We start from the raw sequence: 102,917 nt of genomic DNA on the forward strand, positions 1-102,917 counted from the left end.
GATGGCCATGCCAGAAGCTGCGGCTGCAGGTGCTATAACCGGAGGCCATCAGTTAACTGTCCTCCTGCAGTTGAATAGTACGTTCTTTGGAGGAATATCCTAAGGGTGGTGTGCCTTTGTGACAGCCACACGGTCCCAGCTAAAAAGGGGATCTTGTTAAGATCCCCCTTGTATTCCTTAGGTCTCTCTGATGAAGCCTCGGGAACAGGTTTTTTTTGTTTGTTTGTTTTTTCTGATGGCTGAGGTGCTAATTTTGTATAGACTTTAGTTCCTGTGTCCTTGGGCCTGGTTCAATTCAGTATATTCCACGAAGGGGTTTTGCAGCTTCATTTGAATAAGCTCAGTATCTATAGATGAGTTAGCTGTAGCTCTTCCATGGAATTTTTCCCCTTCTATGAAAATTTTCAAATAAAGGCCATTGTCTATACGGGTTCAAAGGATACAAATGAATTTTAATCTCAGCCAAGCATAATAACCCAGTTTCTGCAAAAGCTCCTCTAACATAATTCAGAGTCAAATAAAAATGATCTTGTTATTTGCGCTTTTGGATTATTACTACCTTTCAGAGCTTCCTTTTGTTAACATCCAATTCAGAGTTGACTCCGTGTCTTTAGAAGTATTAAAATGGATCGCACGTGGGCTACTTTATAATGCACTTCCACATGGAATACCTTGTTTGATCCTCACAATTCTGGAAGGAAAGCCTTATGAACAACTTACAAAGAAATGGAGGCCCAGAGTTATCGGATTGGAGAGTAAGGGCGCGTGTGTGTGTGGTCGTCCCGCTCCAGAGGCGTATCTTCCTTTAAACCCCGCCGCTTGCATGACCTGCTTGCCTGTCTCTCCAGTTTCTAGTAAGTACTTCAACAAGCACATGCTGCCGTTGAGCCACAACACAATTCCTGGACTGAGTCGTCTGCCTCAATGGTTCTGGGCTCTTGTGCATGCTGCTCCCCCTACCTGGGAGGTGCCTCCCCCCTTCCCCTGTCCATTTAGCTGGTTACTTCCTACCTTCCCTTTAGGATACAGATCGAGGAGCACCTGTACTAGAAAAGTCTTATGTGAAGTGACATGGTCTGCTCAGGCGTCCCTTCTATCGTGCGACCAGGGCATTGGTCACAGAGTGGTTATCACACACAAGCTTCTAAGCTCTTTGAAGATAGTTCCTTTAAAGGGGATGTGGACAGACGTGCACACTGTATCCACACAGAAGACTGTAGTTTTTCAATAGAAAAACAGGAAGCAATCTGGGAACTGTAGGGCATTCAAAGAGTATTAAGTATCAAATGTTAATATTTGATTAGACCAGGGCGTCTGGGTGTCTCCATCGGTTAAGCATCTGATTCTTGATTTCGGCTCAGGTCAATGATCTCATGGTTTGTGAGTTCGAACCCCATATCAGGCTCTGCATTAACAGTGCAGAGCCTGCTTGGGATTCTTTTTCTCTCTTTGCCCCTCCCCTGCTTGCTCTCTCTCTCAAAAATAAATGAATAAAATTAAAAAAAAAATGCTTGATTAGACCTCATTTCAAAGAAAAGCAATGTCTTCTGTTCAATATTACTGAAACCCAGGCTAGAAATTTTGCTCTCTTAGGGAAAAAAACAAAAAAAACAAAAACCTCTTAATGGATGTATTAATGTTAAGTAGGTACATTGTGTATTTTTTTCTAATTTTGATAGTTAACCGCCAGAAAAGATGAAGAAGCAATTTACCACAATTCAAGAGAAACAGGGAGCCTAATTTGAAGTCCTAAGCAATGTACTACTTAAAGTTGAGTAATAAAAATCTTGGCCTTAAAAATAAACAAATTTAATTTGTAATTTTCTTGTGTATTATAGAACACGGGTGTTTAGTAGACACAGGCCATCACATATACTGTGTTTGGTAGCAAAAACAGAGTTCTTGTCATGTGGAGGCTATTTTAAGGCCACGAAGAAGTCACATTATTGCTCATTATTATGAATTGTAATACAATTTCTATGAATGATGTCTTTCCTCAAAGTCCAATGAACCATGATGTGGTAATTTTTAAGAAGTTATACTCCTTTTTCAATACTATTCAGGGTTTTCCAACTTTCCCTTAATGCACGTAAATTACTTTCATAGGAAACATTTTAAAAAGAATCAACTTTCTATAAAAAATTCTACCAAGTTTGTGGTGTTCAATAAAGGCACTGTCACATCATCTACTATTTGAAGAAAGAAATCGCACGAGTGGAAGCTCAAGAAAATCTACAGTCTGAAGTTTTGTTTGGCTGGCTAGACTATGGTCAGCAGAACAACTCGTGATGCTTGCTTAGGCACCCTGGGGCGACTGAAAGACAATCTGAGGTTTAAGAACCACTGATATGCTAGCACAGCCCCCCCCCCCTTTTTTTTAACTTAAAAAAAAGTGAAGTGGCCTATATATTTATACACACACCCATCTTTGATAACTCAAGTTTTTTTTTATTTTTAACATATTTAAAATTGAGTCCTGCTGATACATGAATGGATCATTTTCACTTCTGTACAATATTCCATTGTATGGGATTCTTCATTATCTGGTCTACTGGTGGCCCTTTGGGTTGGTTTCAGCCTTTATTCTCCTGAGGTACAAATAATGCCTCCATAAATATTCTTGTAATTGTTTTCCCTGGCGTATTGGTACAAACATTTCTTTAGGGTGATTGTTGGTTGCAGGGACTACACCCTCTCAAATTTACTAGGTAATAAAACATTATTTTCCAAGATAGCTGTACCAACTTATCCTCCCTACTACAATTTTGTGAGCAACAATTTTGTCGCTCCTTGTTTTCACCAATTATTATTAGACTTGCACATTTTGTCGTGTGTGTGTGTGTGTTTTAACATTTATTCATTTTTGAGAGGCAGAGAGTGCAAGCAGGGGTGGGGCAGAGAGAGAGGGAGACCCAGAATCTGAAGCAGGCTCCAGGCTCTGATCTGTCAGCACAGAGCCCAACGCAAGGCTCGAACTCAAGAGCTGTGAGGATCATGACCTGAGCCGAAGTCGGAGGCTTAATTGACTGAGTCACCCAGGCACCCCTGTCATGCAGTTTTAATTTGTATTTTCCTATATTCTTCTAAAAGTTTTAATGTTCTGCCTTTTACATTTAAGTTCTTGATCCATATAAATTTTATTTTTATGCATGAAGTTATATACTTACCTGTTCTTTTCAAATTTTCCTTTTGTTTCTCATGGTTAAGAAGAATTTTCAAAAGGATTTTTCTTCTCCCTTCTCTCTTACCCCACATCTTTTGAGGAGACTCAAAGGATTTATCAAAGAATATGAATGGAGCTCCAGAGAATATACTTTTTAACGATTAAAAATATAGGGAGTTCTTACTGGACATAAAACTCCACTAGTTCACACGAGGCCAAAAACTGTTGGAAATTTACTAATTTCTGTATCCTACAAAAAGCAACCCAGTTAAAAAAAAAAAAAAAAAGCAACCCAGTTTAGATTAATAATAATGGTTTAAGAAATTTCAGTCATAGGGGCACCTGGGTGGCTCAGTCAGTTGAGCGTCCGACTTATGCTCAGGTCATGATCTGACAGTTCGTGAGTTCAAGTGCGCGTCAGGGTCTGTGCTGACAGCCCAGAGCCTGGAGCCTGCTTCAGATTCTGTGTCGCCCTCTTTCTCTATGCCCCTCCCCCATTCACGCTCTGAATAATAAAACATTCTTTACTATAAATAAATATTTAAAAATAAACATTAAATTTTTTTAAATGTAAAAGAAATTTCAGACATAAACATAACTTTAAAAGTTTATAGTATCGAACCATGAAATGATGATCACTGCATCTTTAAACAGCTGAGGCACTGAGATTTTAAAACTTGATATTTAATGTTAAATATGACATACTGAATATGGTACAAATGATAAACTATTTTAGACAGTTGACGCATGGTCTCCAGCCTACACAGTAGTAAGAATATACTAACTCATATGGCATCTTCATCAACATTACTAAACAGTGAAAAACTAAAAACTCACTAAAAACCAGTACCGTACAATCTCAGTGCTGAGCTGGACACATATAAATGTGGATGAATATAAAGAGGTGATACACAAAGGGAAATGCAACCATTTAACAAACATGAATAGGTACCCAACCTCAGAAACCAGGGAATTAGTGTGAATTAAAATAATAATGAATAACATTTCAGGTGTCACAAATTAGCACACTGACTTCTGGTGGTGTATATAATCCTTTTGCAAAGGTAATTTGAGGCAAACTGCATTGTAGACTTTAAGAGTATCCACATTTCTTGGCTGAAACTTAACTTTATGGAATCTATCCTACGGAAATAATTTGAAAATTAAAAAATCTTAAGGTACTAGGATATTCACTGTAGTGCTGTTCTACATATATACATACATGAAGTAGCAAGAGTGGAAATAGCTTGACAATGCTTAAGAGACATATTTATATACATGGTCTCTACACACACACATACACACACACACACACGGGGTATTATATAGTACTATGAAAATAGTCTCTGTAAAATACTTCCTATGTATTGCATAAAGAAGAAAACATAAAAGTGTTTAAATTATGTTAAAAGAAGAAAACAAGCAAAATATGCATCCCTGATAGTAAAGTTGGAAGAAAACAATGACACAGTTGAGTTTGTTGAGTATTTCCCCCCTTCTTTCAAGTATCTTTATTCAAAATTAAAATTCTGAGTTTGCATTGCTTGTATAATAGACACCTATCAAGTGAAATACAATTTTTATTATTTTTTTTTTAAATTTCCTTTTTATTATTTTTTATTTATTTATTTATTTATTTATTTATTTATTTATTTTATTTATTTTTGGGACAGAGAGAGACAGAGCATGAACGGGGGAGGGACAGAGAGAGAGGGAGACACAGAACCGGAAACAGGCTCCAGGCTCCGAGCCATCAGCCCAGAGCCCGACGCGGGGCTCGGACTCACGGACCGCGAGATCGTGACCTGGCTGAAGTCGGACGCTTAACCGACTGCGCCACCCAGGCGCCCCACAATTTTTATTATTAAAATTAACATGAAAAGTACTCCATGCTTTTTCATGCGGCATCTGTTAGCGGCAAAAGAGTAGAAGACACAGCAGTCACTGACGCTGTAATCAGAAGATGGAGACATGGAAGACGGGGAGGATTGCTGTAGCTTGTGTGCAACTCACTTCTAGCCGTAGTTTCAAATGCATGTGCATAAATATGATCATCAGAAACTAAGGGAAACACTTCATTGCATTGGGGAAAATGTACCCATGACTCAACCCACAGTGTTCATGCACAGTCTTCACATTTCAAAGATATAAACGATTCAGTGTATGCAGGTGAGAGGCCAATAGCATTATTTGTACAAAAGTAAGGCGTAGCCCAGTATTCCTCTTTATTGACAGAAAATAAAGGTAGAACTCTTTGAAATGTTGAGATGAAATAACCAACCATGTAACTTGATATTGCTAAGCTGGTTATTTGGTGAACGGGGAGAAGGAGCAATGGAACATTTTTGAGTGCACATCTGTAAGTGCCAAACACTTTACTACATTATCTTACATTATCTCATAATGATGCTACTGAGTGGGTAGTTTGGGCTCTCATTTACAGAACTGATTTACAGAGTCCGACTTACAGGTGAAGAAACTGAAGTTCATAGTCATGTGACATGGCCAAGCTTAATTAGCACAGTGCCTGGCATATAGTAAGGGCTCAATAAATACCTTTTGAATGGACGGTAGGTGATATACCCAGTAAAAACAAATGCCAGGATTTAAAATTAGACCTATCTGGTTACAAAGCCCACACTATTTCCTTCACAATACCCCGACTTCTGTGTGAGATGATGCAGAATTGTTTTTAAATGGCTAAGAAAGATCATTGCCAATGTAAACATGGTTAATAAATTTAGGAACCTATGATTTGTACCTTCATACCAGATTTATTTCAAGGTCAAAATGTATGCTTAGTAAAGGATGAGAAAAGATAGAAAACACACAGAGGATCTTCAAGGGCTTTTTTAATTCTTAAAAATATATAGTACATGAAAGTAACACAAATCCATATCAATACATTATATTTGCATGAAACATTTAATTAGTTAATATTGTTCTTCCCTGTTTTGGTTGTTGAATTCTACCAGCTTCTTTAAAAATATTTTTATGCCAATATCATCAAAAATGTGTTACTTTAATTTTATGAATGTCAGGTGCTATGTCTCTTTTCCTTCTTTGCCCTACACACCGAAAACTTATTTGAAAATGCTAAAATAGTAAAATGTTTTACTTTCTTAGCTGCTCTGCATCCTGTGTTAAAATATCTGACAACTATACAAGTTGAAAATAATAAATACATGTAAGTACACTTGTATAAAATATGTTATTAGGTAATACAGCTCTTCTTTTAAAAAAGTTCTCCCAAAGTTTGAAAAATATTTCCTATGAAAACATCATCCAAAACGTATTTTAATTTTTATGAATGTTAGGTGTTAAGTCTCCCTTTTCTTTTTTGTCTCATACCTAGGCCCCAGTTACTTGAAAATACTGATAAAATGTGGTATGCTTTCTTAGCAGTATTGTAACCTGTATTAAATGAAGTATTTTACAATTATAAAAGTTAAAAAGTAATTTTATTCGTTTTCTTGAATATAATCTACCTACCTACCATATATGAACTAATCTATGGAATTAAGTCATTTGTTATCTCAAATGTAGAGGGCCAAGGACATAAGGGAATTACAAAGACTCTGAGATGATTAACTTAAAGCAGATAGATACTAAAATGCTACAGATGTGGCATATTTACTATCAAGCACAGTCTTTGCGTTTGGCAACATCTTCAAGATAACTATATCCCACTGCCAAAGCACTGTTGTTGCATAGGTTTTATACTGGAGGAGAAGATTTATAAAAACATCAATGTCCTCATCCAAACCCAAACATAAATGAGGATTTAGAAATTTGTTATTACAAAAGATGGCGATTGGAAAGATAGTAATCGGAAAGAAAGACTATGTCCAATGAGCTGCAGGGCTGTCAAGATGAAAATGCCTTTGCTTCATTCGGGATCTAGAATCTTAAAATCTCATATGACAAATTTAACTAGATTTTCTTTTCTGATTATGTTTAACCCCAAAAGTTGGTCATGAACCATAGCAATTTTTATTTTATCTGGATGTTAAAAGAAAAACCACTGGATTATAAAGATAGATTAATAACCTGTTGAACTAAGGTTGGGAACTAGTCAATAGAAAATACCTATCTGGTTGGGTAAATAAATTTCAAGAGATACAAAACATTATAAAATAGGTTGTTATTAAAAATATTTAAATTGAAATAAAAAAAATATCAAAAGCTAATAAAGATCTTTCCTGAGGGTTAGTAAAAGCAAAAACAACCTTAACAGACACGTGGTTACACACAAATTTCCTCATGGAGGTAAAGAAGTTGTGATCAGAATCAGGATTTTATGGAAGTGTCTTTCAGAAACTGCATTAGTCTATTCTAAGTGGTTTAAAGAGTTTGAGCTGGTACATGCTGGTACCAGAGAAAATCTGAAATAATTCACGTAGTTGGATGCAAAAGGACTTACATCTCACCTTGATTTATTAAATCTCATTGTTCTTTTACATGTATTTTTCTTTAAAACTTTAAGACAGACATTCGTTTCTGCAGAATGAGATGATTTCGTCCTTTAAATAACAAGCTTAATAAGGCTGACATTCAATGGAAAACAATGAAACAATTTACCTTTTAGTAATCAGAATAACTAAAATATTTTTATCATCTTCTTTTTAAGGATCCCTTATTAAAGCTTGTGATTTTCTTTTAATGTAAATAAGCCAAAGTGATGGTTTTCTACACACCTCCTTGCATCACAGTGTGATAGGTAGTCTCGTTGTCAGTTAACCTTTAATACTCTGTACATACTATTTTGAAATACTGTGGTGAAGTAGGGCCTCGGGTCCATGAGCAAGACGCTACATAAGGGAGGATTAACTGTATTGGAAGGGTCTTCCACATCCCAAATTTCCAGCATACTGCACCCAGGCCTAAAAAAGAAAAAAAAAAAAAGGCACATATATACCTATATTAAAAATGCATTCAGATACAGGGGAAATAGGTAAATTATAAAGTAGCTCCAAGTTTGTTAGAGACTAATTTATTTAATAAAGGTTTTAAAGCATCATTTAAACTTTTTTTTTTTCTCAACATTTCTTTATTTTTGGGACAGAGAGAGACAGCATGAACGGGGGAGGGGCAGAGAGAGAGGGAGACACAGCATCGGAGACAGGCTCCAGGCTCTGAGCCATCAGCCCAGAGCCTGACACGGGGCTCGAACTCCCGGACCGGGAGATCGTGACCTGGCTGAAGTCGGACGCTTAACCGACTGCGCCACCCAGGCGCCCCTAAAGCATCATTTAAAAAAAAAATATCAGTTCAACATTTAGAGATAAAAATGAAATTATGCTGCATTTTCCTGTTCCACTTAAGCAAATAATCAGTACATTATTAAGCCTACCAATAAAGGTCCAATATACATTCAGAAATACATATTTAAAAATTTATTTTCAAAATGAAATATAAATAGATATATTTTCAAAGTGGTGTCACCATCCAAGCATAAGGGCCATGAGTAGTAGGAGACAAATGAAAGGAGAGCTAATCTGATTTCTGATGAATTTCATATTTTTGAGCTTAACCTAACTTAGATTATCATGAAAACATATAGTCCAAGGTGAGGAAAGAAAGCTCTTTTGCCAGATTTGTTTTCTTCAACCCTTTCCTATTTGGGGTGGCTCTATGATTCAACTGCCTGGGATAATATTTCCCACTAGAGAATAACCCCACATGAGAGTCAGTAAAGGGAAGAAGTCAGACGAAATTGACTTTAAAAAAAAAAATTGTTAAGTTTATTTATTTTGAAAGAGAGAAAAACAGAGCACATGAGTGGGGGGGGGGAGTGAGAGAGAGAGAGAGAGAGAGAGAGAGAGAGAGAGAGAGAATCCCAAGCAGGTCCTGTGCTGTCAGCACAGAGCCTGATGTGGGGCTTGAACTCATGAACCGTGATACTATAATCTGAGCCAAAGTCAAGAGCTGGATGCTTAACAGACTGAGCCACCCGGGCACCCCAAATTGACTTTTATTTTTCAATAGCTATATTGTATACAATTTATATACAATAAAATGTACCCATTTTATGAGTAAAGTTTGATAAATATGGGCAAATATGTATAGGTGTGTAAGCACCACCATAATCGTAATACAGAAAATCCCCAGCACTGGAACAAGTTCCCTTGAGCCCTTCTTCAGTCAGTGCTCTCGCCCAAACTTAGCCCAGGCAAACACTGATCTTCTTTCTGCAATATAGTTTTGCCTTTTCTAGAACATTCTAGATATTTATATTCACTACAGCTTTCATGTGTTACTCACGTGATAACAATTCCATCCCTTTTCTTTCAATCTATACATGTATTTGTACTTAAAATGCATGTCTTAACGGGCAGCACACAGTTGGATTTTGCTTTTGTATTCAGTCTACTACTAATCTCTGCCTTTTGATTTGAGTGTTCAGTCACATTCTTATTTGTGATTACTAAACGTTGTTTGATTTAGGTTTGAAGGTCACAAATTCAGAGAAGTTCTTCAAGAGCAAATTTTTCTCAAGTTTCTCCCTGCTTTTGTGTCACTTTCTAGAGACTTCAAATAGTTGTTTTTAATACCATTAAACCTAACTTTGCATGCATCCTGTTAACTGAAGCATCTGCATATTGGAACTATGTCCTTGCTTTGAGTAGTGCCATGGTAACTCTTAGAGGACACAGTTCCAATACACATCAGTTAACATGACGCTGAGCTCCATGGAACCATGCAAAGCAAGAACGCAGCTTTGACATGCTCAAGTTTCACCTAATATAGTACCATGCAAAGTGAAGAGTACCTGTGTTTTCACCCGATTCTTATAACTGTAATATCTGCGAGCATTAACTCAACCTTTTCCTGCCAATATTAACTGAACTCCTTCCAAAACTGGTTTCTTATGGGTCTTATGCTCAGTTTCTTACGGCCTTAGACAAACTAATAACTCCTAAATCCAGTTTGCCCAAACTAGAAAATCCAATTCGCACTTTTCATTATTTTCCTTAAATGTCACACAGCCTTAGGGCTTTCAGGTAAGGAGTATGTGATACTTAATAGAACAGAGTTGTGAAGAAAAGCAAAAGCAGCCAATGTTGTAAAAAGATTGCCTTGAGAGAAAATGTGCTATTCCTTCTTTACAACTTATTCCTTCTGTTCTCAGAAGGCTATTAGTGATAGCTGTAAAAATGTTTTTCTAAGTACCAGAATTTTAGAAGAGTTCTTCTTTGCATAAATATTTTCTTGTATATTTAGAGTAAGTTGTTTACATAATTACATAAGTAAAAACACACAGATCTCAGTGTACAGCTCCATGAGCTTTGACAAATGCATCCACCCATATAAAAAAACATGTCAATCAAGATAATGAACACTGTCATTCTTCTAGGAAAAAGAAAAAAAGTTCTTGAATCCCTTTACAGAGTATTCCCACCACCACCTCCACCCCCTGCTCCACCATAACCAACTGCTATTCTGGTGTTTATTCCCATGAGTTTTGCATATTTTCAACTTGATAAAATGGAATCTCATAGTAGGTGCTCTTCTGTGTTTGGCGTCTTTCACTCAGTATGTTTTTGAGATTCATCCTTTTTACATTTCAGTAGTTTGTTCCTTTTCATTGCTGAGTAGCATTCCAGTGTATGAACATACTACAGCTTGTTTATTCATTTTTCTCTTGATATTTGGGTTGTTTCCAGTTTGAGATATTATGAATAAAGCTCCTATAACATCCTCTATGGATATTTTCATGTCCCTTGTTTAAATTCCAAGGAGAATTGCTGAATAATAGGCCAGAGATATGCTTAAATTTTTATAAGAAGCCTCCAAATACTTCTTCAAAGTGGTTGTATCATTTTTACTCCCATTGGCAATGTGGGAGATATCTAGCATCCTTGCCAATATTTGGTACTTTCGTTAAGATTTTATCTGTTCTTGGGGAGCCTGGGTGGCGCAGTCGGTTAAGCGTCCGACTTCAGCCAGGTCACGATCTCGCGGTCCGTGAGTTCGAGCCCCGCGTCAGGTTCTGGGCTGATGGCTCGGAGCCTGGAGCCTGTTTCCGATTCTGTGTCTCCCTCTCTCTCTGCCCCTCCCCCGTTCATGCTCTGTCTCTCGCTGTCCCCAAAATAAATAAACGTTGAAAAAAAAAAATTAAAAAAAAAAAAAGATTTTATCTGTTCTACAGTATATGTTACGGTATCCCACTGTGGTTTTAATTTGCATGTCCCTGAACACTGACAATATTGAGCATCTTTTCATGTACTTACTATTCACATATTTTCTTTCGTGAATTATGTCTGTCCAAGTCTTTTGCCCATTTTCAATTGTGCTATAAAGGTGTTATTTTATAAAATTTCTTCATACACAAAATATGTGTCTCCTTCATCAGATACATGCTCTGCAAATATTGTCTCCCAGTCTATGGCTTGGCTTTTCATTTTCCTAACAATATCTTTTGAGGAAAAGATTTCAATTTTGATGTGAACGATTTATTCATTTTTTAATAATGGTTAGTGATCTGTGTTCCAAGAAATCTTTTAATTTTAACTTTTACATTTAGTTCTGCAATCCATGTCAAGTTAATTTTTGTGTATGGGGTAGTATGGGTCATGGTTCACTTTTTCTTTGATACAGATATCCAGTTAGATCAGCAACATTGTTGAACACACCTGTTTTTGCATTCAAGAAACAAAATACTGTTTTAAAATTTTCTCTGCATTTTTTCTTTGATCCGTAAGTTATCCATAAGTTTACTGCCTTATTTCCAAATATGTATGGATTGACTAGATATCTATATTTAGATTTCTAATTATTAATTTCTAACTTAATTCTGTAGGACTTCAAATCTTTTAAACATATTGAAGCCATTTTTATGGCCCAGCATGTGTTTTCTCTTGATGAAAATTCCATGTGCCCTTTAAAAGAATGTGTATTCTGCAGAATATATCTTCCTGTACTGTTCTATAAGAGTCAATTAGGTCAGGCTATTTGATACTTTTTGTTGTTTCTATCTTTCAATCCTTACACTCTTTTTATCTAATTTTCTTAGTAGAGAAAGTTAACATTTCCAGCTATGATTAAAAATTTGCTTATTTTTTCTTTTAATTATGCATATTTCTATTTTGTGCACTTTGAAGCTCTGTTTAGATGCATACATTTTAATTTTTTTTTAACATTTATTTATTTTTGAGACAGAGAGAGAGAGAGAGAGAGCATGAACAGGGGAGGGTCAGAGAAAGAGGGAGACACAGAATCTGAAACAGGCTCCAGGCTCTGAGCTGTCAGCACAGAGCCTGATGCGGGGCTCGAACCCACGGACCGCGAGATCATGACCTGAGCCGAAGTCGGACACTCAACCGACTGAGCCACCCAGGCGCCCCTAGATGCATACATTTTAGAACTGTTACATATTTTTGATGATGAACTAATTCTTTTGACATTATAAAATGTCCATCTTTATCTGTGGTAATATGCCTTGTCCTGAAGTCTACTTTGTCTTATTAAATTTTATTTTATTTTATTTATTTTTTTAAAAAAAAATTTTTTTTTTCAACGTTTTTTTTTATTTATTTTTTGGGACAGAGAGAGACAGAGCATGAACGGGCGAGGGGCAGAGAGAGAGGGAGACACAGAATCAGAAACAGGCTCCAGGCTCTGAGCCATCAGCCCAGAGCCCGACGCGGGGCTCGAACTCACGGACCGCGAGATCGTGACCTGGCTGAAGTCGGACGCTTAACCGACTGCGCCACCCAGGCGCCCCTGTCTTATTAAATTTTAAATTAATGGATGTACACATACATTATGTTTCTGCTTCTTTTACAAGATGCCATTTCTTCCTAGATATATTTATTAGATATTAAAACTAGATATAAAAATTAGCTACTAAACTTGTGAACCTAGCTCTTCAAAAATGTCCTATAGTTGAATTCCTAATTACCTACAGGAGAAATGAAAATTCTTAATGTTAGGCCTAATACGACAAAGAACCTCTTAAGTCAAGGAATCTAAAAAAAGGCCTCAAGATAACCTATTAGAATTTTGTGATTTCTAGAAACTATACTTAAGAATGTTTTTTTTACTCTTTTCTCTTGAGTTATCTGAAACTTTTTTCATAAGTCTTATAAATTTAATGTTATCCACTTGTAATAACAGAATGCTAATGTCTCTATTGCTGTAAATTCAAATCTTTATTTCACACATCTAATAAAAATTATCAAGAATTTCAAACACTATGAAAGAAAGCTACATTATGATGCTAAATTTAAATGAAAAATTCTGGAAGCTAAAACACACTATAGTTTTTAAATGATATTTACTTTTCTACATGAAATGATTTTAAATGCAATAGTGTTTTTTTTTTTAAGTTTATTTATTTTGAGAGAAAGAGAGAGAGAGAGAGAGAGAGAGAGAGAGAGAGAGAGCAGGAGAGGGGCAGAGAGAGCGGGAAAGAGAGAATCGGAAGCAGGCTCCACACTGTCATGGGGCTTGATCCCAAGAACCATGAGATCATGACCTGAGTAGAAGTCGTTACACGCTTAACTGACTAAGCCCCCCAGGCACCCCTCCCACAATAGTATTTCAGTGGAATTTGTTTAGAATAAAAATTCTTAAAGAATCACAACTACTATAATAAAGTAAAACAGTTGTGGCTTAAAAATATTCCATATTGTATAGCACAGGGCTCATACTCACTTAGTTCTCACAACACACCATGCCTCTTCCAAGACGTAATAATTCACATGTAACGCCAACAATTTATCTCTCACTTCTTTTGCAGATTTTCGACTATATGTGGAATAAACTATTTTTGTCCGGGCCCTTTACATTCAAAACACAAATTAAATGTCTTAAAATAAATTAGAATAGACTAGAGAAATTTTGCTAGCAAATCAAAATCTTAATACTCACTGTATAGAGCATTCATATATATGACCTCAAGCAGCATGAATGTTTTGGGGATAGCATAGATTATTTTTGGATAGCAGTTTCCACATTCCTACTTAATTGTGCATGTGCTAAACCTTACAGTGGTTGGAATTTTGTATATACTGCTTGTTAGTGCTTACTGGAACGGGCAGATATAAACTGGTTTAGAATCTAGAGCTGGGTAGCAGGATAATAGTTCAGGATAAAAAATTTGCTTTGTATGATGCATAAAATAATTAATCTGCTCATGGAACACATTCAGATAGAGGCTGAACGAGTGGAAACATTTCAACAGATAATTTCATCTGTAGAAGCTCTGAAAAGCATCTGAATTGAAGTTGAAATGTAGCCAATCCAACATTGAGATAGAGGACATCTAGTGTAACAGCCAGGTAGAGAAAATATCTTAATGGAAGTGTGAGAAACTGGATTATTTACCAAAATTTGGTACGAAAGAGGATTTGGCCTTAAACAGGTGTTTTTATGAAATCCTGAACAATTATCATTTATGCATTGGGAATTTCTTAAAATTTCAAGCATATGGGATGTCCAATGTCCACAACCAGACATAAAACTTTAAATAATTTAAAATGTTACCTCTAACAATAGGCCAAAGATGCATTAACAGGAAAAGATTACCCTGACAATTACTAAAATGATTAAAATAATTTTTAAAGTCAGTTATTGAAGGAAAACAAAACTTTCACACCTCAGTAAAAACCTGAGTTCTCATAACTGGCTAACAAAAAAACACCCTAAATGTTCATAAGTGCATATAGTATATAGCAAATTTCATATATTTTTTTTTGTTTTTTAAAAAAACTAGGTATAGACCACCAATAAGAGGGAGAATCGTTTCTTAAATCAGGCAGAGGGGCTTGTGGAGTCCAGAGCAAGGGCTAGCCAACTATGCCCATGGGCCGGATCCATCCCATCTGCCATGACTAGTACTTAGCAGTTCTACTTCAACAGAGACACACATGCAGGCTAGTCATGTGACATCTTCACTCTGAGAAAAATTAACCTTTTTCCTTTTTTCAGAGGTTTATTAAACATCCTTTAGAGTCAACAGGCACATAATTATACTTTCTGGATGGTTATTACACATTTTTAAACTACCATCATGAGTATGAAGATGAGAACATATGCATGTGTATAAAACCTTCCCTATTTCTAAGAGCCGATATAAGTTGTAAGCGTGTCTAGTTGAAACATTTCAATCAGTTGCCAACCTCAAGTCTGCATCCTCATAATGTGGATGATTCACAATGGGGTGAAGGGTAGACAGCTTGACACTGGCCATTGTAGGCATGGCACCGGCAAAAACAGCATCTGGAAAGCAAGAATATATTCCTTAATGCCATATTTTAAAGAGAACAAAGGTTCTTTTTCATCTATAATATTTGAACTCAAATTAAGAATACAAAATACATTTAAATAATCATCACTGGCACCGTTCTTATTCTTTGCTCAATATTGTCGACTATAATAGGAACCAACTTTGTTATCTCTGCGCGAGGAACTGTGTGAAATATTTTTACTAGGATTATAAAATCTAGCTCGCACAACTCCGTAAAGTGGGCTATAGGTTATTCTTGTTTTGTAAATGAGGCAACAGACATCACAGGGGAGAGTGACCGGCCCAAGACCACACACCTCGGCAGTGTCCAAGCCCACCCTCTTAGCTGCTTCACTACAGCCTCCTGCCATGGTCAAGCTCAAGGTAAAGATGATACTACAAAAATTTCACATCTCGTCCTGATAATCTGAAATGTTAAGAACTGAGAGACTGTTACAAAGGGCAAGTCTCATGCTACATCTTTTAAAATGACCTTCATGGGCTGTGAACTGTAGTTTCTTGGAAGACAAAATGACCAAATGCTGACCTCCTGGCACTGTTGTATAATACATTATTATATAATTTTGAAGGTTATTATCATTTTTAATCAGCATAATAAAATCACTAATAAGAACAAGACAGGTCATTCAGGTCTACTGTAAATAACTGTTCGCTTGCAAATATAGTAAGTATTCTAAATGTAACGTCAAATGAAAATCTCTACATAGGAATTAAATTTGCAAATATTTAAGTCAACCAATATAGAAATGTGTATTTATTATCACAAGATTCAATAATTAATGATGGAAAGCTCTTAGGCCAGAGCAGTGGTTCTCAACCAGAGATGATTTTGTTTCCGAGAGACACATGTGGTCAACTTCCGGAGACATTTTTGGTTGGCTCGCTGCGCGGGACAGAGGTGCTACTGGCAACTAGTGGGTAGGAGGAAGGGATGCTGCTAAAACTCTGTGATGCACAGGACACTCCCTAACATCAATAGTGTCAAGGTGGAGAAAACCTGGGCTAGAGGGACCCAAAGCCCAGGGCCACAGTTATCAGGAGGACACGAGGCAGGCCTGTTCAGCAAGAGCTGTAATCACTGAAGAGAAACGATCTGTGGCAGAGATGGGGAGAAATGCTCTATATACTCTTCACTCTAGGTGGTGAGATAAATATGAACACGGTGGGGGAAAGAATATGATATTTTCCTATATGTATACTGAAGTCTCCACATATACTCGACTGACCATATTAGAAAAAAGATCCCTTCTGACTTGACAGAGTCTCACTAATACATGATTTGGTGATTAGACCATGGGCTGGATTTCAGTTCTCACTTGTCCTCTCAACTGAGCACTTTTATGCAGTGCACAAACTATACAACCCTACATGGGGGACCTGAACGTAAGCACTAGTCTCACCCATACTATAGAGCATCATGCTGATTTTAATACACATGTGGTAACCATAAAAGAACTCATAATATGAGGATGAAAAAGAGACTTATAAGAAGATCAAAGAAGAGACAGCTAAAACTTAGGTGGGAGTCTGTGAGAGTTATCTTAGAAGAAGTTGCCAAAGGTAGGCCCTCTCTGCCAGGAACCCAAGACGAACACTGGAACAAAGAAAGACACACTAAAAGATTGAGAAAGTAGGTGCCCGGTAAAGCTTGGGAAAAATATTTAACTGGGAAGGGATAAGGGAGAGTAAAGGGAGTGCCTACACTTGGTACTCCTATAGGGAAAATTCACAAGAGGATTAATTTAAAAATTCTGATTAAATCGTCCTGGCAGCTATCGGCAATTTAGGTACTGTCACCTCTGAAAACCAACTATCTGAGCTGAAGCTTGTAAAACCTACTTAAATGATGCCTAATTAGTAAAATGGCAACTGTCAAATAAATGATAAGAGGAAACTGACCCAAGGAGTCACAGGATGAATTTAAAGAAGCCACAGTGAACAACTAGTGCCAGAAAAAATTACTAAATATCAAAAACAGTTTGGGACAAGATTATAGATTAGTTATAGAAAATACTGTAGAAAACACTTATTCTCTGGAAAGGTTTTTCAACATGAAATAAATAACTTTGCTTGAGGTGGTTCCGGATAAAGATAGGAAGGAAAAAAGGTAAGCTAAAAATGATTAAATTTTAGAGTATTTAAAAGTAGGATTTATACTCATCTCTTTGAAATGATTTAGTGAAGAAAAAAGAATATCTGAGATTTTAACTCTTCTTGTGTGCAACTGGTTTTACAGAGTTGGATCAGACAGTCAGCACTGACTGAAGTGGAGAAGGAGTGCTGTTGACATTCCCATGGTCAGAAGTACCTTTTCCAATGGCCTGTAACTAGGTGTGGAATTTTGTTATTAAAGATTTCTTTTATTTGTCATTGGTAGAGTTAAAATACAATAATGATCTCAGAGTTATAATATATAACTGTGAACAATCATTAATTCCTCATGTTAATTAAAATTCCTGAGTTATCTAGGAGGCATTTAAAGAGGGCACAAAATTGTTTTTTGAAAGGGTTTGATTTGGTGGATGCTGCAATTAGCATGCTCAAAATCTGTGAGTGTATAAATGTCACCATGTGTGTATATTTTTAAATGTGTGTATGTTACTAACTATACATATAACCAGACAGCGACATACCTGGCCTAGTATTGTATTTGATCCATTGTATCAGTTCTTCCTGAGGCAAATTATTAAATTCTCCTATTATGCTCCATTGATTATGGAGGTTTGCACAACCCTGTATTGACATCACTACTAGAATGCCAAAGATAACATTCTCAAAGCGAACTCTGCAAAAAACCCAGCCGAAGAGCTGAAATGAAAGAAACCAGTTATTTTTAATTCTTATATGAAGAGTGCTATAGGGCAATAAGAAACTCTCACGTTGCTACTTTAACCAAGGTGGATTACCATTTGATACGATCAATGCACTAATAATATACGGAACTGCCATCACCTACTGTTTAAACATAGTAAATATTTTGGAATTACAGGGCCACTAAAAATGGAACTTTCTTTCCTCTCGAAAGAATTAAGGCAGAAATACACCTTACCCTTCTAGTACTGATTTACCACCAAGGATTAAGATCAGTAAATCACAAAATAATGGAACATCCTCGAACTAAGTCCTGTAACATCTGCCTTTCACGGGGCGGGGGGGGGGGGGGGGGGGGGGGGGCGGGGGTCATTTATGGAAACCCCACTAGCAGAAACACATATTCCTCCTGGAAAAATAAGCATTATGATATTGTAAGACAAGACTCTTATCATCAAAGCTAAGTAAGATGTTTCTAGAAGTGCATTGGTCCCCAAATTCTAGCTGCTTTGTATATAATGGTAACAGAACTCCCAAACTGACAACTTTCCCTCGGGGTTCTTGGAGCCAAACAGGACAATACTAGAGAAATTCACCTGTATCTACTCTAGTATTAGAACATTTGAGGACAGTTTTGATGTGTCAAGAGACTCTTGCACAGACCTGAACTCTAAAAAACTATGTCTGTGGACAGAATACTAACAGAGGGGAAAGTGTGCCTCCTCAGTTGTCATAAAAGTATTGGTTAAAATCTAAGAATAATTTTCAAAGCTACTCAAAGTTGCTTTTGTTATTCATAGTTAGTCATGAAATAACATTTTAAATAGTTTAAACCAAGTTTTCTTATGTTTTGGATTACTCAGCAAAGCCATGGCAACTACCCTGCTGTTACTATAGTTACTACAGTACAGTTACACAAGGATGAATGCCTTACCCGTCGAGAGCACACCAAGGAAGCTACAACACACATGTGAGGTGTTAGAAACAACTTCAGCCTCATAATTAAAATGGCAAGGACAGTGAACGCTAACAGTTGCAATGTGTGAAAAATCAGCTGTAAAAACAAAAAAAAATGACAATTTCACTTTATATATTTTTAAATAAATATAAAAAATATTAAAACTATTATTTGCTAGGATAAGGATCTTTTAATTGAGTTATAAGTCTGTTAATATTTATTAATTCATTCAACAAGATTTATCAAATGCCAATTATATGCCAGGTACTGTTCTGGGGGCTCTGGATACAGCAGTGAACCAAACAACAGTGAGGCACTGCTGCCCTTGGGAGGCTTACATTTTAGAACATTTATTAAGGAGAAACAAACATGGTCATAGCAAGTAAATGGATCCATTACAGAGTCTATTAGAAAGTGGTAAGTTCAGTGGAGAAGAGACTGGACCAAGGAAAGGAGACTGGGAGGACACGGTGTGGAGCGAGGCCCCAGGTGGGAGCAGTTGAGACTGCAAGTGGGATCATCAGGGTGGGCCTCATGGGAGAGGTGGTATTTGAACAAGACCCACAAAAGGTGAAGGAGTGAGCCACAGACACATACAAACACGCAGTGCTTCACAAACTTGTGTGTCATTCAGTCACATAGCAAAACAATTTTGTTAAAGTAGTGGAAGTACATATATCAATATTTGTACTGATTAGGACTCCCCATTTTTATTAAGATGGGGTTCTATTGAGCAGAGGTTTTAGACAAAACTTTTCTAACAGACATATTCATAAAATATCAACCGATTCTTCACTAGAAAAACAATGCAACCGAAAGTGGAAACTGAATATTCATGTTCTAATTTTCAAATTAAATATTAAATATAGCCTCATCTATAAAATTGAAAAATATTAAATCAATGCTGAGTGTTAGAGAAGATGCCACGAAACATACACTGAAATAATTAATTGGTACATTTCTGTAATTTGGCAATATTTATCAAGACACTACTAAGGAGCCAACCCCCCTGAGTTAAATTTCCATTCTAACCTAAGGGAATAATCAAGACAAAAAATGCTTCTACAAAGACGATCATTGAAGTGAATTTTTAGCAGCAAAAATAGAAACAATCTATGTGACCAATATAGAGAAGTAAATCACCACATTTACCACATGTATAGAGCCATTAAAGATTACATGTTAGAAAATTATATAATGGCATGGAGAAGTTTCAGTGTGTATAAAATTATGTACTTACAAAATATTAATTTTGTGAAAAACATTCATGTGTATGTATGTGTATATATATGTATACACACATATATGTATATATCACACACACATATATATATGTGTGGGTATATATATATACACCCACACATACACATACACACACACACACACACACATACACACACGCATGGGGGGGTAGGGAGGAAGGCTATAAAAATATATACCTAAAAAGTGAACAGAGGTTATTCCTGAATGGGGATTTTCCTGAACTTTCTAAAATTTTTAAAATGTTATTTTTATATTTAGAAATATATAATTTATATACAAAACAGAATGCAAAACTGTGCCCAAAGCTGTATTTTTTTCCTTTTTAAGTAAAGATGTTTAAAAATGGAATTTGCTAATTTTTTCATAATTCTTCAGCCCAAAGCTGGAACGCGGAAGACTTATTTCAAAATCAACCCTTCAGGAGCACCTCGGTGGCTCAGTAGGCTGAGGGTCCGACTTTGGCTCCAGTAGTGATTTCAAGCCCCACATAGGGCTCACTGTTGTCAGGGTGGAGCCTGCTTCAAGTTTCTATCCCACTCTCTTTCTGCCCCTCCCCTACTCGCACTGTCTCTCAAAACTTAACATTAAAAAAAAAAAATCAATCCTTCATTTTTGTTTTGTTAAATTATTTATTTTTAAAGTTTTTAAAAATTATTTTTGACAGGAAGTGCCAGTGAGGAGGGGCAGAGAGGGGTGGAGGGAAAGAGGATCTGAAGCGACTCAGTACTGACAGTACAGCACCCAATACAGGGCTTGAACTCACAAACCATGAGGTCATGATCCACGCTCAAGTCCGCTGCTCAACCAACTGAGCCACCCAGGTGCCCCCTTCAGTTTTCTTTAGTCAAACTCCTCTTTGGACAAAATCAGGGACATGATGTGGAGAGAACAAAAGACATCAACGTATTTCATACCCGAATAGGTCCTTTTGTTTAGGACCATTAAATCACAGATTGGTAGATTACAGGGGCCATCTTCTTTAATCATCTATCCAAAATAGAGATCTCTTCTATAAATCTAAGAACTGGGTATTCACTAATTCCTGAAAAGGAATATGCCAAAGGGAGTGCCTGTTATAATTATGGACAGCTGAAAATGTTAGAAAATCTTTTCTAAAACTGAACCAGTGTCTCCAGTAATTTCCACATCTCTGCAACTACACAAAATTAGTCTAAACCCATTCACACATGACAGTTCTCTATTATCCAAATACTGTAATCATGACTTTGCACTAACCCCACCTTTACCCTTAGAAAGCTTTCTATTTTTAAGCTAAATATTCAGAAACTTGGATCACTGTTCCGTATTGTCACAATTCTGGTTACCTTGCTCTGGACATGGTACAGACTACCCATGTTTTTGTTAAAATGTGGCATCTAGAAATAGACTACCATAGATATGGTCTAATTAATGCAAGTACACATGACTTCTCCCAATATGCCTTCCTTTGGTTATTCTGAGCCACAGATGAGACTATCATGGTCTCTGCTAAATCCCATCACTTCTACTTTATTTTTCCATCATTTCTTCTTAGGACCAACTTCTCATGTGACCAAAATTAAACCAAAGTAATAATTCTTCTTGACTTTCCTCTATCATCTAAAGGCTGAAAGGACTTTGTTTTCATGGGGAGACCTGAAAGATCCCTACCATTTCCTTATCTTCCCTGCATACTGCTTTTTGTGGGTGCATCACATAGAACAGCCATCCCAAATGGCGCCACTTATGTTTGTTTTTTATTGTCATCCACACGCTCCAACCACTCTTCTACTCACAGGCTACTGACTTTCTATGGAGCTCCCTTGCCAGTTATTTGACCTTCTAAACTATCAAATAGCTTTCTTTTTAACTACCAAATGGAAGACAGAAAGTTACAGTCAAAAAGTACAATTCAGAAGGCACCTAGGTGTCTCAGTTGGTTAAGTATCTGACTTTGGCTCAGGTCATGATCTTATGGTTTGTGGGTTTGAGCCCTGCATCAGGTTTTGTGCTAACAGCTCAGGGCCTGGAGCCTGCTTCAGATTCTCTGTCTCTCTCTCTCTCTGTGCCCCTCCCTGATTCATGCTCTGTCTCTCAAAAATGATAAATGTTAAAAAAAAAAAAATTAAAAAGTACAGTTCAGGTGTGCCTGGGTGGCTTAGTCAGTTAAGCATCCGATTCTTGATCTTGGCTCAGATCACGATCTCACAGTTTGTGAGTTCAAGCTCTTCATCCGGCTTTGTGCTGGGGGTATGGGGCCATCCCTCTCTCCGCCCCTCCCCCGGCTCTTTCTCTCTCTCAAAATAAATAAACTTAAAAAAAAAAGTACAGTCCAAAAATCTGTACTATATGTACAGTGTTGTCAATTCGTTAGTACTTCTGTCCACATAAAAAACTAGGAAAATCCTCACAACATCTTTTAGAGGCTGGAAACAGGGAAAGAAGTGAAGCCCAGCAAACTGTTCACTACCCATCTTTGGAGTAAGTGAGCCAACTGGGTAAAGTGTGAAGTAGCAGCTACCAAGCACAAAGAAAACAAAGACTAAGTACGGAAGGCCAGTCCAAATGGCAGATTGTCCTGGTCAAAACTACCTCCCACAACAATGTAAAAACGTCTTGAGAACATGGTAGGGATGCCCTTCACCGGCACAGGTAACAGAGGGCAGACAAAAGGTCCAAAAGGCACACAAATTTAAAAGTGGGAATTTACACAGCGTTTAACTTATACTAGGCATTATTCTAAGTATCTTACATGGAACTCATTTAATCCCATAGCCACCACATGAGCTAAGTGCTGTTATTACTGCTGTTGTTTTGGTTGTTCCCAAAAAGATGTAAAGTAACTTGGCTAAGATCACAAAGCCAGTAAATGGAAGAACAAGGATGTGAGGCCAGCCAGATCCTAGGTCTGTGTCTTTAACCACTATACTTCCTCTCCAAACAATACACTATCAACCACATGGTTCTGTTAGTCCATGGACACAGACTTGTACAGACCCCAATACACATCACTCAATCCATTTCTTCAAAAGAAGTAATTCTTCCCCCCAATTCTGTATTACTTCACTCCTTCAATAGGATACCTCTATATTGGTTCAGACAGCTTCAGCTGTATGTCACAAAAAACTCTCTGGCTGGCTGTAGAAAAACTTTACTTATGATAAAAAACACAAACTCAACTGACTTAAAATATAAAGAATCAAATATAAACTAATGAAATTGGTTAGGGATTGGGAAAAGAGTGAAGGCTGATACAGGACTGGCCATCATGGACAAAAGGAGGTATGAGTGGGTCAAAAGAATATTCAGGATTGAACACCCTCAGTGTTATCCCTCCCTCGCCTATCTTCACAGTAGCTCCTCATTGATACTATAACATTCTGGCAATAAATATTGTTTCTAACTCTTTCCCCTCTTTTTCTTTCCTGCGAATTACTAGGTACTCCACCAATTTCTAAGCCCATAAAATAGAAAAATTGGTTAAAAGAAACCAACTTATGAAATAAATAAAATACAGATAAATACATTAAATTGGGAGGAAAAAAATCACCACAGAATCCTTTCATCTAACAAAGTTTGCCAATTATCATGACACTACAGAGGTAACCCAGGGATTTATTTAATGAGGTGAAGGTTGTGGACTGCCCCGGATTCAGAGGGTTGGCACAAAGCAAGGAATATACTCTCTTCAGTTTAAAAAAAATTAACAGATTTGCTATCACTGTCTTTTAGCCTGCTTGACTTCTGATTGCCTTTTAAAAAGCTATCCTCTCTTATGTGAGTTCGAGCCCCGCGTCGGGCTCTGTGCTGACTGCTCAGAGCCTGGAGCCTGTTTCAGATTCTGTGTCTCCCTCTCTCTCTGACCCTCCCCTGTTCATGCTCTGTCTCTCTCTGTCTCAAAAATAAATAAACGTTAAAAAAATAAAAAAAAAAAAATAAAAAAAAATAAAAAGCTATCCTCTCTACTGCCAACAGGGGGAAAAGATCTACAACTCAGATCTGACTATACCACCTCTCCTAAACAATAAAGTCCAGGAGACAGTCCAGTGTCTTTGCATACAAAATCACCAGAGTCTGAGCCTGGGTCGTTTTCTGCTACTTCTTGCCTTCTCCATGCATCAGCAATACTGATTTACCTGCAGCTCTGAACATAACTTACTACTTTATGGCTTCCTTATACACGCACATGCTTTGACCTTGGAAAACTCCTCCTCTAAGGTCATTAGTAAAATCTTTCCCCAACTACCCCTATCTCCTCCACACAGATTTAATCACTTCTTCTGCACTACTGGTCTATCTACTTCCTCCGTCATGGCACATATAATGAGGTGTTCACCTTGCTTGTCTTCCTCCACTATACATTAAATTCCATGAAAGCACGGACCTGGTGTACAGGTGCACATAATAAAGATTGAGCGGATTAGTATACAGAGTTAACAGAAAAAATTAAAATGGGTAAAAAAAAAGATAAATGGAGAAATGGAAGACAAGAAGAAAGCAAAAGAATGTGAAAAATGAGGGCAGAAAATTAAGGAATACTGTGTTTCTAAAAAGAGGTGGATTTTATTTTTTTTATTATTTTGCTATTTAAGTTTATTTATCTATTTTGAGAGAGCGAGTAGGGGAGGGGTAGAGAGAGAGAGAGGGAGCAAGAAACCCAAGCGGCAACAGCGTGGAGCCCAATGTGGGGCTCAAACCCACGAGCTGTGAGAGCATGCATGACCTGAGCCGAAACCAAGAGTCAGATGCTTAATGGACTGAGTCATCCAGGTGCCCCAAGGTGGGTTTTAAATACAGTATAATAAAATATGAAGTATGAATGTGCGCCACTAAGTAAAGTGGACAATGTCACATGGCTGACTTGCATAAGAGCAGTTCACGTTAGGTGGTAGCATGTGGTGAACGATTAACAGCACGGACTCTGCTGCTACATGGCCTGGGTCCATGGCCCTTGGTTCCACAAAGCTAAGGTCATTTCAGCTTTGCGACCCTAAGTTACTCAACTTCTCCATGCCTCAGTTCTCTTTCACCTGTAAGATATACAAAATAATAGTACTTACCTCAATGGGTTGTTGTGAGAATTAAGCTATAAAGAGACATAAATCACTTCCCCAAAATGCCATGCACACAGGAAGCAGTAAGGGCTGACTACTACTTTGAGGGCATTGGAGACGGACTGCTAGTGTTCAAATGCAAGCTTTAGTAACAAATAGCTGTAGACCTGACAAAAGCTATTTAATTTCTTTAGGTCTTCACTCCATGGCCCAGACCTCTTTGCTTCTCTTCTCAGACAGGCAGCTAGACTTCATTTCCCAAGCTCCCCGGCAGTCAGGCGTGGCCGCATGCCTGAGCTCCAGCTGCAGGCAGGAAGTTCACATTTCCATTTCCAGGCCTAGCCCTTACAAAACCTCCAGTGCACCCACTTCCCTCTTCTTTCTCCTTTGCTGATTCAATGCAGACAAGCGCATCGATCCTCCAGTGCAGGCTCTTCCCTGTTCCTTCTCCTGTGCTGACATGAGGCACACAAGTACATGGGCCCCAGAAGCCACACGCTGAAGATGGCAGAGCTATAAATGGAAGGAATCTGGGTTCCTCAATCACTGCCTGTTGGAGGGCCACCTGCTAACCAGGAACTCCTAGTTTTAACTTTATGTCAGCAAACAATTAAACTTCTACTGAGTTAAGTTACTGAAATGTTAGTGTTTGCCTCCGTAAAAGCTACTATCATCTAATTAACATAATTTTCTTATTTGCAAAGCGGGAATAATATTATGAGAATTAAACAGCACAGTACATGGCACATAGTAACTACTATAAAATATTCATTATCATTATAGGCTGTTTTCATTTGGTTCAAATTCAATTGTGAGAATTACAAATTCTCTTGTAAATTTGACCTTACCCTTGAGACTCAAAGTGCTAATACTTAGGAAATCTTATTTCTAGCCCCTGATGAGCTTTCTCTTCATATGCTACAAAATAATTTAGCACCATACAAAATGTTGTCTTGTTTGCATCAGGTCTGTTGAAAAATTATACACATTTGAGGGCAGAAACATTGCTATTCCACCTTCTGTGTCCAGGAACACTGCTAAGATTGTAGCTGACTGACCATCAAGTCCATGTGTGGCAGCAGGCCACCAGTCACAGGGCCACAGGTATCCACCCGGATAGGCTCTAGCTGACTAGAGCTATAGGCTCAGTGGGCTAGGAATTTAATGCTTTTATTATTGAACGGATAAAAGAATGAATGAATTAATGAAGGTAATTTAATTATGCTCCGTGGTCGTAAATGAGCCTTCTGGTTTTCAAATTCTTCCTACTGTTCAAAAGAGCAGATGGAAGCATGGGAAGGGTCGCCAAAATGTATTACCAGTGCTGAACCACAGAAGCACAGCTGACAGTGCAAGGCAGTACCTTTGTGAATTACCCTTGAACTAGAATTTAACACACAAATATAGCAGAGATTAAAATGAAAGCCTTACCTCACCATGTTCAAGGAGCTGTTTTCTGGAATAAAAAACATTCTGTATTTATTGAATGTCCACTATGATTACATAAAAATAAACTGCATTTATTTGTTCTTAGATTTAAAAAATTTGATTCTCTCTAAACTATTCAGTAACATGAATAAAAAAAATAAAAATGTTAGACAATATCACTAAAAATTACAGCAATATGAAGGCAGGATTGACAGTTATCCTATTTAAGGTATATATAAAAAAGCCATGCTTTGGTTAAGATAAAATAGGTTTTACTGATTGCAGGAGATTGTACCTCTGTGTGAATTTTTAAAAAAGAATTTATATTAAATATTCAACCATGACAAGCATATATATTGTTTTAGATAAGTACTGCTGGACTTTTGAGTTACTTTCATTTTTGACAACTGTAAGTACCATGAACACCCTTGTACATAAAACCCTGAGCATCTCTGAATACTTCCTTAGGATAAATTTCTAGAATAAACATTATTGGGTAAAGCATATAAATATTTTTATTTCCAGAAAAGCTTATGTCTAAAAGTTTGCAAGATTTGTATGGTGTACCTACTGAGCTCTAGGCACTGTGCAGGGAACACAGCATAAACAGTGTAAACATTGCCCTTCTCCTCTTAGGCTGCATGTTAGACTCACACAACAGGTACAGAACTATTTCATTGTTCCACTGAGAAGACTGGAGACTTCAGTTTTACATGCAGAGAGGCCTTCTTCTAATATGGATTTTGGGGTTGGAGAGAAAAGTTACACAGTTCAAGTAAGAAAGTACGAAGTAAGGGAAGTTCAAGGGCACACACAGATCCAGAGATTTTTTTTACTTTTTATTTTTTATTTTTAAAGGCTGGTCAGGGGAAGGCCTGGTAGGAAAGCATTGCAGTCACCAAATTACTCTGCTTCCATTGAGGCCCCTTCCTGACTTGCTCAGTGGAGGGAGGGGCCAGGGGGTGTGGCTTCCCACTGGTCCTGAAATCTGGGCACAACAGAATGCTGCAGTGAATTGCCTTGTGCAGAGGAGAGGCCTTGAGAATAGCCGCTGATGTGAATAAATCTAGTAGCTAATTTAAAATGTGAATATATAACCAAATCTGCAAACAGAAAAAATAGATAAAAATTAAAGAAATTAAATTGATAAAAAGCAACAACAGATTTTCAAAAAAGAGAGGCTAAGCAAAAGATGAAGAGACCCTACAATTCTCTGAGGTAAAGAAAGATGTGAATGTTCAGATTTAAATGTCCTACAAGTTAACAAACATATAAAGTACACACACAACCACACGTACATATGCACATGCATATCTTAAAACTCTATAAATTTCCAGAGAGCAAAACTTTATATAAAATTTCTCATGTGTAGGGGCTCAGTTGGTTGAGCGTCCAACTCTTGATTTTGGCTCAGGTCATGATCTCACCGTTCATGGGTTTGAGCCCTGGCTCAGGCTGTGTGCTGACAGCATGGAGTCTGCTTGGGATTCTCTCTCTTCCTTTCTGCCCCTCCCCAGCCTATGCACTCTCTCGCACGCTCTCTCTCTTAAAATAAACAAACTTAAAAAAATTCTCATCTGTAATGCTCAATGCTAGAAAACAATAAAGCAACATCTACAAAATGCTGAAAAAAATCCCAGGAATACCTATTAAACAAACCATCAACTTAATGTGAGGGCTAAGTAAAGGTATTTTTCAAACAAGAAAGCACTCAGAAACCCTTGGGAGGAAAACACTGCGGCACCACTCCCAGCAGGAGCTGCCGTTGCACCGCTCCGGAGGCAGGGCTGCCGTCCCGCACAAGCCCTCACACAAGCCCTGTGCACATCAGGTAGAGAGACATGGCCACTCTGCATACGCCAGCATTTCAGACCTCTGTGGCTGCTCTGCAAACACCAATGCCTCAGGTGTGAAACCAATGCTGCTGTAGGCTAGCCAGAACCCCAGACCCACTGTTGCTTTATGAGTGCCTGCACTCCAGACCCCAGCCTTGCGGTCATTTGATACACATCCGTGTCCTGCAAAATGTCACCAACGTGAGCCAGCCAGTGCCCCGCACCCTGAAGCCATTGTTTCTCCATGAATGCCCAGGCTGCAGTCCCCGAATTGTGCCTGCTCCATGTACACTCACATCTTAGGAACCAGATTCACCACTACAGGTGGCTAGCCAGAACTGCTGGAGCCCAGAGCCGCCATTGCTCTGCAAGCACACGAGTTCCAATCCCCAGCAACACAGCTGTCCCATGGTCACCCATGTATCAAACACCACTGCCACCACGACCACAAGGGCACCCACAAGACAAACCCAGTGCCAAAGGAGATACCGGTGGTCAAGATACCTTGACCACAACGTGCACCATGGGAGAAAAGATCAAGTGGTCCCCAGAAGTTTCACCACTGCAGATCTCAGCAGATCACCACCCTTACAGACACCCACAGCCTTGGTCATTGAAGACGCCTGCAATCTTCACTGACGCTAACCTCAGCTGATAGAGCTGCACAAATACTACAGTGTTGAGCCTTCCCCAAGAATGGAAACAGCACACCTTACCTGGCTCCTTGCACCCACCTGCAGGTAAAGGTCTTTCCTCACCAAACCAGACCCTAAAATCTGAAAGAGGTGATTGCTCCATCAAATTGAAGAGATCAAGGCAAGGCTACAAGAAATGAAAAATCACGGAAGTATAACATAGTCAAAGGAACACAATAATTTTCCAGTAACTGACCCCACAGAAATGGAGATCTGTGAACTGCCAAAGAATTCAAAATAATTGTTTTAAGAAAGATCAGTGAACTACAGAGAGTGCAGACAGCTAAATAAAATTAGGAAAACAATACACGAATAAAACAAGAAGTTCAACAGCTAGAAATTATAAAAAGAACCAAATTCTAGAGCCAAAAAATACAACAAATTAAATGAAAAATGCAATATACAGCATCAATACCATACCTGATCAAGCAGAAGCAAAAATATGGGAACTTGAAAAGTGATTAATTTGAAATTATCCAGTGAGAAGAGAAAAAAAAAAGAATGAAAATGAGTGAAGAACGTTTATGTGAATTATGGAACACCATCAATACAATATTTATATTATGGCAGTCCAAGAAGGAGAAGAGAAAGGACAGGAATCTTATTTAAAGATCAGCTGAAAACTTGCCAAATCTGGAGAGAGATCTAGATATCCAAGCACACGAGGCTCCAGGTACCAATACAAATTAACCACCCCCCCCAAATTCACTAGACCCATCATAATGAAATTGTCAAAACTAAAGACAAAGAATAAACTGTCAAAGCAGTAATTATCTCATAAAAGGGGACCCCCCCCCCCAAGGCCATTAGCAGATTTCTCAGCAGAAACCTTGCAGGTCAGGAGAGGATAAGATGTAATATTCAAAATGCTCACACTAAAAAATCTGCCAACAAAGCAGGGCATCTGGGTGGCTCAGGTGGTTAAGCGCCTGACTCTTGATTTCAGCTCAGGTCACGATCTCATGGTGAGACCGAGCCCCATGCTGGGTTCTCTGCTGCTGGCGCAGAGTCTGCTTAGAATTCTCTTTCTCCCCCTCCCTCTCTCTCAAAAATAAGAAATCTAAAAAAAATCTGCCAACTAAGAATACTTTACCCAGCAATGCTATCCCTCAGATAAAATGAAATAACTTTCTCAGACAAACAAAAGCTGAGTGAGTTCATCACCACTAGACTTGCCTTAAAAAAATGCTAAAGAAGTTATTTATGCCACAATGAAAGAATGCTAATTAGTAACCTAAACATATATGAAAATATGAAACTCACTGTAAAGTTAAGTACACAAATTGGGAATACTCTAATGTTGTAATAGTGGTATATAATCACTTAACTCTAGCATAAAGTAAAAAGACAAAAGTATTTAAAAATAAGTAGAGCTGTAATAATTTGTTAATGCATACCACACAGAAAGATCTAAATTGTGACATCAAAAGGATAAAAAGGGGAAGTGAAAGAAAAAAGCTGAGATTTTGTATGTGATTGAAGTTAAGTTTTTATTGGCTTAAAAGAGACACTTACAAGATGTATTATGTAATAAGGCTCATGAGAACCATAAAGCAAACAACTACAATAGATACACAAAAGATTAAGAGAAAGGAAACAAAGCATACCAGTATGGAAAAGGAAGACAGCACGAGAAGAAAGGAACTATGAAACAGAAAGCATCTAGGTGGCAAAACAAGTCCTTATCTATCAACAATTATTTTAAATGTAAATGAATTTAATTCTCCAACCCAAAGACAGAGAGTGGCTAAACAAATTATACATAATTTAATTTATTTAGGTGTTTTGATGTTGGATGCATATAGGTTTATAGATGTAGATGTATATATGTAAAATGGTTGTAAGAGCATGTGATTCTTGATATTGGGGTTGTGAGTTCAAGTCCCACATGAGGTGTACAGATAATTTAAATAAAAAATTTTTTAAAAAAGAAACTCATTTTAGCTTTATGGACACACATAAAGTGAAAGTGAAGGGATGAGAAAAGATATTCCACTCAGATGGAAACAAAAAGAAAGCAGGGGTAACTCTATATATCATATAAATATAATATATATATATAATATATATATGTATACATATCATACATACATATGCATACTATATAAGCATTATATATATATATGCATACATATATATGTGTGTATATATTATGCCTGTATATATATATGTGATATACATACATATCTATACATATGTATATATACATATATACATCTATATCTATACATATGTATATATACATATATACATCTATATCTATACATATGTATATATACATATATACATCTATATCTATAAATCTATATGCATCCAACATCAAAACACCTAAATAAATTAAGCAAATATAAATAGATCAGAGAGGAGAATGAGAAAGCAATGCAAAACAGTAGAGGATTTCAATACCAATTTCAACAATGGATGGATCATCCAGACAGAAAATCAATGAGTAAATATTGGACTTGAACTACACTTTAGACCAAATGGACCTAACAAATATATACAGAGCATTTCATCAACGGCAGTAGAATACACATTCTCCTCAGATGCACACAGAACATTCTCTAGGATAGATCCTATGTTAGGTCACAAAACAGGTCAATAAATTTAAGAAGACTAAAATCATAACAAGTATCTTTTCTGACCACAATAGTATGACATTAGAAAATCAATAATAGTAGGAAAGAAAGAAAATTCATAAATACATGGAAATTAAACAACCTAATCCTGAACAATCGATGGATCAAAGAAGAAATCAAAAGAAAATAAAAAATATCTTGAAACAAATGAAATAAAAACACAACATACCAAAACATGGAATGAAGCAAAAGCAGTTCTAAGAGGGGAGCTTATCCTAGTAAATGCCTATATTAAGAAAAAAATATTTCAGGGGCGCCTGGGTGGCTCAGTCGGTTGAGCGTCCGACTTCGGCCCAGGTCATGATCTCACGTCCGTGAGTTTGAGCCCCGTGTCGGGCTCTGTGCTGACAGCTCAGAGCCTGGAGCCTGTTTCGGATTCTGTGTCTCCCTCTCTCTCTGACCCTCCCGCATTCATGCTCTGTCTCTCTCTGTCTCAAAAATAAATAAACGTTAAAAAAAAAAAAGAAAAAAAAGAAAGATATTTCAAATAAACATTTATATACCTCAAGGAAGTAGAAGAACAAATGAAGCCCAACATTACCGAAAGGAAAGAAATAACAAAGATCATAATAGAAATAAATGAAATAAGAGACAAGAAACAATAGAAAACATCAATAAAACTAACAGTTTTTTTGAAAAGATAAACAAAATTAATAAGCCTTTAGTAAGACTAAGAAAAAAACAGAAGATTTAAATAAATAAAATCACAAATGAAAGTGGGGACATTAAAATTGATACCACAAAAATACAAAGGATCATAAGAGACTACTATGAACAATTATACACCAACAAATTGGACATCTCAAAGAAACATATTCCTAGAAACATACAACCTACAAAGACTGAATTACAAAGCAATAGAAAATCTGAATAGACTTAAAACTAGTAAGAAGACTGAATAAGTAATCAAAAATCTCTCCACAAAAAGAAGTGGAGGGCCAGATGGCTACACTGGAGAATTCTACCAAACATTTAAATAAGGATTAATGCTAATCCTTCTCAAATTCTTCCAACAAATTTAAGAGGAAGGAACACTCCCAATCTCATTTTATAAGGCTGGCATTACCCTCATACTGAAGCAAGACAAGGATGATAAAAGAAAAGAATATTGTAGGCCAATATCCCTGATGAACATAGATGCAAAAAACTTCAACAAATACCAGAAACCTAATTCAACATCATATTAAAAGGACCACACACCATGAGTAGGTGGGATTTATCTTTGCAATGCTAGGATAGTACAATACATACAAATCAATAAATTTGATGTGCCACTTTAAGAGAATGAAGAATAAAAACCATCTGATTATCTCAACAGACACAGAAAAAGCATTTGACAAAATTCGAAACCCCTCCATGATAAAAATTCTCAACAAATTAGGTACAAAAGGAATGTAACTCAACATAATAAAGGCACACAGCTAACTTCATACTCAATGTTGAAAACCTCAAAAACTTTTCCACGAAGATCAGGAACAAGACACGGGTGCCCGCTCTATTTCCCTCTAGCACTGTATTGGAAGTCCTAACCAGGGCAATTAGGCAAGAAAAATAAATAAAAGAAATAAGAAAGGGAGAAGTAAAACTGTTTGCAGATGATGTGACCTTACGTACAGAAAGCCCTAAAGACCCCACCAAAAAACTGTTAAAACTAATAAATGAATTCAGTAAATTTGTGGAATACAAAGTTAACATATAAAAATCAGTTGCATTTCCACACAATCACAGTGAAGTATCTGAACGGGTAATTTAGAAAGCAATCTCATTTATAATAGCATCAAAAACAATAAAGCACTTAGGAAGGAGTACACTTCACCAAGGAGAGACCTCTACACTGACGACTGTAAGACACTGATGAAAGAAAGTGAAGACTACACAAATAGAAAGATATCCTATGTTCTTGGTTTGGAAGAATTAATGTTAAAATATCCATACTACCCAAAGCAATCTACAGATTCAAAGCAATCCCAATCAAAATTCCAATGACATTTTTCACAGATACAGAAAGAATGATCCCAAATTTCATATGGAACAACACAAGACCCTGAATTTCCAAGATAATCTTGGGAAAGCAGAATGAAGCTGCAGGTATTATAGTTATTCACTTCAAACTATATCACAAAAGTATAGTAATCAAAACAGTATGGTACAGGCATAAAAGTGGATACATGGACCAATGAAACAGAATATAGAGTCCCCAAATAAACTTATGTGTATATGGTCAATTTATCTTTGATAAGGGCACTAACACACAATGGGAAAAGGATAGTGTCTTCAATAAATGATGCTTAGAAAACTGGATATTCACATGTAAAAGAATGAAATTAAACTCCTATTTTGTACCACTCACAAAAATTAAGTTGAAATGGATGAAAAGCTTAAATGTAATACTTCAAACCATAAAACTCCGATGAGAAAAAACAGGGAAAAACCTCCTTGACATCGATCTTCACAATGATTTTTTGAGTCTGACACCAAAAGCACCATCAACAAAAACAAAAATAAACCAGTGGGACCACATCAACTAAAATGTTTCTGTACAGCAAAGGAAACCATCAACAAAATGAAAAGGCAACCTATGAAAGGGGTGAAAATATTTGCAAACTGTGTATCTGATAAGGAGTTAATAGCTGAAGTAAATAAGGAACTCATACAACCCAATGGCGATAAATAAATAATCTGATTTAAACATGGGCAAAAGACCTGAAGAGACATTTTTTTCTGAAGGAGAACAGGAAAAATGCAAATGTGCTCAATTTCATTAATCATCCAGGAAATACAATTCGGAACCACAACGAGATATCACCTCACTACTATGGGAATGGCTATAATCAAAGACAAAAGATACGTGTTGATGAGGACACAGAGAAAAGGGAAACCCTGTGTACAGTTGGTGGGAATGTAAATTGGTACAGTCATTATGGAAAGCGGTATTGGAGGCTCCTCAAAAAACGAAAAAGAGAACTGACATACGATCCAACCATCCTACCCCTGGGAACATATCCAAAGGAATCAAAATCCATATTTTGAAGAGATATCTGCACTTCCATGTTCATGGCAGCATTATTCATAATAGCCAAGATATAGAAGCAGCTGAAGTGTCTGTCACTGAACACATGGATAAAGAATATGTGGTATATATAAGCAAGGGAATATTATTCAGTCTTAAAAAAAAGGGGGGGGAATTCTGCCATTTATGACAACATGGATGAACCAGGAGGGCATTAAGCTAGGTGACATAGGTCAAAGAAAGACAAATCCTTCATGGTATCGCATATACGTGGAGTCTAAAAAAGAAAAAAAAAAGTAAATTCAGAAACAGAGTAGAATGGTGGTTGCCAGAGGCTGTGGGGTGGGGGCTGACGCGGGTGATGTTCATCAAAAAATACAAACTTTTAGTTGTAAGATGAAAAAGTTCTGAGAAAAGAATGTACAGAATAGTGACTATAGTTAATAATACTGTATTGTATACTTAAAGTTTGCTGAGAGTAAGGATCTTAAGCATTCTCATATACAAAAAGGTAACTGAGAGGTGATATAGGTGTTAGATGTATTAATCAACTTGATTGTGGTGATCACTTCACAATATATATGTACATCAAGTCATTGTGTTGTACACTTTAAATATATACTTACTACTTGGCAAAAAATAAACATTATGAAAGAAAATATGAGGAAGTAATTTAATGATTTTGATGTGGGTGTTTCTAAGGAACAAATTAACACAGAAAATGTATAGTTGTGACTGTACAGAAATTCTAAACTTCTATAAAGCAAAGACCATTAATGAACTATAAATTGACATCCTAGAAGAAATGTTATACATGTAATAGGCAAAAGGTTACTGTCTATAATATAAATTAAAATACCCTACAAATCAATTTTCAAATGGTCAAGAGATACAAATACACCAGACATTTGAAAGATGTAAAACTTCCCTGGTAAAGACGGATAAAATAAAATGAGACCCCCTGCTTCCCCCCACCTTTTTTTTTTTCTTTTTTTACCTGTGAGAAAAAGTTCAGTTTGATAACACTGGTGTTCATGGAGATACAGAGAAATGGACACTCCCATCATAGGTTCTCAGGATTTATCAAATTATAAACATTTATAAATTACGGTTCAAAAGTCCCATTTCAAATATTCTAATACTAAATATTCTAAATATTAAAATAAGTATGCAAAGAAATATGTACAGAAATGTTCATTACTCTTAGCACTTGTTGTTATGACAAAAAGATAAATATAATCTTAACGCCCATTGATGAGGGACTAGCTAAGTACTTGGTAATCACTCATATGAGGAACAATAAAATGTGGAGACCACTACAAAGTATGAGGAAGATCTAGGCAGATACCCAAGATAAGCTGTTAAATAAAAATAAAAAGTTACATAACAATAATATTGATTCTATTTTTTATAAAACTATTGTGTTTTTGGAAGTGTTTTCTAGAATGATACATATGAAGCCATTTGCAATCAGCACCAATGAGTAGTAGCTCTAAGGGAGGGAAACATTTTCTCTTTTCTTGAAATATTATTTCATCTGAATGTATTACTGTACACATGTATTATTTTTGTAATTTAAAAAACTCCTCTGCCCGTACACACACACAAGGCTGTCACTTTCAGGACTGTAATCACCTCCTTCCTTTGAGCTAAATATCTTCTACCCTTTGGTCCCCTCAAGTCTGTCCTCTTCCACACTGTACCCTCTCAAATATTTGAAGACAGTCACAAAGTACTTCTCAATCCTCTATTATCCAATTAAATATCCCGGGTGCCATCATATATTCTTTATGTGAATAGTTCCCATGGCTCTAAAAACATTCTTTTTACTGCATCAAGGCATATTTGCCTGGTCTCTATCTGACCAGAACAAAGTCTATTAAGATTTAAGACCCAGAACATGGGTCTATTAAGCGCCTCGATTTGGATTTCAACAAATAAGATTTAACCATTTCAAACATAGGGTTCTGTTTAGCTCTTCTAGCAACCATATGAAATGCTTTACTGAAAATATAAGCATGGGGTATGGAGCTCATGGAAACTCTCTGTACTAACTTCACAAATATTCCGTAAATCTAAAACTGTCCTAAAAATAAATTTCATTAAATACATCAAATTTAATGATACAGCTATAAGTATAAAATTTAATTTAAGATATTCCTCAGAAGGAAATTTTCTTCACAATCTACTTCTCATGTCTGGTAGCAATGTGTGATTTGAGTTATTTTACTCACATATGTTTAGCAATGTGTGATCTATTTTACTCACATATGTTTATGCCATAATTCTAGTGACTTCACTAAAACCACCAAAAAAAAAAAAAAGAGTGATACAGCAAATGGCTTTACAATAAATGGAGAATAAACTATTTCATGATTATGCAGAAAAACAAATAATTATGTTTTCTCTGAAAGTCAAAAAAAACCTGCCCAAATAAAACTTTAGCTTACTTCTGTTTATGGACTTTAAATTCTAGCCATATATTAAAGTTTAACTTGATTTAAACTTTAAATTAATTCAAATATAAGTATCTCCAAAACAAGTCCAAACACATAAAAGAAATCTCTAAGAATAATATATTCAGTCTTTTAAGAGAACATCTAAGATTGGTTCATGTCTTTCTTAATCAAAATGCTGATTCAATATACATTCATTTAATATTACAGTAGTTATTTAGTAACTGAAGACAGTATGATTTAAAAACAATTATAATTACCTTTGATAGGTGTTTGCAGATAAGACACATAAAATATCACGAGTAGCCTGTGAATAAATTAAACTTTTCTAAGGAATTATGTGACATTTGAAATGCTCCAATTCATTAATGTAAACACCCCCACAAGGAAAAAGTATCTTAATTGTTAAAGTGAGTTCTCAGAAACACTTTAATCCCATCTTTGCCCCAGGCAAATATTTTCTTGCCATTCTAAGTTCCTTTGCTATTAAAAAAAAGAAAGGAGTGTTGGAGTAAATCTTTTTTTTTTTTTTAATTTTCTTTTTTTTTAACGTTTTATTTATTTTTGAGACAGGGAGAGACAGAGCATGAACAGGGGAGGGTCAGAGAGAGGGAGACACAGAATCTGAAACAGGCTCCAGGCTCTGAGCTGTCAGCACAGAGCCCAACGTGGGGCTCGAACTCACGGACCGCGAGATCATGACCTGAGCTGAAGTCGGCCGCTTAACCAACTGAGCCACCCAGGCGCCCCGGAGTAAATCTTTTTTAAAAAAATGTTTATTCATTTTTGAGAGAGAGAGGGAGAGTGCACAAGGGGGTGGGTGGGGGAGTAGGGACAGGGAGGGCAGAGAGAGAGGGGGACAGAGGATCCAAAGTGGGCTCCTTACAGCAGAAGAGCCCAATGCAGGGTTCAAACTCATGAACCATGAGACCATGACCTGAGCCAAAGTCTGCCGCTTAACCGACTGAGCTCCCCAGGCACCCCCACTGTTGAGATAAATCTTTAAGGTCCATTTCAACATTAAAATTCTAAGCCCTTACATGTGGACAACTCTTTGCTAGAGTTTAAGTTTGTATTTTACTGGGAGGGAGGTGGGCTGAAAGTGGGGAATTAGTTTCTATAAAGGAGGCTGCTTCTCCCATGTACTTTCAGAGACGATCTTAACCTTCCACGCAGAGTGGGAAACTCTCCCCCACCCCTACCCACCTCCCTCCATACTCCATACACTGCAGTCCATACTCCTGCTTCACTGAAACTCCAGATTATTATAAAATTATTATGGCATATCTGCTTCCCTGATCTCAGCCATGAGTGAGCACTGGGAAGGCCAGTGAGCACCTCTGACAATGTACCACAAGATGCTGAGGGAGGGAGGAGAGCAGGAGGAGTGAAGGGGAAGGTGGGGGCTAAATTGGGCCAAGGAGGCTTTAGCTACAATCCTATGCAACTTAAACAGTAAGATAAAAACCTTATGGGGAACTTAAAATTTTAAACTGTGAAGGATATGCGCTTTACAACTTAGAAATAAACAATGAAAAAAAATAGAGTGAAATTTGAACTCTAATTTAAAATTAAATCTAAGTTTAGAATCTTTAACTTCTCTCATTTGTTCAAGAGCATTTTTTATGGATGAATGTTTCAAGTGACATAAATGAGATTCTAGTCACTTAGGCAAGCACGAAGCCTATTTGGTGGTATAGTTGATAGAATATATGCACTTAGGGGCGTTTAGGATTCTGTAGTGTCACAGAAAAATCATACTATATATGCCTTCTTTCTTTCTTCCCAGAAGTGACTTCACACAAGTGAAAAAGTAAATTTAGATCAGAAATATCCTTGAGGTGAAAAAGAAACCACAATGGGACAAATAAAGATGAGGGGTTTACCTGGAGGCAGAAAGGAGTTAAGCTGCAGGGATGGGTTTGTGTGTGTGTGTTGTGTGTGTGTGTGTGTGTGTGTGTGTGTGTGTGTGTGTGAGAGAGAGAGAGAGAGAGAGAGAGAGAGAGAGAAAGAGAGAGAGAGAAAAAGAGAGAGAGAGAGAGAGAAAGAGAGAGAGAGAGAGAGAGAGAACATGCTAATGCACATGCATTTGAGCTGTGGTATGTCTGGGGGCGAGTACTATGTTTATGAGTCTTGGATCTTAATTTTAAAAAATAGTAATAGTAGATCTAGCTCTCATCTTCTCCGATGCCAGCTATCTCCTCACTGAAGAGTTAATTCCTGCATTACCCCTTTAAGTGTAGCCTTGGAAGAATACCACCGTTTGCCATGATGGAATGGAAACAGGCTAGTGGAGAGCTAGGCAGAGCCCAGGGGACACTGCTCTAGTTTACCCATTCCTTCTCATTACCTCTAGCCTCTTTCCAAGTGGTCCCTAGGGAACTGGGTCAAGGGAGAAACAACAGAGATCAAGGTAGAGACAGAGGCTTCTCATAAATTGTTCACATTTTACATGAAAACACGGGAATGAGAAAATGTGGGAACTGCAACCACACACACAAGGTATGCACCGTGACTTTACACATAGAAAACTAGTTGGATCAGGGCCACCCCTGGTATGGTGGCAGAGAGATGCTCCTGCTATCTACTTAAAAGTCTATGATAAATACATACTTGAAAGGGCGGGCCTACGCCGGCCGACTCCATCTTGTTCTGTGTCCTTCACCTTGACCACACCTCCTCCCCTTGAGTAACCCCCCCACCCTCACCTGCCTAACAGGACTCGGACCCTTCCCCAGCCAATCGGCTGAGGCCATAGCCATTACCTCACTAACTGCCCCTAGGCCCCAATAAAACCTTTGTCCCTTTGAAACTCTCTCTCTCTCCCCAGTATCTCACCACTGCCTCGGTGCAGGTAGGGGATTGAGCTGGAGCTAGCGCGAATAAAGGCTCTTTTGCTTTTACATCGGACTTGGCTCCCTGGTGGTCTTTTGGGATCACGAATTCTGGGCATAACAATACTGACTTAAGATGACTTGTAAACAGTATCATAAAGATGGTTCAAAATTGCAAAAAAACTAAGACCCAGGTTCTTTAGGCTTTCAGATATACCACTTCAAGACCAAGAAAATCTGTCACAGGTATTTTAGAATATTATTTCTTCTATCATTAATAATGTTTTCTTTTGTTGGGAAAACAGTGAACACACAATGACTTTTTAAAGAATGTGTGTAGAATTTCTCCTGTGAAGGTCTTAAAGCGGATTAAGACTTCCTTGAATGTGCTTATATTTAAAAGCTACCAAACTGTCATCTTCCTTTCACAGCACCTATAACAATTGTAATTCTTTAGTTATTGTGTGATTATTTGCTTAATGCCGCACCCCGCACCCACACCCACCAGAATGTAAGTTCCAAGACAGAAGCAGGCCTGTTTTATTTGTTCCAGTGGACTGACAATGTGAATATAGTTCATGGTACATAGTAGGTAACTGACAAATTTCTTTTGAAAGAATAAATAAGAATATCTTTTCTAATGAGGCTTTCTAAAACCCATATAATACTAGATAAAGATCTGAGTAAGAAATCTGTTTTATGGGGGAAGGGTTCATCCTAAAAATAAGATGGAATTCTGATAAGATGGAATTCTGAACTACAATTCTATTATAGCCCTTATCTTGAACCCAAAAGCAAATGATAACAAATTTTTAAATATACCTTTTTAAAGATAAAATAAGTAATCAACATAACAACTGGAAGCAATAATGTCTTTGTGTATCTCAATGGAGTCTGAAATAAAGCAAATTGTTCAAAAGTCATTTATTAAATTTTATATTGAGTAAAAACTTATGTCACAATGAAATTTCATAAAGGTAAAAATGTTTTTGCCATTATTATGTATATTTATCAACCTTCATCTTCTAATATAAGAATGAAAATTATAAAAAGTTATACAAATGCACCAAAGGTTTTAACGGTAAAAACTATTAAAACAAAAATTAGCTATATATTATTTTTCTCCTTCTTTTGGTTTTATCTTTCCTTTATTTATATAATATTAATTTTTAAATTTTGTGTTTACTGATCCCCAGGCCCTATATTATCATTTCCTGGGTTGCAAAGTTCCATTATTTTCACTGGTGAAACTAGAGCGAACAAGGAAGAAAGTCAGCCTACATACTTACTGTAAATATGAATAAGTACTGAAATGACATTAGCAGCTAAATAATTCTCATGACCCATTAATGTGGTCAGAGTGATTTACCATGTCACTAAATTAAATACTTTCTTGAAGGCAGAAGCCAAGCCATTTTCCTCTTTGCAGCCAACAGCCTCACAGATAATTAGTGCTCATAATAGTTTTTGAGTAAACGTATGACTGGTTGGATAGATAAGAGAATAACGTATGATTAATAGTATATCTTTCTCGGCACCATTTTGTTAAAGATTTTTATAATATTTGATGTATTAAATGAAACATAACTAAAGTTTTTAAAAAACCAAAACAAGAACTTAGATTTATTTTTCGTGAGTAGTCCCATACTTCTAAGTGACATCCACTATTAAAAGTAATTGAACTGTACTAATAGTATTCACTGTGGATCAAATAGTATGGTAGGCACTCTTCCTGGATTATCTCATTCAACCATCATCAAGAACTCTTTAAGATAGGGGTCACTGTTTACTCATTTTACACATAAACAGAAACAGGTAAGGAATGCTTATGATTAGTAAAAATTATAGTAAAAAATGATAAAGTTGGTTGTCTCTGAATAAAAAATTTGAGTTTCAGACTAAAAGGAAAACTTAAGAGCAAAAGACCATCATACCTGTAGAGAAGGAAAAAAACAAACAAAAAAAAACCGTTCATACCGCTTTTTCCATGAAGTCAAATTCAGGAGCACAGGTGTAAATTAAGGTATCAAAATCTGTATACCTTAAGATTCTGGCTGCTATAAGGTCACTCAGGCGAATCTGGGAAGAAAATAAAGTAAAAGAAATTAAAATTACACTAATAATTATGGTCAATAATAACTGATTTGTTGTAATATTAACTAAGTCTACAGAGCAGATAAATCCAAGGTACATGGACGGCCCTCAAAGAAAACAAACAAAAAATTCAGTGAACAATACATTATTATAAACTGAATTATGAAGAAAACTGAAAACAAAGAGAAATATCAAAAGAATGAAAAGCAGAAAGAGGTCAGAAAAAATAAGCAGACATGATAATATAAAGAGTGAGTTAAGATCAACAATCGCTGGGCAGAAAGCACCATGTAGTTAATCATGAGATTTTATAATCATTTCTCAAGACGAAAACAATCTCACATTAACCCTTTTTACCACACAGTGAAAAACATGAATAAATTTCCTATGTGTTGTCATTTTCACAAAGTTTCATACACTGATTACAATTTTTGGTGTTTCTTGAATTTTTCAGGCATACAGTCAAGCCATTAAACATAACAGCTATTCATCATAAGAATTATAACAACTACACACACGACTTTGATTTAGTTACTTGATCTCCAAGGCCTTTGAAATAAACATCACTAACCAAACTCAATGTAGAACTCTTATTTTCAGTTATTTATTACCCACTGTCAGTGAGACAATTGTTTTTCCACTGCATTCTCAGAAGGCCAGAAAAAATATTTGGTATGTAAACCTTAATTCAAATTATTTTACAGAAATGAAATTATTTTATATCAAGTGTAATAATTATCTGTGGTTTTCATTTATTTATGGTTCCCCTTATCTACCAGTAGCAAGGATAATTTAAAATTGACTTCATTTTTCTAATTTTGACTGGGCCTGATGACTAATAATAATTTAACTAAACCACTTTCATTGCAAGTCTTTCTCACAAGTGTCACACACACGAAGCAATTTAAGAGTACCGGGGGGGGAGGGGGGGATAGGTGTGTGTGTGTAAGATTTGTAATGAGTTGGGTGACAACGTGGAGCAAGGCAGAAAAGAAACCCATAGACCAACTTAACAAATAGATGACTTAGGAGGCCTCAATAAAGTTCACCATAAAATGTTTAGCCCTACAGAATAAAAAGGAAAAGAAAAAAGGAGTATGTCAGACATACCAGAGAAAAGCAGCAACAAATAAACCTAATAAATCACCATACAGAGCTACCAATAAATGGCAGATAAATCCATATACTTTGAAATTTTATTTAACTTGGACATGTATGCTAGCTCAATTCTACTGGAGAGTGATAGCACTTGACCTTTTAGAGAGTAAGGACCATAATCTGTTGTTAAAGATGAAGAAATTTCAGCATTAGACAGGGTTCTAATTGGATAGTATGAGATGAAGTACATTTCAGAGTAGGTTACTGTGTGATTTGCTCATGTATGCTCATATCCAAACAGAAAGTAAGAATCAAAAGTAAGTTTCTGCATTGTTTTCTGTCCCTTAAACTGATTAGCTAACTAGGGACTTAAGCTTTGACAAGGGCTATTATGTAAGACACTGGCTTTAAAACAAACACACACCACACATGAGGGATAGGTCCATATATTTTCTAGAAGATGAAAAGATAGAGGATTTTTAACATTTACCACTTTCCTTTTACATAACAAGAAAAGCTTTAAAAATATCAAGTCATATCTTAATTTTAGTCTATTAACTATACATAAATAAAACTACATTAAGATTTTGACTATTATATTTCAAAGCTGAGTACAGACTGCTCATATGTTAACATTTTCAATAAATGAGTAACTTATTATTTAAATAAATGAGGTTATTTGTTTAGGAGTTTATTTTTCAAGTAATCTCCATACGCAACATGGGGCTTGAACCCACAACCCCAACATCAAGAGTCACACGCTCTACTGACTGAGCTAGCTAGGTGCCCCAATTCGTATTTTAACTGAAATATAAACACATAACTACTTAAGATATTATTCTTTTTTTTTTTTTCTGGATGGCTAGGTTAGCATTCATTGATACAGTTTTTTCTTAGTGGGTTGAAAAGATCACTTAACTGTAGGGTTTTATTACGGAGTCTGCCAATAACTAACTCCAGGACCTTGAAAAGGCACTTAATCTCTATAAACTAAAGAGGTAAAAATAGACGGTTTTAAAGTTTTCATCCAGCTACATATTTATAGGAATTTTTATGCTTTAACTAGAAAGTACTTACATGATCTGAAACACCTAACATTTTAGATGTCAGAAATTTCAAAATAATTGTTCCACACAACCAGGCAAAGCCTTGAAGCAGCTAGAAAGTGAAAGAAAGAAAGAGACAGAAGTCAGACCCTAAAAATCGTAAGTTACCCAGCTACAAAATTCAATCATATCAACAAGTGGTATGGGAAATTTTAATCATGGTATGGAAAACTATATTAGTGATGTGGTCTGAAAAAAGGTTGCTCCTTTAGAAAGTCTTGTTTAAAGGCAAAGAATTGAAACAGATGACATTGGTATAAACTACATAACAACACTAGAGTTCTACAGATTCTCAAAGAATTTTTTTCAAGTTATTTATTTTCAATTTCTGTGAAGAAAGGAGTTACATGTTTGGTTCCAAATATTATTTCCTAGCAGAAAAGCCCTTTTTTCAAAAATAGGATTAAATTATAAAATATTCTTCTACCACTCTTTTGGAAATAGAATTATATGAGTCCTTCCTCAAGAAAGGAAAATTTCAAAACTTAAGCTTTCATTTTAAAGAGAGAAATAGAAACTAAAACTCACGTGGGGGTTTCTGTTGTTTTGTTTATTTTTTGGCTAACCTTGATTAGAAAAAGCACAGATGTGGACTTCTAGGTAGCCTGAGGAAAGTTATAGCAGACTAAATCCAAATCTCTCCACACTCATCCAACAAGTAGGACAACGCAATCACAAATATAAAAAACAGGTAACAGTACAAACTTCAAATTACCTGTAAATAGAAAGGAACAACATATACAGCAAACTTAAACCTCAAGTTCCTGATCTAAGCCTTTGCAGAGAATGAGGGGAGTCTCAAAATCATGCACAAGAGGAGAGAGGGAGGTGAGGAGTCCTAAAATGAACTGAAATAACCGAGGGAGAGAAGGTCCACCTTACATGTGAGAAGAGCCAGGAGACTGGAGAATGAGCTACAGAGCGGGGACTTAAAGGGCTCAGTATAAGAAGAACTGACCTCAGAAAGGCATTACTTCTGGAAAGAGAGGAAGGGAAAAGAAAGAGAGAAACCCTCTGAAGAATGTGTGGATAAGGAAATAAGGAAGAAAGGAAAATCAAGTATCCAGAAAAATAAATGAGGACCAAACAAAAGACAATCACTACTGTCACTGAAAGATGAAGGAAGGAAGTTACTAATTGATAAAACCAGATTTTGTTACATTGACAAAAGGCTGCACCTGGATTAGAAAATACCTGCTCTGAACACAAACTAATTAGATGAAAGATGTCTATATGATCTATAATAGAGCTTCTATAAGAAGGTAACAAAACTGAGAGTCAAACATTTCAGCTGCTGATATCCATTCAAATGAATGATAAAAATCTTACAAAGCAGAAAAAACTACAATGCAGAATTAAAAGCTGAATTAAGTAAGCTCAAATAAGCATTCAGAGACATAATTTTTTTTTGAAACTAAGAACATAAATGGACAAAACCAGAAAAAAATTGAGAGTACTTATTAAATATAGAAAAAGAAATGGAAGAAAAGAGGGAAACCATTGAAAAATGAAGACCATCTCAAGGTAACTGAAGGAGCAGAGATTTAAATAAAAATTCAAAAAAGGCACTGAAGACAGTAAAAAAAAAAAAAAAACACCCACAAAAGAATAAAAATGAGATTAAACAAGGAAATAAAAGAATCATAGAAAGTAGTAGAAACAGAAGACAGGCAACATGTTTGTAATTGGAGTCCCTGAAAAAGAAAAACTGAGCAATGAATTCACACTAGTATTCAAACTACAATCTAAGAAAACTTCCTAGAAATAAAAGGCCTGGACTTACATGTGGAAAGGACCCACCAGGAATTGGGAAAATTGACCAGTATGGTAAACTACCTCGAGACATAGCCTAGTAAAACTTAAAAAGGAAGAAAAGTCCGTAACACTTCTCAGCACATAACTTAGAAGGGCAAGAAAATTTGGCTTGCATCATGCATATTAAAAGAAACATAAAAGCGATAAAACAGTGTAGAAGCATTTTCAAGACACTCAAGAAAGTGGGAACCAAGAACTTTATATCTAGACCATCTGTCATTCAGGTATAAAGATTACAGAAAAACAGTTTCAAGTATGCAATAATTGAGGGAACAACTTTCCTGAATATAGAAAGTTAAAAATGAAAGAGAAATGTGTAATGAAATATGTAGAGAAATTGTAAATACAAAAAATAATATAACATTTACAACATAAATAAAAATCTTCAAATTCTCACAAAGCAGTGTTTGACCTGTGCTATACAAAGATGTACTGAAACAGATTCAAAAACGTGACAATGAAACAGCGGCAAAAATGTACCAAAGCTAATAAGAAACTCAAGCTTATAATCCTATCATCACTAAGTTTCACACCAAAAAGCATTAGATATGGAAATTATTTTGACACTAAAAGACAAAATTCATGAAGAAAATATAATTAAGTATGAATATCTATGTACTGCAACCATCCTTATAAAACAGAAGTTACTGGATCTTCAAGGAGAAACAGAAACACACTAATATTAAAAGACTTAAATACACTTTTTCAATACAAGAGAGGTCAGTGGGCAAATAATACATAAAGATATAAAAGGCCAAAACATTTAAAAATAAATTTCGTGGATAAATTTATCAAAATATGTCTTGCTAATAAAGGATACACCTTCATCAAGCACACATAAAATATTCACAAAAAAATGATCATCCATTAGGTCACAGAGAAAGCATCCAGTAGGTCCACAAACTAAAAATGTAATCTTCTATCATCGTGATGTAATAAAACTAGAAATTAATAACAAAGTTAGAAGAAAAAAAGGTCCTTCCCACCTGGAAATTAACAAACTTACTATTAAAACAGGTCTTAAGTGAAAGAGAAACAAAAATTTTTTTTTTCAAATATGATCGTGAAAACTACGTATTAGGAATGAAGAAAGTCATGTAAAACAATGATCAGAAGAAAATCCATGGCCTCAAAAACTCATACCAATAAAAATGAGAGAAAAAATAAATTAATTAAAAATTTGATTCAAACATCTAGCTAAATAATAAGCCAAGAGGAAACACGTGAAAAGAAAAACACAAGAATAGTATATTACATTTACTCCTTTATGTATCCATTTTCTTTTCTTTTCTTTTCTTTTCTTTTTTTTTAAATTTCTTCCTGATGTTCTAAGATTCCTTCTGGTCATTTAGTTTCTGCCTCAAGAACTTCCATTTACTATTCTTTAAGGGTTGCTCTGCTAGCAACAAATTCTCTTAGTTTTCCTTCATCTGAGAATGTCTTTTATTTCCCCTACACTCCTAAAAGACACTATCCCTGGACATTTAATTTGCAGTTGACAATTCTTTCAGCATTTGACAAATGTTACGCCATCTCCTTCTGGCCCCATAGTTTCAGGCTAATGTAATCTGAATCAGTTTTGCCCTATAGGCAACATGTCATTTCTCTCTGCCTGCTTTTCAGATTTTTTGTCTTTAGTTTTCAGAAATTTAATTATGATGTCTCTTGGCATGGATATTGTTGGGCTTATCCTACTCGGGATTCACTCCATTTCTTGACTCTGTAGATTTATGTCTTTTACCAAATTTGGAAAGTCTTCAGCCATTACATATTCAAAATTTTTCAGCCCCACTCTCTTTTACCTCTCCTTGTGGAATTTCAATGATACAAATATTAGATGTATGTATGCATATGTATCTATATCCGTCTAGAAGTATGGGTCCAGAAGCAAGGAAACAGTGTAGCAATGAGAACACTCAGCATTCAGACCTTGGCTTCTAAATACCATATGGAGTAAGATATGCAATATAATCTTTATTCCACAGGTATGAAAGAATTACTTGGAATAGTAAAACGCCAAGTTTTTTTGGGAGGAAGGGGTTGCAAGAAAAAGTATTAGTTCACAAAATATCTTTGCTTTTCCTTTTTGCCTTTTATGGGGAAAAAGCCATAAAAGGCCAGAATATCCTTTGTATTGTTTAGATAACTAAAATTTATTTCTCCCCTTTGCAAAAGACTGACATCAATTCTGTCAGCTTTAAAAAATAAATGTTTTGAACATTAATTATATCTCAACTTTTTTCTCCTTAGATGCTTTTTTCTTTGAATTCTTGACTTGAAAGCTTAATTTTTACTCTTTCCAGTCTAAAACTGAAAAGAAGAGAATAAATCTCAGTACAGCTTTGGCAGAATTTCCTAAATGTCCATGGATGCTATTCTGTTTGTTGCCATTTTTCAACAGTTTGTAATAGAAATTTTGACTTTGAGTTCAGTTATTAAATGAAGATCTTTGAATTTTCCATCAATTTCCTGGCTTCATCTTGGAAAAAACTGCTAATTTTTGTGAACTAAAAAAATCATATATTAGAAGAGTCATATCATCCACTAATTCAAGTGCACAAATATTTCTATATTTTCACCATTAGAGAAAGCCTCCAGTAGCGAGTAACTGGCAACTCAATACACTTTGTCCTTTTGCATTCTGAGTAGAAATCTACCTTATCTTACCATAACTTCTCCAGCTTTCCCCTATTAATATATCATATGTAATCACATAGTTCTTCAATATGGCAGGTTTTACTTTTTCATAGGTGTACATCTACATCAAAGATCAAGAGATAAAAAAGGAGTGTCACCTGTCCAATATTACGAGAATTAGTAATTGTAGTGTCTACCTAACAGCATACTGAGTTTACTTGGAAACAAAACACACAAACATAGAATTAACGTGGGCCATCCATTTGCATGTGTGGGAAGAAGTCAAAAGAAGATTAGGTGGTGTCTGAGTTGATGTAAGAAGGGGCTGGGAGACTGTAGGGAAAATGTGACAGGGACAAAAATAATAGTCTAACATGGGAAGCAGAAGAACAGATAGATGATAGATGTAGAGAAAAGAAAAACAGAAAGTGGGGGCAGGACTACAGGCTGAGTTATTTTGAAGAGAAGGTTAGTAAATCTAAAGGGAGAAACTCAAGGCAAAAAAAAATTTTTTAGAAAGCAAGGCAGTAAAGGTATATATAGCAGGGTGAAAAGTAAAGGAAGAGAGGCGTGAGAGTGGTACTGAAATACATGAACTCGTTCCTGATAATGACTTGTAGATGTCACTAAGGACTATTTCTTGCCCCATATTAGTAGGTATTTATAAGATTTATTGACTATAAGTCATTCGCGTTTTAAAGTATACTGTCTGTATTCAGTTTATAGAAATAAAAAGTTCGAAGAAATGGTTAAAAATGTTGAATCTTACCCAAAAGTTGAGTTCAGAGACTCCCAATCTTTGAATTTGATTTCTCTTTAGAATTATCACCTAAAATGCACATGATATAAAATTAAACAATTAAATAAAATTGACATTTTTTATGAATGATACATTTTAAAAATTACCCAGCCACCCCCTTCCATCTTGGCTATCACCAGTCATTTTCCTTCTTAATTGTTGATTTTTCAAAATTTGGACATGGCCAATTTCCTTTTAGTGACAGCTCAATGCTTTATTCCCAGCAAGTTGCTTCTAGAATCAAGTTAATTCCTCACTGAATTAGCTGTGATGCCTTGTGCAGGTTACTCCTCTGAGGGTGTGGGTTGTTTGTGGGAGGTGTGTCCATGCAAGGATATATGTTAAGTCGCCCAGCAAAATTAGTGGTCTAAAATAACATGAAAATCCTTCCTCCCCAAATTCCTAAGTAAAATATTTTTAAATTTTTAAAAAATGGCTAACTGGGCGCACCTAGGTGGCTCAGTCATTTAAGCGTCTGACTTTGGCTCAGGTCATGATCTCACGGTTTGTGAGTGTGAGCCTCGCATTAGGCTGTCTGCTGTCAGCACAGAGCCTGATTAGGATCCTCTGTCTTCTCTCTTTCTCTCTCCTTCTCCCCCATTCGCATGCTCTCTCTCACTCTTTCTCTCTCAAATAAACAAACAGTTAAGAGGTACCTGGGGGTGGGAAGCACACAGTTGTGGAAAAACAGATGCTGTTAGAACTGGAAATTTATTTAGATGAAGGGGACTGGGGAGAAGTGCTCTAGAGTGACTGTGGGTGCTGGACGCCAGGCATTGTGCCGTGTGGGTTGAATATTGTAGTGGGATGAAATAAAAATAGAAACAAAATATTAAAAACATACCTAACTGAACTTATAAGAAAGGAAATGAATTTTCCAGGTGCCAGAGAAAGCAGATGACTTTAAAAAACAAACATGTAGGAGAAAACTTAGGGTAGTCTTCAAGAAGGACTGCAGAATAAAGTTGCAACAATGGGCTTACATCAAAAGCAGAAAAGGGCCTGGGGCTATGGAAGGTAAGAAATTGGACTTGAGACATGTATAAAGCTGGGGTCCTCAAAAATCATACCCTTCAGTGCTATCAACTAAATGTTTATGTCCCCCACCAAATGCATGTGCTGAAACCCTAATCCTCACTCTGAAGTGACAGATGAAACCTTTGGGAGGTAATTAGACCATGATGGCAGAGCCCTCATGAATGGGACTAGTGCTACTATTTTTTTTTAATTTTTTTACATTTATTTATTTTTGATAAACAGAGTGAGACAAAGTGTGAGCGGGGAAGGGGCAGAGAGAGAGGGAGACAAAGAATCCAAAGCAGGCTCCAGGCTCCGAGCAAACGGTCAGCAAAGAGCCTGATGTGGGGCTTGAACCCACAAACTGTGAGATCGTGACCTGAGCCGAAGTCAGATGCTCAACCAACTGAGCCACCCAGGTGCCCCAGGACTAGCGCTTTTATAAGAAGAGACATGGGAGAGATGTCTGTCTCTTGACCATGTGAGAATATAGTGAAGGCATCTGTAAATCAAGAAGAGAGCCCTCACCAAGAAACAAATTGGCTGGTATCTTGATCTTGGACTTCCTATCCTCTAGAACTGTGAAAAATAAATTTCTGTCTATAGTATTTTTACTATAGCAACCCCAAATGACAAAGATACTCAAGGACTAGGAATACTCCTCCTGCCATTGCTACAAGCTCACAAGGTATTTATTTGAGTTTGGGGTGGGAAGAAAAAGCTTCCTATAAGAAACCAAAATCTTAGGCCTCTGTGTTACTTAGATTTGGAGTAGAATTTTGCAGCATCTAGTTAGCTCAAGGTGAGCCAGGATTCCTGAGCTTCCAACAACAGAAAATATAAATGTACCAAATTATACACTGCAACCTGTTTGTAAGTGCAAAATATAGGAAACAACCTAGATGCCCAGACATAGGACAGTATTTGAATTATCTACAGAACATACCCAGTGAAGTATGTACTATGAAACTATATAAAGCATGAAGATCTCTATGACATTATAAGGAATTGTATCCAGGATAGGTTGTTGCATGATATATACAATAGGCTGATAAACCAAAGTGCAGAAGACTATCTAAGTATTCTACCTTTCATGTAAGTAAGAGGAGATATGATAAATATATATGTGTGTGTGTGTGTGTGTGTGTGTGTGTGTGTGTATATATATATATATATACATATACATATATATATAAAATATTTATTAGTGTAAAAAAGAAGAAACAACTAAATGGGAAAACCAGAAAACCAATGAGATATCTTACAGGAAAGGCAGGACAAAGGTGAAAAGAAAACTGGAGAGAAAAGGTAGAGGGAATGAGGGGGAGTGACATTTTCTGAGTACAACTTTTTATATATTTCTTATTCTTAGAAACATGATAATATTTCACCCCCAAAATAAAGTAAGTAATTAAAATCAATCAGGATGGAACTACTGCTTCTGGTCAAGTTTATATAACAGGAATCACACATACTCTCCCATCTGAAATAACTAAACTCAAGCAAAATAGATTATAAGAGACTACTGTGAACAGTTATATAGTAACAAATTGATTACATAGAAGACACACATTCCTAGAAGCAAACAATCTACCAAGACAGAATCATACAGAAACAGAAACTCTAAGCATACCTATAATTAGTAAGAATATTGAACAAATAATCAAAAACCTCACAACAAAGAAAAAAATCAAAGACCAGATGGCTTTATTGATGAATCCTACCAAACATTTAAAGAAAAATTAATGTCAATCCTTCTCAAACTGTTTCAAAAACTGCAGAGGAGGGATACTTCCAAACATATTTCTTAAGGCCAGCATGACCCTGATACCAAAGCCAGACAAGGACACTGAGAAAACTTACAGACCAATATCCCTGATGAACATAAATGGAAAAATTCTTAACAAAATACAAGCAAATCGCATTTAACAGCACACATTAAGAGGACCATTCACCATGATTGAGATCTTGCAATGCTAGGATGGTTCAACATATGCAAATCAGTTAATGTAACATGCTACATTAACAGAATGAGGGATTAAAAATCACAAGATCATCTCAATAGATGTAGGGAAAGCATTTGAAAAAAATTAGTGTCCTATCATGATAAAAACTCTCAACAAACTAGGAATAGAGGGAGATTACCTCAACACAATAAAGGCCATATTTGAAAATCCCACAGCTAACATCATACTGAATGGTGAAAAACTGTAAGCTTTTACTTTAACATCAGGAAGAAGGCAAGGTTGCCAACTTTCACCATTTCTATTCAACATAGTACTGGAAGTCCTAGCTACAGCAATTAAGCAAGAAAAGGAAATAAAAGGCATAAAAAATTGGAAAGGAAGATGTAAAATTATCTCTGTTTGCAGATGATGTGATTTTCTACATAGAAAACACACACACACACACTTGGAATAAATAAATTCTGCAAAGAAGCACAACACACAATCAACATGCAAAAATGTTTTGTATTTCTACACACTAAAAATGAAAACTCTGAAAAGGAAATTAAGAAAATAATCCCATTTGTAATTGTAATAGCCTCTGAAAAAAAGTATTAAGAATAAACTCAAACAGGTAAAAGACTTAATACATTGAAAACTACAAAACATTGCTGAAAGAAACTGAAGATACAAATTGAAAGATAGTATTTATCTTATTTCACAGAGCATGATGCCCCCAAAGTCCAATAATGTGGTTAAAAATGGCAGGGGGGCACCTGGGTGGCTCAGTCGGTTAAGCATCCAACTCTTGATTTCAGCTCAGGTCACGATCTCACATTAGGTCATGATCTTATGGGTTCATGAGATGGAGCCCCACAAGGGCTCTATGCTGAGAGCACAGAGCCTGCCTGGGATTCTCTCTCTCCTTCTCTGCTCCTCCCCTACACATACACATTCTCTCTCTCTTTCTCTCAAAATAAATCAATATTTTTAAAAATGTCAGGAAAACCTTACATATTTACCTTTAGCTACTATTGCATGTGCCCTTCATTTGTGTAGAGCCAGACTGACATCTAATATATTATTTCTTCCATCTGAAGGACTCCCCTTCAACATTTATTTTAGTGAAAATGTGCTGGTCATAAAGTCTTTGTGTTCATTTTGAAGGATATATTTGCTGGGTATATAATTACAAATTCCCAATGTTTTTTTTTTTTTCTTTAAGTATTTTATAAAGATGTTGCTTGACTATCTTACTGCTTGCATTATTTTTCTTATGAAAAATCTTTTGACATCCTTACCCTCTGTTCTTCTACATTTAATAGGTCTTATTTCTCTGGCTGTTCTTAAGATTTTCTCTTTATCACTAATTTTGAGCAATTTGATTATCATGTGCCTTATTTAGCTTTCTCTCAGTTTCTTGTACTGAGATTCAACAAGATTTTTCATATCTCAGTTGGTAATTTTCATCAAATTGGAAAAGTTTTGGCCATTATTTCTTCAAATATTTTTCTACCTCATCCCAACTTCCCTCATTTGGACATGTACTTTATTTTCCTATATGAACTGTAAGTGAGGGATTGATATATCACCATTTTGCAATCCCTATTTAATTAGTGGATCTGGTACGAAGCATTGATGGCTGCCGCCATAAAAAGAGAGGCACCAGATATTATGTGCCTCCTGCTAAAAAACAATACTATGGACTTGCCAAAGGAATCAAATCTGAACCTGTCCAAGTTTTAGATCTAATTATTAATATACAGTTGACCCTGAAACAACACAGGTTTGAACTGCATGTGTCAACTTAAATTTTTTTGGTAAGTACAGTACAGTACTGTAAATGTATTCTCTCTTCCTATGATTTCCTTAATAACACTTTCTTTCCTCTAGAGCTTACTTTAAGAATACAGTACATAAGACACATAACATACAAAATACATGTTAATTGACTACTTATGTTATCAGCAAGGCTTCCAGTCAACATTAGTTACCAGTAGTTAAGTTTTTGGGGAATCAAAATTATATGTGGATTTTTAATTGCATGGGGATTTAACATCCCTATTCCTTGCACTGTTCGAGGATAAACTGTATTATAAATAAAGAAGGCAAAGGAAGACGTAAAGTCACCCAATGAGGATTCAAAGAGCAAAACCTAGACCACAGCACCTTCCTGTGCTGCGTTCAATGACCTGAATTCTTAACAAATAAATTTCTTGGAAACAAAACCAGGAAGATATATAGAAAAGCTGTAGGTAAAAATAGAAAATTAATTGATGAAACTATAAATGAAAGCTAGGAGTAATTACCATAATCAAGACAGCTATTCCTGCTTTAGAGCAGTACAAGGGAGTTATAATTGGGCAGGACACACAGAGGGCTTCTAGAATGGTTAGACAAGTTCTAATTTTGACTTGACAGCAGCTTAAGTTACTTTGTCAAATAACAGTTCATTAATCAGTATTTATCACTACTAGTCAGTACTAAGTACATAAAACATTTGTTTTATGTAGTTTTCTACACGTGTGCTATATTTCAAAACAAAATGCTTTCATAAAAAGGGGTAGATGATTACAAGTACTTTACTTGTAAAGTAATACAAGTAAAAATACTTTTTTTAACAACATTTTACTTGTATATTTGACAATATTTTACAAGTATATTTTACAATTTTTTACTTGTATATTTTACAAGTAAAAATACTTTACTTGTAAAGTATATTTACTTGTCAGTAATACTGACAAAATTTGACAAAATGCTGAAAGGTTTTTGGGGAGAGAGAAAAAGGAGGGATTACTTATTTGGGGGGAAAAAGAGGCTGGGGACCAAAATATTAAAATATAGGGGAAATCCCAAGAGCCCATCTATGTACCATATGTGGAAAAGTGCCACATTTTGGTATTACTGTGGTTCATATCATTTCTAATCATTACAAAAAGAGAATACCCCAATAACATTCCAGTGGAGGAAAACACTCCATGCTCTGGCTCATGAATATTAGAAGTGTGACTCTAAAGTAATACAACGAATTTACTGAACCACCCTTCCAAATACATAATCCAAATGAGTGTTATCCCATGAAAGTAAGTCACATGCATTATTCTCATCATGTTGCCATTGCTTAAAACAGTCTGAAACTCCTCTTTCTAAACTGCCTTCAGAGATAAATTTTTTTCCAGAGATAATTTATGGTGCAAGAAAATCAGTCTAATTACTTTATTGTCACACCATATTTTGATCAAGATCTATATTACCCAAGATCTAATCACCCACCTTGTTCACAAGACTTTGGTCATTTCCAAAAATTAAATCCACCCTTGAAAGATGAAGATTTGCCACCATTGAGGATATTCAAAAGAATGTGCCACCATCTGTGTCTGTGAAGGCATTTCAGAGGAGTTCAAAAATGCTTTGGGCAACAGCAGTGTCACTGCAATAACTAGTGTACTAAACTGACATAGAAAGAAATAACTAATTTTTATCATAGATGGCATATTTTTAAAGTAAGTCTTATTAGCTTATGATTGTTTTTAAAATATTTACTTGGGCATTGCCTTAAAGAGGTAAATTTTGGATTGTATTAATTTTTCAAGGATAAGATAGACAGAAAACATTATTTGGGAAACAGTTTTTCATGTGAGCAATAATTCGGGAAGGGCACTATTAATTCTCCTAAGCTTATATCACATGGGTAAACCTACTATTTGACAGGTAAAAACAAATCTTCAGGAGCTTAGCAAACACTTACCCATGTCATTAACAAAGATGATGAATAATAAGAAGATAAATACATTGGATTTCCAAACATCAACACAAAACAAAGGAGAACTGAAATCTGAAAATTGAGGAAAAGAAACATCTGTTTTATTGTGATTAGATAAACAGCATGATGCATACTTTGTCTACAGGCATAGTCACTTCTAATACAAATGTTATATGCATAAATAAGATTGATAAATACGTAAGTAGATCTTGGTCAAATGATAATAGAATTTCAACACACTGGTAGGTTTTAAGTATTTTCAACACCATAAATTATATACAGGAGAATTTCATTTTATTTCTCTATTTGCTACTTGCTATAAAGAAAACAGAAAAAACACTATTGTTTCTATTGATTCAATGATAGAATAATATAGTAAGAAAGACTATAATAAGAATATAGAAAGAATATAGCAAGAAAGTATTAATTTTCTAATCTTATTTTTGTTGGACTACTTGAAGATTTCCATAACTAACAAGGCCATATTTTATTTTCTTAGCTGAAGTATATATATATATATATATATATATATATATATATATATATATATTTAGAAAGTAAGATTTTAAAAATGCAAAAACATAAAATTTACAGGGTCATATTAATGCAAAGTGCTAAAAATCTCAGATCTCAGGGAGAAAAGGCAGTTTCAAAAGTAATGATAATAATAAATAAAACATTAAAAATGTTTAAAGTTTCACAGAACATAAAACATCTATAGTCTAGTTGATAGAGCGTAATCTATCTGATGTTATAGATGTAGATATATAATAGTATAATCTTTCCTTCTGGATAATATCAACATCATATACATTAAATACTACTTGGAGGAGGTACCCCCATAAAATAGAGTCAGTTCTGTTTTATCAACCCTGAAATCTTATTTTAATATTTGACTTATAAATGTTAAAAATATTACCATGTTCATATAAATGATCTTCTGAAATTTGTTTGGCTCAATATACCCCACAACATACATGGGAAATAATGAAGCTATCTGAAATAAAAATAGCAAAAAAGCAAAAGTGAAAACAAGCAGAAAACAAACACTTCACTACCTATAAGTAAATATAAGAGTTTATTTCCAATAATGATAATCAAAATAATTTGAACCAACATTATCATTAAGAACTAGAATAGCTAGAAAAAATATTTCAAAACCTGTATGAAAGCCACACATCATTAACAAAGCAAAAAAGAATTAGGAAGTTAAAACCAGAGAAGAGATGGAAACCTAGTGATGAGTGTGACATTTTGGGTTGCTTTTATCCCAGATGTAGCTGCCAATTCCAACAGAAGCAGATTCTAATAGAGGTAGTTGAAAGATCTCAATGGACTCAGTACTCAGGGCACACAAAGAACGAGATCCTCACTAAGTCCCCAAGCTTTGCTTTGGGATACAAGAGAGAAGCAGAAGTCAAGCAGCCCTCAGAAAGATGGAAGTCCACCTTTGAATCAGCTCATTCTCTCATTGTATGAGGGTGACTGAAGATTGGTAGTGCCTTTATCTGCCTAGTGGAACAAATTTCAATCTTCTCTGGAAGAAGTTAATATCAACCTAGTCCCAAAGTAACTCTGTGATTGTTCATGTACAATATCCAATACTGCATCAAAACCAACCAGATATAGGAGATATCTATTATCACTATGATAATAGAAACAGATATATAAAGAATCTACTTTATGGGTCAGTAAACTTTTTACGTAAAAAGCAGCTAGTAAATGTGTTATGCTTTGTGGGCCATGTACAGTCTCTGTTGTATATTCTTCATCTATTTTTTTTTTCTTTAATAACACTTTTAAAAATGTAAAAACCACTCAGCTTGTAAACTACTCAAAAACATGTCTGGCATCATCAGAAATAGACTTTCTTTTTGATATGTGGAAGGAAATAACAGATAAAATTGAGACTTCCTGGGGTGCATGGGTGGCTCACTTGGTTAAGCATCTGACTTAATAGCTCAGGTCAGGATCTCACGGTTTGTGGGTTAGAGCCCCACATCAGCTCTGTGCTGACAGTGCGGAGGCTGCTTGGGATTCTCTCTCTCTGCTCCTCTCCCACTCGTGCTCTCTCTCTCTCTTTCTCTCTCTCTCTCTCTCTCTCTCAAAATAAATAAACTTTAAAAATTTTTCAAATTTCCAAGAGAGTTCTGAAAGCCATAATAGAAATTGAAATATATAAACTGATTACATAAATAATATGTAAATATGTAAATAAATTTATTACATAAATATTACACAAATTTATATGTAATATAAATATTAGAATAATCAACATTAAGAAAGATGGATTTATTTATTTTTTTAACATTTTTATTTATTTTTGAGACAGGGAGAGACAGAGCATGAACAGGGGAGGATCAGAGAGAGGGTGACACAGAATCTGAAACACGCTCCAGGCTCTGAGCTGTCAGCACAGAGCCTGACGCGGGGCTCAAACTCACGGACCGCGAGATCATGACCTGAGCTGAAGTCGGCCACTCAACCAACTGAGCCACGCAGGTGCCCCAAGAAAGATGGATTTAAAAGCAGGTTAAATACAACCAAAGAAGTGATAAATTCGAAGGTAGGTCAGAAGAAAACATTTAGAAAAAAGAATGACAAAGGGATGAAAAATATATGAAAGAATATAATAGATACAGAACATACAGTGTAAAGGTCTAATATATTCTACTTTATATCTCAGAAAAGGATATAGGAATGAAATAAAAACTATATTTAAAGAGATTATATCGGAGAAATTCCAAACATTTACAGAAAAAATCAAGCATTGATTTATAAAGTATTACAAATCCCCAACAAGGGATAAATTAAAACAAACAAAAACTTGACCACACTTGGCATATCATGGTCAAAACTGCTCGAAACCGAAGGCAAAGAGAAAAATTCTTTAAAAATCTGGACACTAACTGACTTTAAGACTTACTATAAAGTTGCAGTAATCAAGACAGCATGATATTGGAAAAATAACAAATTAACCAATGCAATAAAATAGAAAGCCCAGAGACAGATCTATGCAATTATAGGCAACTGAAGCTTGACAAAGAAGCAAAGATAATTCAGTAGGGAAATGATAGTCTTGTCAACAAATGGGGCTGGAGGACTTGGACGTTCATACACACACAAAAAAATGAACCTAGACCTAGATCTTACATCTCTCCAAAAAAATTAACTCAAAATGGATCTTAGGGGGGGTGCCTGGGTGGCTCAGTCGGTTAAGGGTCCGACTTTGGCTCAGGTCATGATCTCGCGGTTTTTGAGTTTGAGCCCTGCATTGGGCTCTGTGCTGACAGCTCAGAGCCAGGATCCTCCTTCAGATTCTGTGTCTCCCTCTCTCTGCCCCTCCCCTGCTCACACTCTGTCTGTCTCACAATAAATAAACATTAAAAAAAAAAAAATGGATCTTAGGCCTAAATTTAAAACGCAGACTATAAAACATCAAAAGATAACATAAGGAGAAAATCTAGGTGACTTTGAGAATGAGTTTTTAGATATAAAACCAAAAGCATGACCCATGAAAAAAATTCATAAATTGAACATTCTTAAAATTAAAAACCTCAGTTCTGCAAAGACACCATTAAGAAAACTAAAAAACAAGGAAGAGACTGTGACAAAATCTTTGCAAAACCCATGTTGATAAAGGTCTGGTATGCAAAATATATTTAGAACTCTTAAAATTCAGAAATAAGGAAACCCAATTTATTTTTTTTAATTTTTTTTTAATGTTTATCTATTTTTGAGAGAGACACAGAATCCAAAGCAGACTTCAGGCTCTGAGCTGTCAGCACAGAGCCCAATATGGGGCTCGAACTCAAGGGACCGTGAGATCATGATCTGACTTGAAGTCAGGACACTCAACTGACTGAGCCACCCAGGTGCCCAGAGAAAAACCCAGTTTAAAAATGGGCAAAAGATCCAAACAATTACCTTATCAAATAATATATACAGATGGCAAATAAGCACATATAAAAATGGTAACTGCAAATTAAAGCAATAAGGACATACTGCTATACACCTATAAGAATGGCTGAAATCCAAAAACCTGATAAAACTGGCAATTTCTTACAAAACTAAACATAGTCTTACAATACAATCCACCAATCACACTCCTGAGTATGTATGCAATTGTGTTACATTCTTATATGCATACAAAATTCACAGAAATGTTTCTAGAATCACCCAAGACTGGAAGCAACCACAATGTCCTTCAAAAGGTGAATGGATAAACAAACTGTGTAAATCTGTACAATGAAATATCATTCAGCAGTATAAAAAAATGAGCTATCCAGTCATGAAAAGACATGGAGAAACTTAAATGCATATTGCTAACTGGAAGAAGCTAGGGTGAAAAGGCAACATGCTCTATGATTCCAACTACTTGACATTTTATTTTGGTTATACTTTATTCAATTAAAGATTGCAGAACTCTACTGCAAAGTACAGTATTACCATTGCTTATATTTTAGAGGATGGTATTCACAGTCATTATTATGACTGAGCCCAGGAATTCTTTAGTTTGGGCCTTTGAACAGAAAAGTCCCATGCAATTTAACACTCAGTAGTAAAGAGGTTAAGAGTTCATTGTATGTACAATTTCAAAAAAAATTTGTAAACACAGAAACAATGAGTAATTCATTCAAGAGTGCCAAGGAGATGTTTGTGTTAAACAAAGCTGAAGATGGTAATACTTTCAAGTACTAAACAATTTACCTGAATACAGTTTTCCAGTGCTTTGTCATACCTTAGCTACTTAGAGCTTCAAATACGTTTGTTTGTTTTTTTTAGAGACAATCCTATAAATTTAAATCCTATCAATGGATACTAGAGCACCAATGCTATCTCCACCCTAAAGGTACTTACTTGGTAGTGTGGAAAAAAAGGCAAGGATACAAATAGCTCAGCAAACCTCTTTTCAACACATTATCAAGTGCCTCATAAAACAGAAGGCGACCATCAAAACTCACAGTTCAAGAATGCATAAATTATTACAAGTTTATTCTATAAATCAACATCCAGAATTTGGGAGTTTGAGGCTAATATCTTACTGTCAAAGCCTTTGTCATTTCTTGTTCTCTCAGCCTAAATACCTTACTACCCACCTCCTCCCCCAGAAGAGATAAGACAGGTGGAATGTAGTTCCAAGCAATATACCAGGTAATGGATAATCAGAACTTAACTAGACTTAAGAATTTTACCCTTTTTATTATGGTTAAAATCTCTACTAAGGAACCCCCTATTTTTTCCAGATTTATTAAGATGTAACTAACTCACAACATTATGTAAGTTTAAGGTGTATAACATGTTGATTTGACACACCTATATATTATAACAGGATTAGCACTTCAGTGTTAGCTAATATCTCCCTCCATTATGTCACCAAATTCCCATTTCATTTTTGTAGTAAGAACATTTAAGATCTACTCTCCTGGCAACTTTCAAGTATATAAAACAATATTGTTAATTGTAATCACTCTACTGTGTATTAGATCTCCCAAATTCATTCATCTTCCAATTGCAAGTTTGTGTTCTTTGAACAATATCTCCCTGTCTCCCACCCCCACATACTGGTAACCACCATTCAACTCTACTAGCTTGGCTGTTTTTGTTTCCACATATAAATGGTATCATACAGTATTTGTTGTTCTCTGCCTGACATATCTCACTTAGCACAAGGCCCTCAAGGTCCATCTACGTTGGCACAAATGGCAGGATTTTCTTCTTTCTCATAGCAGAATATTCCACTGTGTGTGTGTAGTGTGTGTGTGTGTGTGTGTGTGTGTGTGTGTGTGTATCCCATCTTCTTTATCCATTCATGTGTTGAAAGTCACTTAGGTTTTTTCCACATCTTGGCTATTGTGAATAATGCTGTAACAAACATGGAAATTTAAATATCTCTTGGATAATCTCTTTTCATTTCCTTTGGATATACACCTAGAAATGGAACTGCTGGATCATATAATAGCTCTAGTTTTAATTACATGGAGAGCCTCCAAACTCTTCCATAGTGGTTGCACCAATTTAAATTCACACCAACAGAGCATAAGCATTCACTCCATTTCTACTACATCCTCTCCAACACTAATTATCTCTTATCTTTTTATGTTCATCTCTTATCAGATGTATAGACAAGTAACATTGCATCAAACTAAAAAGCTTCTGCACAGCAAAGGAAACAATCAACAAAGTAAAAAGGCAATCTATAGAATGGGAGAAAATATTTGCAGACCATATATCTGATAAAAGGTTAATATCCAAAATACTTATTACTAAACAAAACCTCCTAATACTCTAGGGAAAAACTAATAATGCTATTAAAAAATGGGCAAAGGCTTGAACAGGTATTTACCCAAAGATATGCAAATGGATAATATATATACAAAAAAATGCTCAATGTCACTAATTATCAGTGAAATACAAATCAAAACCACAATGGTATGTTATCTCACACCCATTAGGATGGTTATTATCAACAACCAGGCAACAAGTATTAATGAGGATACGGAAAAAAGGGAACTCTTTCACACAGTTCACACAGTTGATACATATGCAAAATTGTATGGCTGCTATGGAAAACTGTATGAAGGTTCCTCAACAAATAAAAAATAGAATTATCATATAATCCAGCAATCACACTTCTAGGTATTTATCTTAAAGAATTGAAAACAGGGAGGAGCCAAGATGGCAGAACAGCATGGAAGTTTTTTGTATGTCTCGCATCCATGAGACACAGCCAGAACAACACTAAACCATCCTACACCTAGAAAACTGACTGGAGGATTAACACAACAATCTGCACAACCTGAACCACAGAATTCAGCAGGTAAATGGCGTAGAGAAGTGAACTTAGGGAGCAAGAAGGTGCAGGGAGGAGGGTGCTTTTGTGAGCGGAGAGAGGATGGAGACTGGGGCGGGGGAGTGGGGGCAGGGAAGAATATGGGAAAAGCACCCCTCCCCAAAAGCAGCTGGAGAGAAAGTGGAAAATTGGAAATAGCCGCAGGGACTAAACTAAAAAGAGAGAAAGGAGAAAGGAGAAGGTTTAAATTCCATTAAGACTGTAAACAAGGGGAGTGCAAAGTCTGCAACTCCACAGCTCAATACCGGCAGTGCTCTGGTGGGAAGGGCGAATCCCCAGGAACTGAGTGGGGTCCGGGAGGTTCCCAGACCACACGGGGAAAAGTGGTTCCACTGCTGGAAGGACATTTGGTGGAGACTGTTGAAGCCACCTGGTCCCAGCAGACCCCAGAAAACCACATTCGCTGGTGCTGGAACAAGGTCATTAAGGGTGAAGCCTGGTGCCAGATGTGTGGTGTGATTTTCCATAATCCCTGAAACGCTGCCTACTACACTATCTCGTGAACTTTTTTCTGGGGCAGGCTGGCACCTGGCCGCAGCCTCAGGGCATTGGCAGCAGCAGGGTCCTGCAAGCGTTCCTGGGTGCAGCTGGCATTCGGCCATTGCTCGGTGAGACCCTCTTGCAAAGGGTTGGAGACTTCAACACCCCACTCACAGCAGTGGGCAGATGATCTAATCAAAAAAGGAAAATATGGTTTTGAATGACACACTGGACCAGGTGGACTTAACAGATATATTCAGAACATTCCATCCTAAAGCAACAGAATATACATTCTTCTCCAATGCCCATGGAATGTTCTCCAGAATAGACCATATACTGGGACACAGATCAGCCCTAAGTAAGTACAAAAAGATTGAGATCATACCGTGCATATTTTCAGACCACAATGCTATGAAACTCAAAATCAACCACAAGAAAAAATTTGGAAAGGTAACAAATACTTGGAGACTGAAGAACATCCTACTAAAGAATGAATGGGCAAACCAAGAAGTTAAAGATGAAATTAAAAAGTATATGGAAGCGAATGAAAATGATAACACTACAACCCAAAACCTCTGGCATGTAGCAAAGGCAGTCGTAAGAGGAAAGTATATAGCAATCCAGGCCTTCCTAAAGAAGGAAGAAAGATCTCAGATACACAACCTAATCTTATGCCTTAAGGAGCTCGAAAAAGAACAGCAAATAAGACCCAAGACCAGCAGAAGACAGGAAATAATAAAGATTAGAGCAGAAATTAATGCTATCGAAACCAAGAAAACAGTAGAACAGATTAATGAAACTAGAAGCTGGTTCTTTGAAAGAATTAACAAAATTGACAAACCACTAGCCAGTTTGATCAAAAAGAAAAAGGACCCAAATAAATAAAATCAAGAAAGAAAGTGGACAGATCACAACCAACACAACAGAAATAAACACAATAATAAGAGAAGATTATGAGCAATTATAGGCCAATAAAATGGGCAATCTGGAAGAAATGGACAAATTCCTAGAAACATATACACTACCAAAATTGAAACAGGAAGAAATAGAAAATTTGAACAGACCCATAACCAGTAAGGAAATCGAATTAGTAATCAAAAATCTCCCAAAAAACAAGAGTCCAGGGCCAGATGGCTTTCCAGGGGAATTCTATCTACCAAACATTTAAGGAAGAATTAACACCTATTCTCTTGAAGCTGTTCCAACAAATAGAAATGGAAGGAAAACTTCCAAACTCTTTCTATGAAGCCAGCATTACCTTGATTACAAAACCAGACAGAGACCACACTAAAAAGGAGAACTATAGACCAATTTCCCTGATGAACATGGATGCAAAAATCCTCAATAATATATTAGCCAACCAGATCCAACAATACATTAAAAAAATTATTCACCATCACTAAGTGGGATTTATACCTGGGATGCAGGGCTGGTTCAATATCTGCAAAACAATGTGATTCATCACATCAATAAAAGAAAGGACAAGAACCATATGATCCTCTCAATAAATGCAGAGAAAGCACTGGACAAAATACAGCATCCTTTCTTGATAAAAACCCTCAAGAAAGTAGGTACAGAAGGATAAGGTCAGGAACAAGATAGGGATGTCCACTCTTGCCACTGTTATTCAACACAGTATTGGAAGTCTTAGCCTCTGCAATCAGACAACACAAAGAAATAAAAGGCATCCAAATCAGCCAGGAGGAGGTCAAACTTTAACTCTTTGCAGATGACATGATACTCTATATGGAAAACCCAAAAGATTCCACCAAAAACTGCTATAATTGATTCATGAATTCAGCAAAGTTGCAGGATATAAAATCAACGCACAGAAATCAGTTGCATTCCTATACACCAATAATGAAGTGAGAGAAAGAGAAATCAAGGAATCGATCCCATTTACAGTTGCACCAAAACCCATAAAATACCTAGGAATAAATCTAACCAAGGAGGTAAAAAAATCTATACATTGAAAACTACAGAAAGCTTATGAAAGAAATTGAAGAAGACACCAAAAAATGGAAAAAGATTCCATGCTCCTGGATAGGAAGAACAAATATTGTTAAAATGTCGATACAATCCAAAGCAATCTACATATTCGATGCAATCCCTATCAAAATAATACCAGCATTCTTCACAGAGCTAGAACAAAGAATCCTAAAATTTGTATGAAACCAGAAAAGACCCCGAATAGCCAAAGCAATCTTGAAAAAGAAAACCAAAGCAGGAGGCATCATAATCCCAGACTTCAAGCTATACTACAAAACTGTAATCATCAAGACAGTATGTTACTGGCATAAGAACAGACACTCAGATCAATGGAATAGAATAGAGAACCCAGAAATGGACCCACAAACATATGGCCAACTAATTTTTTTTTTTAATTTTTTTTTTCAACGTTTTTATTTTTATTTTTGGGACAGAGAGAGACAGAGCATGAACGGGGGAGGGGCAGAGAGAGAGGGAGACACAGAATCGGAAACAGGCTCCAGGCTCCGAGCCATCAGCCCAGAGCCTGACGCGGGGCTCGAACTCACGGACCGCGAGATCGTGACCTGGCTGAAGTCGGACGCTTAACCGACTGCGCCACCCAGGCGCCCCATGGCCAACTAATTTTTGACAAAGCAGAAAAGAATATCCAAGACAGTCTCTTCAGCAAGTGGTGCTGGGAAAACTGGACAGCTACATGCAGAAGAATGAACCTGGACTACTTTCTTACACCATACACAAAAATAAACTCAAAATGGATGAAAGACCTAAATGTAAGACAGGAAGCCATCAAAGTCCTTGAGGAGAAAGCAGGCAAAAACCTTTTTGATCTTGCCCGCAGCAACTTCTTACTCAACACGCCTCCGGAGGCAAGGGAAACAAAAGCAAAAATGAACTACTGGGACCTCATCAAAATAAAAAGCTTCTGCACAGCAAAGGAAACAATCAGCAAAACTAAAAGGCAACTGACAGAATGGGAGAAGATATTTGCAAATGACATATCAGATAAAGGGTTAGTATCCAAAATCTATAAAGAACTTACCAAACTCAACACCCAAAAAACAAAAAATCCAGTGAAGAAATGGGCAAAAGACATGAACAGACACTTCTCCAAAGAAGACATCCAGCTGGCCAACTGACACATGAAAAAATGCTCAACATCACTCATCATCAGGGAAATACAAATCAAAACCACAAGGAGGTATCACCTTACACCTGTCAGAATGGCTAACAGTAACAACTCAGGCAACAACAGATGTTGGCGAGGATGTGGAGAAAGAGGATCTCTTTTGCATTGTTGGTGGGAATGCAAGCTGGGGCAGCCATTCTGGAAAACAGTATGGAGGTTCCTCAAAAAACTAAAAATAGAACTACCTTACGACCCAGCAATTGAACTACTAGGCATTTATCCCAGGGATACAGGGGTGCTGTTTCAAAGGGGCACATGCACCCCCATGTGTATAGCAGCACTGTCAACAATAGCCAAAGTATGGAAAGAGCCCAAATGTCCATCGATGGATGAATGGATAAAGAAGGCGTGGTATATATATACAATGAAGTATTACTCGGCAATGAAAAAGAATGAAATCTTGCCATTTGCAATTACGTGGATGGAACTGGAGGGTATTATGCTAAGTGAAATTAGAGAAAGAAAAAAATCATATGACTTCACTCATATGAGGACTTTAAGAGACAAAACAGATGAACATAAGGGAAGGGAAACAAAAGTAATATAAAAACAGGGAGGGGGACAAAACAGAAGAGACTCATAAATATGGAGAACAAACTGAGGGTTCCTGGAGGGGGTGTGGGAGGGGGGATAGGCTAAATGGGTAAGGGGTGCTAAGGAATCTACTCCTGAAATCATTGTTGCACTATATGCTAATTTGGATGCAAATTAAAAAAAAAATAAAAAATAAAACAAGATAAAAACAAAAACAAACAAAAAAGTATTGAAAACAGAATCTTGAAGAGATACGAGCACTCCCGTGCTCACTGTAGCACTATTCTTAATATCCTAAATGTGGAAATAACCTAAATGACAATCAATGGATAAATGGATTAAAAATGTGTCATACACATAAAATGGAATATCATAAGTCTTAAAACAGATGTAAATCCTGTAATATGGCACAATATGAATGAGGATAATTCATAATTTCATTATGCTAAGTGAAATAAGCTAGTCATAGAAGGTCAAATACTGCATGATTCCACTTATATGAGGTATTTAGAATAGACAGACCCATGGAAGCAAAGAATAGAATAGTGATAGCCAGAGGCTAGGTGGGGGTGGGGTGGGGGGAAGAAATGGAAAGTTGCTAATCAATGCATATAAAGTTTCAGTTATGACATATCAATAAACTCTAGAGATCTGTACAACACTGAGCCTATAGATAACAATACTGTATTCTAGCTACACTTAACAAATTTGTGAGGATGGGATATCTTATGTTAAGTGTTCTTACCACACACAGATGCACTTAAAATTTTTTAAGACACAGGGGTGCCTGGGTGGCTCAGTCAGTTAAGCGTCTGACTTCGGCTCAGGTCATGATCTCATGGCATGTGAGTTCTGTGATGACACCTCAGAGCTTGGAGCCTGCTTTGGATTCTGTGTCTCCCTCTCCCTCTTCCTCTCCCCCACTTGTGCTCTGTTTCTGCCTCTCTCTCAAAACTAAACATTAAAAAATTTAAAAAAATAATTTGAAGGCACATTACATAAAAATAAAAGGAATATTATGCTAAGTGAAATAAGTCATACAGAGAAAGACAGATACCATATGTTTTCACTCTTATGTGGATCCTGAGAAACTTAACAGAAGTCCAGGGGGGAGGGGAAGGAAAAAAAAAAAAAAAAGGTTAGAGAGGGAGAGAGCCAAAGCGTAAGAGACTCTTAAAAATTGAGAACAAACTGAGGGTAGATGGGGGGTGGAAGGGAGGGGAGGGTGGGTAATGGGTATTGAGGAGGGCACCTTTTGGGATGAGCACTGAGTGTTGTATGGAAACCAATTTGAAACAAATTTGATATTAAAAAAATAAAAACTAAAAGGAATATTTAACAACAGTGCATATCATAATATTACATCAACATATTTAAAGAATAGATATTGATTGACTGTAAAGGAGATTTTAACACATTCCCCCTCTAGTAACTGAAATAAGCAAACAAAAATAGTAGATAACAAAAAAAATTGAATAGCATAATTAAGAAACTTTGCCCAATTAACATATGTAGAACTATATACCTAACAAATATAAAATACCCAATCTTTTAAAATGCATCAAAAATAGAAAATACCTGGGAATAAATCTAATGAAAGATCTGTAAGGTCTCTAAAAATCTATGTAACATTATTAAGGAAAATTAAACAAGAACTAGTTAAATGGATATATATGATGTTTCGTGGTCAGAAAACACAAGATTTTAAAGATTTTTTTTTTTTTTTTACTGAAATGAAACTTCTTCAAAATGAAAAGGAAAGGAATAGGTATGGAACCTCCTGAAATTTCATCTAAATATGGGGGAGAAACAAGTCTAGAATGAAGGTTTTAAGAGGCAGTAGGAGAAAAAATGCAGTTGCTTTCTTATGGTCTCCTTTTGAGTCCAGCTCATTTAATATGATACAGTGGTTAAAAGGAAGTTCATAAATTCACCTTGTGAGGAAAATTAATCTTGACACTAATTATGAAAAATGTGTCATATAGGTACTTATATAGAAAAGCAATTAGATAATAGAGTACACTCAATTAATTATAGTTTCACAAAAGGTACAGAAATGTTCTTCAAATGCATATTTCTTTTATTACTGCTGCATGAAAGCTGAAGGCGTTTTAGCAAGGAAGTAAGATAATATAGCCAAGTGTGCAGCCTTCAACAGAGAAGAGTTCAAAGGCCTTAGACATGCAACAAAAATAAACTGGAAAATGCTGGAGCTTTGCAGTTGGATAGACGATTTGAATTTAATCTTTGAGCCTCTCTTTATCTATAATACCCATCTGACTGGACTCCTTGAGGATTAAATGATAAACTGTGAAACTGAAATCTGGCATATGTTAGTCTCCCTTTCTTTCCTCTCAAAGACCAGTATCATTAGGATATACAAGTCTGGACCACACTTATTAAGTATCACAAATACGCTGTGGCTAAGAGAAACACTGAAGGGGCGAAAATTCTGCTCAGTTGCTGAAATGTTGCTGTTTGAATTTCTGGTTGAAAAGAGAGCCCTCTCATTAGATACAAGCAACAGAGTCGACATTCTGTTGTGAAAATGTAGACAACGGGCTTCTTTTCTTGCCCCCAGGCGAAGGTTTCATCATGATTCTGCAGACACTGGCCTTCAAGTGAGTAGGTGGCAACACACTGTACACTTTAAACTTATAAATTATTGCTCATCAGTTGTATCTCAATAATGAAAGAAAAAAGAAAAGAAAGAAAGAAAAGCCTAGCACATCTTTTGAATGGATCAAAAATCATTAAAGCGATATCAAAATTACCCAAACAGCTACTTAAGCAGTCTCATCAGCACCAGTGGATTAATACATGTGCTTGTGAGGAAGTGAGGCACATTAGAAATCTATGCTGGCACGTGCACATAATGGAAACCAGACTCTCTGTGTTACAACCTGGAAGGGCCAACTCTATGGAAGTAAAGCACAGAGAATACTTTAAACATGTAGCACCAATTAAGCTGAGATTATCATTTCATTCCTTGTAGATAATGGGCAGCACCAGTCTTCTTGGTACAATTTCTTATCGGCAATAGAGAACATTATTATTATCAGTGCTAGTTAGTTAGGTAGAAAGGAGCTCTGATGGAAACTTTGGGTATCATGAAATTTCATCAAAATTGACCTTTTACTCTCTGCTTTTCCAGCTCAGTTTCTTGTCATTAGTTACTTAATGGCAGGATATGGCCTCAAATTCACTCAAATAATACCACGATTGAAGCTCTGAGAAGCGCTGTCCAGTACGATTCTGCTCGTCAGACAAAACAGCCAACGGTAAACTAGATTAGAAGCAGATACCCCCTACCATGAAGAATAGGATTGGCCCTTACCATGTTGGGTAGCTCGGCATCCAAAATGATTCCTAAGATAAAAGGAAAATCTACAGGCAAATTTATAGAGATCATCTCAAAAATAAACAAGAAAAATTGTGACTTAAATAGGAAAAGGTCTTTTGCGTGTTGATCATTAATACCTGCCTAACTAAACCAATACATTAATAGAATGTAGAACTATAATTATCCCATATTTTAAAAGACTATTAGAGCAGTAACATCATGACATTTTAAAACTTCTATAAAAGCAACCAAGTACATCTTGCATTCAACTTAAATTAGTTTGAAATCATCTTACCTGAGTAAAAAGTATAAACTGAGCAAACTGCCAGGGAAGCATAAAAGCAACATTGGAAAGACAGAGTGCAATAAAATGCCTTCTACTATTGTTCGAGGTCCTTAATAGAGAGAATTAATACCAGTAAGTTTTACCATTAAAGTTAAGCCTATCACTAAACAGAAAAGCTAACTGCAAAATGATGAAATCTAATGACTCCTTACCTTTGATCTAAGGCAACAAAATATAGTCAAATTTAAAAACTCATTAAAAAGAACTTAAAATACCTGTTATAAAAATGCTTAGTACAAAACAATCTAAATTAGCAGTTTTAATACTGTATCTAGTTTACCAGTAAATAAAATACTTCAAACATAAAAGTTTATTTTCCTTTCACTGTGCATGACATAAGAAATTTAATACTCCAGCAATGTGGTCAGAAAACAGAACATGAACTGACCCTGCATAGCTTAAGATACTTATCCTATATTAGCAGCAACAGTTTTATATACCACCATTTTTATATTTCAAAAAGCAATGGAGGAAAAGTGTACAAGCTGGTGAAGTAATAAATTAGCAATGAGAAAAATTTAAAGAAAAAAATTAAAATGATGACTTAAAGACAATTCTGGAATGCAGTTATAAACTACTGCACACTGAAGTTTTAAATTGTCCAGTCTGCAATTATGAAATATCAGTAACAAACAGCTTTTACCACAGATAGTGTTAGTATCTTTTAGAATATGAAAAAGAAATGTACAACATTTTGTGTAAATCATAAAATTGTAGCCGTTCTTTTTTATAAAGGGTATACTGGATTTTGATAAATCCTTACACTATGTTATATAAATTTTCAAAAGCAAAACTTTAAATGTTCCTATTGTTTTGTTATATTATCACAAAACATATTCACTAAGTACTCAGTTATATTTACCAAACAAAAATGACTCTTGGCTAAAGTACAGAGTGTATAATACATGCACTCACGGGTATAATCCTAATGTTGTAGTTAACACATTTCATTCCAGGAAACCCCTGACTGGTCAGACTAAAATCACTTCAAAAATATAAAAAGAAACCATCTCTCTACTAGGAATTTAGATTACCAAAAATCTGTAGTCTAGACTCAAGTGGAAAGCAATTATTTGCGTAATTTTAGATTATTTTCTCAACTAGATACTCAATTTAATTTTAAAGTAGCTAAAAATAAAAGGAAAACTAAATTCGACAATTATAACTTAGTAAGTTGAAGCATATTTTAAGAAAGCTTACATAATTTATTTAGATTTGTTTATAGACAAAAATTACCTGAGAATCAAAGTTAAAATGCACATCTGAAGTACAAGAAATGGATATGAGAAACTTTCCCGGAGAGGTGGTGTCCACATTACACGGGTAGCCTGAAATCAATAAAATGCTTACTTTGCTTTATGTTCCATTACAGTAAACATTATTAATCTAAAAATCATGGGTAGGCTGGGTTTAATACTTTTAATACCAGACTCATTGATTTCTGAATAGCTGGGATAGCTTCTCAGTTTTTGGAGCTCGCTTAATGGGCATACAGGCATTAGGTAGAGAGCCATTAACTAGCAAGTCCAGAAGCAAGTGAAAGATGTATCATGCCAAATATAAGAAAACCTGAAGGACAAACAAGATGACAGGGAGTGGTGAGGATTCTGGGACTGACAACCAGATCCACATTCTAGCTCTGCACTAATGATCCTGGCATCCCAGGGCTGTGGCCCAGAAAAATATTTAACCAAACGTCACCTAGGGCATGCACAAGCACCAAGAGAGTTTACACATAACAAGTTTAATGAGTACAGACACACAGTACAAATAATTAAGATGGTCTCTGAATTTGTGAAATATACCTTTAAAAGAGTTAACTGCAAATTTCTAAAAACAACTGGAAGTATTTATAAATCACTAATGTGATGCATAAATGAAAGTATTAACATTTTGTACAGGCTTTAAAACTAATCATTTCTAAGACACGAGTGAGAATATTATAAAAGTTCTATGTCAAGAATTCTAAAATTCTAGAGAAAATCATAACTCTTATAAACTCTTATTACTCCTATTCTAAGAAACCAAAACTATAAACTTTGGAAGATTAATTATGGTATGTTTAAGAAAGTTTGGCATACTCAAAGTTCTTGCCTTTATATTAACACCTGGTGAATGACAATGTATTTGTTTAAGTTTATACATTTAAGATATTTATGTATAATTTTTATGATTCCCTTGTCTAACTAGTTTTCTAAAATTCACCAAGTGTTTGCCTTTCCCAGTAGTAACAGAAACTTCAACCCTATGTAACCCATGCCAAAACATATTACATATTTTGCTTCCAAAAGCTAGCAGTCATATTCTCTCACTTTTCACTGCCACATCCTCAGCATCGAACAGAATCTGGCATAGGTCATGTACTCAGTATTTTGTTGAATGAATCTATCATACTCTAAATAAGTTTCTATGAGCTCTTTGTAGGTAGACTATACCCCATTGGACTGAGTTAGTAAATTTCTATTTTGAATTCAGCATTTTGTGTAACTGAAAAAGGCAGCCTGATGTAATAACAGAAACAAGGTATTAGAGCAAGACAGATGGAGAATGGGAAACCCAGCTTCACCAGGTACTGACTGTGAAATCTTGCATAAGTAACAACCAGCCTAAATTACAATTTCACATCTTCTACCGTGAGGAGAACAGCTACCTTCCAAAAAAGTGTGGTATGAGTAAATGAGATGTTTATCAAGTGCCTGAACTCAACAAGTACAGTATTTGCTTTTTCAACAAAATAGAGTATTTGCTTTTTCTACAAAATGTAGGTATACTAAAAACCAAGCAAGATACTTCACATCATGAATTCTAATTATGTAAAAATGTGGATTAACATGATTAAAATAACAACTTACAACATAAGGTTCTTTAAAATACTGCGAAGTCCTAAGTAACATGCAATTATATATTGTTTTGATGAATGTATTTCCTTGTTCCTATACAGCCCCTTCTATTTCTTAAAAATTATTTTCTAGAAAACAAACCTCTCCATGGTTGAAAAAGTAGCATAATACTGTAATTAGACCTCCAAGTTGAGTCCCACTGTTAAAAAAAGAGTATACGTTCATAATTCACGCAAAATATAGTGAGTTTCTCACAAAATTATCTCTTACAATTTAAAGTCATATTTAAGACACCACAGTACTGAACCATATAAAATGATAGTAACGATTTCAAAAGTACCCATGTAGTTAATATTTTAATCTTGAGTGTACAAGCATACAAAGTATACATATAAAGAAATCAGAATTTTATAATTTATTGTATTTAAAATATTTTCTAAACAAAATACATGTGAACATAAAAGTTTTTTACAGGCCAGCATTTCAAAGTCTATATTGCATTCTTTGAATTTTCTCAATGGAGGCCAGGTTTTGTTTTTGAAATTGGATTTCAGTGACTGGGAGATGAAGACAAGAGCCCAAAAGTTTCACTTAGCAGTAACTCTGAACTATCTAAACTACTACAAACATTCTTTTGTTGAGTCCCAAAGAAACAGCAGTGCAAAATGCAAAACTTAGATCCCAGATGGCTGATAATCATCAAAGATTATGAACTGTTTCTTAAAGTTGCCTTTTCTTTGTACATTGTCATCACTGTATCCATGGCTTCACACTTGGAAGACAATGAAGAACTGACGAAATGAGCTCAAAACAACAAGCAGAGGAAAGCTAATAGGAAGTGATTTACCATCAACAGATTTTCACGAAAGAAAATTCAAAGAATGCCTTTGAAAAGAAAGAAACCGCGAGGAGGAACCTGTGAGAGGCAGAAGACTGTAGCATACAGAAAGTAGGACCATGTGGATATAAATGTGAGCAAGATTCAACAACATAAACGGCGATAACAGTGACTGCTATGGAGGGGAAATAGCACTAAACTACGATAATAATTGTAAGATATGAGGGGCTGCTTTGAAGCAAAGTGTTCTCAAATTCCTTGTATTGTAAGAAGGGGAAATATCTCAATTAATTTTAGACTTGATAAAGTCAGATAAGCATGTTAATGTTTTATTATTAACCACCAAAAGAACAGAAATGGAAGAGCTACATTCCAAGTTACTGCCAACGGCGAGGGTAGCCAGGGTAAGAAATATAAATTTACCCCCGCTTCCTATTTCTTTGTTTCTCATATGCCATTGTTTCTGCTCTCGTCACAATATTGGTGACGCTATATATATATGTGTGTGTGTATATATATATATATGTATATAATCATGTATATATATACACATATACATACATATATACATATATATACATACACTGTATGTCAGCTAACTTATAATTTATTGTCAAGTTAGCTGACATACAGTGTATATACAGTGTGCTCTTGATTTGGGGGTAAACACTTTTGTAGCTAACATTTGTTTTATCTATATATCCTTTTTTTAAAGACTGGAGCCGAATAATGTATTTGATATTCCTGAACTGTGTAAACAATTCAGAGAAGACTATCACCTCTTGGGTACTTCTCCCAGGGAAAAATATTAACTTTAAAAAGTTTTAGTCTTCTATAACATTTTCCATATAAAAAAAGAGTAATATGGATAATTTCAAAAATAGAACATTTTAAAGCTGCCAACATAATCTAAAAGTAATTCTTTTCCATCAAAATATTGATGAGCTTATATTTTCCTAAAAAAATACATTAAAACATACATAAAATTTTCTAGTTTCTAGAACAATTATAAAGTGAACATCCTTTCAACCACTATATATCATTGAAATAGAAAATTGATCACGCCTTGGGTCCCCACCTGACACCCCTTCAAAAGCCACTATCCTGATTTTTGTGAGTATTCATATAACCACATCTATACACATACTATGATTTACTTTAATCTGTTTTTAAACTGTATACAAATGGAAGTATGCAGCCTTTCTTTAATTCTGTGCTTGCCTTCATTCATTCAACATTCTATCTGTAAGAATTGTTCATGTTGATGTGTACAGCTACAGCTCATTCATTCTCAATGTTGTCTAGTAGTTCGCTATTAATAAACTGTAATGGGTACATTTCTCTGTTCATAGATAGAGTTGTTTTCAGCTTGCAGCTCTTACAAACAACACTGCTGGTGTCACCTGCAATACATACTTTCTGGTACACACATGCAAAAGTTTCTTAGGCATATATATATATATATATATATATATATATATATATATATATATGTATAATTGGCACACAATTATGTTAGTTACAGGTATACAACATGATTCAACATCTCCATACATTATGATATGCTCACAGATGTAGCTACCATCTGTCACCATACAACACTATTACAATACCATTAACTATATTCCCAATACTGTGCCTTTTCTCCCCGTGACTTACTCATTCCATAACTGGAAGCCTGTATCTCCCATTCTCCTTTATCTATTTTGCTCATTCCCCATTCCCCTCCTCCGTGGCAAACACCAAGTTTGTTCCCTGTATTTAAAGGTGTATATACTTTAAACTGGAATTGCAGAGTTAGAAAGTATCTACACTTTCAACTTTACTAAATTAATGCACACTGTTTTTCCAAAATAGTTGTACTAATTTGTATGTCCACTTGCCACAGAAAAAAGTTCCTTTTGCCAATCTAGTAGATGTGAAATATCCTTGCGGATAAAATCTGTATTTTTCTGATAAGTAATTATGGTAGTCAACTTTACATATGTTTATTGGCAATTTGGAATTCTTCTCATATATGTCTGATCATAAATACTCTGTGCACTTTTCTATTGGGTTGTCTGCCTTCTTAGTCTTGTCTCCTCTCTAGAATATAAATTCTAAAAGGACAGAGGTTCTTTTGTATTCCTGGCACCTGGAGTGCCATGTGATTGCAAAGTCTGGATACAATGTGGGTTATATGCTTTGTAGTATCTTTTCCCAGTTTGTGGATTATCTTTTCATTCTATAATGCCTTGAGGAATTTAATTCTTCCCATCAAATTTATTAGTTTTCTTCTTCATGGCTAAACTTTTGTTCCTTGTTTAAAGAAATCTTTTCTTATCCCAAGTTACTGATATTCATTCTAAGCATTTTATATTTTTTTCTTTCATATTTGAGTTTTTACTCTAACTAGGATTTAATTTTCATACAGTTTCAACTTCTCTTTGTTCCTTAATGATCTTCCAGTGATTCCAGGACCATGTGTTGAGAAGCTGGTCCTTACCTACTGATGGACAACATCCACTCTCAGCATACATCAAGTGTCTTTAAACGGGCCAAGTGTTTCTGAGACCTGCTTTACTCTACTGTTCTACCTGCCTACCCCCATACCACAATCACATTACCTTATTTACATCAGATTTATAATACAGAAATGATTACTAAAGCAAGTCCTCCTATCTTCTTCAAGAATGTCTCCACTATTTTAGGTCTTTTGCATTTCTTTAGGTCTTTTGCATTTTTAACTTTATTTTTTTTAAGGTTTATTCATTTTTGAGAGACAGAGACAGAACATTAGCAGGGGTGGGGCAGAGAGAGAGGGAGACACAGAATCCAAAGCAGGCTCCAGGTTCCCAGCTGTCAGCACAGAGCCCGACACAGGGCTCGAACTCACGAATCGTGAGATAATGATCTGAGCCGAAGTCAGACACCCAACTGACTGAGCCACCCAGGTGCCCCTAGATTTTCAACTTTAAATTCAAGAATAACATTATAAAGAAAGCTGCTGATCAGTTAGGAATATATTTTGCTGTAAGAAATAAAACCTAACAAAAGTGGCTGATATCATTCAATTAAAAAAATGAAAGATAAGTGTCTGCTGGCATTGGTTCACCAGCACAAGGATGTTAGAGCAGACTTAGGTGCTATATTTGTGGCCTTTCCCTCTTGGTCACAAGATGATGGCAGCAACTCCAAGCATCACCCTAAAGTTTAAAAGCAGAAGACAGGGGCGCCTGGGTGGCTCAGTCGGTTAAGCGTCCAACTTCAGCTCAGGTCACGATCTCGTGGTCTGTGGGTTCAAGCCCTGCGTCGGGCTCTGGGCTGATGGCTCGGAGCCTGGAGCCTGCTTCTGATTCTGTGTCTCCCTCTCTCTCTGCCCCTCCCCCGTTCATGCTCTGTCTCTGTCTCAAAAATAAAAATAAAAGGTTAAAAAAAAATTTTTTTTAAAGCAGAAGACAGAGAAAAGACAGCTGAAATCTATCCTTTTGTCAGAAAGACAAATGCTTTCCTAAGTATAAACAAGACTGATTTCATCGTATTTTTTGACGAAAAAACTAACTCATATGGCCATCCCAAGAAGCAATGGAGAGTGGGAAGCAGACTGCATGATTATCATAATTAACTTCAACCTATCACCTGAGACTGGACACACTGCTACCCGAAACCAAATTGTGGTACCATTAACAAGAAACATAGGCTATCAAATATAAGTGTCTGCCATAGTGATATATGTTTTCTTTTATACTTTCTTAATTTCACATGTACAGACATTAAAATTAGAAATAATCAGTCACTAATGCCAACCAAAGATTCCTCTAATGCTATAATAATTTTACATATGGCCTGGTAGTATTCTCATTAAAGGCTTTGTTATGGAATCTTAGTCTTAAAAAAAAAAAAAAACAACAAAAAAAACCCAAAAACAAAACCCAGAAGGATAAAAGAGAGGCCTTTAAGTGACAGCTTTAGTTTCTGGTTGCGTGATATTAACTTTCTGAAAAAAATAAAATAAATGTATAAAATGTCATACTATTAATCAATTAATCTCACACTTATCCTTTTCATTTAATCAGAAAATGTCAGCCAGTCTTTATAGGTCCACTGAAAGATCTAACACAGTAATCTTACCTCAGGTATGCACCATATATGAAGAACAATCCCATCATTCCTCCATTTAAAATAAAAATCACAGCAACATAAAAGCAAGCAGGGTCTCCCAATCCTTTAAAAAAGACACAGATTATTAGTACTTCATGAATAAATGACTATAAGGCAATTGGGCATCACTGTCTCAGTGCCTTGGATTCAGGGTTCAGAACTTGCTGAAAACATTTGCTTTTCAGATTGCTGCTCTACTTAATAGTTACATAAGTACCTTCCCCTTATATCACGTATTATTACATTTGAATTTTATACTTTATTGTAGTTACATTTATACTTTGCCCTAATGAAGTATTATACTGCAATGATTAGTTGGTGGTGTATTATTTTGTTAAAGTGATGTTGCTATTGTTCAGTATCTAGAATTCTCTGTAAAGTCACTTGATGTATTTACAGGAGAAGACCTACTGCATTATTTTTATCCTTTGCGACTTTCTTTTTGCGACTTTCTTCTTCCTATATGTATCCAGGCAGGTAGCCACTTGACCTCCCCACTTTCAGGTCTCCTACCTATCTCAAACTAATGTAGCAATTCAAACCTGCTCCTTAAAACATCTTTTCAATGTTTATTTATTTTTGAGAGAAAGAAAGGGAGAGCATGAGTGGAGGAGGGTCAGAGAGAGAGGGAGACACAGAATCTGAAGCAGGCTCTAGGCTCTGAGCTGTCAGCACAAAGCCTGATGTAGGGCTTGAACTCACGAACTATGAGATCATGACCTAAGCTGAAGTCAGAAGCTTACCTGACTGAGCCACCCAGGCACCCCAAACCTGCTACTTTTAAAAGTTTTTTTTCCATTCAAAGAAACTATCACTTAAGCCAGAAACCAATGTTAACAGGACTTCACTCACTTTCCCCTCCCCCATCAATCGATTACCCAATCTTGTCAATTCTACTTCCAATATCCCACAAATCTCTGCATTTCCCAGTTATCTCCCCCCACCCCACCCCCCACACACAACCGCAATCACTTGCTAAGAGCTTAATAGTCTCCTCCCGGTCTCACTAAACCCACTTTTGTCCTTTACTAATATATTTTCCATGTAACTGTCAAAATAATGTTTTTAAAATGTTAATCTGCTAACATTCTTCAATGAATAAAGTACAAAGTACAAAATCCTTAACCAGCATGTGGCCTTTTGTTTTCTGACCCTTCCTTACATTCCTAGCATCACTTCACACCATTTTTTCTTCTTTCTCTCTCTGCTTCCAAAAGTCTAGCCTTCTTTCAGTTCTCTTTTGCCTCAGGACTTCTGAATATTCTGGTTCCTAATCTTGAAACACTTCTCCTTTACTCCTAAACTCAGCAACCTTATTTTCTTATTTACAATATCCATCACAGTTGTAACCACTAACACCCCTCTTACGTGTAAACTCTATGAGGGTAAGGTCTATGCCTACCTGGCTCATCTGGGTTCTAAGTGCAAACAATAACCTATCACTTAGTGGCAACTTAATAAACATCATATGTGTGTGTGTGTGTGTGTGTATATATATATGTGTCATATATACACACACACATATATATGGCAATTTTTCCCCATCCTTCAGAAAAAAATGTTAACTTCTAAGCTGAGTCATTACAAAGTTTCTCATTTTATGAAACATTTTCTTGATTACTTTGTACAAAAAAAGTCTAATCGCCTCTCAACTATCCCCTATCAATGCTATTTTAGATGCTACAAAGATCAGCTGAAAAAATTAGAAAAATGTAAGGAAAATACAGAAATACAGATTTAGCGAACATTCTAAGAAATAAATGTTATATAAACAAATCTAAAAAATATATTTATAAAATACAGTTAAGTAGTCATGTTGTAGAGAATATGAAGAAATAAAAAATGCAAATACTATGCAAGTAGATATATGTGACTTTGAATAAAGTTCTTAGAGTTTAAAAGTGCTAAACGACAAATATCTCAAATAGAAGTGACAATTATAGATCCTGGGAAACCGAGGATTCCAAATGGGGTTCTTTGACAAAGTTGCTAATGAAGATGTATACGGAGAGTTCAAGTAGAACTATTCGTGAACTGTGAGAATATAAGAAACAGTATTTCTAAAGCAATCTATTAATTGCATATTTGATTTTTATGTATGTACGCATAACCAAATTTTTACATGAACTATTACAGGTAGATATTTGACTGTTTACATCGCCCAATTTTATACATTTAAACTACCCCAAAACTTTTTTAAATCTTTTTATTCTATTTATACTCTTTTAATCAGCTCTACAGTGTTTTAAAGAAAACAAATCAATCACAGTAATTTATAATTCTTAAAATGAGTCACAACTCTATAAAACATTTTTGTAAATATTAATGAGAACATGGCAGCATTTAGAAAGAAACATGCCTTCACAACTTTGAACTTCATTTAAAGGTTCTACTCTGGTGACATTCCAGCAGGTCTTAGCTTCTAGCCCAAATAAACTCATTATTCCCACAAATATACGATACCAGAAGGCTATAATCACCTACAAAGACAAAAACAAAAAGAGATGATGGAGAAAAATATCTTCATAAGAAAACTTTTTCCAAAATACTACTTTATGATGGCTTCCTTTGACATTATAAACTTTTGACAAATTTATTTAAATCATTTCACTGGGAAAACAGTCCTTTTAAAATTATATATATACACACAATAAACTAAAGTTGTATATTACTAATTAATGCACATCTACAAAAATGTATGTTATGATCAATATCTCTGTAATATGTTCTTGTAATCAATTCTACAACATAAATAACAGTAGCTGTAAAATCAAGTATAATGGTACATAATTAAAATATGGTGTTTATTAATAGCAAAATACAATGATTTACGGGAGTATTTCATAACATTTCATTTACTGAATTTATTTTCTTCATAGTCTACAAAATATAAAAACAACTGCATATGGGATAATAGCTCCTGTGCCCATTAAAACTTTAACCAAGCAGGTGGCTCAGTTGGTTAAGTGTCCAACTTTGGCTTAGGTCATGATCTCACAGTTCATGGGTTCAAGCCCCACATCAGGCTCTGTGCTGACAGTTCAGAGCCTGAAGCCTGCTTCAGATTCTGTGTCTCCCTCTTTCTTTGCCCCTCCCCTGCTCACACTCTGTCTCTGTCTCTGTCTCTCTCTCAAAAATAAAAAAAAAAAAATTAAAAAAACAAAACAAAACTTAAAACAAGCAGATTTAATTAACTAATTCTTCCCAATCTGCAATCAACTTTGGTGAAGTTTAAAGACAAGGGAAAAGGACAACAACAGAAAATTACAACAAAATGCTCATGGTTGGAAGATTTAAAAACAATAATTTTATAGATTTGGGAATAATACAAGATCATTGGGAAAAGAAATAAAATAAATAAATAAAGAGTTTAAAGTGAAAGTGAAAACCACCTAGATTTATTTTTAGTATTTTGGTGATCATCCCTCCAGTTTCCCCCTTGGTATACAAAAACACACACAGAGCTAAAGTGATTCAGGATTATATATTATCTAGGATGCTAATGTAATATGCATCACCAAACATAATAAACATCTTTCCATATATGAAAAGTATAGATTTACTGTTTTATCACTTACTTGTATAAAACTGGCCTTATGCAAAAAGTTATATATTCTTGTGTATTTATCACCCATGTACAAATACTTTATTACATTAAATGCATGTGCTAAATCTAGAATTATACTCCTTTCTGGAAGGTAGCTTGATATAATAGGGAAGCATTGCTTTGAAGTCAGAATTAAACTCAAATTCTGACTCTGTAAGTTATGGTTTTGATAGTCTGAAGTAACCAATCCTTCAACCTCTGAACCTCACACACCTCATCTCTAAAAGGACATTAGTGATAACCATCTTGTAAGAATGATGGGAGATGAGAAATTATATACTGGCATACGGTTAAGCATTAAATGCTTTGCCTTTTTAAAACATATTGTTCCACACTTAACACTTTCAGCTGTAGGTGAGAAATTAATCCCCTGATGAACGCAAAAAGTATGGAAGTCCACTTCAACACTGCAGTACTAGAGAAGGTTGCATGCAAATCCAGATCTCCACATTGTATCTACGCAACGGGAAATGAGATTGAATGACTCCTTGTTGCCTCGTCCCTTATAATGCTATCAAGTTTACATTATCATGATTACTCTTTCATAACATCAAGGAAACTGAAAACTGCTAATTATTCAATAAGTATCTCTGAACAAGTGAAAAGAAAAAAATTAGCTAAGAGACCATACTGTTGGAAATTAAGGAAACAAGAAACAGAGATTTTACTATATAAAGTTCTAAAAATAACCAAAAAAGTAAAAATAAGTATCAAACGCTGGGAGAAAGGGAGCTAGTGTAGTAAACTAAATCCTCATCCTACACACAGAGTAAGTCAACATCAACTAAAGTGGAAGATTGAAGAAACAGGTTGTCTTTTGATCTTTGCATTCATGCTACAGTTACACAGGTAATCACAGAAGTAAGAACAGAAGAGTGTCTCTGAAGGGTTAGCTGGGAAATAGACAAAGCTGGTACAGAAAACTGCTTCTTTCATCTTAGATCTCAGGCAGGTCCATACTATACAATTGTTACTATTGCAAATGACATTGAGAAGTACTTACAGAAATCAAAAAAGAAAAGAAGAAAGAAAGAAGGAAAGAAAGAAGAGAAAAGAAAAGGAAAGGAAAGAAAAATAAATCTAGAAACCAAAATTAAACAACACAATACCAAATATACGATGGGTCAAGGGAAAAACCATATTGGAAATTAAAAAATAACTTGAACAGAACCAAAATGAAAAAACAACATATAAATGTTTAAATACTATGAATTTCTGTTTGGGGAAAGATGGAGTAGATGTACTTTCTCCTATTTCTCTAAGTGAGACTAAAGCTCTTGGGAATTATATAAATCAAATCTAAGAAAACTTTGAAAGGTAGAGAAAAGGCAAGCTAGCCAGGGATCTTAGGACTGACCTAAGGCACAAAATGGTGATGAGTTTCTGGGACTTTCTTTTTGCCTCATTTTCTCAGAATTGGTGTTAAAGATCCTGGCAACAGAAACACCAATGGGCGCAGACACAAAAAAGACCAACAGGAAATACAAATCAAAACCACACTCACATATCACCTCACACCAGTCAGAGCGGCCAAAATGAACAAATCAGGAGACTATAGATGCTGGAGAGGATGTGGAGAAACAGGAACCCTCTTGCACTGTTGGTGGGAATGCAAATTGGTGCAGCCACTCTGGAAAAAAGTGCGGAGGTTCCTCAAAAAATTAAAAATAGACCTACCCTATGACCCAGCAATAGCACTGCTAGGAATTTACCCAAGGAATACAGGAGTGCTGATGCATAGGGGCACTTATACTCCAATGTTGATAGCAGCACTCTCAACAATAGCCAAATTATGGAAAGAGCCTAAATGCCCATCAACTGATGAATGGATAAAGAAATTGTGGTTTATATACACAATGGAGTACTACGTGGCAATGAGAAAGAATGAAATATGGCCCTTTGTAGCAACATGGATGGAACTGGAGAGTGTTATGCTAAGTGAAATAAGCCATACAGAGAAAGACAGATACCATATGGTTTCACTCTTATGTGGATCCTGAGAAACTTAACAGAAACCCATGGGGGAGGGGAAGGAAAAAAAAAAAGGAGGTTAGAGTGGGAGAGAGCAAAAGCATAAGAGACTCTTAAAAACTGAGAACAAACTGAGGGTTGATGGGGGGTGGGAGGGGGGGAGGGTGGGTGATGGGTATTGAGGAGGGCACCTTTTGGGATGAGCACTGGGTGTTGTATGGAAACCAATTTGACAATAAACTTCATATATTGAAAAAATAAAAATAAAAAATAAATGAGGAGAAAGGAGATGTAGCACTTTTTAAAAATCATGACCTTTGCTTATGCATGGCATCTTTCTAGGTAATATGCAAAGCTATATTCTCAAGTCAAAATGAAAACGTGTGAACCTAACTCCTTGAATGGCTTTTGCAAACAAGTTGCAAACACAGCCAATCTATTCTCATAGCCTTGGTCATAGTACTTGAATACACGTGGTAATAAATTTGATTAAAAAAAAAAAAAAAAAAAAAAGACCAACAAAAGCCTTCTCTATCTAGCTAAAGGACCAGGAAAGCAGAGGCCCAGGAATACATAAAAATTTTATAGACAATAATATCTCTCAACCAAAAACCACAGAAAACAACAATAAAAACACGTGGTCCCACTCCTACCTCAAAGGTCAAATTGAGAACAGAGACTTCAACCTTCTTTAGGCTTTAACAAGTCACCCCAACTTACCCACTGGGATGTTGTAGGAGAAAACCAACTAGGAAGCTCTCTATCTTCATGGTGTCAGTATAGACCATGTAGGGAGCCTGGACTTCTACCCTAACCAGAAATAACTTAACCCTTTCCTTGTTCAGTGGGGTAATGTCAGAGGAGGCCTAGTGAAGAGTCAGGGCTTTCATTTCCACCCAGGGGTAACAAAGCCATCCACATTATGGTGTCTATAGAGATCACGGAGTTAGTCAGATTCTGATCCCTTCAATGGCAATGAAGAGTACCCCCACCTTGGGGTTAACAGAGGCCAGGGGAAGAATATGGACTTCCATACCCATCTGGCAGTAACAAGATGACTCCAATGAGTCAATTATGAATGTACTTGAAACAAATAAAAACACAGAAAAGTCTTAGTCAAGAAATTGAAAGTTTTAGCAAAAAAATAGAAGATATGAAACAAACAAAAAATTTCAGAACTGAAAAATACAATAACCAAAATTAAAACTCAATGGATGAACTTAACAGGAGAATGAGGGGGATAGATGAGAATAATTGGTGAACTAGCAGATAGAACAATAGAAATTGCTCAATCTGAATAACAGAAAAAAAAAAAAACAGACTGAAAAAAATAAGGTTATCTATGGACCTCTTGGACTATTACAAAAAATCTAACATTTTTTATCACTGAAGTTTTGAAAAGAGAAAAGAGGAAACCAAAGCTGAGCAAACAAAAAATAGTATAAAACCACAGAAATCCTCACACCAAGACACATCACACTTTTGAACACTTGTGAAAACTGAAAAAGAAAAATATTGAAAGCAACGAGTAAGAAAACAAAATCTTACCTAAAGGAAAAAAAAAAATTCAACTGACAGATTTCTCATCAGAAACCATGAAGGGCCAGAATGAATTGGCACCTTTACCAAATGCTGAAAGAAAAAACTGTCAACCTAGAATCCTATAACCAGCAAAATACAGCCTTTAAGAATTAAAGGGAGTTGGACATGAGGGATGGAACAACAACAACAACAAAAAAAAACAAAACAACAAACTAGGAAAATATGTTGCTAGCAGACTTACCCTAAAAGAAGGCATCTTAGAACATCAAGAAGGAAGGATTTTTTTTTTTAATTTGTTAATGTTTATTTATTTTTGAGAGAGAGAGAGAGAGAGAGAGACAGACAGACAGAGACAAGGAGCACAGGGGAGGGGAAGAGAGAGGGAAAAACAGAATCTGAAGCAGGCTCCAGGCTCTGAGTTGTCAGCACAGACCCCAATGCAGGGCTTGAACCCATGAACTGTGAGGTCATGACCTGAACCAAAGTCAGAAGCTTAACTGACTGAGCCACCCAGCTGTCCAAGGAGGGAATTTTTTTTAATGACTAAAATAAAATAGATTTCCCTTCTCAAATTAAAAAAAAAAAGTTTGAAGGCTAAAACAAACATCATAGTACTGTCTGATGTAGTTTTAAATGGATGTAGAGGAATTATTTAAGATGATGATGTTATAAAGGGAGAAGGGTAGAGAGATGTAAAAGGGGGTAAGTTTTATGCACTATTTGAACTAGTAAAATGATAACAGCAATAGACTGTAATAAGTTACATATATGTAATATCTACAACAACCACTAAAAAAGCTACATAAGGAGATATATTCAAGAAGTATAGACAAATCAAAATATAATTTTTAAATCTTCAAATAACCCACAGGAAGACAAAAAGAAAAAAGAAAACAGAGAAATGAAAACCCAAGGACAAACAGAAAACAAAAATAACAGACTCAAGCTGAAACAAATTAATAATTACATTAAATATAAGTGGTAAAATACAATAATTAAAAAACGTGAGATTGACAATTAAAAAACATAACTATCTACAAGAAACTCACTTCAAATATAATGAGAAAGGCAGACTGAAAGAAGGATGAAAAAAGAGACCATGTACACATTAATTAAAAAAAAAAAAAGTAACTATGTTAGTATCAGGAAAAGTAGGCTTCAGAGCAAACAATTTATAAGTGAAGGGGGGTAGGATTATTATATAATAATAAAAATCCAACAAGAAGACAGCAATCCTAAATGCCTATGCACTTCACACATTGCTGTAAAATATATGAAGAACTGATAGACCTAAAAGGAGAAATAGATGAATCCACAATTATAGTTGAAGACTTCAGCATTCCTCTCTCAACAATGGATAGATGCTGGACAGAAAATCAGCAAGCACTGAGAAAACATCACCACCACCATCATCCAACAGCATCTAATCAACATTTATAAAACACTTCGCCCAAGAATAATGTAATATATACTTTTTTCAAGTGCCCACAGAATATATATCAAGAGGCCTATATTCTGGGCCATAAAACCTCAACAAATTTAAAAGAATCAAAATGATACAAAGCGTGTTTTCTAAACACAACGAAGTTAAGCCACAAATGAGTAACAGGAAGATAAAAAGGAAATCTCCCAACACTTGCAAACTAAAAAAACCCACTTCTAAAAAATCCATGGATCAAACAGAAAGTCTCAAGGGAAATAAATATATATATATTAAATTGAATAAAAATGAAATACAAAGTTTCCAAGTCCAGCATCTAAGAAGCTCATAAGTTGCAACTTCATCCTAACGAGTAAAAAGTTGAACAAACTAAAAGTTCAGTAATTCTTAGATCCATAAGAGAGGTTAGGTCACAAGGCAAACTCCTGCTCCCCAAATTTGAAAATGGAAGGTAAATTGAGAGAATCACAACTTAGTGGAACAGAAACCCATGAGCAAAAACCTCCATGGGAACCAGTTGGAGAGTAGGAAAAACTAAACTGTAATTGATAAATTGCTGGAGGCACAGGGTAGACAAGTCTGAGAATCACAAACTCCAGGGAGACCCAGTAATAGGGGAAGTGCCAGATATTTATGAGTTTTACTTCTATGAGCTCAACAGGTTCTTACAGTGAGTATCAGAGAAAAATACCCTCCCACTTCTGGCAGGGGGAGTGGAAAAAGGACCAGAGCACTGTGTTCTTCTTAACAAAGCCTGTCTTAGGAGAAATTATTTTACTAGAGCCTAACCTGCTAGGGTTTTATCAGAGCCCAACACACAGGGAAGTGGGGAAATACCAAATTTCAGCCCTATCTAGCCATCTTGTTGCACCTAAGTGGGAGGAAAAAACCTGAGAAGCACTTGTGAAGTTTACAGCCCATCGCTTCTCGGCCTTTTGGCTAAGATCAAGTGAAGTTTACAGCCCAGAGGCACAGGTTCATAAAAGACTGACACCTACTAATAGGATTATAGAATGCCTCTTATCACCACACTACTGGAAGCTTATTGACAGTGGTTCTTTCACCCAGGTCCAGCTATTAAGAAACAATTACAAGCCATAGTAAAAGCCAAAAACAAGTTTGAAGAAACAGAACAGCATCAGAACCTGACATAGCAGGGATGTTGTAATTATCAAATTGGGAAATTTAGACCAACTATTATTAATATGCTAAAGGTTCTAATGGGTAAAGTAAATAGCATGCAAGAACAGATGGGTAATGTAATCAGAAAGAGAAATCCTAAGAAAGAACCAAAAACAATTGTTAGAGGTATGTATGTATGTATGTATGTATGAATGAATGAATAAATAAATAAAGAAATAAATAAATAAATAACAGAAATCAAGAATGCCTTCGATAGGCTTATTAGTAGACTGGACATGGATGAGGAAAGAATCTCTGAGCTTGAATATATTTCAATAGAAACTTCAAAACTGAAAAGCAAAAAATTAAAAAAAGACAAAACAAAATGAAAAAATAAAAAAAACATCCTGGAATATTCAAGAACCGTGGGACAACAACAAAAGGTGTACCTACATATAATGGGAATACCAGAAGGAGAAGGGAGAAGGGAAAAGAAGAAATATTTGAAATGGCTCAGAATTCCTTCCAATTAATGTCGTGGGCACCTGGGTGGCTCGGTAGGCTAAGTGTATGACTCTTGGTTTCAGCTCAGGTCATGATCTCACGGGTTCATGAGATCAAGCCCCACGTCTGGCTCTGTGCTGACAGTGCGGAGCCTGCTTGGGATTCTCTCTATCCCTCTCTCACTGCCTCTCCCCTGCTTGTGTGCTCTCTCTCTCTCTCCCTCTCCCTCTCTCTCTCTCTCAAAATAAATAAAACATAAAAAAGAAAAGAATTCCCTCAAATTGATGTCAGACCACAGATCCAGGAAGCTCAGAGAACACCAAGCATGATAAATGCCAAAAAAAAAAAAAAAAAAGAAAAAAGAAAAAAAAAATCTACACATATGGTATTTAAACTACAGAAAATCGAAGACAAAGGAAAAATTCTGAAAGAAGCGAGAAGAAAAAACACATCTTACTTACACAGGAGTACAGCTAAGAATTACACCTGACTTCTCCTCAGAAACCATTCAAACAAGAGGAAACTGGACTGATAATGTTTAAAGTGCTGGGAGAAAAAGAAACCCAACTTGGAATTCTGTATCATGTGAAAATATCCTTTAAAAGTGAAGGAGAAGTAAAGACTTTCTCAGACAAACAAAAATTGAGGAACTTTGTAAAAAAGTTCTTTAGAGGGGATAGAAAAAGATATAGATCAGACACTGAATCTACATAAGGGAAAAAAAAGAGGATCAAAATAAGAAAAGTGAAGATAAAAAGTTTCCTTTTTATTATTCTTAATTGATCTAACATATATAAGTTTTGTTCAAAATAGTAATAGCAACAATGTATTCAATTATGTATCATTATGAATGCATGTAAGCTTATGTATAGGTGACATGAATGACAGAAAGGATTCAGGGGTTGGGAGGGAGGAATTATCATTATTTTGTTATTATAAGGTACTGGTACTACCATGGAAGTGATTTAATGTTATTTGAAAGTGGTCTTGGATTAGTCATAAACGTGTATTGTAAACTCCATGGCAACCAAAAAAAGTAAAAAAAAAAAAAAAAAGAATTATAACTGATACCCTAAAAAAGGAGAGAAAATGTAATAATATAAAAGTTCAATTAAAACCACAAAAGGCACAGAAAGACTGTTGGTCAAAATAGTAAAAAGAACAAAGGCAACAAATAGAAAACAGCAAGAAACATAGTAGATATCAATCCAAGTTTATCAATTATTACTTTGAATGTCAATGATCTAAATGTACCAATCAACAAACAGAGACTGTCAGAAAGGATCAGAAAACAAGACCCAATCATACGTGGGTTTTGTTTTTGTTTTTAAGTAGGCTTAACACCCAAAGTGGGGCTTCAACTCATGGTCCTGGGATCAAAAGCCGGATGTTCTACTGACTGAGCCAGCCAGGTGCCCCACAACCATATATTATTAAAAAAAAAAAAACAACCCAACTTTAAAAATAAAGACACCTATATATTAAAAATAAATGGAGTAAGATATACTATGCTAACACTAATTAAAGGAAAGTGGGAGTAGCTATACTAATCTCAAACAGAGACTTTACCATAAAAAAGTTGTCACGGGTGGAGAGTGGTATTACATTATAATAAAGGGGTCAATTCCACATGACACGATCCTCACCATGCGTGCATCTAACAACAGAACATCAATAAAATTGATAAGTCTCTAGCCAGGTTAACTGAGAAAAAAAGGGAAGACACAAATTACTAACATCAGAAAGGAAAGAGAGGACATCACTACAGATCCCATTGACATTCAGCAAATAATAAAGTAATGAGCAACCCTTTGCCCATAAATTTCACAATCTAAATGAGCCAATTTCTTAAAAGACACAATGTTGCCAAAACTCACACAAGAAGAAATAGACAATCTGAATCTATATCTATTAAATAAATTTAACAATAATAACCTTCCAAATCAGAACACATCAGGCCCAGATGGGTTTACTACTGAATTCTACTGAACATTTAAAGAAGAAAGTATACTAGTTCTCTAGAATTTCCTCCAGAAGATACAGCAGAGGGAACGCTTATGAACTCATTTGTAGAGGCCAGCATTTTTGGTTTGGTAACCAGAAAAAGATATGACAAAAAAAACTACACTACAAACATTTTTCATGAACATAGATGCAAAAATCCTCAAAAAAAAAAAAAATCAGCTTATCAAATCCAACAATGTATAACAAGATTTATATACCCAGACCAAGTGAGATTTACTGCCAGTATGTAAAGCTGGCTCAACATTTGAAACTGAATTAATATAATCCAACATATCAACAGGCTAAAGAAGAAAAATTACAAGATTATATCAATAGATGCAGAAAAAGCAATTGACAAAATTTAACAACTATTCAAGATTTTTTAAAAAAAACTCTCAGTAAACTACGAATACAGGGAATTCCTTAACTTGATCAAGAATATCTACAAAAAAACTACAGCTAAAATTATACTTACTGAGGAGAAGCTTGAAGCTTCCCCACTAAGATCAGGAACAAAGTAAGGATGTTCCATCTCACTGCTCCTCTGATGAGACAACTCAGTGGGGGGAGCACAAAGGAGCACACAGGAACTTTTTGGAATTATGAAAATGTTTCAGAATTCAATTGTGGTGGCTACACAGTTTTACACATTTGTCAAACGTTTAACTCAAAGAACTGTACACTCAAAAATGAATGTATTTTATTGCATGTAAGTTATACCTCAGCAAAACTGATTAAATAAACAAAAAATAGCCAGAGAGAATATATGTATAACACATATTACTAAGGATTACTCTATAACATATATACATTTTGCCAAAAAAGCAATAAGAAAACATCCATCAAGTGGTGACAAAGAAAAAACCCAAATGACTATTAAACATGAAAATATTCTTAGCTCCACAAGTCCAAATTAAAATAAATAGCATATCACAGCAATTAGAAGAGCAAAATCAGAAATTTTGATAAACTGAAATCTAGTAAGGATAGAGGAAAAGTACATACTCCTACACAGCAGTGTGAATTGCTACATTTACTCCAGAGAGCAATTTAGCAGTATCTGATGAAGTTGACTAAACACATACTCCATAACACAGTAATTCTACTTCTAGAACATATCCTACCAAAAAATCTTGCACCTATACACAATTAGAGAACATATACTATGAATATACAAGAATATATACTTTGGGACTATTTAAAAAAATGGAAACAATTAAATATCCACAAAGAGGAAAATGGACAAATAATTTTGCAATTAATAAAATGGTTAAAATTAAAGAAAAAATATACACATATACAGGGTTCAAAAATATAATGTGAGGAAAAAGCTGTAGAGTGCTTTATTCAGTGTGAGAGCATTTGTATGGATTTATAAAAACACATGAAGCAATCCTTGAAAATCAGGAATGATGGGCACACACATTATACTCATGTAGTGGATGCTTGTGGGAGTGGTGAAGGAGCAAACCAGACTGGGAAGCAAAACAAAGATGACTCTAACTGTATTTATAATGCTTTAACATACCTCAATCAAAAATTACAAAAGAATAGCATTTATTTATTCCAAGTGGTTGATCACACATTCACTTCTTTTCTCTAAATTTCTGCAATTTTCAACATTTCAAAATCAAAGGAATAATAATTTTTAAAGCTATACAATATGAAATGGGCTTAAAAAGCACTAATTTTTAACAAACGTGCTGGATTCTGAGATAACTCAAAAGTAGTGCATACCATGACATTAAATTAGCATTTATCTTAAGAGTTCAAAAATTGAACTAATTTTTTGTTGTCGTTTTTCCAATTTCTAGAATCTGCAGACTAGAAAATCCATACTCTTTTAGGCTAAGCATTAGAAGATATTCATAGACCTCTGACTATGTAACTAAATAAATCTTGCTTAATTAATGTAAGTCTAAGGTCGCTGTTAGTGCTCATGACTTTCAGTGTCCCTTCATGAGACCAGTATTGCCCATTTGCAGGGTCTCAAAAGCCAACAGACTATCCCCATTTAGACACATCTTGACTCCTTCCCATTTGGCTCCTCGAAGTATGCTGGTCATTACTTCCACACGAACATTCATTTCTTTGAGTTTATGTCAGCTTAGTTTCTGGAGTCTTTAAAATTTAGGAGAGGAATTTTTGATTCTCTGCTCAACTATAAGGACACACAGTCAACAAGCCTTAAAGGTCTCCTTCCTTTTATGACATCATTGTGTTTACTTACTATTTTTATCTGATAAAAAAAGGATCATCTACAAATATTTTCTCCCAAATAGTACTCACCTCTGGATAAAGATGGAAGCGTTTCACTGTATTAATTACAAGGGGATATTCAGTGAGCCTATCATTCATAATCATCCACAGTCCTTCCAAAAATGAAGGTGCTTCAATAATGGTCTTGAAGTAGGAATAATAAAGTCCCTTTAAAAAGTATAAATTATTGATATAATTAAGTATGAAAGTTTTTAGAACAATTTCTTCTGAATAAAAGGAAAAAGTCAATAGTAAAACTTCCTAATTTCTCCTTGCTACTGCATTCTTGGGCTCAAAAAAAAGGCATGTATTTTCAGGTTGTCACTGTGCTATTCTTTCATATTTTCTGTATGCTTGAAAAACAGGTGGAGGGGTGGTTAAATGTCGCAAGGAATTTTTCTGACTATGGTTGAAAACAGGAATACAGGGGCGCCTGGGTGGCTCAGTCGGTTAAGCGTCCGACTTTGGCTCAGGTCATGATCTCACGGTCCGTGAGTTCGAGCCCCGCGTCGGGCTCTGTGCTGACCGCTCAGAGCCTGGAGCCTGTTTCAGATTCTGTGTCTCCCTCTCTCTCTGTGCCTCCCCTGTTCATGCTCTGTCTCTCTCTGTCTCAAAAATAAATAAACGTTAAAAAAACAAAAACAGGAATACAATATATTTGTAATTCCAGCAAGCCTGATTTTGCCCCCACATTATGAGATTCCTAGAGGCTGAAATCTGATGAATTCTGGCATAAACAGAGAAGCCTTCATCTCCTTGTACAACTTTGCATATGCTTTTTTCCCACCTCTTAACAACATGCAATGGTCACAAGCAAAGATGAGACATGATTCAGGCTTGCCACTTACTTCCTAGCTCCATCTAACGGCTCTGCACAAAGTGAAAGCTAACTAAATGTCAACTGACCACTGTTCATGACACAAACACAGTCCTGAAAAGGGGATTATCTGAGCGTATTATGCTAGCATAGGAAATAAGGACTTTATTAGGCCAGCAAAAGTGCTGTTTAGTTAAAATTCAGAGATTAACAAAAGCATACTGTTTAATATTACTTTCCTCATCAATTTCCTGCTTTTCTTCCTAAAATCTAAAAGCAAATAAAGGGCCATGTTGCTTGTAGTACATGCTTCCAAAAGCATTAAAAATAATTTTCAACTCTACACTTATTCCTGCCTCATAAAACTTTGTTATTAACAGATCAAGCAATGCTAGAGGGTACTAGATTGAAGTTCTGTTTCAGCTCATGTCTGAAAGAGCATTTCCCCATAGTTTTGGTTGCTAAAATAGGAGTTCATATAAGGATTGCTCCTTTCTCCTTAGGAGGGCAAGACAACACTACAATGAAAGAATATTTAATATGCATAAGTCTTAAAGAAATAGAAAAACAAAAAAATAAGTTTTTGTTAACAACAGCTGTTATTTTTATGCCTGGTACTGTGTTATGTGCTTCATTCATGATCTCCCTTCATATTCCATAAAATCCTGTAAAGCTGGAATTATTGCTAGATGACAGATGAGATTACCGAGAATCTGAGAGGTTGACTGACAAGCCGTCAGACAACGAAGCACAGACCTGCTATCTGAATCCAGTTATTGTCATCAAAGCCCACACCCTACCCACAGCTACACAATTCATTTAATAGTATTTTATATCCTCCCTTTGGAAATAGTATGTATGTTAAAAATTTAAATGCCACAAATATGCTAAATGTATCCAATTCTTCAAAGGTTTAAGGAGGCTGTTGGGGTGAGATTCAAAAAGCAGTGGGTGAGGTAAAAATTGTATGCAGATAAATCTGCAAGGACAGAAAGTAGAACAGAGATTATGAGGGGCTTGGGGAGAGGGGCATGGGAAGTTGGTGTTTTTAATGGGTATAGTTTCTGTTTGGAATCATAAAAAAAGTTCTGGAAATGAACGGTGGTGAGGATAAGAAATTTCTGGTAACATTTGGCACGCCTATATCGCTTCTTAAATGTTGTCTTTGTTTTCCTTCTTCCCCAGCTCTTCTGAGTGATCTTTACTATCTTTAAAAGAAGTGTGCATTAGAAGAGTAGGGTAATGACATAAGTAAAAGAATCCTAAAACATTTTCCATTTAAATATTAAACCTAAGTTGTAGCTTGAGAAACAGTGCATTCAACAAAAATTCATTTCAGTTCCTAATATATTTCCACCTTATAGTCTTACTATTCTTAAACTACAAATTAATTTATAAGAAACTAACCATTTCAGTTCGAAAAGTCATCTCCCGTTCTAAAGATGAGAGGTGAGAAAAATGACGATCATTTTCAAAAAGTGTTACTAAATGCATCCTAGAAAAAAAAAATGATGCACCATATTCTAAGAATAAGAACATTTCAAAACCATTACTAAAGTATTAAAGTACAAAAACCATGAAAAAAAAATAAAGTTTTGTAATAAATGAGATAATTTTATAATTTGCTTAATAATTTGTATATTTTTAGGCATTTATAATTCAGTGTGTACAGAGGTGAAATTCCTTAACCACAATTGTATATCTAAAACTCCCTCTCTGGGGGCGCCTGGGTGGCGCAGTCGGTTAAGCGTCCGACTTCAGCCAGGTCGCGATCTCGCGGTCCGTGAGTTCGAGCCCCGCATCGGGCTCTGGGCTGATGGCTCAGAGCCTGGAGCCTGCTTCCGATTCTGTGTCTCCCTCTCTCTCTGCCCCTCCCCCGTTCGTGCTCTGTCTCTGTCTCAAAAATAAATAAACAACAACAAAAAAAAACCGTTAAAACTCCCTCTCTGTACCACCCTTCTTCACTCCAGGTCTCTACGTTTATGTTTGGGACAGAGAGAGACAGAGCATGAACGGGGGAGGGGCAGAGAGAGAGGGAGACACAGAATCGGAAGCAGGCTCCAGGCTCTGAGCCATCAGCCCAGAGCCCGATGCGGGGCTCGAACTCACGGACCGCGAGATCGCGACCTGGCTGAAGTCGGACGCTTAACCGACTGCGCCACCCAGGCGCCCCCACTCCAGGTCTCTAAATCAGAACAGAGGCAAGTTTCTGTTTAAGTTTCACAAGTGATTCTAATGTAACAGGTTGGAGAAATGCCTCTGTAACTATCAAAAAGCATGCAGAATTAAAAAAAATAAATAAATTTAGATTAAAGCAGTTTTAAAATAAATACTATAAAAGGGATCAACTTTCAGGTGCCAAAGAGACACAGAACTGTATGTCAAGATATTTTATTAGTGAGACGCAAGAAAACAGCCGTGTAGTGAAAATAGGAGCACATGTGATAATAAATAGCAATTCTGCTATCCTTAACTTACTGAGTAGATGCTTTCCAAATACACAGAAAGCAAACTTCTATATATCAACCCTGTCTTCACGTACCTTGATTTACATGTAAGACATATATATGTCAGGGTAACAGTAGCTATAGGAAATGTTTCTTACCATTACAGCCTTTGTTCTAAAATCAAAATCTCCCTGCAAACTAAATGGCCAGAACAGCACTGAAAATATGTGAGGCAGATCCCACTCTTCCTAAGAGTAAAAATTCCTGAGCTCTTAATAGAAATGAAAATACATCAGAGGAAAAATATTAAATTACATATAGTTTTTATAGACAGGTCACCTGTGTAAAATAAGGTACATGTGCGTGCTCATTTAATTCTGTAATACCACAGTAGCATCTTTAGTTTCATTTCTACCTGATTTCCAGCTGACAAGTGTTACTAAAACTTATGTTTTAGTCGCTATGTTTATGTTTTATGTTTGAAACTTATGTTTATGTCACTAACAACACACATTTACTGTAAGATAAGGGAATTTTTTTAGATGAAATAAACATGCATAATACAGTAGAAAGCTAGATATTTAAGAAATATAGTGGTGAATCCTTGGGTAACACAAAAATATTTTAATTCATAAGTACTATTCCTTTAATGCATCTATTTTGTAAATGCTGCTTCACATGTTTTTTTTTAAATAACAAATATGTGTAAACTGGTACACAGATATTAGATACACATAGCAAGCGGTTATTGTCTTATTGTTTGTATGCAAACAGCAATGTCAATTTTGAATCCAAATGTTTTTATTCATTTAAAACTGTAACTAATCTTACCAGTGCAAAACTCCCACAAAGGCAGCTGGAAAAACAAACAAAAAAGTCATGAAAAGCTGCTTTATCGTAATATACCCTTAAAACAAGTACTTCAAATGCATTCCCTTCTATGCCTTAAGACAGCACACATATTTAGCAAGATGGCTAAATAATTCCATCTGTATAAAACAGGAAAAATTTACAAACAGACATAGAACAAATTATGAATAGTTCTCACCTCTGCAAGGGAGGGCCGAGGAGCAAAGGAAGATTTGGAAGACTAGATCTCATTCGCATAGATTGCAAAAGAGTGATGAAATTACTGATTTTATGCTTCTTTGTGATTTTCAGTTTATTCTCTCTTCTCCCTCTTATTCTCTATTTCTTTACAATAAAATTTTTAAAACACGCGCACATAGACACTATGCTCAGCTCAATCCTTTCAGAAGTGAATCCGGCCTACAGGAGCCACCGTAGACCACTTTCCCTCACGCTCATCAGAAGATTGTTAAATGCAGGAAATGCCTTCCTCAGCAGCCCACCTGAAAGCCCCCATATATGGAGCTTGATTGCTCCCAGACACCTGGCCTGGGAGACCCATCTAGAGCCGCCCTGTCTGCCCCCTATGAATGAGGCTTTAACAGAGGGCGTGGAGACAGGTCAAACAGTGACACTCCTGTGGGTATGGAGATTTTTTTGAGGAGCTCCAAACAATGACTCCTCTGGTGGCTGGAACACTGCTTGTTTTCAAGGATACAACGGAGCTGGGGAAGGGGCACGGGATGAGGCCTGAATAAAACGCCACAAACTCTGCTGTTCTTACAGAATTGCAGTCGTTTTTTGAATACCTGTTCTCTAGAGTACTGTAACCCTTTGGTTATTTTTGTAAAATTTTGAAAAATTGATTCTGACAATTTTCCAAGTACTTTTGTTACTGTCACAGAGGAGTGAATTCACTCAGCTATTCCTAATGTCCTGTCTCCCCTCCAAGATTTTATAATAATATTTCTTATGGTTGTCCCAAATATGCTTGGCAAATCATTTTAGCAAACCACAAATTTGAGCCTCTTAAAAATTCAAGAAATTACTCACCTGGACTAACAAAATAAATTAAGTCGATAAAAAATTAAGTAATAATAAATTGCAATTTTGAAAAAAATTCCCAGCCATGCTTCTCCAGCTCTTGTTCTCCATGTTCCTAACCATCTGGTCCCAACCACTCTTTAATATTCTCAGAAGATTTACTTGATTTTACATGATCAGCAACTATAGCCGTTGGTCTGTTTTTGTACTGTCCACAAGCTAAAAATGCTTGTTACATTTTTAAAGGGTTGTAAAGGGTTGTACAGATATGGAAGAAGAACAGGCAATGGAGACTGTACGTGACCTGTGAAGCCTGAAATATTTACTGCCTGGCTCTTTATAGAAAAAGTACAGGGGCGCCTGGGTGGCTCAGTTGGTTGAGCATCTGACTTTGGCTCAGGTCATGATCCCATGGCTTGTGAGTTCAAGCTCCACATCGGGCTCTGTGCTGACAGCTCAGAGCCTGGACCCTGCTTCAGATTCTGTGTCTCCCCCTGTCTCTGCCCCACCCCCTACTTACACTCTGTTTCCCTCTCTCAAAAATAAAGAAACGTTAAAAAAAAAATTTTAAGTATATATTTATTACCTATGTTAGCTCTTTCTATCTCATATGTAATATACTCTGAACCACTTTGAAATTAAACCTATACCTGCTCTCTCAACTTAAAGCAGATGCCCCTTTGATAAGGTTTCATTAGCCTTAAGATAAACACATACTACCTCATTCAACTTATATTTATAATCTCTTTCTCACTCTCTAGGCAATTACATATAGTGGCAAAAACTCTTAAAAATGGTGTTTAAGGAAAGGGAAAAGATCAAATATCCTAGTTGAGCCACCTAGCTTTCCAAAAATCTTCAAAATATTCTTATGCCTCTCATTCCTTCCCTTTACCCCACATTCCACACCTGATAAAATGATAAGGTGTAATGAAGCCAATATGCTAAACGCATGAAGTGCTTATCACAGTCCCTTCCAAAGCTGTGATAAAAAGCATGTCTCCTGATCCCTGTATCCTGTCAATCTCACCTCTGAAAGTGACCTAGCCTCATATTTCACTGAAACGGAGATCATCTGATACAAGCACTCCGAACTTCTTTTATACCCACTTTAACATTTCTGTATATACTAATCCTTGCTTTGCTATTCTCTACCATCTATCTCAGCAAAGGAAGTATCTCTCTCTTTTCCAGTTAGCTTCTCAAATTTGTGCCTCTAATTCCACTCTTCTCAAAGATTCCAAGACTTCAACTACTTCCGCTCTTGGAACCTGAATCTCACCCTCTCCCCTTGATCTTTCCCTTCAGCCTTCAGTTCTCCTAAGCCTTAAAACACTTTGGTTGATCTAACAGCACTTCACTTCAAACTACAACAGATTCTCTCCCCCACCCATAACCCCATTTGCTGCCAAGATTCTTGCACAACATCTTTCTTTTATGTTCCTATGTTCCTGGTCTTTTTTTTTTTTTTTTTTTTAATGACCAATGACCTCTTTAAATTCTTATGCTTTTCAAACCTCTCTCTAGCATCTGACCAGATTCTTAGATTTCTTCATCTTTTATTACACCAACTCTTCCAGTTTTTCTGCCCTCTGTTTTTATATGCATATCTGGCTTTTCCTTTTCCTCTCCTCTCTGAAAACTAAGTAGGAGGGGTTTTCTCAAGTATCTCTGCTTTGCCCAGTTTTCTCTCATTGGGAATCTCAATCCTCAAGTTTCAGCTCACTTCTACATGGATAATTCCCAAATCTATAATCCTCATTGCTGAACTTTCTCTCTCCCTGTCCTCCCACCTCGTCTACCTCACCACCTACCCAGCCCTCACAATATGTTTCCATCGACTCTCACCTCTGTCCTCTCCTCTCCTCTCCTCTCCTCTCCTCTCCTCTCCTCTCCTCTCCTCTCCTCTCCAGTCCTGCTGTTGCCACCCTCGCTAAGACCACTGTTGCCTTGATTCTGGTATTCCAATCATGTTTTTCTGTTCTTCTCCATCCGTCATGGGTCCATTTTACAAACCATTACCATGTTAATCATGTCACTCGATTTTAAAATTATTCAAGGCTAACACTGTGAATGTATCCACAGAATTGTTCACTTTAAAATGGTTAATTTTATATGACGGGCATTTCATCTCCTTAAAAAAAAGTTGGTTTTGTTTTTCTTTCCTTAAAGAATCCATCAGTTGCTTCCACAGAATGAAGTTCAAATTCCTTAACCCAAGTTTTGGCTTAGACTCTCCACTGCTCGTCCCAGCCCACCTTGTGAACTTACTTCCCACTTTTGTCACCTTCTTTTGCAGTCTTACTTCACCTTTATATTTTCTTACTCCCTCCACTTCAATTATGCCATTCCTCGGGCCTCTAATACTTGCTGTCCTCTGCCTCACACAGCCAGATGTTAACTTTTGAATCACAGTTCTAATCCCACCTTTTCCTAAAAGTCTTTGCTGACCTTATTTCCCACTTCCCATCTTAAAGTGTTAGTTTCCTCTTCTGAACTCTCCTAGCACTTAATATATTCAGTCCTCACTTCACCCAGCACTCAGGGAATGCCCTCAGTGTGCCAGACATGGGTGCTCAGGAGCTGGTGTTTGGGTTGGTGAAACAGCGTGATGTCCACGCTGATTCTGGATGTGGGATGTATGTGCTGCCACGACTACACATCTGATAAAATGTAAGTGTGAATTCCCATCTATTATTCCTCTCGTATTTGTTAATACCCCACATGTGGAGACCCATTCTTCTCTAACATCAGCAGTCAGCTTATGACTAAAAGAAATCACAACAACTTACATTAGCAGACATTTCTCCATGTTTCAACCTACGTCAGTAGCCCATCTGAACGAGGACTAGGCTCAAATCTGATTTTACTGAAACGGCAACATTTAAATTAACTCTTAAACTACAGAAAATGAAGAATGTAAATAAACAATCTTTCAAGTGCTTTAAAAAAAATTCCCAAATCCAAGCAGTGAAGCTCTACAGCAAGATGGAAGTAAACTATTAAAGGTTCTCAGCTAATTAAACCAACACTTTATTTTGCTTTAAGGTACAAGAGGAACATGGGTGCCCCCAAGAAGTAGCCTATCGTTTTTAGATAGGCCGTGATAAATGGCTGCCCTGATTAAAACGACCTTTTGGTGGTGGCACAGGGGGTGACCACGATGCCCGCCCCCCCAAACCCGGGACTCTGTTTTAAAACAAGAACCAGGGGGGCTGGAATTCTTCAGCGATCTTCCAGAGCTGGACCTTGTCATTAGAACTGCTAAGCTTGTTTGTTAAACTGATCTTGAAGACTCACCCAAACCGCTTCAAACCCGGGCTCAGAGGCCCTCCCGGCCTTGCCACGGGCGCCCCCGCCCCCCTCTGCTCACCTATGCCGAAGGAGGTCCTGCTGTTGACCTGTCGTCTCCGAAACTGCAGCACCTTCTCCCGGAGCTGCTCCAGCAAACAGCTGAGGAACTGGAAGCGGCCGAGAAGAAGGGTCTTGGCGGCCACTTCCATTTGCATGCAATTCTGCGCGTTCAGGTTTCGGGTCCTCCGCGGCGAGTAATCCCGGGAGCCCCCCGGCAGGTTCCCCCCGCCTACAGGCAAAGGCGGCAGCCGCTTTTCCGTCTCCGCCTGCGGCTCCTCCATCTCCGGCTCCCCGGCTCCGGTGGCCCGGCGCCGCCGCCGGGACTGCACGGAGCGCGAGGACTGCACCGGCTCTGAAGCCGCTTCTTTGAGCTTACTCCTCGTTTGCCCGACCATTTTCTCATAGTCCCTGTTCAGATGGAGCTGGGTCTCTGGCTGGCGCGGGCCCAGCCCAGTCGGGCGAGGTCCGCTGGGGCCTGGCTCGGGTCGCGGCCTCAACGACTAGCCACCGCCGCCGTTGCGGGCTGCCCGGTCGTCATGGCGACCGGGAAACCGGGAGGGAGGGGCCTGAGGTCCAGACCGCCCCGGCCCCGCGCGCGCCCTCCACGCGCACCGCGCACGGTCCCCTCGCGCATTCCACGCGCGCAGCCCCTGCGCCCTGCATCCCGCGCATCCCCCAGGAGCACCCCCTTGTCCCCCTAACCCAGCCCCGCGCGCAGCACAGGCTCATTGCCCCACTCAAATCCCTGCGC

General features: G+C 36.2%; 1 protein-coding gene and 1 long non-coding RNA gene across 2 annotated transcripts; one reads left to right on the forward strand and one right to left on the reverse strand.

The window, feature by feature from the left end:
* Positions 1–5,997: 5,997 nt before the first annotated feature.
* DPY19L2 (dpy-19 like 2) lies at positions 5,998–102,716 on the reverse strand. Its single transcript, XM_003982944.6, has 22 exons — positions 102,186–102,716; positions 97,751–97,775; positions 95,880–95,967; positions 93,686–93,823; positions 81,565–81,685; positions 79,176–79,269; positions 74,369–74,426; positions 72,624–72,715; positions 71,337–71,436; positions 57,573–57,650; positions 56,639–56,725; positions 49,898–49,957; positions 44,648–44,728; positions 42,356–42,457; positions 41,201–41,272; positions 37,805–37,851; positions 26,913–26,937; positions 19,162–19,281; positions 18,050–18,224; positions 15,289–15,388; positions 13,823–13,948; positions 5,998–8,046 (listed from the first exon to the last, which is right to left on the reverse strand). Exons 1-22 carry the CDS (start codon positions 102,559–102,561, stop codon positions 7,896–7,898), a joined length of 2,316 nt encoding a protein of 771 aa, XP_003982993.2. The 5' UTR covers positions 102,562–102,716; the 3' UTR covers positions 5,998–7,895.
* Positions 15,236–19,218, forward strand: LOC123383952. The gene is made up of 3 exons (XR_006594399.1): positions 15,236–15,779; positions 17,653–17,747; positions 19,091–19,218. It is a non-coding gene; the product is annotated as an uncharacterized LOC123383952 (long non-coding RNA).
* Positions 102,717–102,917: the final 201 nt, after the last annotated feature.

Source organism: Felis catus, chromosome A2, assembly GCF_018350175.1.
Source record: "Felis catus isolate Fca126 chromosome A2, F.catus_Fca126_mat1.0, whole genome shotgun sequence".
NCBI lineage: Eukaryota > Metazoa > Chordata > Mammalia > Carnivora > Felidae > Felis > Felis catus.

What these genes read in the sequence shown, in the direction of transcription:
- DPY19L2 (XM_003982944.6), bottom strand. Translation starts at nt 102,561, where the DNA reads ATGGTCGGGCAAACGAGGAGTAAGCTCAAAGAAGCGGCTTCAGAGCCG. An exon ending in GCTTCCATCTTTATCCAGAG is followed by an intron (nt 81,686 to 93,685) that starts GTGAGTACTATT and finishes TTGTCTTTGTAG; the next exon opens with GTGATTATAGCCTTCTGGTA. An exon ending in ATTTTAACTTTGATTCTCAG is followed by an intron (nt 71,437 to 72,623) that starts GTAATTTTTGTC and finishes CTCTCTATTAAG; the next exon opens with GACCTCGAACAATAGTAGAA.